This window comes from Equus quagga, chromosome 9 (assembly GCF_021613505.1).
Source record: "Equus quagga isolate Etosha38 chromosome 9, UCLA_HA_Equagga_1.0, whole genome shotgun sequence".
Lineage (NCBI taxonomy): Eukaryota > Metazoa > Chordata > Mammalia > Perissodactyla > Equidae > Equus > Equus quagga.
In genome coordinates, this window is record NC_060275.1 from 48,262,201 (window position 1) to 48,382,169 (window position 119,969).

General features: G+C 41.0%; 1 protein-coding gene across 4 annotated transcripts; it reads right to left on the reverse strand.

Moving 5' to 3' along the window:
- Positions 1-277: 277 nt before the first annotated feature.
- On the reverse strand, positions 278-105,696 carry TTC39C (tetratricopeptide repeat domain 39C). Of its 4 annotated transcripts, XM_046672381.1 has the most exons (17): positions 88,051-88,169; positions 86,204-86,339; positions 85,059-85,113; positions 84,832-84,896; positions 58,001-58,049; positions 55,630-55,758; positions 53,347-53,461; positions 45,130-45,484; positions 43,198-43,366; positions 16,893-16,986; positions 14,257-14,364; positions 10,041-10,150; positions 8,903-9,026; positions 4,729-4,826; positions 3,494-3,598; positions 2,152-2,190; positions 278-1,056 (listed from the first exon to the last, which is right to left on the reverse strand). In XM_046672381.1, the coding sequence occupies exons 5-17, from the start codon at positions 58,031-58,033 to the stop codon at positions 967-969; spliced, it is 1,569 nt and encodes a 522-aa protein (XP_046528337.1). In that variant the 5' UTR covers positions 58,034-58,049; positions 84,832-84,896; positions 85,059-85,113; positions 86,204-86,339; positions 88,051-88,169; the 3' UTR covers positions 278-966. The 4 variants fall into 4 exon arrangements, with proteins under 4 accessions (XP_046528337.1, XP_046528340.1, XP_046528338.1 ...); XM_046672384.1 differs by lacking the exon at positions 84,832-84,896; XM_046672382.1 differs by lacking the exons at positions 84,832-84,896; positions 85,059-85,113.
- Between the last annotated feature and the right edge of the window lie 14,273 nt (positions 105,697-119,969).

The following is a 119,969-nucleotide window of genomic DNA, read 5'->3' on the forward strand; positions in this document are numbered from 1 at the left end:
ACCTATGTTCATTCAAGAACAACCTTTTCAAGTAACTTAAAAGTTGGTAATTAGACAATTTATCACAAAGAAAGGAAACTCCTAAAATGTAGGTATTATTTATCTAGTCTATAGACTAGGCTTTCTAATAAACTATCAAAACAGTTATACTTTCGGTTGTAAAACTATCCTCTATTTGCTTCCACTTGGTTGGCTTTCAAAGGAAAAAAGTATTTCTCACTTTGAAACATTTTGTAGACAATGTGGAGATAGGTATTTTTGATGACACAACGTCAGCTGAAGAGCATTTGCTTTTTAATAAGGAAAACATGGAATTCTGGGTTATTAACATATATTTTTTACAATAAAAGAATATTCGGTCCACAGTCAGGAGATCTGCATTCTATTCATCGCTCCACTGATAAAAGGAATAATTACCTGGGATAAGTCAATTAGCCTTTTTGTGCCTGAGTTTCATTATCCGGACAATGGAGATAAGAATATCTGTGCTATATTATTCACAGGAATAGTCTGAGGATAAAGTAAAACACTAGAAAGCACTTTTATTTTTTCAAAACACAATATAAATGCTATGTCATGATATTGTTAATAATTTTACAGGGACCTCTTAGTGTTTCCCAGTCAGATATGTGCTTAACGTAGGCATTCCTACAAGATCACAGGTTGAATATTCAGTTTGATTTTATTTTAAAAATAATAAATCACAAAACTAAAATGTTTGAACAAGGTCACTTACCCCTCTCCCCAGGTGGTTAGTTAGTATCACTATTAACATCATTATTTTTACTTTTTAGCTATATGTTTAAAAGAGGAGATCTTGAATATGTCAGCCTAACTGGGAAAGTGTGTCCCTGGCACGGGCGGTTTTCAGAAGAAAAGCTGATCTTCCTAAGAGCCGTGTCCTCTGCTTTTACTTTAAAGTGCAGAACCTGGGTGCGGAGGGACAGAGCGGGAACTCCGGGTCTGTCACTGAGGAACCAGCTCCCTCAGAGAGGCCAGAGCAGCATGGATGCGGACATGCAGTCTGTTTTCGAAGTCGTAGCCAGAGAAATCCTCCTGTAAGACCAAAGAAAGATATTTACGGACTCTACCAGCTCAGCCTTCTGAAAGACAGCAGTATACACCACACTACGCGTGGGACTCCCCAATAAAAGCCCTCACACTCCTACTAAAGGCTTCACAGCAACTTGGTTTTCTTATTCTCCAAACCTCAAACTTCGTGTTCATTTTTAAAATGTCAACTGAGTGTCATTACTGCCATCTTTGGAAAATTTTCTTCATGTTATTCCTGAAATGGCAGTCTTAAGTAGTGCTCGATATAAGTTGCTGTTAGAAATTCTTCATTTAGGGGCCGGCCCCGTGGCTGAGTGGTTAAGTGTGCCCACTCCACTTTGGTGGCCCAGGGTTTCACTGGTTCAGATCCTGGGCTCGGACCTAGCACCTCTCATCAGGCCACGCTGAGGTGGCGTCCCACACAGTACAACCAGATGGACCCACAACTAGAATATACAGCTATTTACTGGGGGACTTCAGGGAGAAGAAGAAAATAAAGAAGATTGACAATAGATGTTAGCTCAGGGCCAATCTTCAAAAAAAAAAAGAAATTCTTAATTCAAGAACGTAGTTATGAGGGGCCGGCCTGGTGGTGTAGTGGTTAAGTACACATGCTCCTCTTCAGCGGCCCAGGGTTTGCGGGTTTGGATCCCGGGTGTGGATCTACACACAACGCTCATCAAGCCATGCTATGGCAGTGTCCCACATACAAAATAGAGGAAGACTGGCACAGATTTTAGCTCAGGGCCACTCTTCCTCAAGCAAAAATAAGAAGACTGGCAACAGGTGTTGTTAGCTCAGGGCCAATCTTCCTCACACACAAAAAAATGAACGTAGTTATGAAATCAAAAGTTACTTTCCCACTCAAACAAGAAGAGTACTTATAAAGCAGGATGAGCAATTTCATAGGAGTTTCTTATGATACCGGTAATTTCACTTAAAAATCAAGTGCTCAGTGATTCAATTAGTTATTACTTTTCCTTTCCGGAAATATCAATCAGAACAATCATTTCACAAAAATTCTTGAATTCAGACTCAAGTGTACACTCCAAAGGCTAAGAAGAGCCACTGGAAAGAGGAAGATTCAATTATTCTTACCTTTGCCTGAAGAAGTAGAGTTCTGCCTCTTGCTACAGTCTATGAACGTAAGAAAAACAGATTACCTCTTAATGTCTAAATTTATATATACGCAAGCAGAAAATGTTATACTAGGAGGATATGTTAATTAAAACAACTCACAGTAGGCATACAGGTGAGTTAACTGCTCATTCATGTATAATGACTCAGTTTTTCTTTAATATAATGGTGCTTAGAAATTTACATCAAGCCATTACTTGATAAATAATTTTTTATAATCTCCACTACTGTTCCATAAAGGATAATAACTTAAAAGAATTATAATACTTTAGGTTAAGCTCTTACTAAACAATCTAAAACTGATAACAATTAAAACATTTATCTGAAGTCTTGTATCTCCTTTTGAAGGCATTCCTGATTGAGGACATCAACTTCATTATTCAAGAAATGGACCAGTCTTGTTATATTTTATGTATATACTTTAAGGCTGCATTAAAAGTAAAAATTTCCTTAAAATAAAGAATATAGTGTTTGGAATTTCTACCAAAATCACATTTTCTATTTTGGTAAAATTAGAATTTCACATGAAAAGGCTTACCAATTAAAAGCTTATCTTTGACAAGATAGAATACATATTTAAGGGTTAGACTAAAATCATATTTCTGTTGATTTAGCTCAACTTTTAGAAAATTCACATATTTGAAAGCTGAGTTGAACGTACTAAAAATTAGACTTTTTATAAAGCCAATACTGTGTAATTAAGCTTCTAAAAGAAGGTACCAAGCAAATCCAGTACTAATGAAATCTTTTTTTTTTTAAACTGTCCCATTGTACTTAAATATACATCTTAGTAATTGTCAGCTTAAATTTATATGGTATTCTAAAATTTTTAAAGTAATCATACATGTCATCCTCATTTACTCTCACTACAATCTTTATTAAACTGGCAAGGCAGGTATTTTTATCCTGTTTTACATATTAGGAAGAAGGTAGGTGGCTAAGTAACTTAACCAGTATCGTAAACTAAAGTAAATGGCAGAGCTAGAATCACAGTGCACTTCTGTATTCTTCCAAATAAACCACACTGCAGCATATCACAGCATTCTAAAAAAGGCAATGATTTTCCCTCGAATGAACTTTTGTACAAAAAGTTACTTTTATAATTCTAATTCCAGAGCAGAAATCACCTTCTTGAACATAGTAAGATAGGATTAGTAGCTTCTTGGACTCACCCTAGGTGAAATTAAGGAAAACAAAACAAAAAAACACTATGTTCAATTAATTTATTCTAAATGAAGGATGCTTTGTGCCTGTTCATTGCATATTTTTGTTGATGGACATTATTTAATACATAAGGTCTTACCTCTGGTTTGTCTAATAGAAGACAGCCAAGTTCATAGCAAGCATATGGCTGAACATACAAGTTACTCTGACGAGACAGCTCATCTTTAACAGCTCGCTGAAAGAACTGAAAGCAATACAAATATTACTGGGATTCATTCATTTCCCTACTTAGGCTCATTTGCCTACTTAAGGCTCATCGCATCTTCAGGAGGCAGGAAGAGGGACTCATTTCTGTATTCTATATCAGACTTTCATTTCTTTTTGCATCTTTATTTCCTCCCATCCATCCTCATCTATATCTTAGAAGTCCTTTACATGCTTGTCTGGGGAGCTTCCTCCAGCATATGCTACCCATCAGTCAATCCAATTTGTGCTACTTATTTTTCCAGCTGACACGCTAGCCTCTACTGATTTTACTGCTGAGAACATCTTTATCTGCATCTTAAAGTCTGAAGATTCCATTTTATTATTTAAAACAGAAAGCAAGCACACAAGCCAAGAGCCATCTCTTGACACGTGTCTTGACTGTATCTTGTTGATACTTAAGCATATGATCTAAAACAAGCTATTCAGAGCCATGTAATAACCACTGTAACCCCACACTAAATAATTAATTTAAAATGATAATATCAGTGCATCAACACTGTAGGACTGAACAGCCAAAGTCTCCTATTACTGTACTCTTATTAATGAACTCTTTGAAAGAATATTCAAAACACCAACCAAACAAAAGCTCGGTTAGAAAAATCCCTTCAACTACATTTGAAGATAACGAATGGTTCTTTTTCATCTATGTACATAGAACATCCCAAGCTAAGAACTTTCCACACTTCACCTCCAGTACTGCATCAGCAATCTGCAGTCAGAGCAAAAGTGAACACACACTGACACGCCCGATCACTTTTGTATTTATCTAACTGTGAGGGTTTACTCCGCTCCTTCAAAACTGTCTGCATCCTCATTTCCTCCTCCTCCAATTGAGACTGTCATCTTTGATAAACAGCTAGTGCCAGAAAAGAAGCCATATGTAAAGAAGTACTTTAAGAACTTGAAGTTACATTAAAAATTAGTATGAACCATCATGAGCTTCTAGCATCTGAGAAGGTGACAAGAATCAAATAAAAGTGGATAAAGCTCACATTGCAGTGGGAGGTCTGGTTTTGTTTAACGCTTTTACACTTTTTTTATTCACAAGCAAATATGTAGGTTTTCACAGTTTATATTTCTTAGCCATGACAACATTTAACAGTTTACCTGAACAGCGTCTTCTGAGTTTCCTAGACATTTGTGTATGGCACCAAGAAGCAAATACTTTAATCCAATGACAGATGAATCGTCCACTGCATGGCAAGCTTAAAGAGAAGGGAAAAGAGAAGGAAGGAAATACAGTCCCTTAATTCCTTAAGTATCATCAAGAGTTAAGAATTTCATTGTTTAGTGACTTATTCAGTTCATGATTCTGTCCTCTAAAACTCAGAAGGTTCCCCGTCCTCACCAATCAGTGAGTACCCTTCGTCAAAGAAAGGCAAAGACATCAAACTTCACAATGCCCAGACAACTCAGAATTGCATCATACTGTTACCAAGTGAAAGAAGCTAATCTGCAAGATACGGCATGATTCCAACTATATGACAGTCTGGAAAACACAAAACTACGGAGGCAGTAAAGAAGATCCATGGTTGCCAGAGGCCTGGCGGGGGGAGGGACAAGCAGGTGGAGCACAGAGGATTTTTCAGGGAAGTGAAACTATTCTGTATGATACTATCTGTAAGAGTGGCTACATGTCATTGTACACTTATCAAATCCCACAGAATGTACAAAACAGAGCAGGAACCCTAATGTAAACTATGGACTTTGGGTGATGATGTGGCAGTGTTGGTCCAGCAGTTGTAACAAATGTTACTGATGTAACAAATCCTACTGATGAGGGATGCTGATGGTTACGGAGGCTGTGTGTGCATGTGTGTTTGTTGGGGGGTGTATGTGAAAACCTCTGTACTTTCTGCTCAGTTTTTCTGTGAATCTAAAACTGTTCTAAAAAATAAAGTCTATTAATATCATTTTAACTGCATCATATTAATTTCACAAACCAGGCAGCAGACACCTTTACAATGTTTATTATAAGGTGCTGCACTAGTCACTGAGATGGGATCAGACCTGATCCCTCCACTCATGAAGCTGCCATCTTCTGTGGAGGATGGGCACCCATGTAGGAGGATGCTATGGAAGGTTTTCAGGGAAATGAAAAGATGGAAATTGGAACCATAGTGGAGCTAACAGAAAAGGAAAAGAAGTAATTATTTCTGTGGACCAATAAAGATATTGATATTTGATAAGATTTTATACATAGATACATATTATACATACACATACATACATTTACACACATACAAATATACGTGTGTGTGTGTATATATATTTATGTGCGTGTGTGTGTGTATATCTATCTACATATACAAAATGCTCAAAGTTCCAGAACAAATAATTGAAGGCAACTGGAAGAGCTGGGTAGAGCAGCTAGGAGGTAAATATGAAGACCAGAGTTTGAACCTATAGAAGCAAGAGTTGCCTCAAAAAGCTAGGCTGAAGGGGCTGATCCAGTGGCATAGTGGTTGGGTTCATGCGCTCTGCTTTATCGGCCCAGGGTTTGCGAGTTCAGATCCCAGGCATGGACCTATGCACTGCTTATCAAGCCATGCTGTGGTGGCATCCCACACACAAAACAGAGGAAGATTGGTACAGACGTTAACTCAGGGACAATCTTCTTCAAACAATAAGAGGAAGACTGGTAACAGATGTTAGCTCAGAGCCAATTTTCCTCACCAAAAAAAAAGAAAAAGAAAAAGAAAAAGAGCTAGACTAAGAATAATCCCTCCATATAAAAAGAACTTTAATGATCCTAAGGCAGCAGTGTTGAGGAAGGGGAGATGCAGTTCATTTACTTTCTCATTCATTTAATACTTATTGAGCACTCACTCTGTGCCAGGCAGATGTAGGTGCTTGGAATACAGCAGTAAAAAGCAGAAAAAATCTCTGCCCTTAAGAAAGTAACATTTTGTGGAGGAAATAGACGATACAAAAGGCAAGTGGGTAAAACATGTGTGTTAAAGAAGTGTTAGCGCTAAGGGAAAAAATAAAGCTAGGAAGGTGAATGGGAATTTACATGTGTGTTGGAAAGGTACAGGTTAAGCCTCACTGAAAAGGTAACATTTGAGTAAAGCTCCAAAGGAAATGAGAGAAAGAGCCATGCAGATGTTCGCAGGAAGAGCATTTGCAGAGAGAGAGAAGAGCAAGTGCACAGGTACCGAGGCCAGCACATGCCTGGTGTGTTCAAGAACAACGAGGAGGAGCATGGCTGGAGCCTCGTGAGCGAGGGGGAAGAGCAGAGGGAGGCAACGGCACTGTGGGGAGAGGGGCAGGGCACTGGAGGCCACTGAATGGACGTGGGCTTTTCCTTTGAATGAGATGACACCATAGAGGGTTCTGAAAAGCAAAATGACACGACATGACTTAGGTTTTAATAGGATCACTCTGGCTGCTGTGCTGAGAATGCACAGAAACATCTTTAAAACGTGGAGAAAAAATGCAGTGAGGGGGGGAGATGGGTAGAGGGAGGGCTAAGAATGAAACCACAAGACAAAGACACAGGAATCCAACCAGCTCTGCTGATCGAGCAGGTACAGATGGGGACCCCAAGGAGCTCAGTGCACAAAGCTATGTGGGCCTAACGGAAAGAGTTTAATAAACGCATCACTATCACTCACTGCCAGGTTTTTCTGGAACTTAACTATTTCTCTACAAAAATCTTCACTGTACTCTACACGGTTGAATCAATTTGGATCATTACCACTTAACACTGGGGAATGATATAGTCTCATTAATAGACCTCAAAACTGAGTTAACTTTCAACAAAGACATTAAAGAATTATCTCATGTTTACTCCAGAGCCTGCCTCCCTCTCCATGACTACATCTTTGTTGTTAGTTTATTTTGACACCAGGAAAAGAGTTCAGAGAATATTCAGTCACATTAAGTGATAACTAGGCAGCATATATGTGAATAAGAATACATTTCCCAAGATAATTACTGTCTGTAAAACCATATATCTGGATGAATGCGTTTTCATTTTGACATAGCATCTCCTCTTGTAATCGTACTTCTGGCTGTGCAATTTAAACACCTTGATGCTCCCGGGAAGGTGAAGCCGCGTGTGGAAGAGCTTAAAGCTTTGCCACTCCGTGTGCTGCCCTCAGACCAGCAGCATCGACTCTCGCTCCTGTGGGAGCTGGGCCAGTCACCTCACTGTGCCGAGTTGGTTTCTTCACTATAAAATGGGTAGGACAGTATGTATTGTCTGCCTTTCTACTTCCCTGGCCTGCAGTGGGGAGCAAACTAAATAATTTGCCAGACTATGAAGATGAAGTGTCGTTCAAACGTCTGCCATTAAACCTTTACAAGAAATGTTACAGTATTCCTTTAATAACCAATAAAGCTTTATTTTACCTAAAGATTTAGGTTCTTCTCCTGTGAACTTTTCCTAAACTTATAAGGAAAATTACTTTAGGAAGGTTATATTACCACAGTTTTATGTTTTTTTAAATATATGAATCAAAAATGTAGGCTTCTAATTACACTCCCAGGTATCTACTAAGAGAAATGAGCATGCAACGTCCACACGAAGGACTTATGTTGTAGACTTATGTTCGTGACAGCTTTACTCGTGATAGCTAAAAACCCAGAAACGAACCAAGTGTCCAGTAACAGGAGAATGAAAGAACAATTGTGGAATAGGAATAGCCATACGATGGAGCACCACTCAGCCAGAAAGAGGAGCGAACTGATGACACAGCCTCCACTACGGAGCTCTCACAGGTGCCGGCTAAACACATGGAGCCCAGCACTGAAAGGTACACACTGTCTGAATCCACTTACACCAAGTTCAAGGACAGGCAAAAGTAATCCCTGGAGAGAGAAATCAGAACAGTGGATGCCTTGGCATGGGGACGGACTGAGAAGGGGCACAAGGGAAGTTCTAGGGGCGGTGGAAATGTTCTATTCTTGATTATGGTGGCAGATGCCATGGTGTATGTATTTGTCAAAACTCATTGAACTGTACACTTAGTATCCGTGCATTTTAATGAATGTGAGTCGAACCGAAATGAAACAAAGGGCTTTCACTGGGAAAAAACGTATGCTTCCAGCAGCCCCCACGGCTGTAGCATTAATAACATTTACACTCAGTGCATCACCATATGCTGCTAACAACGCGTGTCTGTACATTCCAGGGCTTCCTACTCCTGTCACCTAAGAGACTGAATTTTCTCAATCTCTGCGTCATTCATCCAGGAACGGCAGATGTGTTCTCTGTGAATCAGATAATATTAATGAGGACTCAAGGAACGAGCCGAGGAGCACAGTGTGGTTTTACCTTGACTCATCCTCTGGAGGTTGGGGAAGGAACAGTTGGGAAGGGCTTTCCACAGGTACAGCACTTCAATGGACGCCAGCACACACAGCCCTGTGCTGGGGGTTTGTTTCCGAAACCGCTCCGCCTGCGAGGAGTCAGAACGATTAGGCTACATTATTTTGAAAACAAATTCAAATTAAAAAAATATACTTTGGAGATATTTGAAAGTGCACGGTTCATATTTAACATGAACAGCACCCTCCTACAAAGGTGAAAATGCAAATTTCTCTCTCTATAAAAAAATTTTGCTTTCCAATTTTTAATATATTGGTAGCCATGCCTTCTATTCATTATTTCACTCATCTACTATCAAGATACAGGGTATATTTTGAAAACTTGGGGATGAAACTAGATTCATTTGAGTCCAAATCAAAGGAATTTATAGCGCTGGGTGACTCCATGGGTTTACATGGAGGATGGAATACTGAATGACTTTTAGCTATGGTTTTATTGACTTTTTTACTTTTTACTTACTGAGTGCTCTCAGTGGCATTCCATACCACAGTCTGGTTCATACTCGAACCATGTCATTAAATGTTCATTCAATAAAAACTTATAAAACTAAAATCATGGAAAATTCAGGATACGACAAATTGTCAATACAACCCATGATAATTCAGCTAAATTATATTCTTAAAAGTATAAAATAAATTAGGGACGTAGGCCAAGGACTGTAGTTACATTCTGCTGGTGAATTTTGTGCACACTTTTGTTCTTTATTAGGTCAAAATGTGACATGTTCACAATATCAAGACCAGCAGTCTGTATCTCTTGCCCAGGTTCTGCCAATCTGTATCCTTCTGAAACTCTTTAGAAAGATGCTTTCCCTCTCCAGATATGCTCATTAGCTCTACACGGTCTGTAATGTCTCTCCTTGTTGAAAAAAAACAACTGCTTTAATTCTTTGCAGCAAAAGAAGCACTTTCCACGCAGGACAGAGTACGACCATGGGGATAAATTCTCCCCACAGTGGTGAACTACATTTGCAAGACAAGTAAGTCACCAGCTTTTAATATGACTTCCTAAAACCTTTCTAAGTTAGTGTTGGTTACAATTGCTCATCATAAATAATCCACCAGGTCAATAGGTTCCAACATACCTTTTTCACTGAGAACTGTTCAATCTGATTGTTTTTCCTCTTGAAGAGTTTCTGAACTTCTTTAAAGACAATCTGTGCCCCATCCACATCACCAGTGGCTCCTTGACAAACTGTAAGAAACCATCATTGTATTTCTTAAGCATTAGGGGGAAGACGCCACTAAGGGCTACCTAGATTGATGGTACTTGGAAAATGTTACCAAAGAAAAAATGGGAGCAAATATATTTAAAAAGACTGCTACACAAAGGACCACACCATCCTGTTGATAGTCATTCCATTTATTCAACAACTGTTTCCTAGGTGCTGGGCTCCCAGAGCTTTGATGAGACAGATGGGAAAGCCATGGCGCTAGTCTTTTTGTTGGGGAGATGGTCTCGTATGCAACAAAATCCCCAGCTGCTGTCACAGTGTACAGTCTAATGGGAACCCACATGCTTAGAATGTGGAACAAAGAGAAATCTAGGAAAGAACAATGAGGAGCCAAGAGGATCATGACAGCTTCACTACAGAAAGAGGACACTTCTGTGCCTGGAAAGAAAGTCATGAATAAGTCTTACACAGGTTCGTTGGACACCTACCACTGACAAGCCACCAGTAAGAATGTGAAGAAACACACAAACTTGCACCCTGAAGAAACATAAATTTCAGCTGGAGAGAGAAGACATACACACGGTCCAATAGCTACAGTGTACAGAGTGACACGAGCCTTTAGAGTTGGAGAACCAAAGTACTTTTGGAAAAGCTCAGAAAGAGAAGGGACCATTTCTCTTTGGAGAGATGAGGAAAGCTTTGAGGAGATAGGAGTCCAGCTGAGCCTGGGAGGATGGTCTGCACACCATCTTCATCCCACCCAAGCTCCAGGCAAAGACTTAATCATCCTCCCTTTGTTTCACCTGCTCTCTGCCTTCTCCGAACTGCATACCAGCTTCAGTCCCACCTCCTTAAAAAAAATTTGCCAACCAGTCTTTGTCATCGTTTTCTTAACTCCTATGGCACAGAATTCATTTCTATTAATTATTTGTTAGATGCTATCTTTGTGAGATGTTTGCCTTTGTTAGATGTTTTTCAATCCTCAGTTGGAACGTCTGTTGGTTTGCTGGTTCCTCCTTCTTCATTCAAGCACCCCAAACTAGGTGGTCCTGTACTCACATTTTTGGGCTTCGTCAAGCAGAGCACAGGGCCATGGCATGTGAGAGGATGGGCTGCTATTGGCAGGGCCAAAGAAGCAGAAGCAGCAAGGCTTAGAGAAAGCTGAGGACATGGAGGTTATGGGAAAGGCAGAAGATTTCTACTGGGAGTGAGAGGGGTTAAGCTGAATATTCAAAGGGAGGGACAACCCCATTCCCAGTTACAGGAGCAGCCCTGGTCCAGATGTGGGGGTCTGAAGCCATCTAAAATGACCTCATCAGTTCCAGCTATAACATTTCAAAATCAGGAGGAAGCTCAGTGGTTGTTTTGTAAACCAACCCCATCATCGTAGATCAGAGGATACAGAGGTCCAGAAAAGTTAAAAGAGTTGCCTAAGGTCACACAGTAAACCAATGAAAAAGAAAATTTCTGCTACCCCTAGCCTGAGGTCTTCTGCAGAAAATTTATAACATTCTTACAGAGTCACACAATTTAAAAAACAGAGTGAGTGTGCAAGCAAGAATGAGAGAGTGTGTGCACAAGCCCTCCCATGTGCCATAAACAGCAATGGAATCAGATCTGACCCACCTTTGAAGCTCTACAGCACTAACGCCTCAGATCCTCAAGAATACACACCACCAATCCCTCTTGCAGTACAGTTACAGACAGCTGCTTTAAAAGATGCAGATGTTTGAAAGCATGAGCATCTCTGATTTATCCTAAATCTGAGACCTAAACAGAACTTAGAATGCTTGGCTCTTCCATTAAGACTAAGTTTATACCATTCCATAAGTGATAGTCTAACCTTTTTCGGTAACTTCTTATATAATTTCAAACTTACTGAAAAGTTGCAAGAATAGTACAGGGATATGATCCAGCCATTCCATTTCTGGGTACACACCCCAAGGAACTGAAAGCAGGGTCTCCAAGAAACCCATGTTCATTGCAGCATTATTCACAGTAGCCAAAAGGTGGAAGCAACCCAAATGTCCACTGACAGATAAATGGATAAACAAAATGTGGTATATACATACAATGGAATATTATTCAGCCTTAAAAATGAAGAAATTTCTGAAACATGCTACCACATGGATGAACCTTGAAGACATTATGCTAAGTGAAATAAGCCAGACACAAAGGACAAATATTGTATGATTTCACTTATCTTAGGGACCTAAAATAGTCAAATTCATAGAGACAGAGAGGAGAATGGTGGTTGCTGGGAGCTGTTGAGGGGGGGAACGGAGAGTTATTGTTTCGTGGGTTCAGAGTTTCAGTTCTGGATGATAAAGTTCTGGAGATGGATGCTGGCGATGGCTGCCTGACAGTGTGAACATACTTAATGCCACTGACCTATACGCTTAAAAATGGCTACCATGGTCAATTTTAAGTTATGTATATTTTACCACAGTTAAAAAAATACTGCAAGGAACTAGGCTGCTGGTGGCAGTGTTTCTGGTCCCTGAAGGCCCATCCTCTCCAGCTCTGCCTGTCCACATGGACCTGTCCTTCAGGGCCAAGTCTGATGGCAGCTCCTGCAAGACGCCTCCTCTGACAGCTTGACGGAAGCGTCTTTCCCTCTCCCGTGAACTCTCTGTGGTGGCACTATTCACACTCGTCTTATCACCTGCATAAAATCCCCTTGGAGAGCAGAGACTAGAGTCTTTCATGCTTTATCATCTCCTACAACTGGCATTTCATAAGATTTCCAATATTGCAGAATAAATGCTCCTCTGTATAGTCACATTGTGCATTTACTTCTTCATGTTCTACGCTCAACAAAGATTAGAAGGGAAATACCTGCCCATAATTGACCATGTGACTCAATTACACCTTAACGATCCTCGAGCTGTCATGCAGGCCTCTTTTTTTTGGTTCATCCACCTCTCAATGTGTTGGGTACACCAAGGTCGCTCCTTAAACAGTTGCTACTTTCATCTGAGATGGCTGTGAATTCTATAAAACAACTCTTAAAGTGTGAGACACGGTGTACTAACCAGGATATTGAAAATAATCCTATTCAAACATTAGCTACAGAACCATATGAAATGGATGCCCTGCGGGGATTGTAGTGAGGTGGGTGGCTATAAGAGGATTTCATACTGATCGCTAAGGGACTGCAGTTTTAGAACATCCAGGATCTACATACTAGCCACTGTTAATTCTATCTTATTTTAAGTAGATCAGTTAAGAGGATGGAACGACAGGAGATGTTTCATTAAATCCAAATACTCTGAGAAATACGGAGATATTTAAAATAATGTTTGGATTAGTCTTAAATTTAAAGTAAAAGAATGACTTAAATAGCTGCATAAGGACAACTCATTGTTAGAGGCAGAAAATGTACAACCACTGCATGGGTCTCTTCAATTCCCACCTCTACAATTACAGTTCACAACTGCACTGAATGTCGCTCAGGCACAGATAACCCTTTTGTCCACCAGGTGGCAGCATATCTTTACCTATCTCCTTATACAAGGGCTTAAAGGCAAGGAACTCTCATATTTCTATCAGAAATTAGAGGTGTTTCTGCTATAACGATACACAGTGTAAAAATACCTTGTGTTATGCAAAATCACAGTGTAACTGTAACAGAGTTAATACGTCAAACAGGTTAGAGCCAACTACTCTGAAATCTGTGCAACTTTGTAACCAAAGCACTGACGATCCAAACAAAAACATTAATACAATTACAGAGACACGTTACCATCTTAAAAATTCTTTAAATTCCTAATAAATAAAAAATATATCATAGAAACTAAAGGAGAGAGGTAAGGGTAGGCTGAGGCTACTCAGAGCAAAATGCACAAAAATAGGGAGAACTTCACAATAAGCATTTCCAAGACAGAGCATGTGACTAAACCAGCTCAGAGTGGGAGAGTGGGGGAGGGGCATGGCATGCAGAACTGAAGAGACTGGGCTCAGCTGGGTCAGTGAACACTGTATTCAGCTGCTATTTACTCAGTAGCACAAGACATTAATATGCTGGGGAACACTGAGGAAGAACACAACTTCTGCATCTTCCCACTGTCATTCTCCCATCCGCCAACACATGTGACCCAACTCAGGACAGAAGAGGTCTACTCACCCGCAGTTAAATAGGCATAATAGCACTGTGACCACCGGGACTCATTTTTTAGCCTCTCAAAGGAATCAAATGCATCCTTGAAATTCAGCTCTATCATGCTGCACCAACCTATGAAAGAAACATTTTTAGGATACAACCCTATAGTAGTGAGCTTCAATATCCCATCTTTAAGCTACAAACCTTTGATACTGCTGACTGTCCTTCTCTGTGAGTGGTGTATGTGCACTACCTGAAAACTTAAAAACTGATCTTTTTTCTCTTAAATATTTTCAGTGTGACATTTTGAGGACAACAGGGCATTTCTATTTTACAACCAATTAAGCAGTATAGAAGAAAGTGGTGTAAAGATTTCTATGAACACACTCCAGTTTGTTTCCTCCAGTTGTGAGATTAACCCAAGTATGCAATAGGCCCCGGTACAGAAAAACAATATCATCAGATTCTATGTATAGTGACCACCTCAAAAAGTCTTAAAGCACTCACCTGCTCCTTAATGATTACTATTAATTCTCAAATCATTGTGTGAAGAAGAGAGCAGTCAGAAAGTAAATACTTTCCCACCCTCCCTCTGCAAGCTGGCAGTGGAGCTGAGAAAGGACCCCGTCTTTCCTGGATCAAAACACTGTAGACTGGCATTCTGATAAGAAGTGGCAACAATGAACACGCAAGGAATTTATTCCCACGGTTACAATAGTACCCTCTGTGTGCCAAGGCCTGGGCCAGGAGCTTGCTATAAATTCTCTCTAATCTGGCTAGAGCCTCGCAAATGTGGCTGATGGTGTCCTTATTTCACCAAGGAGAAAACCTAAGGCATGAAGAGCTTATGTGACTTGCCCAAGGCCACGCAGCTAACAAGGAAGAACTGAGGACTGAAGGCCATTACTCTCTCCCATCCATGATCTTGTCTCCATAAAACACAATTCTGGTATCAGGTGCATCACAAGTAGTTGTGGCATCTTGGACCTGCCATTTGAACTATAGGGATGAGGCAATCTACGCTTCTGGAAAACTCAGTGTCAAATTCTATGGGATAGGATATGAAATTGACATATTTTGGAGTAAAAATGGGGGTTAGTTATTTCCATTGTGTAACAGATATCAAGAGAAGATTTGAATTAAATGCAAAATAGAGGTGGGAGGCAGCACTGAACCTGAATAAGCCGCCTGATTTCTGATTTTGCTACTTTTCTCCCCCAAGTTAACTTTCCTAAGGCCTTAGTGTTGGATTCAATGATTTTGAAGCTTTCTAACAAACCTGGAAATGTACACAAAAAAAGGGCCACTATAACCATTTCACAATATACACACATATCAAATCATTGTGTTGTCCACCTTAAAGTAATACCATGCTATATGCCAACTATATCTCAACAAAACTGGAAGAAAAAACAAAGATACCAGGATCTTAAGAGGAAAAAAAGGCCACTAAATCTAGGCCCTTTAATTCAAGTTCTTGAAATACACACTATTCTACGTTATGGCTACTCAACAGACTATATAAAAATACATTTTCCACTGGATTATACCTCATATCCCCTCCCTAAACCATAAGAGGCATTTAAAACATATTGTTGGGGCAGCCTGGTGGTGTAGTGGTTAAGTTTGTGCACTCCATTTTGGTGGCCCAGGGACCGTGGCTTCAGATCTCAGGCATGGACCCACCCACCACTCATCAAGCCATGCTGTGGTGGTGTCCCACACACAAAATAGAGGAAGACTGACACAGATGTTAGCTTAGAGCCAATGTTTCTCAAGCAAAAAGAGGAAGGTTGGCAACAGATCTTAGCTCAGGGCCAATCTTCCTCACCAAGAAAAACCCTAAAAAACACATAATATTCTTTATTGGGCAGCTCCCAATATTTTAGTAATGTAAACAGTTACATAAAAGGATTATGGAATTACTAATGTAACAGGACAGGAGAATTTTAGTGCAGTCAGCAAGAAACTGACAGTGACAACTTTGGGGAAAACCTTAGGCAAATAAATGCTTCCGCGTTTCGTCATCACTTCATCTCTAGGAGGGAGAAACAGAAGGGAGCAGCGAACACATGGGGAGGGCCTTCCATGTGCACCCTGCCTGATGCTCTTCCTGTGATTCCATGTGAAGCTCACAACCGCCACGAGGGAGGTGCCATAACTCCAATGGGAACTACGAGGGCAGCTGCAACTTGTCCCAGGTCCCTGAGCCAGTCGGCCAACAGCTGGGACTGTAATCCATGGGCCCAGCTCTCTCCTACGCCATGCTTTTCTCCTCAGGTTAACACTGATTGGGGGGGGAGGAGAAAATAGTTCTGAATTCTAATGTGCAGTCCAATGGGGTGTTTACAAATGCTTTTCAGTCAACTCACTTAACATTACCTACTGTCCTAAAATCAAAATGTTAGAAAGAATGAATTATAAAGAAGAAATGAGAATCATTGAGATAAGTATCATCAATTGTGCTTTGATAACAAAGTCCTGTTATTAAAAAGGGAACAAGCATTTTACAGAGATACAAACTCAGCAGCATTAATAATGAAGAAGTGCACAAGAATGCACTAATACTTGCATGACAAGAGCTGGGCATTCAGCTGGACGTCAGCTGAATGCATTCGGACTATTTCATGACAAGAAGCTGGACAGACACCCATATTTACCGATTTCATAGAGACAGACATGCTGGATTTCTCTCTGATCGACTGCAAGTTCCAAAGCAGTGTGGAAGGAAGTCAAGGCACTGTTGATTTGACACTAAGGACAAAATGAAAACAGAGTCACTGGTTGACACCTGTCAATAACATCACAGTCATCGTAATTCCAAAGGACCTTTTTCCTTAATAGCTATCTTAGATTAAGCAGTACAGAAGAGAGTGACTTAAAGATTTCCAGAACACTCGACTTTGCCCACGCAGTTGTGAGATGAACCTAAGCACAGGGCACTTCTTCTGCTCAGGCAGGAGATTCCTCCAGCGAGGGCTCAGCTCACCCCCACCTTCCCCCACGGCACCCTCTTCAGACGTGGACAACAGAACTTGTATTAGACGAGTTTGCTAGTCCAGCTCCATGGGACCAGGTAAGTTTTACAGGGGTAGCGACTATATTCCACCCTTCTGGGTACACCCACCCCGGCCCGGAAGATGGCAGTCAGGACTGAGGGACTGCATGAGCCCTGCTCTGCCTCCCCCACACTCCGCCTCCTCAGGGTCCCTGTGTGCCTCCCTCTCTGCCCCCACCACGCCCTTTCCAAGGCCCCCAAGGCCTCTTCTCCCCACAGGCAGCCAGGAGGGGGCAGGAAGGGTCCTGGAAGAGGGGCTGTGGGCTTCTCTGAGGACCAGCCCCCACCACATTCCTGGGCTCCTTGTGATGCATGGTTCCTGCAGGAGGCCTCCAGGACACAACACACTGCACTGATGAGTCAGAAGGAGATGTGCAGGACAGTCTGTGACTCAGGAACATTGTAGGCCAAGTGACTGCTCACCCAAGGCCACTGCTGGATCACTAACTGCTCATACTCCATACAACACTTCACTCTGTTGTCAGGAAGGTTCGAACACAGCGTTCAACCCCTCATCACCAGCCCCGAATGCTGACTAGGTAGCCACGGAAGATACACTTCACTGAGTCACAGGAAGCTTAACATCCAGTTGGAGGGAACCTCACAGAAATGTAAAACAGGTGCACAACTCTGAGGGCAGACATCCACACAGATTGTAAGCACACAGCCAAATACCAGAGACCTAAAAAATCAATCAGTCTTTTACGAAGAGCACGTGTGTGCAGAGAGAGCTCTGTCGTTACATCCGTCTCTAACTTCTCCCTTGCTGGATCAGCAGTTTTTTTCCTGCATCATGCAGGCACTCGATTTAGCACATTTACACAGAAACGACAGTGTTGAGAACTCTGCTCTTCACGCATCTCCCCAGTTTGCTAAGTGCATGACATTCAACTGTCACACACGGGATATTGCTGCATGGGCATCACTTCCAAGCTGTGCCCAGCTGGGGTTCAGTGCATCCTAGCCATGCCACAGTGCCCTTCAGAGGACAGAAAACTGCTCGGTGAACGTTTGTTGGGGAACTACTATGTGCCCGGCTCTGAAGGCACAAAGACAGGCCAAAACAAGGCTTTGAATGTAAGTAAAGAAAAAAGAAACCAAGTAACATTTGTATGAACATTGTTTCTCTTAACTCTTCCAAAAACTCTGAAGACAGAGAAGACAAAAACGGTATGATTTCACTCATATGAGGAAGATAAACAAACCCGTGGACAAAGAAAACAGATTAGTGGTTACCAGAGGGTAAAGGGGATAAAGGGGCACATATGTATGGTGACAGATAAAAACGAGACTATTGGGGGTGAGCATGATGCACTCTATACAGAAACTGATAGATAATAATCTACCCCTGAAATTACACAATGTTATAAATCAATATGACCTCAATAAAATAATTAAATTAAAAAAACCTCTCTGAGATAGGCATGTATTAGGTCCATTTTCAGATGAAGAAACTGAAGTTCAAAGAGGTTAAGTAGCTTGGTCAAGGCCAACAATCTAGCAATTGACTGGTATCCAAACTCTGCTCCAGCTGAGTCCAGATGTGCTCTCCTCAGGGAGAGTGCATGAGCTGTGATACAGGAGCCTGAGACGAGGGAGCGGATCCCGGATTATCCAGGTGGGCCCTAAACGCAATCACATGTCCTTATAAGAGGGAGAAACAGAGAAAGCAGACACACATGGAAGAGGAGGCAGTGTAACCACGGAGGCACAGACTGGAGTGATGTGGCCACAAGCCCAGGAATGCGGACAGCCGCCAGAGGCTGTAACAGGCGAGGAAAACGTTCTCCCTGGAGCCTCCGGGGAGAGCACTGCCCTGCCCACACCTTGAGTTCACCCCAGGGAAACTGACTGGACTTCTGGCCTCCAGAACTTCGAGAGAATAAATGTCTATTGTTGTAAGCCGCCAAGTTTGTGGTAATTTGTTAAACAGCCTTAGAAAACTGACACAGTGTATTCTTTAAAAATTAAACTGCAAGGAAAGTACCATGCTTTTTCTGTTACAAGCAGAACTAATAGAACTGGAAAGTACTGAGACCATTTATGGAGCTTAATGACATTAACTCCAAAATTAATTCCAGTTCTAGCCCGACACTCATTGAGGAATTACAATGAACAATCACTAAAGAGTGGAAAAACATTTCCCCTTATTTTTCACCAAAATAACTTAAAATAAAAATGATCTGTGGGAGCTTTTATGGTTACAAATTAAAATATCCGCTACACAGCAGAGAAAGAAGAATTATCCTCAATTTGATATTCGATTCACAGTTTAATTTTTGAAGAAATTCACATACCCTGGGGCCTGAAGGGAATACCGAAAATGGTCTGGTGTGAAAAAGCCGTGAATCCAAGCCTCAGACAGTATCACACAGGCTTTTGTCTCGTGAATTATGCACTGACACGCTGTGTCACAGAAACTACCTAAAGCCTCAGTTTCCTCACTAGTAAAATGAGAAAAAAACGGTAGCTAGCTTCACCTGCTTCCAGAGGAAGCCACAAAGAACCAAAGCACAAGTCTTTGCCCAGTTAAATGGAGCATACTTATTGCCAAATTAAAATCAGCATAATTCATGGCTACTGCATTGTTACTACAGAGATCTAGTGTGTTTTTCCAGTCATTCAGGACTTCTTGACAGGTGTATTCTGAGGCATTTTATACTACTTGTGGCAATTGTAAAAGGGATTTGTTCCTCCATTTTACCTTCTAAGTGAGTGTTGCTGGTTTGTAGGAAAACTTGGGATTTTTGCAAGTTGATTTTGTATATGTCATTATTATAGTCTTATGAATTCTCATAATCTTTTTAGTTGTTTTCTCTTGGATTTTCTAGGGAGATATTCAAATCATTTGCAAATAATGACAGCGTTGTCCTTTCCTCTACAAAAGACTTCTCCGATAACTGGCTAGGATATCAGTTAAAATACTGAATATTAGCACACATCCTTGCTTTATTCCCATCTGTAATGAGATTTAATGTTGCACCATTAAATGTAGTTTTCAGTATATGCATGTTTTTAGTAGGTACCATTTTTAACAAAGAGAGAAATTTCCTTTCTATCTCTAATTTGCTAATAGTTTCTTTGGTTTTTTAAAGTGCCTTTCATTCAGTGCCATTTGGGCATCTATTGACAGGATTGGATGGTTTGATCAATTACTTCCTCAACACAGGGAATAACAGGAACATACTTCCTGAGGCTGAACCATGCCTGCCCTTGGGGAAGAAGCCCTGCTAAGGTCATAATACGGCATTTAAAAAATATGCTGTTGGATTTGATTTGCTAATATTGATTTAGAATTTCTTTATTCAGGATGAAGTTGACCTATAATATTTTGTTTAGTGTTCTCCTCTGTGAGTTTTGGTATCAGGATAATGCCGGAACTTGTAGACTTCCAGAAAATATGAAATATTTTCTATGCTCAGGAACTATCTAACTAGTTCACTATAAAGCCATATCTTTCAACTGAATAATTCATTTAAAATGTTTAAATTACCACAATTTATATTTTTCCTTTTAATGGGCACACAGTGTAACAAAGAATATTAAATTTTAGTCAATAGTGCCAGATTTCACTGCCAACTTCATCACCAACACAATTTTGAACCTTAGGAAATAATTTGTTTTGTTTGTACTCTCAGGGGATGTTGAAAGAAGTGAATTCATGTAAATAAAATGCTCTTGGGAAAGGTACATTGTCTTTACAAAGAGCTCTATGTCACCCGTTAATAGTGCTGGGAAATAAATCACAATATTATTTTCCAACATTTAGAACCAAGGCTTGGGCAGTAAGTGGCAATTAAGCTTCTCACAAATTATTTCAGCCACCAGGAGAGATTCCAGATTCTATCTAGCAGGCATAATTAAGAGCTGTTTAAGAGTCTACCACAAATATACAAGGGTGTACTCTTGCCTAATCCAAAAACATACACGGCTGGAGAGACAGGAGACAAAGAAAAATGAAACATGTAATATGAAGGGATGCTGTAACCACAGGCAACATTTTCCACACAATATTAAAAATGTTAGGTTATTCTTAAGCTATTTCCACAGTAGTATATCTTTAAAGCCCTTTAGAAAGTAAGGATCTCCAAGTACACATATGAAGACACAAAAAGCATGAATAATTTTCAGAGTCAGTACTAATGTTACATTCTGTTCTACTCCAAGATTTTCACTAGTAACACCAAGCTGAGAGGACTCACTCAATCCAGGTACCTAGCAAAAGCTTCCACTTCCAAAGTTGCAAAACAAAGTGGAAATGGAAACAAGGCCAAGTTCTGTGGGGGCCCGGCCCAGACTGTGGTGCCAAAGGGACACCACGTCCCAGACTTCCCCGAATCCGTAAAGCAGGCAGTTTCCTTTGTACCGCCTCCAGAATCACATTTAACCTTAAATGACAGCAAGAGTTCACAAACTCCAGGGTCTCAGCTTGGAGCCTGTCCACTGACATTCAGATAATGTTGGTATCACTTAATTCTGCCGGGTTAAACACCAGAGAGGGGATCACCGTCGTGGTGCCTGTGGTCCAGCTACGGGGGAAGGGTGTTCCCATGCAGACGGCTCTAATGTGTGTTTGCTTTTGAGAATTTTCAGTTCTGTCAGATACGTTTGTAAAACACAGGGCATATTCTTTCAAGGTGTTTTAAGTAACTAGTAAGCAAAGAGTTTGTTAGGCACAGGCAGAGTTCCTGAGATGTGTTAAGAACACAGTTAAGCACTTAGCAAGGAGAGCCTGTGTGTGTCTGTGTCTCTGTGTGTTACAGAGAATGAAAGAGCAAGGAGATATCTAATATTCACGAGGCACCTGGGTACTAAGTATACATGAGACTAAATACACAAAAACACTAAATAATCAGAATACTAAATATGCATTAGAACTTAACATTTATGAAGTATTAATTTGACCACCCGTTGGTGATGCCCCTTCTAGCACCATGTCCTCTGCCCAAGAAACACTAATAAAACCCCTAACTGACCATCAGTTTAATTAGCTGTGGCCAGGTGTACTTATCCTCGTGTGTTTCTGACCAAGCATGTGACATCGGCCAGGGCACCTTCCCCCGTGGGCCCCTCTCTCCTCGTACCCACCCGTCAGTGAGGAAGGCTGATGTGCAGAGTGAAGCAGGACACTGCACACTGAGTGCCCCAGGACTCAGGTGGTGTAGCCCTCCCACCCCACTTGCACCGGTCCTAAGAGTGTTAACTGATGTTCTCTCTTTCCCTTTGTTTCCTGCTGTGTGTTTTACACTGATTTAGTAAACCGTGATTCAAGCCCGTTTTAATTTGGTCTGTGAGTCTTTCTGTTCTGGCACCTCTGGGAGAGCTTGCCAGGTACTCGGAGGCTACTGGGGTACTGGTGGCATCTATGTGAAAAGAAAGAGGAAAACCCCAGGTACCTGTGAGGAGACACTACTTTGCACTGCTAACTGTTATGGGCTGAAGTGCGTTCGCCCAAATTCATATGTTGAAGTCCCCTAGTATCCCAGAATGTAACCATATTTGGAGATAAGGTTGTTAAAGAGGTGATTAAGTTAAAGTGAGGTCTTTAGGGCAGGCCCCAATCCAATGTGACTGATGTCCTTGTAAGAAAAGGAGATTAAGAAGCAGACATGTGCACACACAGAGGAAGGACCACATTAGAGGGAGAAGGCGGCCATCTCCAAGCCAAGGAGGGGGGTCTTGGGAGAGATCAAGGCTGCCGGCACCCTGACCCTGGACTTCCTACCTCAGGACTGTAAGAAAATAAACTTCTGTACCCAGTCTGTGCTTCTTTGTGTGGCAGCCCTGGGAACCTAAAGACACCCCCTGTCAGAGGTGCCCTGTTTTGGGGAGACATTCGTCCCTTCTCCACGCTCATGTATGTGGTGGGAACGGACAGTATCCTGCTTCTCTGGAAAACTTTTCTGGTCTCTGGACCTAAGTGAGGCAAATCACAGCACCTCCCCCTCCCCTGGACTCAGAATCCACCCCCACAGTTGCTCTTACAGGTGACGAAGGTGGGCAGGTGTGGTCTCTGGCTTCCTGCGTGTGTGTAAGCACGTATTTCAGTGCATGTGTGCCTGAGCGCATATGGTGCACCTAAGTTATTTCCTCATAGGCTAGCAAATTGTATAAGTAATTTGTATAAACACCAGACAGCCTGCCCCAAAGGTTTTACCAATTTACATGTGTGCCAACAGTTTATAATGGGCCTATTTCCCTATACCTTTTTCTAGCACAGCATGTTTTTAATATCAGCCAATCATTTTTTCCATGTAGTTTTAGTTTGCATCTCCTCGTTTACATTGTGAGGGTCATATGCTATTGGCCATCTGCATATCTTATTTCATGGTTTGTCTAAGTGTTCTGGCTATTTTTGTTTTTGTATGTTTATATTATCCTTTATTATTATTATATTTATCCAGGGGCTATAGAAATATAACTATTATCACAGCACAACTGGGAGGGAAAGAGCAGGAGGCAAGAGTATCCATTCATTCAAAATACACGCACACACACTCTCTGAGGCCCCGCTGTCTAGAAGCCAGGCACTGGCTGAGGCATTTAAGATAAGCAGTGACCCAGACAAAGTCGCTGCCTCGTGCAGCTTATATTCTCATTTTAATGGAGAGAGACAGACAATGAGCAAATAAGGAAAACACCTTATGCCATGTGTCCAATGAGGATGAGTCTCCAGGCAGGAGTGAGGTGGGTGGATTATAATGAAGGGGGATAGGGAGTCCAGTCAGGGAAGGTCTCCCTGAGAAGATGACTGAACAAAGTTGAAGGAAGTGAGGGAATGGTTGAAGCAGATATCACGGTAAAAGCATTTTAGGCAAAGGCGCAGAAGGGGCAAAGGCCCCGAGGCAGAGCATGCCCTGCATGTTTGAGGAAGGAAGGAGGCCAGTGAGGCAGGCATAGAGTTGGGGTGAGCACTGGGAGGTGGATGATGAGGTCGCAGAGGTTATAGGGGCTAGTGTGTGTAGGGTCTTGTAGGCCATTAGAAGAATTTCGGTTAACGGGCCTGCCCAGTGGCACAGGGGTTAAGTTCATACATTCTGCTTTGGCAGCCCAGGGTTCGCTGGTTTGGATCCTGGGTGCAGACCTACACACTGCTTGTCAAGCCATGCTGTGGCAGGTGTCCCACATATAAAGTAGAGGAAGATGGGCACAGATGTTAGCTCAGGGCCAGTCTTCCTCAGCAAAAAGAGGAGGATTGGTGGCAGATGTTAGCTCAAGGCTAATCTTCCTCAAAAAAAAAAAAAACGAATTTGGGTTTCTGCACAGAATGAGAAGGGAAGTCATTTAAGGGTTTTGCACAGAGGCATGACATGATGTGACTTAAATTTTACCACATCCACTCAGGCTGTGTTGAGAACAGACTGTAGGGCAGGAAGAACAAAAACAGGTCAGTTAGGAGACTACTGTAACTATCCAGGAGAAAATGATGGTGGCTGGGACCAGGGTGGGGTGGAAAGGGTGGAAAGAAGTGCTCTGATTCTAGAGTGTTTTGAAAAGCAGAGTTGACAAGATTTACCAAAGCTTTGGATGTAAGGTACAAAAGAAAGAGAAAAATCAAGGATGACTCCAAGGTTTTCGCCATAGGAGGACAGAGTTACCAGCAAGGAAAATGCAGGGGACTGCAGGGAGGGCGTCTTTGGGGACAAGACAGAAGCATGGGCAAACTGCCTGTTGGAGATGTTGAGTAGGAGGACTGGACATGAGTCTGGAATTCAAGAGGGAACTCTGAGCTAAAGAACAAATTTGGGGGTCACTGGAATATATGGGGTGTCATGAGGCTGGATGAACTTGCTAAAGGAATGAAGGAAGGTAATAGAGAGAAAAGTCCAAGACCTGAGGTATTCCAGTAGCTGGAGGTTGGGCAAATGAGTAGGAAACTGCAAAAGAGATGGAGAAGGAGTGGCCAACGAGCCTGGAGGAAAACCAGGAGTGGGTAAGATCCCTGAGGCCAAGGAGAGGGGAGAGGAAATGAGCAACACTGAGCAGAAGTCTACACTGGAGGAAATTAATCTCTTTATAAAATGGTTGACGAGGACCAGATTTAAAGTGAGAAGGTTGAGCAAGTGCAAAAGATATAAGAAGAGGCCTCTGAAATTCCTAATTAATTCACAAAATCCCATAAATAAGAAAGAGACTATCCAATATGAGTCACATGAGACATGAAAGAGACCCAGCAAATAAACAGAAATTGATGCTGACCTTGAAACATATTTCTCAGGAAATACAGCAGAGGATTTCAGTGAGTCCCTAAGAACTGGACTACAATGAGTACTGTGTGTTACTGCTGACTACACATACAAACTGTACATTAATAAATTATACATAGATTTCTATAACACAGGGATGTGCTGTGAATCTCCACTTGCCCTTTCATGGTCTGCACAAATTTCTGACAGATGAATTCCTCCAGACTTTACTGGGAATGACTATTGAGAAGATATAGATCTCCAACTGATAAGGATAGTCAATACTCTGATATCTAGCAAAAGGTAAATAGCAGTTATTTCTGGAATGCAAGATTTTTATCTGCTTCTTGATGTACTTTTGTATTTTACCATGTTCCCAAATGAATATGCATTATTTAGACAGAACAAGGTGGTAAGAAATACACGTTCTGATGCTGAGCCTTTAAAGAATGCTGCCTTAACCAGCTTACTCCAGTCTCATCATCGTCATCACAAAAGCTAACGTGTGGCACTCTTATCAAGTGCCTGGTAAGATGGCAAACCCTCTCGGGACAATCTGTGTGCTTTGCTGAAGGCCATACAGCTGTTCAAGGTCAAGGTGCAGAAACATGAACCTGTTTATTCCAACTCTAGAGCCAACACTCCTCACCTCCGTGCTCTCCTCAGGTCCCACCCACCTCCTCCATCCCCACTTCCCCCAGTCATCCCCACCTACAATGACCACCCATTCATGTGGCACTTTCCTTCTATTGCCTTTTCATGCATTCACATTGCTATCTTTATCATTAGATTATAATTTCTTTGGGGGAAGGGTCTTTTTCTATTTCTCTTCGCATCCCCCAGAAGACCTTTTAGATCATAGGCAACAAATCTCTGATTATGTACAAATAATGAAATATAGTAGTTATGTTTTCAGTACCTCCAGTGTGGATGGACAGCAATCTCCTTGGAAAATGAGTTATGTAACTGAATCTATCACTAACAGTAGAGGAACTGAATAATGTACCAGTCACAAGATTTCCTTGGTCTCTCAACAGTTACGCACATAATTCTGACAAAATTTGTGATGGAAAGTGCTTTATACTAGATTTACAACCCAGACACAATTCTGTCTAAATAGGAAAAGTCCTGACTAAGTACCGTGTGCCTAGCACTTTACCATACCCATGTTACATTACTGAAGGCTGACCTGGGAGATGCTGCCCTCTTTTTACAGACAAGGACACAGGCTCAGACAGCTCTGTCAGCCAGTAAGTTGAAGAGACCATTTTGAGCGGAGTTCAATGCTTTTTCAGCTATACATGCTGCCTTTTAAAATTACAGAAAAGGAATTATATGAAAAGCAGCAGTAAATTTAAAAGAAATGTGCTTATGTTAAAGATGCTATCAAAGAGCTAAAACAGTGAAGAAGATAATGCAAAGAACTAACTTAGAAAAACAAAGACCACAGAAACACAGAATATACTAATCTACAAGCGGTCAGATTACTCAAAAGAAGACAGCAATTCAAGATAAACAGACAAACCAGAAAATAGATGCAGAGGAGCTAATATGCAAGAGAGAAACAAATAGAAGCCATAATTAGGAAAGTGACTTTGAAAAGTTTTCCTGGAAGTGAAGGGCATTCTCTGTAGAGGATGTCAAACGGGCAAGCTGCTACGTGGGTTTTTTTCAAAGAGGAATTAAAGACAAGTTGTGAAAAACAGAAATAATCCCAGATAATTAGTTCCGAAGATTAAAGAACCATAAAAAAATGTTTTTAAAACAGCTTTGTTGAGATATATTTCACATACCAGAAAATGCATCCTTTTAAAGTGTACAATTAAGTGGCTTTCAGTATAGTCACAGAACCACAAAACTTGAAAACTGAAGAAGTCTTTAAAATTATGTAGCCTAGTGTTTCTCAGAGTGCTCTACTGAATGCTTCTAGTCTCACAGGCTACTGTATGAAAAAGAATTTTCCTGGTGAAATAAATGGGTAAACATGGCACATATACTCTATCTCCCTCACTGTGCAAAACTAAATTGTCTGAGAAGCCCCAGGATATTCCTATTTACCTGACATGGAACCTCTTTTCATGGAATGTGTACTAACTAGTCCATCAAATCAGTAATCCACGGCAGATGCTTCAGAAAACACTGATTTGTTCCAACCCTCTAAGTTTCCAAGTAAAAAACAGTGTGCCAAGGGGCTGGCCCCGTGGCCGAGTGGTTAAATTTGCGCGCTCCGCTGCAGGCAGCCCAGTGTTTCGTTGGTTCAAATCCTGGGCGCGGACATGGCACTGCTCATCAAACCACGCTGAGGCAGCGTCCCACATGCCACAACTAGAAGGACCCACAACGAAGAATATACAACTATGTACTGGGGGGCTTTGGGGAGAAAAAGGAAAAAAATAAAATCTTTAAAAAAAAAATAAAAAAAAACCAGTGTGCCAAAAAGGGTGACTAGCTTGACTGAGGTCTCACAGCTCTTTCAAACTGTCTGATATGTGAGCAACCATCTGGAAGCAAGGAGTGTTTCTATGGTTTATGACAGAGCCAAAGCCAGATCTTCAGACTTGAGTCCAGTGCTCTTTCCACAACACTACACACCAAAACCTGAAGCTCTGAAGCAATACGACAACACATTCCCAGAGCAAACGAGCTCTCTGAGAAACCACAGAGAAATGAGGACCACTCCACTAAACAAAGAAACCAGTGCGCCCAAACATTAAGAGTCCAAAATCATAAAGGAAGACAGAAAAGTTCAATGTGATACTATGAGAAAATATAAAATGTCATACAAGAGTCCTGGACAAGGGGTAGGTGGAAGTGAGAAATGCTATTTCCTAAAACTAGACTCTGAGTCATGCTCAATGGGAATTCACCGTCCACTTACCAGCATCAGAAGCATGAGGAACAAAGAAGACTTGGACCACTGACTGCACGGATGTGTGAACCCATGTTTAAATAAGGAGAAAAACAAGTAAAACACTACGATCATCTTTTCAATCTGATATTAAGGAAAAATCTACCAACAAATAGGTAAGCAGAAAAGGAAACAAGCAAGAACAATAAACATAACCCTGAAGGGCAAAGGAAAAGAATACACATGCACCACTGCACAATTAAATATGAACAGAAACTCCTCTATGAGAAAGGAGATTTGGATTGAGAAACAAAATCCAATGATCTGTTGCTTCCCAGGTCACCCCTATTCCAACTGCCTCTCTCCACCAAAGGCTCCAGCCCCACTGAGTTCCATCTCTCCATTATCTGGCCTTTTCTCGCATCTGGGCTTGAATGCATGCTCCTCCCCCATGCTCTTACCTCTACCTGCAAACTCCTACTGACTCTTCAAAAGCCAGCCCAAACACCCCAACTTCTGGGTCCTCTTTCCCAGCTGTAAGGGTTGCATCGTAGGTGAGCTGCACCCTGCTTTACCCTCCTATACATCTGCTTTTATGTTTCTCAAAGCCTGGCCATGCCAGCATCTGTTTACGTGCCTGCCTGCCATGCAGACCTGATCTCTCTGAGAGCATGAGCTCTGTCGCTGTCACCATTAGTGCAGAAGTCTTAAGAGCAGCCACAGTGGTGCCACCATCATTAAAGCCAACGACGACTGGTACTCACTCAGAGCTCTGTGAGCAGCACATACCTCCCAGATTACCACCTCACTGCATCTTAACAGCAAAACTATGCCCTAGGTACCACCACTAGGGTCCCCATCTCACTGAGGAGGGAAGGTTTAAAGAGATGAAGGGTCTCATCCAAGGTCACTTGGCCAGAGTGGAGGAGCCAGGACTCAGCCCAGCCAGTTGGCCTCCAGGGCTGGGCCCTTAGCCACAGGCTACTGCCAGGCCGAAGTCGAGGGCTACACACAGACTCAAACAAGGGGACCAGACAGAGCAGACCACACAGTTTACCAAATGACATAACTGAGATTAATCACAACAACAAAAGACATATGGCAATGAACATTTAATAACATGAAACCTTTAGGCAGCCTAAAGGAAAACTGTTTTCTATACTCACAACACTTTTGACACCAAATGTGTGGGGTTTTCCCACACCAATGAATTCTCTAGCTCTTTCCTGACATCAGCTGGGTGTCCTACAATTTAATTCAATTCTGACACTAACTACTCGGAGTTAGTACAGTCCCCATAGGTTAGGGGCGCAGTTCTACAAGACTGCCCCCACTGTGGAGGTCAATTGCCAGTAGTGGCTCCCCAGGTAGCCACACTTCTATCTGACATGGTGACAAATCAGGATTCTCATGACCCCCTCCTCAGGGTTGATAGTTTGCTACAATGGCTCACAGAGCTCAGGGAAACACTTTCCTTACTATTACCAGTTTATTATAAAAAATACAAATGAACAGCCAGATGAAGAGGTCCATAGGGCGAGGTAGGGAAGGCTTACGAGCACAGCATATTCTGTCCCTTGGAGTTTGGGGTGCATCACCTCTGAGCACATGGATATATTCACCAACCAGGAAGCTCTCTGAACCCCACTGTTTAGGGATTTTACGGAGCTTCCATTACACAGGCATGATCTCCAGCCTCTCCCTCTCCCAGGAGGTTGGGGGAGGCATGGGGGATGCAGTTGAAAGTTCCAACCCTCTAATCATACATAGTCAGCTCTTCTGGCACCCAGCCCCCATCCTGAAGCTACCTAGTGGCCTCCAGCCACTAGTCATTCATTAACATAAACTCAGGTAAGACTGAAAGAGGCTTGTAATGAATCACAAAAGATGCTCCTATCACCTATCTCACTCAGAAAATTCACAGGTTTAGGAACTTTTCGCCAGGAACTGGGATCAAAGACCAAATATATATCTCTATCACAGTATCACAGCCTCCCAAACACCCTCAAGTAAAACAACAAAATGTAAGCTGAATTTCAAGGAATATAATAAAATCCCTAAATAAGAACACTAATATTTCCCTATTCTAATAAAACAAATATGTTATGAGAAAGCATTAAGAAAATGAACTATAAAACAAGCTAAATTAAGGAAAACTGGAAGTAAAATGGAAATAAAATATGAATTGATAAAAAAATAAAATCTCTCTCTACAAAAACCAATATGATAGTCCAAAAGCCCAATCATAAAATTAAGAAAACACAAATTTATAAAAATACCACAAATAATAAAATACCAAAAATAAGAAAAAGCAATAACACATTTTTACATATCTGGAAATAGTATTCAATCATCTGTTTAAAAAGTAGTAAGTCGACTTATTCTGCTTAGCATAATACTTTCAAGGTCCATCCATGTTGTCGCAAATGGCAAGAGCTCATCTTTTTTATGGCTGTGTAGTATTCCATTGTGTATATATACCACATCTTCTTTATCCATTCATTCACTGATGGGCACTTAGGTTACTTCCAAGACTTGGCTATTGTGAATAATGCTGCAATGAACACACGGGTGCAAATAACTTTCAACTTAGTGTTTTTCTGTTTTTTGGATAAATACCCAGAAGCAGAATAGTTGGGTCATATAGTATTTCTATTCTTAATTTTTTGAGGAATCTCTATACTGTTTTCCATAGTGCTGCACCAATTTACATTCCCACCAGCAGTGTGTGAGCATTCCCTTTTCTTCACATCCTCTCCAACACTTATTATTTCTTGTCTTGTTAATTATAGCCATTCATCATTATGCTAAGCAAAATACGTCATATGGAGAAAGTCAAATACCATGTGATTTTACTCATAAGTGAAAGCTAACAGCAGCAATAAACAAACAAACACATAGATACAGAGATTGGATTGGTGGTTACCAGAGTGGAAGAGGGGAGGGAAGAAGACAAAAAGGATGATAAGGCACATGTGTACAGCGACAGACGGTAATTAGTCTTTGGGTGGTAAACATGATGTGGTCCACACAGAAACTGAAATATAATGATGTACATCTGAAATTTATATAATGTTATAAACCAATGTTACCTCAATAAAAAATAAATAAAACTGAAAAAAGTAGTAAGTGGAAATAGAAAAAGCATAATATAGAACTAAAATGGATATAACAGTAAGTAGATGTTTCTACATTAAAACCTTATTGAAGAAATAAGGGAAGTTATTCAAGAACTGGTTTCAAAGGGTACTTAACAACGAGTAATAGAAAAATACTTTCAAATGTTTAATGATGGTTTAATTACTTTAAGTGATTTGCTTCTCCAAAATGCAAAAGAAAAATTCTATTAAACAATTCATTGTTTAAAAAAATACCAGGTTTATTTCTAAAGCCCAATAAGAATAAGCCTCCCTGAATATTTATATCTACATTTATATTCATACTTAAATATATGTTATTTGCTAATATATATATGTATATAATATATATGTGTGTAACTTATTTGCAAAAAAAAAAAGCTAAAAAGAATCATGGAGTGAGAAAGAAGGCCTGAATTCTGGTTCCTCCTTAATCTCAAAATAACTACACAAAATAACTATGCAAAATAACAATACTTGCAAATATTTATTTTATCTGGACCCCTGTTTACTATATACAGGATGGACAGATGTATGTCCCCCAAAACTGTAAAGACTAATGGGAGAAATAAAAGGTGACATGACTAAAAGGAGAGATATCCTCAGAAATCAATAAGAAATATTATAAATAGAATGTCAATTAAAATTTCCTTATATAGAACCTGACAAACTGATAGTTAAATATGCACGAGAAAACAAGTGGATAAAAATACTAAATAATATATATTTTTAAAGACAATAGTGATGTATTTGTTATATTAAGACATAAAAATCACAATTATCAGAACTATGTAATATTCATTAAAAAATATATATAAAAGGTAGAATATAAAGACATTTCAAAAACAGATCCCATCTATCTTAAGGATTTAATTCCATAACAGCAAGAGAAACACTCTTAAATCAAAAGTATTAATAATTCTGAATTATGGTAGGTATCAGAATTGAACCATACCCATATCTCACATATGCAATGAGGTATGAGAATATAAGAAGAGTTTTTAAAACATCAATTTACAGTCTAGAAGAAAACAGAATAGTCTATGTGTCCCAATTTGGGCTAAAGATAAATTTTATTTCTGAAGAAATGAAGTCTATTATATATAACAAAGATGTATATAAGTTTGAATGTTCAAATTTCACAATAAAATGTAATGATAGTTCTCAAAATGAAAGTAACAGAAGAGGGGAAATACATGATAAACATCATTTATGCTTATATTATACATTAGAATTTAGGCAAATATATAAGGAAAATATTTCGTACTCAAAAGTCATCAAACTTGGTTGGATCAACAGTCTATATTCAAAGAAAAAGAGAGTATACATTCATGTAGAAAACACACACTCTCAGTAACACTTTTTTGAAACATGTATTGAGATGTAATTCAAATATCATAAAATTCACCCACTTAAAGTGTAAAATTCATGGTTTTAGTATATTCACAGAGTTGGACAACCATTACTATAATCAAAATTTAGAATATTTTCATCACCCCAAAAAGAAAGCCTGTATCTACTTTTTTTTTTTTTTACAGAAATTGTGCTGTTCTCTTTTTATTAAAAATATTGGCACCTGTTGCCAATCTTTTTTTTTCCTTCTTCTTTTCCCCAAAGCCCCCCAGTACATAGTTGTATATTCTAGTTGTAAATCCTTCTGGTTGTGCTATGTGGGATGCCGCCTCAGCATGGCCTGATGAGTGGTGCCATATCTGAGCCCAGGATCCAAACCGGTGAAACCCTGGGCCACTGAAGCCAAGTGCGCGGACTTACCCACTCAGCCACGGGGCCGGCCCTAAGCCTATACCTATTAACAGTTACTCCACATTCTCTCTCACCCATACCTGCCCTTAAGTAAGCAATAAATCTATTCTCTCTGTCCTTCTGGAGATTTCATATAAAGAGAATCATACAATATATGCTCCTTTGTGATCGTCTTTTTTCACTTAACAGGTTTTCAGGGTTCATCCATTATATATCAGGACTTCATTCCTTTTTATTGATGAATATTATTCCATTGTATGGATACACATTTATCCATTCATCAGTTGAACATGTGAGTTGGTTCCACTTCTTTGCTTTATGAATAATAACATGGACCTATGTTTTCATTTCTCTTGGATATATTTCTAAGAGTAAAATTGCTGGGTCATATGGTAAATCTATGTTTAATATTTTGAGGAACTGCCAAACTGTTTTCCAAAGTGGCTGCACTGTTTTACATTCCCACCAGCAACGAATGAGGGTTCCAATTTCTCCCCATGTTTACCTACAAGTGACATTGGCTGTCTTTTTTTATTATAGCTAGCCTGGTGGATATGACATTAGCATCTCACTTGGTTTTGATTTGCACTTCTCATAATGACTTATGACGCTGGGCATCTTCTCATATGCTTGTTAGTCATTTGTCTAATCTTCTTTGGAGAAATGTCTCTTCAGATCCTTTGCCTAATTTTTAATTGGGTTATTTGGCCTCTAGTAATTGAGTTGTAAGAGTTCTTTACATATTCTGGATCCAAGTCCCTCATCAGATCCGCAACTTGCAAATATTTTCTCCCATTCTGTGGGTTGTCTTTTCACTTCTGTGAAATATGAAACAAAATGGGGTCACATGTCTAAAAGCTTTAAAATGGAGCCGAGAGCCATTAAGGAAATGGGTCTTATGCACGTCCTCATTGGGCAGAACAGGAACTTCTGAACTGAGTCAAGACACAAATATTCTGAGAACACTGCAAGAAACCTGCAACTCACCACAGTGACTAACTTTTGCCTTCCTCTAGCTAGCCTTAACAATCAATTATCTTTAGTCAAGATTAGCTTTCCACTGCCAACCCCAATTAACATTCTTTGTACTGCAAATCTCCCTCTTTTGCCTTAAAATCCCCCGCTTCTTACCAAAGAAGTCTATAGAAGGACACTATTTGGGGTGCAACCAGAATCTGTGTACCCCGAACTGCAATTCTTTGGTCCCAAAATAAACGCCTCTCTTCCTCTCATTTTCATTCTTTATTTTTAGGCTAACACTTTCTTGATGGTATTCTTTGCAGTGCAAAAGTGTTTAATTCTGATTTAGTTTTCAATTGGGCTATTTTTGATTTTGTTGTGCTTTTGATGTCATGTCTAAGAAACCACTGCCTAACCCAGGATTTTTACAGTTTTAGGTCTTACATTTAAGGCTATGATCCATTTTGCTAATTCTTGGGTATGGTACTAGGTAGAAGTCAACTTCATTCTTTTGCATGTGGATATTCAGTTGTCCCAAGGCCACTTGTTGAAAAAACTATTCTTTGCCCATTGGTTTGTCTTGGTGCCCTTGTCAAAATTCAATTGATCCATAAATGCCAAAGTTTATTTCTCGACTCTTATTGATCCATATGTCTATTCTTATGCCAGTAGCACAATGTCTTGATTACTTTGTAGCAAGTTCTGAGATGAGGAAGTATGACTACTCCAACTTTGATCTTCCTTTTCAAGATTGTTTTGGCTATTCTGGATTCCTTGAGTTTAGTATCAGTTTGTCAATTTCTGTAAAAAAGCCAGCTGTGACTTTGATAGGGATTGCCTGAATCTGTAGATCATTTAAGGGAGTATTGCCACCTTCACAATACTGAGTCTTCTGATATCTTTCAGAAGTATTTATCTTAACAGTAATATTTTAAGTACTATCTTTAAACTACTTTAATTTGCACCATTATGGCAAAAAGAAAGAAAGAAAGAAAGAAAACTATGCAGCTGAATACTGCTGCTGCTACCATGCACAAAATAATGACTGATTATACTCTGGCCCACTATTTCTTGAGTATAATCTCTCATTTAGCAAGAGCTACAGAGCTGTTCATACTCTGATTCTAACAATGATACTGATGAGGATTTTTAGGCTGCTTAATTTTAAAATGGTTGATGATGAGGATTTTTAGGCTGGTTAATTTTAAAACTACAGATGAGAAGCAGGCTCCGAGGAGTGGAATTTGCCTGCCACTTTGTTGGGAAACATTTACATTTCTAAGGGAAACCTCTATCTGTAAAGATGCCTTCCTCTCTGTGCCAGGAAGAAGGGGGATGGCCTTATCTCTAGAAACTCTTAATGCCAGAGGCAAGAATTTAAGTTGGTTACTGTCTGGCAACCTCATGTAACTGAACCCGCACCCCCACCCCCCCCCAATCCTCCTTTGTCTTTAGCTGAGGATAAAATTCACGCGGTGACTTCTGCCATTTACTCAATCCGGTTTGATTCTTACCTAAAAGTTGTGGGACCACCAAACGGTCGGACCCTACGGGCACTGATACCATTTTAACTTTTTTACATATTCTTTGTCTTGTAAAGAGATAACTCACATACCTATGCCTTAAATTTAACTCTAACCCTCAACTTGGAGTAGCAGAAGCAGCAGCAGCAACATGCCGGCAGCAGCTCTGCCTGCCCATGGGTCCTGTCCCCATGCCAGCAGCGGCAGCAGCAGCTTCCCATGCCAGCAGCATCTCTGCCTGCCCATGGGTCCTGTCCCCATGCCAGCGGCGGCAGCAGCAGCTCCCCATGCCAACAGCATCTCTGACTGCCCATGGGTCCTGTCCCCACGCAGCAGCTCTGAGTGCCCATTGGTCCTATCCCCATGCTATTCTATACTATTCTCTAAATAAAAGAGCACTACTGCCAGATCTTAAGAGTCTAAGAAATCTTTCTTTCGACTCCTCGGCTCACCGACCCCGCATCAATACCACTGGAGCCATAACCCAAGGAAACAACTCAAGAAAAAATATGCTAAGATATTTATTTCAGTACTCACCAGCACAGAGAAATATTGGGAAATAATAGGGAAATGACAACAGTCAAATATCCCAACAACAATTTCCTAACAACAGGGAAATATCAAATGATTAACACAATGGGAATCTAAATAGTCTGCATACCAGTTATTTATAAAAACTATGTTAAAATATGTAAGCATTTGATTTGTAAACAATACTCACACGTGTATAAAAGATCACAAAAGAAGTGGAAGTAAATCAGCTTACAATTTAAATATCACTGGGTGATTTTTATGAAGTTGCTTAACATCTTAAAGTAAACTATTATGGATGTGTTTAAAACGAGAGGCCCTCCTTGTCACCTGTAGCACATACAAGGACGTGTTGTGACAACCCACTTACTTACGTGGGATCCAGCATTAATGCTGCTGAGCAGCAGAATCGGTTTAGCAACAACGCTATCAAGGACACCTAACAATAGATGATGCGTTTAACCCCTACCCTTAGTGCTGGGGCTAATGTGGGCAAAGGACAGCTCATCCTCTTACGCACATCGGTGAGCTCAGGGATATAAATCAGTATTAACCTTCTACTTGCTTTTCAACCCAACAGCCTGTAAACATAGAGTTAAAAGAACAGCAAATGTATGTACCCATTAGCAACTGGCGTTACCAACATCTTCTTATTTCAGTGGACAGTCATTAAACCACACAATATGGATTTATCTCGCTGGAAAGCCAAGACAAATACATCCTCCATCTCTCCTCCACCAGATTAAATCAATCTCTCATTTTGTGTACTTCTAAGAATAAATGGCAACCCTATTTTTTGGTGCCTGAAGTAATAACGAGAACCACGTAGGATGGGGAAAAAGAAGACTACAATTAACAGAACTTCAGGAAATTATTTCTCTTCCTGCATTGCCTTTTTCCTGATCCTATAAATAACAACATTACATCATGCTGGCAAGGCATGCTGTTCCAATACAAGAGGCAGGCTTGCTCTTCAACAGATGCAAAGAAACGATGCCACCAAACAGCTCTGATATGTCACCGTGCCCCCGAGCACAGGCTCTGTGTGTGGCACTTCTGTGCTGACCCCTACCCTCCACAACCCCTGCAGGCCCTCTCAATCTGATAAATTAATCACCAAAGAGATCAACCTCCACTTTTCTGTCCCTGCCACAATCATGAACTGATGGGCTAAAAAGCAACACAGAGCTCCCAATTATTCTGGGAAGCACCAATGAAACATGCAATTTCATCTCAATAAAAGTACAGAGAGAAAGCGCTACAGCTAATTTTTAAAAGGTACCTCAGACAATCGAAGACACCTAAAATAATGGGTAGAAAGAAGGTCCAGAGACAGAACACACGCACACTGGGGTAGGTGTGTGAAAGCCTTTCACACAGAACTTTGCAGGCGATAGAAAGTAAGGATAAGAAGCCTTATCCTCTTAGAAGGAGATGGAATGTCAGGGTGACAGGAATACAGTGAAGTATAGATCAATCATCCACACAGTCCCTGCAGACACTGATTATGGGGGAAATACTATATCCTATCATATACCTTTCTCAGAAAGAAGGGGAGGGGGGGGGGGACGCACAGGCAGAGGAGCAGACTGCACAGTGAGAAGGCTGTGTTTTCCAGAAAGAACAAACAAGGCAGCTTCAAATAAGAGAAAGATGATTGAAGGTATACACACAATATAAAAGGAAAAGTTCATTATAATTTCTTCAGTGTGACCTCTAGGCCTGTACAAACGTCCATGTTGTCCTTATGAAGGAGTCTTGTAACTGTTATAAGTGTCTGAGAGGCATTATAGTCAAGTCCCCACCAGGCTGAGCTGATGCAGGACAAGGGCTCAAGCCCTCTCATCTCTGTACTCCCAGCAATGAGCACAGACTTCATTTAAATCCAATTGCTTTTTATTTCATTTAAACTTATTTATTTTTTTAGAGTCACATTTCTTTAGCCAGAACATCAGAATCTAAACATCGGATTTGGTACTCTCCTTAGGAGGCCATTCTCTCATTCCAATTGTCAAGACATTTTTGCATCTTCTTCTTCAGAACTGGCTTCAGAAACAGGTTTAGTTGCCACAAGAAAAACAGACAGTTCGTGATAACCAACTTCCTTTCTTAACAAAGGAACTATATCACTCATACTGATCAATGAATTTGCAGAATGACCTATTCATTCAACAAACATACATTGAGGGTCAGTATTGTCCTAGGCCCAGACCTCTGCTCCTAAAAACCAAACCCAAGGTTTTAAAATGCCAGCATGCAGAATATTCAAAAAGTAGGGGTCCAAGCTCAGAAGACAGTTTCAAAATAAGAGGTCTCAAAATGCTTACATACAGCAGCTTTATTAGAATATGTTTATCACCTTGCATACATTCAAATATTTGAGCATTTAGAGACAAATAGACTAATTTCAAAAACTAGTTTCGTTACTAAGTAGTCACACCATATAAAAGTGTGTAGATGAAAGTATGTATACACATAAAACCAAATACACACATCTGTATATTACTAAATAGACTGTTAATACTGAAGGGGAGAGAAGTTGTGCAAATCTGTGTTGTTTAGAAGAAAAAGAGGACCAGAGAGAAATAAAAGTACTTTATTAAAATGTAGACCTGTCCCTAATACTTTTAAAATAATCAAGACAAATAATCCTTAATCACTTGTCTTTTTCACTACCATAGGTTTAACTAGGTGCAAACTAATGAAAAATACAAAAGCTCAAAACAATAACTATTGGTTCACATTTTAAAATTGAGATTGCTATAGACCCAATGCGTCCACTTCCTAATAGCTGTTTGCATTATGGAAATTCAGAGAAAAGTAAATACAGGTACTGTATGGCATCCACAGCCCCTCTAGCTACACACACACCCATTTTGCCAATTACAGCCCTAGCGTTGCTGAACGGCTCTCAACACCAAAACAAGTACTTTCTCTTAAGAAGAAAAAAGAGAAAATTTGATACCCCTACTTCTCAGGCTTAAGCATTCAGTAGGAATAATAACCACCATCCCACCACTACTTAGGGAGTATTGAATCCATGCTAAGTACAGTATGAGCCCATTTATTCCTCACAGCAACAGGAGTAGTCACATGGGAGAAGTCAAGAGACAGAAGAGGTAGTAAGGACCACAGGGTGTGGAGAAGGCTGGAGTCGGGGTATGTAGACATCCAGTGCGGAGAAGCGAAAGTAGCAAAGAAAGAAAATTCTTTGTGCAGCCAGCCAAGATTCATGTGCTTCAGCAGCCCCCAAAAGCAGAGGGTGCTGACCATCCTGGGGTACAGACGGACCCCAAGCCCATCAAGGGCAGAACTTCACTGCGAGGTCAAGTTAGGTCACAACAACAGAAAGGGATGAAGTCACTACAACAAGGTTATACAAGTGGAAGGACAGGGGTGGGTGTGTTAAAGACCACCCTCCCATATGGATTTCAAATTGTCCCAAACAATGAAGTGCAAAGTATGTAAAAACTTCTTAATGAAACTAAAAGAGGAAGTGGGCAACTGCATATGATTTCAAAATAATGATCACAGGAAAAAGAAAACGAACCAGTACACATTGAAGCTAGTCACCCTGGATGACAGCAAGCTCACAAAAACGCAGCTGTTCAAATAATTTTACAGATTCTGCATCACTGAAGAAACTAAGTCAGTGTCATATGATGCACCTGCCTAAATTAGAGCCCCCGGACCATGTTCTGTCAGTGTTTGTTGATAAAAAGATGTCAAAGGGCCCTCTCTCTAACCTAAATGCCCACTGAAAGAAAAAAGATTCTTTGCAAGTGAATCTGTTGAAAACAGCCGTGGGTGTTTTCATCAACTGAGTTGGACCTTAGAGACCTTACAAAAAGCCTTTGACAAGAGCACATCATAGCCTTCCTGGACAGAGTTTCTCATGTGCAAATGAAGGATGTCACCAACTGACACCTTCCTACACGGTTACTTGGAAAGGTTAATGAAATGCTGGTGTCTGGGCACCGTGAGGATAATACCAACATTTCAAGTCAGCCCTAAAACCCTTTCATCCTCTGGCCTTTGGGAAGGGCCAAACAGAAACACTTGCCACATTTTGCTTGGCCCCCAAGCTACAGCTCACTGAACAAGAGCAGTAATAGATCTTTTCAGGTTTTTTTCTTAAAACCAGTATCAGTTAGGTAAGGAAATTGCTTCACGGTGAAGTTCTAACATCTACCACCCACACTCAGATCAGAACGATCTGCCCTAAAAGAGAGTGAATGCCTGCTGAGAGATACAATGTTGACTATATACCTCCCCAAACCATATTTATAAGAATCCTTTGATGGCGCTGTGGCTTCCTCATTTCTAGAACCATCCCAACAACAATGAATGACCACTTAAACTTTTAGCATTCACTCAGTCCCCAATAGGAATGAATTGTGGTATAAACTAAAACTATGCCAAGTTAAGTTTTTAGGGAAAAAAAGTTATTAGTGTAGCTAAAAGTTAAGCAATTTTGTTTTAAAATGAAAAATTAACTAAAATGGCAGGCATAACCAAACATAAATCCTGACTTGTACATTTCTATTTAACAGCTTCAAAACCCAGTCTGGAGCATTCATTGATCAGTGGAGTAAGGGAAGAGAATTCTAATAAATGCCTAATACTATGGCGCATTATTGCTGTGTTACACAATTGTCAACTTCAGGCTCTCACCCCCAGTCAGCAAATCTCTGTTGAACACTGACCCTACTATGATCCTGTTCAAAGTTATTCAAAATGCATCCTGGCCGCCCTTCAAGAAATTTACATCTAGAAAGCACTTACCCTGTACCTAACTTTCATCTCAGAAATGATCATTGAAGTGCGAAGGCTTAGTCAACCTGAAATTTCCTTTTACAGTCTTAGTTCCTCCTGCACAAACCCAAGGGAGTAGAGAAACTTTAATAACCTGAACACCTTCCCTACATGTAGGACCATAACCCTGAGTCTGAAAGAAAAGAATCACAAACAAACAGACCAGACTGCACAAGAGATTGATCAGAACAATGTTTTTAAGACCACATGAGAAAAACAGAAATATAACTGTAGTCACATGAGCCTCAATGCAAAGAAAAATAGCTTCAAGATAACGAGAAGAAAAATAACTCGGACATGGGGTTAAGTCATTCAGATCCTGGTGAGCTTCCTGTGCTGTTTTCATGATAAACTATTAAGATAATCTCCAAAGTACCACTTCCAAATATAAAGATGAGGAATCTCCAGATTTAAGGAGGCACTTGTGAAGGAAAGACATTATTGGAAAGTAATGTACACTTCATCGCCAACAAAAAAATTAATGAACAATTCCTCCTTGCGCTCATAAAAGCATTTCTAGGCAAAAATCTTCCAAATGCATTCATTGGTTTGCTGGGTTGACTTCAAGCATCGACTGTGCTGCAGAGTACCTGGTTAACTGGAGGATGAGGTTGTTAACACCTCACACTGATTCATGAATAGCTGTTGGTGAGAATATGGGTGGGCCCCTAGCATCACAGCCACCTTCTTTCATATGTATGATTCATATGCATGATTTATTTCTTATAAATATTTTCATTTTTCTTTAAATCCTCATGCCCTCAAACAAGCAGACAAAAAAAGAGGCATGAAGGAGAAGAAGAGCCCCTCCAAAGGCCAGGGCGTGTTCTGGTTCTGGAACAAGACAGCCTGGCCTCACTCACGGGGAGAGCTTGGAGGTCACTTGAAGCCCTCTTGATGCTGGCCCTGATATGGGTCCCCTACAGTAAACCCAGCATATGTGGGGTTAAAACCAAAAGCACTCATCCCCTTTCCCTGCTTCTCTAAGTTACATTCATCCGTAAACATCAGTTTTTTAAACCCTTGTATCCCTGAACTTCACAAGGCAAACAGAAGTTACAAGTTATTAAAAGCCCAGGTGGCCTCATGCTGGGCTCATACTGAAGTTTTGGCTAATTACGGTTCCTTGAAGTTTGTTACAGGGAAACTGATATCCAGAGAATATCAAGAAGCTGAAGCTTCCCAGACCTCAGCTCCTCGGTTTCCTGGCCCCAAAATGCAACACCTATCACGGAGGCAGACAACGAAGGACATCCACCTGTAGATTCCCTTATCTCTCCATCCTCCTCCTGCAAGCAGCCTCACAAGGCCAAATGCAGGCTGGTGGGAAAGCACCAACCAGCAAGGCCACAGGCTTCCCTCCCTATAAGCAGCCGACTCCTCACAACCTTTAAAACCCCCTGCCTCCCATCTTTTGAGGAGACAAATTTGAGGGCTGACTCTTGTTTCCCAGATGACATGACGTGAAATAAAAACCCTTTCCTTGACATAAGCCTGGTGTTCCAGTTTTTATTTGGACCCTCTTGTGTGGCGGGTAAAGAACCTGTGTTTCTGTCTGGTAACACTCTCAGATCCCTGTTTTTCTTTCCTATAAAACACAGAGGACAATTTTCTATGTGTGTCATAGGCTTGTTTGGAAGATTAAGTGGGATAGCACACATAAGCTCCTGGCACAGTGCCCAGGCAAATGAAGCACATGAAAAACCAATAAGAGCTACCACAATTTCAAAGCTGATGCTGTCCTTGACATTTAAGACAATAACTTGTGTATAAATCGTTAGTTAAGATGAAAATTTAGAAAAAGATTATTAGTAACTCCAGAGAAGAAAAAAAATTGTATTTTGTGTTCTTCAACTAAGAGACTTACTAATGCTCCTCTGCCTTCAGCTTAGAGAACACCACTCTTGTCTCATTACCAACGAGGAACCCCATACCAGCTTCACCCACGTCTCCTGAACAGAAGGTAACTAACATCCTGGGTTCCTGGGAGAGCCTTCCGTGGCATCACTGCCACGGAAGGCACAAGAACAAAATGTTCCTCGGCCCCAAGACATTCGGCCTCATTTGGATACTAGTCCCCAAGCCAGAATTAGATTTGATCAACAGAAGACTTTATTTTCAAAAGATGGGGAAGGCACGGTACCTCTAATCGTTGTATGCGTCCCTTGAAAAACATAAAGAGGGAAGAATTTGGATAAGCAGCTTCTTTTCTGAGAAGAATTTCCTTTGCTTCATCCAGGCCTGCTTTGTTATCACTGCCATCCAAGGCAAAGAACGGGCGGACTACAGTATGATACCACAGCAGAGCTAGTCTAAGGGGAGAGGGAGAGAAACGGTGAGCAAAAGACTTTTCTTATAGTGTTTCTACTTTTTAAAAAAATCAGCATGAGCTCGCCCAATACACACTCCTTCCAAAGAGCTTACTATGCAGTCTTTAAAGAAGTAAAATCAGAGTATTTTTCCCCATTTTAATTTTACCAATATTTAGGAAACTGCAACTTGAACACAACATATAAATCAGCACATTCCCTTCCATCAGGTGAGAGAAGAATAAGGTGACAGAAACAGTGAGCTCTTCTGAGGCTTCTGGATGGATCACTGAATGTATGACTGACATAAATCTCTGAATTCTACACCTAACTCATCAAGGCACAAATTAGAAACAGTAACTGGTTACCATGAATCTATGGTCCCCTCATAACAAAAGCATTACTTTTTGCAAAAGGAAAACGTTGTTTTCTCTTGTGTTCACAAAAGTTAGGCGTAAGCCTCAGAATCTGAATTTAAGTATAGGAACCACAAGCAAAATTACACTAAATTGGGTTAAAGTAACTGAGAGGACTAGATCGATGGCCCCTTCTCTGGCCTTTGAGGATGCTCAATTTAAAAAACGAACAAATAAGCAAATTACTTAAAATTCTCTCACTTCAAACTCATCCCTTTGAAGAAAAAAATGCCATGATATAGTAGGTATATGAAATAGATTCACTGGGATCTGCTTTAACGAACGGACAAAAATGTTTAACCAACAAATATTTTTGTGTAAATGTGTGCTTCCAGGATAGTCATAAATTTGGTTCTCTTCTAAAGATAGGACCAATTTACATTATTAATTCAATTCATTCCTTTCTCAGAAAATAATATGAAGACATAGACAGATAAATTATCACAAATCTGTTAAGGCAAATTAATAAAGGACTACTGTGTCATTTAATGAGTTTGGGGAGGCACAAATATTTTTGAAATGAAAAATTAATGATCTTTATAATAGCTACCAACTGATTAAGAGAAAACATCCAAAGTCCTCAACTCTCAATACAATAAGATGAGTAGAAATTGAGCTAAGGATCTCTGTGATATCAAGTTTTTTTGGAAAAATTTTGACAAGTGGTGTAACGTCAAAGGACATCTAGTGTGTCTGGTAAAATTACTCAAGTTGCAAATGGTAGATATTTACCAGACTGAAAAAAAATCACATCATTTTTAACAAATGGAGAAATGGGTAAATCTTTGCTCTGGATAGTTACATCAGCTTCACCACACTCCATTGTTGAAATAATTGTCATTTAAGTTTAGGCTGCACAACATAATATGACTCAATCTGGCTGAACAGCACAAAATATCCAAGCCACATATACGAGACCAATGGACCAACCAGAATTATCAAGGAAGATTACCCCATATAAGGATATACGAATAAAAATTCTCAATGACAGAAAAGCCTTATCAAATTTGTACCCCTTAACTCCAAAAATCAGAATCGTGAATCTCTCAGTGAATGTGGTCAAGGTCACAAAAACTGCCTATGAAATCATTTGAGGTTAAAAACCATGATCATTTTACCTGTTTAAAATATAGGACTCATGAGACTTAAGAACAGTGCCCTGTTCTCTAAAATCAGCTTATGAACACCCCCCAAAACACAGTCCTTGGCATTGCATTAAAAGACATCAGGCATGGCATCATGTCAACCAACCAAGCATTTTACCTGAAGTTTCCTTTAAAGGTTTTGATTGTTGTTTACTTACTTTCAACACTATATTATCTACCAAAGCATTGCAATACAGCTACTCACGTAGCTAAAGGGGCCTTCATGTCCTTACTTTCGCTTGCATACATCAGTGAAGAAAGCCCCTGTAGGCGGTCTCCAGGAAAACCCAGCAGGTTGATGATTTTGAGCAGGTTTGGGGGCACCATGGATATGCAAAGGTGAAAAAGGCCATATCCAAAGCTCACAGCACCTTTCAGTCTGTTTAGAGACTCCTCAGACACCCCTTCAGCCACAATGTGATTATCATTTGCAGCGTCAGAAGTCAAGGGCTCTTCAGTTAGCTTCTTCTGATACAGCTCCTGGAGGGCATTGATGTCCAGATAGCATTTATTGTAAATCTTCCAGGCTTTCCTAAGGATCCACCCACCTTTTATATATGCTATAAAGAGAAGGGAAGAAAACCATGAAAAAATAACCATTTTAAAATAATTTTCCTGTATTAATAATGAGGTTATTGAAGAAGGACCTGAAAAATCAAGCAAGATTTTTAAAAACAATAAACGTTATGATCTATCCTTGCACCTTGTTTCTTCAGAGGGCATACATTCCTTATTTGTTGTCTGTTTCCCTTTACCACACTGTATGACTACTCGGCAAGACCATGTATTTCTTTGTTTATTGTTGCGTGGAGCCCATTTCGCAGGAGCTAGGACATAGTATACAATATCTGCTGAATGAAAGGATGAATGAATGGATACAAGCATACAAGCATCACTTGAGCTGGACTTTTTTTCCATGAGTTCTGTGAAACATGAACCTCACCATGTCTCTGAGCTACCATGGCACTTTCCTGATAAACCTCTTTTATAACTCTTACATTTGTCTGCCCTGTGTTTCATTCCTCTTCAAGAGCAAGTCCTAAGTCTAAATCACTGCTGAATTTATACCCAAGCACTAAGCATGGAGATTTGCCAAAAAACAAAACAAGCAAACAGAAAGGATTAATTAATATTTATTGGGTGAACAAATGGCCAGTTTATTAACAAAAAAGTTCTTAGTGTTAAATGCAGAAATGCAAAGAATCCCTAATTCTTCTGTATCTAATGCCTATTGGTGGCTTAACCGCACCTTATCAGGATGGCTTTATTTGGTCTATGACAATGGTCAAACTGTCACGCTGCCCCAGCCTAGAGAGATCCAGCAAAGGAAGGTGGTGAAGAAGCAGCTATGCCACAACAGAGGGTGAACATCTGTTATTTTTAAAGCTGAATCCATTACTTCCCATTAAGCCAATTTTTCTTAACAGAGCCTTCTTGAGAGTATGTGCCACAAAGAAGACTTCAGAGATAAGACACAATTGGATTTACCCTGCTCTGTGCCCCAACAGCCCCTCCCACACAAGCCCGATGCCCTATCTCAACCTCTCCTCCCATGAACATTTTTCCCTTCTGACGTGGAAGGAAACAGGGAGTCAATTTATCTGTGCTTATCTGAGAGCACCATCACCACATATTTGAGGAAAAGGTCTTCCGCAGGGAATTTCTGTAAAACAGTTCTCTTGTAACTGCAGAAGAGAGCTTATCCACTCTGCACTGTTACCAATATGGCAGCAATACTCTGACCCACCGCACAGGTGCAAGACAACAGGAACTGTCCCAGACTCTTGGGCCCTTTACAACAGCAGGAAAAGTTTTTTAAAAGTGATTTTTAAATTACAGAAAATATTTAACATACAATCTGATTTATAAAAGTCTAATCCCTAAATTGAAAGGGATCTAAGAATATACGGTATATACTGTACAGGAAAGAGTTCAGGTAGCAGGCCACTGTTCTCCTCTGAAAGGCCTGCTTACAAGGTTGGCTCCTGGCTGGCATCTGGGAACGTGGATTTGGGAGGGTTCCCACCATTTCCAGAACTGATAAGAGTGGCTCACGGTGCCCACAATGTTTGAACAAACAATATGGTTTATGTTGAACACCTGCTCTCCTTCTGGGAGTCTGGAATTTGGGTATGTGCAAGGCAGCGGGTGCCTACATGGTCAGCTCCCAATAAAAACTCTGGAAGCTGAGTCTCTAACAAGTTTCTCAGGTTGGTAACGTTTTACATGTGTTGTCACAACTTCTTGCCAGAGGAATTAAGCACGTCCTATGTGACTCCCCTAGGAGAAGACCCTGGAAAGCTTGTGCCTGATTTTTCCTGGACATTCCCCCCTGCACCTTTTCCCTTCACTGGTTTTGCTCTGCATCCTTTCACTGCCACAAATCAGAGCCATGAGCGTGATTATACGCTGAGTCCTTGCAAATCACTGAACCTGAGGGTCTTGAGGACCCTCAATCCATGGAATCAAGCTATTATTTTATTTAAATGTATCAATTTTCTGACAAATGATGACCCTATCTCCTATGGGACCACAATTCAAAACACAACCATCTCACAAGTTCTGAGTGATTAACGTCCTATAGCCCAAGTTCACTGAAAAGAAGGCTATAAGACAGGATGAACAAGCAAAACAAATTAGTTTATAGAGGCTTTTCCTTAAAAGGGAACTTTTTTTAATAACTTTATAAAAGTAATACATGTTTGAAACAATATCTTCTCATTCAGTTCAATTTAACAAATATATTTACTCAGCAAATATGATATCTCAGGTATTGTTCTAGGAGAATCAAAGAGAAATAAGACATAGATCCTGCCTTTAAGAGACTCAGTGACTTTTTCTCTCCTATGGAAGCACTATGGGAAAAGAAAGGTTTAAGAAAACCCTGGGGGCTGGCCCTGTGGCCAAGTGGGTAAGTTCACGTGCTCCACTTCAGTGGCCTGGAGTTTCGCTGGTTCAAATCCTGGGTGCGGACATGGCACTGCTCATCAAGCCATGCTGAGGCGACATCCTACATAGCACAACTAGAAGGACCCACAACTAAAAATACACAACTATGTACCAGGGGGCCTTTGGGAGAAAAAGGAAAAATAAAGTCTTTAAAAAAAAAAATAAGAAGAAAACCCTGAAACTTCTGTGTATGCTAACAAAGTGGTTGGGTTCATCCAATACGCCCATAAACAAGAAAGATGACTCTCAGTTATGATCCAAAAAGCCAAAGATTGAACAGAAAAACAGAAAATGAAAAAAAAAAGGAAACTAAAATATATAGTCTTGAGAACACAAACACAATTGGGATCTAAGTGAAAATAATCACTAGCTACAGATTCAAAAAATGAAAAAGAACTTGCAAAACCCTAAAAATGTTAATGAGATACTGATTAAATTCCTATTATGTGCCTAGGACTGGGCTTGGCACCTGAGGGATACAAAAGAACTATAAGACAGTCTGAGCCTTCCAAATGCCCACAATAAAACTAGAAAATAAAACAACTGAAAAAAATAAGTGTGCAGCATAAGACTATATATCTATATGTTTAGTTATACGATCCACTGGGTCATATTTAGAAGAATGAAAACAAATAAAGGTGAGATTATGGACGAATTATTCTTTTTATTTCCTTTTTGTCATTAAATTGTTTTCTATATAATAAAACCCATAAATAAATTGGAAAGTGCAAAATAAGTACTGCAGGATTTCAGCAGAAAACTTTACTCCCTCTCACCTCCACCCCTAAATGGAAATTTGGCAGGAAAAAATTTAACTCCATTTTATCCTGTATTTTCCAGGCTACTATAGCTTTACAGCACTTAGGGACAGGCAGCGTTCCAGGAGAGAGGAACAGGAGCATGAGCAGGAAGATACACGTGAGCAAGCTGCTCAGAGGCAGAAGGGACACACAGGAAAGGGCATCAGCGTGCTGCGCTCAGCTATGGAGGTCCCTAACGTCCAGCTGAGGAAGGGACACCTGCACAGGAGGAGAGGGAAATCTCTAAGATTGGGGTTGAAGGGACCAGTGTTCGGGAAACAATTGTAGGTGTCCATCTCTCAGGTGAGGAGGTAGAGAAGAGGATGGGAGCAATGAAAACAAACGTAAAAATCCATCAATGCCAACCACATGGAATTCAGTTAATAAAACAAAATAAAAACTCCATTTTTATGGAATGAAAATGAAATTAATTCAACATGTCTTTAATTTCTTGCCAAAGATAGGAGCTTAGGTACCAATGTTTAGAAGCACATATTAAAGTCTATTACAAGCTGTACGGCCCTTAATTTGAGCCAGGTAAATAGAGCCCAAAGTCTTCACTGAGTCAAAGATTGTACACTGAAATACGTGCAAAGTTAATACACACGAAGAGAAAGATTTTGTTTTCCCCACTTTCTAAGTTCAACTTGGCACTGAAACAGGTTCCCCGGGACTACCCTACTCCCGTCCCGAACACTGTGATTGAAACATCTGAGCACAGCCAGACCGCAAGCAGAGGAGTGAAGGCTGAGTGAGGACCAGGCACAGAGTGCACTGTGCTCCAAGCAGACAGACTGCGGCTCCCACAGGAGGGACGCTTAGTCAGCTGGACACAGAGCAATGCGGCCAATGAGCACATGTCTTTCCAATAAGCAGAGAAAACAGTTGAACACAGAGCCCTCTGAAAGGTCAAATATAAATCATTCAGCCATCGTTATCTGAGCCTGTGGAGGATGACACAGACAGGAGAAAACCACAGACCATCTGCCCTCCCCTATTAGCGCCAGCCTTAATCAGCTGGGAGATGGAAAGGGGATAGGAAACCCCGTGCCCATAATGGGGGTGGGAGCCCTTCCTGAGAAAGGGCAAGAGTCGTCTGGAAAATGAAATATCAGGTTACACTAAATTGATCTTGGAACATATTTTGTAGATTTTTCAGCAGGGATTGTATCTGGTAAGAGCTTCTACCACAGCATTCTGTCTGTGTACTTGTCCTAGACAAGGCTGGTGAACCCTATAATGGAAGGTAAGCACAATGGAAGGAGTACTTGAAGGAAGTTGCCCTGAGCTGCCCTGGATAGGCAAGAGAAAAATATTGGAGGAGGGGGGTGGCATTCCAAACTGAGAGGGTAGTACACACAAGGGCATGAGGCAGCAAAGGGCATGCAGGGAACTGCAAGGAGCTCTGCTTAGCTAGATGCTGTGGTGGGAAGAAGGCAGGGAGGCTGGGAAGGGGGCAGGTTCTCACACGTCACCAGAGAAAGGAATCTGGACTTTACCTTGCCGGTGATACAGAACTGCTAAGTGTTTAAAGCACAGATGTAAGAAGTTTTAGAAAGATCGTTCTAATGACATCGTAGAGAACGTGGCCTGGAGAAGCATGTGAGTCAACAGCACTGTCATCCTCTTCCAGGCTTGTTCCACAGGATGCAAGGAGCAAGCGGTAATGGGGGTTGAGGGGAAAGGCCTTGAGAAACCCAGGTTTCTGGGCCATTTGGAGGGTGGAGGCTCAAGTAACCAAACTAAGGTAATGGGAAAATGGTGCGAATCCTAGGAATTCAGGTATGAAATAAGGAACCCGTGGCTCAGGTTCTGGTTCTGTCATCACTAACAAGCTGTATAAATTGTTCAACCTCAACCAAATCAATCAGCTTCAAACTGCCTCACATGTAAAACAAGGAGATAATCTCATTTGAGGAAAATTTATTGAGCATAAATTATGCCAAGAATAGCAAAACATGGGGCCTATCTTCAAGCTCAAAAGGAAACATAATAAAACAAGGTGGCAAGTACCATAAAATAGGTTTTAAAAATAACTTCATTTTGGTACAAAAGTAATTAATATATGCTCACTGCAAGAAAACAGCTCTTGAACAATAGAGCAAATTAAAAAGATACTTATCAAATAGTGTAGAAAAATAAAAAGAGATGATGGGACAATTCATTAGAAAGAGGTTCAAATGAGATAAAGCACAAGAGCTCTTTTAAAAGTATGAAGCATTAAAAAATTCACACAGACTCACCCCTCACTGGAACTCAAGTGAGCGTGTGCGCCCTCACCCACTTCTGTGCCACCCACTCAAGGGGTGGGGGAGGGGCCCCTATAACAAACATCTCCAAGGAGGAGGTTTTTTCCCCAGAAAATTATCCATCAAAAACATTTCCTAAGAAATGGATCCCAACAAAGATGTAAATGCATTTTTCACAGCCTAATAACCCTGTGGGTTTCTGAAAGGCAAATGATGCACATTTTTGGTTATGTTTGTTTGTAGCAAACACTGAGCTATTCATAAAGCAAATGACCACTACATACCTTATTAGAACCTGAGGTTTTCATGTCTGTCAGAATTTCATTCCAATATCAATATAACATTCAATAAACTATAAGGCTTTAGGAAGAACCAAGCATTGTTAAAAATCTATGACAAACAAGATGAAATGACTGATTAGTATCAACCTATTAGGAGAATGGGTAAAGGCCAGGAAGGCAACTTGTGAAATAAATACACATATTTTATGGACAAAATACAAAAATAGATTTGGCTCCACTAATAACCAAAACAAAAAAAAGAAAAAATGCAAAACAAAGAACAGCTGAATGTGCAAGAGGACTTGGTTTAATAAATAAGGCACATTCATAGGATAAACCAAAATGCTATTATTTAAATTATATTTTGAAACTGAGTTATAGGGGAAATATGTAAAATATGATCTAAGAGGGAAAAGTAGGATTGAAACAATATAAATTCAATTTGTTAAAAAAAAAGAAAAAAAGAAATAGAGAAACATAAAATAGAAGATAAGCAATAAAGAGTGATTTTCTCCAAGTCGTGACTTGGAGACATCTCTTCAAGAGATGACTTTTTTTACTTTTCTATATTTTTTCCAAACTTTCTATAACAATATTTAGTAATTTCAAAAGTAAATAGTACTAACCGATGATTCTAAATTTCATGAGGGCAGGGACCATGGCCTGTGTTTGCTCACATGACACAGTGCTTAGCACATTGTACGTCCTCAATAATTTTTTGTTAAATGGACTGATGTATGAACAAATGAAGGACAGATATAAATATACTCACTTTTAAAATTTTGATATACTTTCAGACTTATAGAAGAGTTGTAAGATTAATACAAAGAATTCCCAGATACCCTTCGCCCTGATTCCCCAAACATTTTACTACATTTGGTTTATCCTTCTCTCTCAACAGATATTTTCTTAGTAGCTAAAATCACCTCCTTTAAAAAGGCCTTGAGTCTAGGAAAAAGTAGTAAAAGATCACAGAAAACGCCAGAGATCCTGTCTTGCCCCAAGAGCTCCAGATAGTTCCGGTGCTCTGTCAGACATACATCAGTGTCATACATCATCAAATGGGGGGTTTTGTATTAGTGCATTATAGAAGATTCACACGAACTATGAAATGAAACTATGAAAACTTGACCAAATAAGTAATTGGGAGAGTCCTGAGATGAGGATTACAGAGAAAATAAAAACTGAACCAAAGCAAAAAGCCAAAATACAATCATAGAACATACTCTAAGAAGTCCAAATTTTGGAGGTCAAAATAATAAATGCCACTTTTTACTTGAGCCAAATAGAAAGTATCCTCAAGGGTGAGATGGAGAAAGAGAAAAAAGAGAATTGAAGAGCAGAGAAGAGAGAAAAGAGGGAAAAACTAGTTTCTGGGAGTCTGGAAAGAAAAGTGTATATTACAACTTAGCAGCAATGTACCCTTTTTCATTTAAGGTTTCGAAGAAAATGCTTTTCTGAATGTAAATTTTAATTGATTTCCTTTTTTTCCAAGTAAATCCTATCTACCAAAGTGGCAGGTTTCTGCTGTCAGTGTCAGAGAGACACATAACTACATAAGCGAAAGAATTAGTGTCACTGTTAGAACAGTCTCACAGCAAGCTATTAGAGACTCAATTTGAGTCCATACTACTCAAGACATTAAAGCTAAAAAATCCTGGGAAACATCTGTCTTGGACAAAGTAATTAAGAAATTAGTTTACATCCCTTGATAAAGGTTGTTAAAATGTAGATCATTCAAGTATTTTAGGAAATCTTTAGTACATGTTCAAGACTTCAGTAACAAGTTCCAAAAAAACTTAAATTTAAACCAGTTATATTTCACTTTAAATGTTATTATCAGAACTTGATTCCCACAAAGAAAAAAATATCTATCTATCTATACAAAAGGTACTGGTAATTTCTCTAAGTATGACAGAATTATCTTGAGACAAGAGGATGAAACAGACTTTAGGACTAAAACTACTCTGCTAAAACACATTCAGCACTCGCAGTTTCAATTTTCTCAAGTAATAAATCAGCATCATGCCCCAAAGAGGCGCCACATGTCTTCAAAGACTGAAATACAAGGCATTCTAAAAAAAGTATTACGGATGGTGTCCACTGAATAGTGAAAGCTATTAAAAATAACGCTCCAGCATACCTGATAATTCTTGTTTTACGAACGAGAGCACAGCCAAGTAAACTTGACAGTCGGCTATGATTATCTGCCTCTGGAGCCGGTCAACCATAGAGGGGGCGGATTTTCGGACATCAACCTGTTCAGTGGAAACAAAGTACACACCAATAAATCACACACAAGAACAATACCCCTTCCAAACAACTGTTACTTTATTGTGCAAAGTGATTTCACACAGGAATGGTGAATCATGGCAGTCACTGAAAGCCATGAAACATGAAAGTCAATACAGAACATCAGAGTTTTACCCTTTTTTAAATGATGTAAATTCCTACTTATTCAAAATAAAAATCACTAATGGTATAAAACATTCCCCCAAGTAGACGACCTGAAAAGCCGCTTTGCAGACATCTACCTCCAGGTAGGACTCATTTCTTTGGTGCACACAACTGAGACATATGGGTCAAAAGCTGGTTACGTTTTAGTTAAGGAGAAAATACTCTGGAATTAAAAATTAGCTCTGAACAAATGAAAAATAGAACTTGAAATTTAAGTCATAACCTCTAAGGTGACTACTTCCATAAAAGAAGCAAAAAGTCCTGCTTTTTATAAAACGTTGGGCTTTATCATAAAGAATTTTCTAAATGAAGAAAAATCACTCAAATAGAATACTGCATTCTTAATACAAAGTAAATTTGAACAAAATAAGCTAAATAGCTTTCATATGCTTTTACAACGATATAAGAAATGACAGGATTTCTGCAAATATGACAATAATACACATAGTATACAAGACACAGTGACCTGCTTCCCTTTTTTCTAGATGAGCATAACTCGTCACGGTCACCACTGTTCCACATCTCACTGCAGCACTCATTACTCTCTTTGCTCAGGCAAATGTCAATTTACCCATGCTTCTATTTCTTTGTAATAATGTCTACTGTGCAGGCTTGTTGGAAGGGCTAATGAAATACCACATGTGAAAAAGTTTTTTAAATTGCAAAGATGTATTAATTATATTACATAAATGATAATTAATTAATTATTAACATACGTGCTAGGCATGGCACTAGATACTGAGGATAGACATGTAAACAAGCTCACAGTCTAAGGAGGGAATACTGACCTTACAACCACATAATACTGTTAGGTGCTCTGGAGGGTAAAGTGCAGAGAACTATGGAAACAAGCAGGAGACATACTCAACAGGGTGTGGGAGTTCAGGCAAGAGTGTCTGGAGGCAATGACATCTGGCGAGAACCAAAGAATGAGTAGGAACCAGGTCAAGAGGAGGAGAATGTTCTAGGTACTGGAAAAGCAAACACCAAGTCAGCCATAGTAAGGAGTTTGGACTCTACTGAGAGGGTAATGATGGAGGTGGGGACACGGAGAATGAAACTAGCAACATATTATTTGCATTTTAGTGACCGTCTCATGGAGAATGGATTAGAGAACAGTGAGACCGGAGGCAGAAGTGCCAGTGAGGGTTGTCTCAAGCAAGTGGAGACGGTGGCTGACCTAGGGAAACTGCAGAGAGGATGGAGAGAAGCAGATGAATTCCGGGGGTATTTAAGAAAGAGAGTCAACAGGACTTGGTAATTGACTGGATTTAGGGTTTGGAGAGAAAGGAATTGTGGAAAACTCTGGCCCTTCTGGAGCACCAGGAGACGATACTCCTGGTGCACCAGTGGCTTCCTCATGGTGAACACCAAAATTAAACACAGAGGTAAGATGCCCTGGCCTCAAACGAAGGAGTAGAAGAAAAGACAATGAGGCTTTTGAACACTATAAGCAACAGACAGGTTTGTCAGCTAAATATGTGATATATGCGAGACCCATGGGCACTCCACTCCAGAAATATAAGGGTAGGAAGATGCCACTCCGAATCCTAGAACTTCTGCACTGAAAGGTGAAAGCAAAATCAAGAAAAGTGAATTACAACGTAATTGTGACTTTATTTGTAACCAAAAGCTGGTGAGGCCTGGGGAAAAGTACGTAAACGCCGGAATTCCCGAATTATGCCAAAATGCAACATATCTGAATTAGACGCGTACGTGAAAGCCTCATTACAAACGCCCTTGCCACAGGGCCCATTATGGAAGAAGGTAATTTTAAGATACCAAAAGAACATGCAGTGAATGGCTCTAATGACTGCAGGGAGCTTCTATTGTTTTAAGAAATACATTTTACATAATCAAAAGCCTTAAGAAACATTTAGTGCTTTCAGTTATATCCTAAAAACCAAGTAAATGAGCAATGTTCTCCGTAAGTGGCACACAGTTGACAACCTGGAGACACAGTACTTACATTCTTCTTAATTTTGTTCTTGATTGTTTCAATTACTCCAGCCTCTTCACTTTCACATAGCTTTTCTGTAGTTTTTAAGTCATCACACGCCAACTGCATTTTTTCTTCCTCAAATGTCATCATGGCATTCTTCCAAGAAAGAAATAAGGAAAGAACAAATGAATCAGTAACAGTTTGAAAATTCAGGCCAATTTATTGCAACAAAACTCCAAACTAGGGGGAAAAAACCATTTAAATTATAAGAGTCATACTGAGGAATCCTAGAAGGCCGAGGTGGTGCTAGCTGAAGGCGATAAGGAAGGGAGAGCTAGATACAGTGAGTTCCTTAGGTCCTTCCAAGAACCCGGTGTCCTATCTCTGCTGGTTGCAAGTTAAAGAACCAGAATGTTACGGCAAACCCTATTCACTTAAAAAAACTATAATCTCAATATAAAATAAGAATCTACTTGTATTACACTGGCATGAAAGACTACATGGTAACAAATGTTCTTACAGTTCCTGTTCTACAGTAGTTTTTTGTTATTAAATACAGTAACAAAAATCCTGTATAATTTCTGCTTGGTCCACTTAATTCAGTTTTTATAACAGAGTCTCTACCCACACACGGATCCCTGGCTGCCTCAAGTGCTGCACAAAAACGGCTAACGAAACAACAGCTAGGAGGTGCTCTGAAAATCATCGGTCTTTTCAGGGACAGCAATTCCCATGAGTTCACTTATAAGGAACTCATTTCATACTGTCCACGGTGAAAAATTCCACTGACAGCTTGTTTCCAAGCACCTGATGCTGGTAGATTTTCTTCAGGGCACATTTGACTGGGAGAGGCAAGCTTTCCTCTGCTGAAAACCTGCTACTTCCACCCAGTAGAACTGAGGTTACTGAGATGAACAGGCTACAGGGCAGAGAGGACACCAGGTTCTTGGAAGGACCTAATGAACTCACTGTATCTAGCTCTCCATTCCTTATCACATTCAGCCAGCACCACCTTGGCATTCTAGGTCTCCTCGGATTTCTGTTCTAGACAAACCAGACCACATCCACCCGTGCCCAAATCTCCCCTCCACACTCGTCTTCCCAACCAAATCCCAATCCTGCCAGGGCCTCCTCCCCGCCCCCCACCCCCCCCCCCCCCGCCCCCCCGCCCCCCCCCCCACCCCCTGCCAAGCCTGTGCAGCTACGTGGGAACTCATGCTGCCATTCCTACCCAGCACCACTTTGCTTAAGATCAAGAACTGTTTTCTTGCAAACAGTAGGCCTTAAAATTTTGTTATATTGCCTGGCAATATGAGGAAATAAATAGCTTGAATAAAAATCCATGTCACCAGAAGCCAGCTTGCTGCCTACGGTTGGGTGCTGCAAGGATGCACATGACATGCCAACATGCCCATTTGCTGACATCTTTCTAAATCTGGAATCTAAATGTTTTCTCCATTTTACTTCTCTCAGATTCTACTCGTGAATTTTTTTTGCTGTTATACAATTCTATGATGGTTTTTTAAAAAACTGTGTGTTTGAAGGTAGTTTATGTGATAAGCGTTTCTGAAAAATAAAAGCATCCAATTTTCTACATTGCCCAATTTACTTTAAAAACTAACTGCAACCTATTCTCTCAATTCCTAAATATTAATATTTGAAAATATAATAGTAACTGAAAAATTTTAGCTTTGCTAATTTAACTTGTCTTCCAGTCCACACTTATTTAATAATTTTAGAGCAAACCTTTATTATCCAAAGTCTGACTTTTTTTTTTTTTTTAACTCTAATGCAGTTTTAATTTTTGGAAAGGTCGTTCAATTACATTTTTATTTTAAAAAGGATTTTGGTTAGGAAAAACTTAATACTCTAGAAGTAAGGTATGAGCATTTTATTTATTTATTTTTTTAAAGTCAAGGCTGACCACAAGGATTTTGTGTGTGTGTGTGTGTGTGTGTGTGTGTGTGTGAGGAAGATTGGCCCTGAGCTAACACTGCTGCTAATCTTCCTCTTTGTTTTCCTCCCCAAATCTCCCCAAGTACATAGTTGTATATTCTAGTTGTAGGCCCTTCTGGTTGTGCTATACAGGACGCTGCCTCAGCGTGCCCTGATGAGCAGTGCCCTGTCCAATCATCAGGACATGCCCAGGATCTGAACCCGAGAAACCCTGGGCCACTGAAGCGGAGCGCACAAACTTAACCATTTGGAAAAGGCTGGCCCCAGCATTTTATTTCAAAATAGGGAAGAGAAGATATCACACAGGTTTGATTAACAGGCAAAAACTTACTTCTAGTTTTAAGCTCTAAAAGTTCTGTATCTATACAGCCAGTAGCCACTAAATCCTATACTTTATACATTTGTTTCCTTCACACCAATACCTCCCCCCACATCAACTTACCAAAAAACTGACAAAGCTGGCTCCAAAACTCATTAACGGGCTATGATTTCTGTTAAGGAAACAAAATAAAATTATTTTTATTGTAAGCTGTTATTTTAAAAACAATTGATCCATCAGGATCACCACATAGTCCTAATAATTGGATAAAAGTTAAGGTCTTCAAGCCCATTAAATTACCCTAAAAAAAATTTAAAGAGGCAAGGAGGTTCACAGATCTGTCTGCCAGGATAGATTCTGCCCCTGGTCCTTCAAAGCAAGGCGAACAAGAAAGTCCAATTACAACAGAGACTGCCTCAGTAACCAATCCGACATCCGCACACACGGCCAAAGGAAGATGACTAATACCCATTTTTAAAACGCAAAACGTGTTTAAAACTTTACATACATAAAATATGTATCATTTTTAGAGTAGAGTAAAGGATTTTACCACTGAGCCAGATCTCAAAAACTCACTTATCCTATCCAAAGAACTTTAAGAACGCCTCCCAAAAGTCAGTCATTTCCCCACCGTAATACATAGTCATTATCCAATTTTACATGTAAGCCAACCAGGAAACCAAACCAAACTAACACAAATTCAATTTAAAGAATACAAACTCTCTGCTTCAAATTCACAACCAGTACAAAATCCAAATCTCTGTAAATTGCACTAAGAGAGAAAGCAAGTTGTAATTGCTTTCTTGAAAAATAATTTTACTGATTTTTTATTATGTAAATAATATATCGTCATTACAAACACAGCAAGAACAATGTAGTCAGTCCCCTACTGGAAATTTAGTTTGTGTGCAAAGTGAGTGTGCATGTGTTGAGGAGGTGAGGAGTGGGTACAGCAGGGAGAACATACATATTTATATGTATATATGCATATGTACACACACAAACGTACTCAATGCCTGGATGAACATCTTTGTACATATATCTTTGCAGGCAAGTCCAAATATGTTCTTGGGATAAACTGCTAGAGGTAACATTGCTGAGTCAAATGGTATACACATGCCTTTTCCTCTCGTGGGGTGTGTGTGTATGTGTTTGGGGGGGGCAGGGGGAGAATGGAGGATTAGAAACTCAATTTCTTTGGAATGTTAATCTTCTGCTACCATTTTTTCCCCCATCTACTTGGTACCTACTCAAATTCTACAGTGAATAATAGTTTGTTTACCCCCATTTAACAGGACACTTAAATCTACAAGAAAAAATTAGGAAGGTGAACTCACTGTGAAGATCCCCCACTAGCTCTCACACCCATAGATCTGGCTCAAACAGCACAGCTAACAGCACACTGTGCAGTCTCCAGCATCCTTCCACTCTGCCCCGGGGGGACGTTAGTTCTGCCACTCCACAGCTCTACCTAGAATACCAGTATAGGCTCCCACCCTATTATAATTTGGTTTGCATGTCAGTGTCCCCTCTAAAATGTTATTTTCAGCCTCTTATCCCTCATCATCATGCCTTACACACAAATATGCATCAGTAAAGGATGAACGACACAGAACTCTGCCTTTCAGGACAGACACATTTCCATCGGGTGCTGATTAGTGTTCCCCTTTCCTGGCTTACACATTAGCCACTTTGCCATTTGAGAAATAAAAGAAGCTGAAACTAGGGCCAGTGCTGCTACATTTGCTCCTTGTTCCTGTTCTTGACTAAAATTAGGTTTCTGAGAGCCATGGCTATTAATTATTCATGGTACCCTAGCCTAGCCCTTAGTACTTCACATACCATCTTATCACTGAAGTGAAAAGCCAGCCCAATGGAAACATTCTTCCCTCGTTGAGGACTGTCTCTGTAAACCCCACAGCACTGCAGACATGAGACGCTCCATAATGACCTCGTCCACAAGCGACATGCTCTCAAGTGCTGCACACTACCCGGTGTTCCAAGAGCTTAACCGAACAACGTTCACTTGTTTAGTCCATTTGATTTTTTAACTTGACATACTTCAAGTGATCCTACATTAATTTACCTCATCTTCATCAATTTTGGCCCACACGTGTTTCTACATAAAACTTATTCATTTTGGAGACAGGGAAATGTTCCCAAAGAGTACAAGGATCATTGCTTCAAAACTGATGCTAAGGGAGGAGAAGGAAGAGGCTCCTAGCTCACTTCAACATGCTCATCATAGGAACAAATAAACAAAGACCCAAACACGAGGGGAGTGAGGGTGTTATGCAAAGGTTGAGTGTAAAGGTAAGCATCAGAACCAAAATACAAACCTTTCTAAATACCAGAGACCCAAGAAAGGAGGAGGGGGCAAGTGAAATAGACCACGTAGTGAAAATGCCACGTAATCAAAAGAAGGGAGCATATACACATATTCAGTGATATTGAAAAAAATAATGGCAGGATAACCCATAAAGTTTTGTAAAACATGGATACCTACAAAGTGAGGGAGGGAACAGGGATAGAGAAACAAGGATAGAAATGAAGCTTCTTTGTATGTACTTTGTCGTGTTGATTTGACTTTGGAACCATGTAAATGTTGTACATCACAATAACACCAAATTAAATTTTAATAACACAACCCCTAAAAATAAAAACTAAAATGAATTGCATGTACTTAAACGCAAATCCAGTTGGTACCATAACCACACAGAGCAGAAGTGTTCCAAGCGACTTTAAAACACAGTCATGTGACGGCACATCTCCATTATGAAACATCCTTAAAACAGACCCCAAAAGATGGCAAAAACATTTAACTTCTTTTCAGTAATCATATTTCTACCAGTCCAGTTGTAATTGTTATTCTAAGGCTGCTGGATAGGTAGTCTGTGACAAAGCAATGTGTAGGTATGTCGGTGTTTGTTGAGACACAGGATTTTGTGCATAGAAAAAAAAAAACAAAGTTAATTAAAAATCTTAGATTCCAGAATACAAACAGGAAAAGCAATGCAAACTCACTGGATTTTTTATCTTAAGAAAAAAAAAAATACATCTTTTCTAGCTCTGTCTACTGGAAAAGACTAGAAACAACGACCACTGAGTGGCATTACGCATGCCTGGCACCCTCTCTAAATACACTGTGTAAAAGAGACCACCACTCCTTGAAGAAATGGTTGATTCCAGGTCAGAGTCAAGAAATGTTCAAGAGCCTGGAATCTCTTGTTACCGCAGAAAGCAAAGAAGTCATAAAAAATATACTAGGGCCTTGAAGAGGTTCCCACTTGCCAAACATGGAACAATTTGATCATCAATAAGGATAAAAAACGGCAATGGATTGAAATACCAAATAAGTTTAAACCGTAAGTTCATAATGATACTTTTAATTAAAAAAAGAAAAAACAACTTCACTGGTTGCCTATGGAGAATCTTAGAGAACCAACTCATTATTTTGAAAACTGATTAAAAAAAGGGAAAGAATAAGCATTTATCCTGCTGTTTCTCTCTGGACTCAGATTAATTAGTTGGGAGAAGGGTTCTCTTTACAAAAATATCCTAGGCTAAAAAATAAAATGCAGGGGGTGGGCCCAGTGGTGTAGTGGTCAAGTCTGCAGGCTCTGCTTTGGCAGCCTGGGGTTCACAAGTTCAGATCCTGGACACGGACCTACACACCATTCATCAAGCCATGCTGTGGCAGTGTCCCACATACAAAAAAATAGAGGAAGACTTGCATAGATATTAGCTCAATGACAATCTTCCTCAAGCAAAAAGAGGAAGATTGGCAAGAGATGTTAGTTCAGGGCCAATCTTCCTCACCAAAAAAAAGAAAAAAGAAAAAGAAAATGATAGAATCAGAGCCTCTCATTTTTCAGATCTAATGAATTAATGTATATGGGCAGTGATCATAAAGACAAGGGAACATATTAAACACCATGTTGATACAATCAGCAAAATCCAAGCTGTGGGAAATTCTACAAGACAAAATAGATCCTAGATTCTTCAACAACAATACAACAGTATATGGGGAATAAAGAGATTGAAAGGGAATCTCTAAAATAAAAGGAATATAAAACAACAGACAAATAAAGACACATATAAGAGATATATAAAACAGCAAATATATATACATACACATATACACACACATATACATAAATACCTATGTACACACAGTAGCAACAATTAGAAAATGAAACTTAAAGATTATCATTCACAATAGCACCAAAATATTAATTATCTAAAGATAAATCTAACAAAAATGTGCAATGTCCCTACACTGAAAACTCAAAACATTACTAAGAAAAATTAAAGTCTTAAATCAGGGTTTCTCAACAGTGGCATTCTTAACATCTTGGGCTGGATAATTCTTTGTCATGGGGGCTGCCCTATGTGTTATAGGACATCGAGCAGCATCCCTGTCCTCCACCTGTAAGATGCCAATAGTACACAGCCACCCACCAGAGATGTGAAACCCCAAATGTCTCCAGACATTGTCAAAGGTCCTCTGGGGCTAAAATAGACCCTGGTTGTGAACCACCAACCTAAATAAAGAGAATCACAATTCCTATGGATTGGAAGGCTCAACATGGCTAAGATGCTAATTTCTCTTAAACTGAACTACAGCTTCAATGCAATCAATCTCAAGCAAAATCCACGGGGTGTGTGAGTGTGAGTATGAGTGAGTGTGTGAGTTTGTGTGTGTGTTTGTGTGTTTTGAAAGGTTGATTATAAAATTTATATGTAATAACAAAATAATTAGAATGTTCAAATCAAATTTAAAGAACAACAACAAATCTGGAGATCTACATTACCCAACAACAAAACTTAATTAAAATTAAGAATTTCTGTTTACTCTTAGGAGATTGAAAAACGCAAATCAGAAACCAGGAGGAGATATTTGCAATACACATATCCAACAACAAGCCCATCTTCAGAATATATAAAGAACACCTGTGAATCGGTAAAAGTGACTGACAACTCAGCAGAAAATGAGCAAAAGTCTTAATAGGCACTTCACAAAAGAGGATATCCAGAAGTCAATAAGAATATTAAAAAGTGCTGAAAAGCATTCGTTGTCAGGGAAATACAAATTAAAACCACAATGAGATACCACTACACTCTCATCTGATTGGCCATACTTACATGCACTGACAATACCAGAGTTAGTGAGGATATGAAGCAACTGGAACTCTCATATATTGTCCAGGAGCATCCTAAAATTAAACATATGCCCACTCTATGATCCAGTAACTTCACTGCTGGGTATACATATACACAACGAAATCGAATTATTATGTCCCCAAAAGACATGTATGGTATGTTAACAGTAGTGTTATTCATAGTAGCCTCAAACTGGAAACAATTCAAATGTCCATCAACATTAGAATGGATCAAATAATTGCAGTATATTCATTCAAAGGAATAGTTCACAGCTATGAAAAAGAACAAATTGAATATGTGTCTTCAAATGTAATTTTATCCCCCAAACACAGTGGCAATGGATAGAATTTTTTTGGTTTCTCTGAAAATGTTGTCCACATACATAATGTTGAATTCTTAGAAGAATTCTCCAAAATGACTTTTCCCCTCTTCAAATGTAAAAATCCAGGGCCACCTGAACCTAATCAGCCCAAAGTAGTCCTCCTCATCTGTCACTGCAGCCTGAGACCTCGGACCTGAGGGGTGAAGAGATAGGCATATAAATTCACCCCTGTATGCTCTTAAGGGAGCTCTGCCATGCTGCTCATGTGACCCACGCTGTTTTAAGAATCACAGTACCAGAGAACCACGTAAGTTAACTTCATACAATCACCAAGCAAGCATTACCAAATGCCTCTCTAGAAGCCTGTCCCCTTGCCTTCAGAAACAACTTTTGCTAACAGGACAAATGATGTCCTCTGCCTTCGCTGGTATCTCCAAAAATGGGCTTTAAGGGGACAAAACTGCTTCAGTATTTCATTTTTCTTTCTGAAAGTAAAGTACAATAATGCCAACAGAAGAAAAAAGCTAAATGCATGAAGTCATTCATTGGAACATTATCCAGAATAGGGAAAACCCGAGTTTAAAAAAAACTGTCTCCATAGAGGAAAACCTTCATGACATTGGATCTGGCAACAATTTCTTTGACACCAAAAGCATAAGCAACAAAAGTTAAAATACACAAATTGGACTATATCGAAATAAAAACCTTCTGTGCCTCAAAGGACACAATCGACAGAGTGAAAAGGCAACCTATGGAATAGGAGAAAAATATCTGCAAATCATTTACAGTCAGGCCTCGCTTAATGACAGGGGTATGTGAGAAATGTGTTGTTAGGCGATTTTGTCATTGTGCGAACATCACAGAGTATACTTACACAAATATATATAGTATAGCCTACTACACACCTAGGCTGTATGGTACTAATCTCATGGGACCATCATCGTATACGTGGTCCATTGTTGACCAAAACGTCCTTATGTGGTGCATGACTGTATTTGATAAGGGGTTAATATCCAGACTATAGAAAGAACTCCTATTACTCAACAACAAAAAAACAAACAATCCAATTAAAAAGTGGACAAAGGACATGAATAGACATTTCTCCAAAGAAGATATACAAATGGCCAACATGTACATGAAAATATGCCAACATCACTTATCATTAGGGAAATGCAAATAAAAACCACAATGAGATACCACCTCATACCCATGAGGATGGCTACTATCAAAATAACAAAAAATAACAAGTGTTGGCAAGGATGTGGAGAAAATGGAACACTTGCGCACTGTTGGTGGGAAAGTAAAATGGTGCAGCCACTATGGAAAACAGTATGGCAGTTCCTCAAAAATCTAGAAATAGAATTACCATATGATCCAGCAATTCCAATTATGGGTATATATCCCAAAGAACTGAAATGAGGAACTCAAACAGATATCTGTATACCTGCATTCTCGCAGCATTATTCACAATAACCAAAAGAGGAAGCAACCCCAGTGTCCATTAACGGATGAATGGATAAACAAAACGTGGTATATACATCCAATGGAATATTATTCAGTCTTAAAAAGGAAGGAAATTCTGACACATGTTGCAACATGGATGAATCTTGAGGACACTTTGCGAAGTGAAATAAGCCAGTCATAAAAAGAAAAACACTATATGATTCCACTTATATGAGGTACGTAGAGTAGTCAAATTTAGAGATAGAGTAGAATGGTGGTTGCCAGGAGCTGGGTGGAGGAGGGAAAAAGGAGCTGTTGTTTAACAGGCGTAGAGTCTCAGTTTTGCAAGATGAAAAGAGTTCTGGAGATGAGATGCACAACAATGTGAAGGTACTTAACACTACTGAACCGTACTCTTAAAAATGGGCAAAATGGTAAATTTTATGTTCTGTATATTTTACCACAATTAAAAATGTTTTGAAAATGGGAAAAAACAGTCTACAATAGAATAAATGCCTCATAAGATAACCAGATGGAATATTATGACCTAGAAAAATGCCTGATAAAATTTAATGTAAAAACAAAAGTTCTCTGTACACTATGTTCCAATATGTATGGACAATAAAAAATGAGTATGTGTTGTGAGGGGCAATAAGATTAAACGAGATTCCCTCAAGGACAAACTGTATGCATGTGGGGGGATAAACAGACACGACTAAAACTACATTAATCACCATCTCTGTTTCAGTAGTGTCACCAAAGATATCCTCCCTACATTTAGACACCCTTCAGAGAGAAAAATGCATCACTTAAGTCAATTTACTCTTTCCAAATACTCCCTGTGATTCAGTTGCTGCCCTGATACAATTTCTCAACAGAATATATCGTCTAGTCAACCAAATAGAATAATAGGGAGATTCAGTACCAAAACAGCCAAAGCCTGCTTACATGGGAGTGACTTCCTCACTCATGGCAAGCTGAGGGTTGGCTGTGCCCACTGTGACCCAGGGTACTGTCAGCACAGGCTAATCCTGAAACGGCCCCAAAAGAAGCAAAGAGAGAGACACTCACATGAGGCTCCTCCCCAAAACAGTCCCTGATTGTTTTCCAAAACCAAATGCAAACGACTTGGGGATTGCTTCTTATATTATCTATGTAAGTAGTGTAAACAAGATGTTAAATGCACCCTCTTCAAAATAAAAAGAAGAAAGAAGGCCAGTAGGACATCAACTAAAACCACACATTTTCTTGCTATTTGAACTAATTACCTTATTTAAATTTTTTTTCATTTTTAATAGTGAAATCTTCCCTCTATCTCGCTGACTCCTCCCCACCCTACCAAGAAAAATAATAAATAAAAGGCTTTATTTATAATAAGGAGCTTAATGAAAGGTGAGTTGAAAACTAAAATATGTTGCAGTCAGTACTAAAGAGAGAGAGCGCTGAGATGTCTAAACTTCTCAAGACCCCGTCCGCCTGGATGCAGACCTCACTGAACTTGTACTTGCGGTTCCTGGGCAATTGGCTTAATTTTTATCACCCTGTATTTCAAGTTCTCAAACTTTGAGAACACTGTGTTAACAATCAATAGATAAGATTAATTTGATTCTTCTGCAATGAACTCTGTTTTCCAAATTTATTGAACTTACTTTTTAACATCACCCAAAAATGGGAAACTATTATGGTGAGCTACTTGGAGACCTCAAGTTTAATTTGAAGATGTGGCAGCAATAATAAAGGAATGTCTGGCCTGTCAGTGCCAAGAGCATAAAAGTTTTTACCACTCAACGACCAGAGAGACTGAAAGATTTCTCTCTACTCAGACGGTGAGAGCAAGGAAGAACAGGGACATTTTCAGCACCTCATTCTTGCAGCATTCATTCAACATTTATTAAAGAGAGCATCTAGCACATGCAGAAAAGGAAAAGGCACCTCAGAAGTGATGAAGGAAAAACTCTAAACCAAAAGTTTAGGAAGAAAAGTACCCTGTTCCCTCAGATGGTGGCTGAGGAAAATAAAACATGAAAAGGTTTGTTTAGAAGGTTTTCTTTACATGATTTATAATGGTTATTAACAATATTTTTTCAAAAGGAAAAATCTATTCTGAAAGCACCTTAGTTAAAAAGTACTACAAACGCTTCCTTTATGTGTTACATAGAACATCCCTAGAGGTTTCATATATAACTGGAGAGCATCAGTGGAACGTCCCCTTTTGAAGCTTGTTATGGTTTTTCTCGAAAGTTAAATCACTTCCATAGAAATATCAGTGGATCTATCCCATTCACTAAGTACCAACCTCCCCACAGGTCTGAGAGGTACCCAGGTCCATGCACCTCCCTGCTCCACATCTTCTAATTCTCTATGATCAAATTCCGGTTCTAAAGTGGTTTCCCATAGCGCACAGTTGACTCTGAGCCTCCTTGGTGAAGGATTAAAATGTCAACCCCATCCAAGTCAAATGATTAAGAAATCAGGCCCAACAAAAGAAATACAAGTTACTATCAAAGTCAAAGAAATAACACTGGTTTTCCAGGTTGCTCCTTTTTTCCATCAAAGTTATCTAAAAGGAAACTGTACATTTTTTTTTCAAAAAACATTAAAAAAAAACGGATGTTTAATTGTAAAATCACATATCCCAGTCATAACCAGATAATGTTCTGCAGACTAAAAGTAGATCAAAAGCGACCTCTCCTATACATGAGGCTATAAGAAAAGTTCTAATCTAGTTTTGTTTCATTCATCCATTCAAAATATATTTGCTGGGGCTGGCCCTGTGGCTGAGTGGTTAAGTTCGCACGCTCTGCTGCAGGCAGCCCAGTGTTTCGTTGGTTCAAATCCTGGGCACGGACATGGCACTGCTCATCAAACCACGCTGAGGCAGCGTCCCACATGCTACAACTAGAAGGACCCACAACGAAGAATATACAACTATGTACCGGGGGGCTTTGGGGAGAAAAAGGAAAAAAATTAAAAAATCTTAAAAAAAATATATATATATATATATATTTGCTGAACACTAAGTATACAGCAGGCACTGTGCTATGCAGAGGAGATACAAAGATGAACAAGAACACGCCTGCTCTTGACGGAGCCTACACAGTCCAGTTTGGCTGCTAGAAAGAAACAGTCCAATAATGATAAACAGTGACAGAAAGTGGGTAGATTGTTAATTTTACTCACAAAGTCATCCTTTGTTACCATACTTTTTGTGGATGAATGAGGCTTCCTCTAACATCCTACTTGATGGAAAAAAGGCTACTTTCCATCTTTGATTTTCTCTTCTCTAGTGTTCTTTTTTAAGAGGATACATTAATAAGCCTCCAATCACTCTCCATCACACCTCTATATTTTAATTCTCTACAGAGCAATTAGTACTATTTGATATCTATCCCATTATTTATTTATTTGTTTGAAGACTGGAAGCTCCATGAGAGTGGGAACCCCATCTCTGCCATGTGCTGCTGTCCTGACCACATAGGATAGAACCTGTCATGTGAACGGCCCCCAATACACATCTGTTTAAGAAACCAACCATCTCCACACTTCACAACACTTCATCTGATGGACCTTCCTTCCCAGATTCAAAAAGAATTACCAGATAGAAGATCACCATCAACCCAAGCCCATAAAAACTGCTTTCACTAAGAAAAATAGGGGCTGGCCCCATGGCCAAGTGGTTAGGTTTGCACATTCCACTTCGGCAATCCGAGGTTCACGGGGTCAGATCCTGGGTGTGGACCTACGCACCACCTGTCAGGCCACGCTGTGGCTGCATCCCACAGAGAAGAACTATAAGGACTTACAACTAGGATGTACAACTGTGCACTGGGGCTTTGGGGAGAAAAAAATTAAAAAAAGAGGAAGACTGGCAACAGATGTGAGCTCAGGGCCAATCTTCCTCACCAAAAAAAAAAAAAGCATTAAAAGAAAAGAAAAGAAATCTTTGGGGGGAAAAAAAAAGAGAAAAATGAATGTGCTTGTCTCCTTTATCAGAAGATAGCAGGGGAGATTTCACTGAAAGGCTCTATTCTTACTTTTCAGATACAATTCAAAATGTGACCCTTGGGGAACTTCTTATCCGAAGGACAGCAGATCATCGTCATCAATGTTTATCATTCAGTTTATGACTGTTTGATGAAGAGTGCTTGAAATAGGTCCAGTCTTCTGTTCAGACTTGTTTTTATCAGGTAACCCCCTTCTTGGGGATCTGGGAGTCTTCAGTGCACCACCAGCTGGCCCCAGGGGCACCCCAGGCCTGGAGGGACGCCAGTCCCCAGGGAGTGGCAGCTCGTGTGTGTGCAGTGACAGTCACACTCACAGCCCCTAGACTGTCTTACTGTTTACCTTTGTTACATTAACCGCTTGTGATGTGGCCTTGCATCTTATCAGAAAAGACCTTGTAATTCACTGTCTGGTGCCACGAAGCCACAGAAGACTCTCACTGGAAGCAGTGAAGCCATCAGCTTGTGACGCAGCATGGGAGGACTTCTGGAGGGCAGGCTGAGACTCTGGGTCTCCCCCCACATACAGAGAGAATATACAGGAGCCTCGATGGTCTGTTCCCACACGTGAAGCGGGAACTATCTACAGATAGATCATCAATGAGCTGCTGAACCCAGCACTCTCAGTACTCAATGAGTACTTGCTGAATGAATGAACAAATAAATGAATGAGTGAATCAGTGAACGAGTAAAAACTAACTAGGTCCTTGATCCTTACCTCCTATGGACAATTGTTCTGATCGATGCATTTCTAGGATGTACGGACATTAGGAATGCATCCCCTGCATATGGCAAGACACCCCTCAAAGCCACCATGGTAATTTAAAATACAGACTGGTTCTACCACTGTCTGGCAAAAACAGAATTCCAGTTTTTCAGCTTGTCCCTGGTAACTTGCAAAGGAAGAGCTAACAAATGCAGGGGTATGCCTCAGAACGTGGGGTGGAGGAGATTTGGGGAAAAACCATGAAAGAGAAATGGTGACCAGGACAGAGGACATGGAGTACGTGGCCTGGAGTGGGAGGCTGGAGAGCCAGCGGCCCAGAGAGCTGGGTGCTACCCCTCACAGGGTCCCAAATGGTAGCCCAGCGCCCAGCCAGCCAGGCCTGTGAGGAGGGAGATGAGAGACTAAGACAGTGAAATGGAAGAGAGTTTGGCCCTGAGGCACCACTTTTAACTTCCAAATGATTCCTTGAGTGAGAATTAACTGGTCTAATTAATATGATTATTTAGCAATAGACTATTTAGTAAGTTGATATTTAGGAAACAAAATATATGCATAAAAATTAAGTTTGTCTTGAGACAAGAACTGGGAAAATATTGTGTTTCCATTTTATTTCCTTTTCCATTATTATTTTATCCTGTAAAATTTCCAAATCAAGGTAAAGACAATGAGAAGGGAATATCATGCTCTCTTGCTTTGGACTTTGGCACACAGGGTCCTGGGGTCACTGACCTTCCACTTCTTTTCTCACTGGCTCCTGCTCATCCTCCAGGCCTTGGTCCAAAAGGTGCTGGTTCCAGACCCCCCTTTCTGGTCCCTCCCCTAGTTGGGCTGGAGCCCTCCCCTGGGCTCACACTGCTCCTTAGCCTTCACCCCTCAGAACACTTCCCAAATACTATTACTGCTTTTCCCACTGGGATGGTGCCTATCCCAGGGCCTGCCATTTAGAATGACCTCAATGAGTACTTGCTGAATGAACGAATGAGTGAATCAATCAATGAATGAAGGAATGACTGAATAAGTGGCCTGACAAAGAAATGAGCAAAAGAATAACTAAAAGAAGGCAGAGAAAGTGATATCTGTATGTTGAGTTCATTAAAGGTAGTTCTGTGATAGGTGAAACTGTTTCATTTCATATTGTAAAGCTGTTTTACTGAGTAAAGAAATTCATTAAATAGTGCGTGGCATATAGTAGGTAAAATATAATTATTTACTGAATGAGATTAATAAATAATTAATTGGTTTAAATGAAGAAAATATAAAGAAGATACTCCCAGAAACAGGATTAAAACTTGCATAGACCCTGTAGTACACAAAATACTTAAAAGGATTTCCCATGTTTATTGTTAGCTCTCCTTAAAACATCATTCCTCAAGTATATTTCTTGACTTGTTCACCTGTAGGACTCTGAAAAATATTTACGGTGGCATTAAAAAGACAGCTTCTTGGAGCTGGCCCCATGGCCTAGAAGTTAAGTCTGGGGTGCTCCACTTTGGCAGCCCAGGTTCAATTCCACTCATAGGTGGCTATGCTGTGGTGGCAACTCACATACAAAATAGAGAAAGAATAGCACGGATGTTAGCTCAGGGTGAATCTTCCTCACCAAAAAAATAACCCCCAGCATCTAAAACTAGGACTCCTTTTATTACATAATTATTAAATTTTCTCTGGAGTTGGCAAACATCTTAAGAAGTACATAATCATGCATTGATGTGTTCATTTTATAATTGTATTTTTTAAATGTAACAATTTAGGGGCTGACCCCATGGCCGAATGGTTGGGTTTGCATGCTCTGCTTCAGCAGCCCAGGGTTTCGCTGGTTTAGATCCTGAGCACAGACATGGCACCGCTCATCAGGCCATACTGAGGCAGTATCCCACATGCCACAACTAGAAGTGCTCACAACGGGGGTGTACAGCTATGTACTGGGGGGCTTTGGGGAGAGGAAGAAGAAGAAAAGAAAAAAAAAAGACAGGCAACAGATTTTAGCTCAGGTGCCAATCTTTATAAAAAAAATTTTAACAATGTGAAATTTAAATAGTTAGAAGTGGTTTTCACAAAGAATATGTTCTACAATAGAAAATAACAAATCTATTTTTTACCTAAACACTTATAGTCAACCCCAGCCTAAAAAGAACTCCCTGGGAGTGACGTCAGCGACATGGCAGAGTGAGCTCACCTGGGACTCTCTCCCCTCCAAATTACAACCAAAAGGAGCAACCGCATTCCAACCAAAAAAAATCCTAACAACAGAAATCGTCAGAGACCCACAGTAGCCAAATGATGGAGGGCAGAGAGGCTGGAGCCACCCTGGGAGGAGCTGGAACAGGGTTAGAGAGAATTTTAACCCCTCCCCTAGAGACTGGGATCACTGCGGTGGGTGACGAAAGGAACAGAGGAGAGGGCCATGTGTCCGCAGGATGGTTCAGGACTCCCAAAGACCCACACAGTGGAAATCCTTTAAACTGGGGAAAGCTTTCACTTGGGGGGACCTCATCAAGCCAGGACCCCAGGAAACCAAAGAGCGAGAGCTGATAGGAATTCAGGTCTGTGCGAGAGAAAGTGCCCCTCCTCTCCCAACCCACGCTGTGCACCACCATCGCAGCTGAAGGCGGAGGGCTCAGAACACACGGCTCTCGACTCCTATCTACTGGCGCCATGCCATAACTGCAAACAAATAATAGAATTATGCACAAAAACCGCTCCTCTACCATCCAGCAATTTATAAAATCTCCAGACCAAAAGGAAAACAATAAAAACACAGAATTATGTCCTGAGGACTTGAAAATAGGTAAACTAAGTGACAATGAATTCAGAGTAGCTATCATCAAAAAACTCACTGAGGTAAAGGGAAATATAGAGAAACAGGTCAACGAGTTCTGGAGTTACTTCACAAAAGAGATTGAAACTATAAAGAAGAATCAATTAGAAATACTAGAGATTAAAAATACAATGGATCAGATAAAACAGAATATGGATTCCCTGAATGCCCGTGTAGACATCATAGAGGAGAAAATTAGCATAATCAAAGATAGACAGGCTGAATGGCTCCAGACAGAGGAAGAAAAAGAACTAAACATTAAAAAAACTGAAGGAAATCTCCGAGAAATAGCTGACTCAATGAGAAGATGCAACTGAAGAATAATTGAAAGTCCTGAGGGCGTGGAAAAGGAAAATGGAGCAGAAAGTGTGCTCAACGAAATAACAGAAGACAACTTCCCAAATCTAGGGATTGAGAGAGAAATGTGTGTGGAGGAAGTTTTCAGATCTCCTAGATTTGTCATTGTAAAAAGACCTACTGCAAGGCATATAGTAGTAAAAATGGCAAAAGTGAATGACAAAGAAAGAATACTCAGGGCAGCAAGGCAGAAGAAAATAACCTACAAAGGAACCCCTATCAGACGTTCAGCGGATTTCTCTACAGAAACCTTGCAAGTTAGGAGAGATTGGAATGACATATTCAAAACTTTAAAGGATAAAAATCTTCAGCCAAGAATACTCTATCCAGCAAAAATATCCTTCAGATATGAGGGAGAAATTAAATCTTTTCCAGACAAACAAAAGCTAAGGGACTTCGTAGCCACAAGACCTCCACTACAAGAAATCCTCAACAAGGCTCTAATACCTGAAAAAAGAAAAAAAGGGAGAAAGGGGTCACAAAACACAGAGTAGGGAGACAAATAGATAGAATCAGAATAGGATAGCAAATATTCAACTATAACATTAGGATAAAGGGAAGGAAATCACCAAAGCAAAGACAATCTTTTCACTCTAACCACAAACTCACAACACAAGTTGGAATAAGAGATGAAAATAATAATTTAGGAGGGGAGGAGGAAAGGGACTGAATCAGTTTAGGGTAAGGAAGTAAGAGACCACCAGAAAATGGACTATGTTATGCATGAGATTCTGAATACAAACTTCAGGGTAGCCACTAAACTAAAAAATAGAACAGAGACATACATAAGGAAAAGTCTAAGAAACCCAGAATAAGAAATTGCAGAAGTCAATAAGTAGGTTAAAACACACAGGATGAGAAACAAAGGAAATGCAGGAAAACCAGAAAACGATAGACAGAATGACAGCATTAAGCCCTCATGCATCAATAATCACCCTCAATGTAAACGGATTGAACTCTCCAATAAAAAGGCACAGAGTGGCAAAATGGAAAGAACAAGATCCAACAATTTGTTGGCTCCAGAAAAAACAACTCAGCCCCAAGGACAAACACAGGCTCAGAGTGAAGGGGTAGAAGACAATACTCCAAGCTAATAGCAAACAAAAGAAAGCAAGTGTCACAATACTTATATCAGACAAAACAGATTTCAAGATAAGGCAGGTAAAGAAAGACATAGAGGGCCAATACATAATGATCAAAGGGACACTTCATGAAGAAGAAATAATGCTTATAAATATCTATGCACCTAACACAGGAGCACCAAAGTTCATAAAGCAACTATTAACAAACCTAAAAGAACATATCAAAAATAACACAATAATAGTAGGGGACCTCAACACCCCACTCACATCAATGGACAGATCATCCAGACAGAAAATCAACAAGGAAACAGTGGAGCTAAACGAAAAGCTAAAACAGTTGGACTTAACAGAGATATATAGAACACTTCACCCAAAACAGCAGAATACACATTCTTCTCAAGCACGCATGGAACATTCTCAAGGATAGACCATATGTTGGGAAACAAGGCAAGCTTACACAAATTTTAAAAAATTGAAATAATAACAAGCATCTTCTCTGATCATAATGCTATAAAGCTAGAAATTAATTAGAAGAAAAAAGCTGAGAAAGGCACAAGGATGTGGAGACTAAACACTATGCTATTGAACAAGCAATGGATCGTTGAAGAAATCAAAAAATACCTGGAGACAAACGAAAATGATAACATGCAATACCAACTCATATGGGATACAGCAAAAGCTGTATTAAGAGGAAAATTCATTGCAATACAGACACAACTTAACAAACAAGAAAAATCCCAAATAAGCAATCTTAAATTACACCTAACTGAATTAGAGAAAGAACAAACAAAGACCAAAGTCAGCAGAAGGAGATAAATAATAAAAATCAGAGCAGAAATAAGTGCTATTGAAACAAAAAAGGCAGTAGAAAGGATCAATGAAACAAACAGCTGGTTCTTTGAGAAAATAAATAAAATTGACAAACCCCTAGCCAGACTTACAAAGAAAAAAAGGACAGAAAGCTCAAATAAACAAAATCAGAAATGAAAGAGGAGAAATAACAACAGACTCTGTAGAAATACTACGGATTATAAGAGAAGACCACAAAAAACTATATGCCAACAGAATGGATAACCTAGAGGAAATGGATAAATTCTTGGACTCCTACAATCTCCCAAAGCTTAGTCAAGACGAAGCAGACAATTTGAACAGACCAATCACAAGGAAAGAGATTGAAACAACAATCAAAAGCACTCCAAAGAATAAAACCCCAGGACCAGATGGCTTCCCTGAGGATTCTACCAAACTTTCAGAGAGGATTTAATACCTATCCTTTTCAAGCTATTCCAAAAAATTAGGGAGGATGGAACACTTCCTAACACATTCTATGAGGCCAACATCACGCTGATACCAAAGCCTGACAAGGACAACATGAAACTACAGGCCAATATCGCTGATGAACATACATGCAAAAATTCTCAACAAAATTTTGGCAACCTGAATTCAGCAATTCATCAAAAGGATCATACATCATGATAAAGTGGGATTCATACCAGGGACACAAGGATGGTTCAACATCTGCAAATCAATCAACGTGATACACCACATCAACAAACTGAGGAATAAAAACCACATGATCATTTCAATAGATGCAGAGAAAGCATTTGACAAGTTCCAACAGCCATTTATGATAAAAACTCTGAACAAAATGTGAATAGAAGGGAACTACCTCAACATAATAAAGGCCATAAATGACAAACCCACAGCCGATATCATACTCAATGGGCAAGAACTGAGTGCTACCCCCCTGAAAACAGGAACAAGACAGGGATACCCTCTATCACCACTCTTATTTAACATAGTACTGGAGGTTTTAGTCACAGCAATTAGGCAAGAAAAAGGAATCCAAATAGGGAGGGAAGAAGTGAAACTCTCACTGTTTGCAGATGACATGATCTTATATATAGAAAACCCCAAAGAACCCATTGGAAAACTTCTAGAAGTTATCAATAACTACAGCAAAGTTGCAGGGTATAAAATCAATTTACATAAATCAGTAGCATTTCTATACTCTAATAACAAACTAACAGTAAAAGAACTCAAGAATACAACACCATTCACAATCGCAACAAAAAGAGTAAAATACCTCAGGGTGAATTTACCTAAGGAAATGAAAGACCTACACAACGAAAATTACAAGGCTTTTCTGAAAGAAATGGATGACGACAAAAAGAGATGGAAAGACATTCCATGTACATGGATTGGAAGAATAAACATAGTTAAAATATCCATTCTACTTAAAGCAATCTACAGATTCAATGCTATACCAATCAGAATCCCAATGACATTCTTTACAGAAATAGAACAAAGAATCCTAAAATTCATATGGGGCAACAAAAGACCCCGAATTGCTAAAGCAATCCTGAGAAAAAACAACAAAGCTAGAGGCATCACAATCCCTGACTTCAAAACTTACTACAAAGCTACAGTAATCAAAACAGCATGGTACTGGTACAAAAACAGGTGCACATTTCAGTGGAACAGAATTGAAAGCCCAGAAATAAAACCATATGTCTATGAACAGCTAATCTTCGACAAAGGCACTAAGGGCATATAATGGAGAAAAGAACGTCTTTTCAACAAATGGTGCTGGAAAAACTGGAAAGCCACATGTAAAAGAACGAAAATTGACCATTCTTTTTCACCATTCATCAAAATAAACTCTAAATGGATCAAAGACCTAAAGGTGAGACCTGAAACCATAAGGCTTCTAGAAGAAAATGTAGGCAGTACATTCTTTGACATCAGTATTAAAAGGATCTTTTCAGACACCATGTCTTCTCAGACAAGGGAAACAATAGAAAGAATAAACAAATGGGACTTCATCAGACTAAAGCGCTTCTTCAAGGCAAAGGAAAACAGGAGTGAAACAAAAAAACAACCCACTACCTGGGAAAAAAATATCTTCAAGTCATACATCTGGCAAAGGCTTAATATCCATAATATATAAAGAACTCACACAACTCAACAACAAAAAATCAAACAACCTGATCAAAAAATGGGCAGGAGACATGAACAGACATTTCTCCAAAGAAGATATACAGATGGCCAATAGGCACATGAAAAGATGTTCATCATCGCTGATCATCAGGGAAATGCAAATCAAAACTACACTAAGATATCACCTTACACCCATTAGAATGACAAAAATAACTAAAACAAATAGTAACAAATGTTGCAGAGGTTGTGGAGAAAAAGGAATCCTCATACACTGCTGGTGGGAATGCAAACTGGTGCAGCCACTATGGACAACAGTACGGAGATTTCTCAAAAAATTAAAAATAGAACTCCCATATGATCCAGCTATCCCACTACTGGGTATCTATCCAAAGAGCCTGAAGTTAGCAATTCCAAAAGTCCCATGCACCCCAATGTTCACTGCAGCATTATTTACAATAGCCAAGATGTGGAAGCAACCTAAGTGCCCATCAACAGATGACTGGATAAAGAAGATGTGGTGTATATATACAACGGAATACTACTCAGCTGTAAAAAAGAACAAAATCATCTCATTTGCAACAACATGGATGGACCTTGAGGGAATTATGTCAAGTGAAATAAGCCAGATAGAGAAGGACAATCTCTGTATGACTCCACTCATATGAGGAATTCAAAAATGTAGACAAAGAGAACAGATTAGTGGCTACCAGGGGAAAGGTGGGGTGGGGGGTGGGCACAAAGTGTGAAGGGGTGCACCTCCAACACGACTGACAAACAATAATGTACAACTGAAATTTCACAAGATTGTAACCTATCATTACCTCAATGAAAACTAAATTAAAAAAAAAAACTCCCTGCATTTGAAAAGCCTACTTTTAAGAAAAAAATAAACTCAAAACAGCAATCGCTGATACTTACCATGAAAGTGAGATCTTAAAAGATAAATATGATTATGAGTTTTTAGTTTACATGATTGTAGTGCACAAGAAGACGGCAATATCTATTGAAATAAAGTTATGCTAAAACTGACTGCTATTCCAAAAGAACAGAGGTAGAAAAGTTACCTGTTTTAACTAAAACTTTACATTAAATTCAAATATTTATCACATCATTCCTTTTAAAATAAGTAATTCCAATCAGAATGGGAAAGGCCTTTAACTGCCTACTCATACAAGCATGACCGCCTTCAGGCTGTGTGCAGCCTTGCATAAATGCAAAAGGGCAGCAAGCAAAAATGCCTCATTTATTTAAGGAAGTCAGAAATAGGGTACTTAATTGAATTTAACAAAATCAATTCACTCTCACAGGCCCTTAATTGCTTATGCAACTATCTATTAATGTCTTACTCATAGCTTATCAAGTATTTCAAAACTGCAAAACTTTCTAACATATTGTGGAAAGTACACGTATGTGTTTTCCAAATTCACTGGTTTATTAGTCTCACACAAATTATTAAACTGTAACACTTTTTATTTTAGAAGAGGTATTATCAGACCACAAAATCATACATATAACTAAAGGATAAAACCCATCTACAACAGATTCTGTTCAATAACAGAATCAAAATTTTTTTTGCCAGCTTAAAGATGCTGTGCTGATATTTGGGAAAGGTACACTACAGATAAAAATAAACAGGCACTACATCAAATAAACATGGCTAAATGAATAAGACAGTATTCTATTTTCATATGTTCTCATTATCGTCCTCTTCTGGTATTGTCGCCAATAAAGAGCTATTAAATTTTATAGTGATCTGTTATGATTCCAAATATTAAGAGTAGGGGATATTACCTTCTTCAATAGTTTAATTAGAATATCAAATAAAGTTCCATATAAGTAAGGGTTTGTTTGGTTGGTTTTACCGTGGCTGTGGTTGTTGTGATAACATGCACAGGCTTTCCTCTCTACACCATCTGCCCTCCTGCTACAAAAAGAAATAGAGCAGGGAGGGAGGGTGGAAGAGAGAGAAGGAGAAAGGAAACAAAAAGAAATACCATACCTTAGTCTAAGAATGATATGGTCGTCATGATTTTGGAGAAGAAAAAAGTGGTATTAAATACATATTAAAGTTGAATAAGCTGTATACCATAAAAAACTCACAATTTAAGAATTCTGAGCTTACGAAAACACAAATCGATGCAAATGATGTACATCTTCTTAACAAATTGTGGACTTTTTTTTTTGAGCAGGGTAGCACGAATATCATGCTAAAATTCCACATAATATAAAAGCTGATATTTACAGACAGCTAAATATTTCAGTAACAAATATCCATTACATTTTGTGACATAAAAGTCAAAAATTATTCAAAACGAAAGAAAAAAACATTCAAATGGATTTTTTCTGAAGAAGCATGGTTCACATATTACTTTGCCCATATGCATTCAAATACACAATGTAACATTTACAGTGACCGATGAGAAAATTGATGCGGAACTTTTGGAAAGTTCTATTATCTATTTTCCTATCTTTCAAGAGACTTAAAAATATTTCTAAGAACCAACCTTAAGAAAAATGAAATGCACAAAAATATTTCTACACAAAGATGTTCAACACAGTATTATATGTAATATCAAGAAATAAGACTACTGGAATGTTGAAGGATAGAAACTTTCAGCCAAATTATGATATATTCACCTAGAAAAATATTATTTTAGTCCCCCCACCAAAAAACATAATAACTAAGGAAATGCTTACTCCAGAGTGTTTGAAAAAGCACAGGCTATCAAAACTGGTCCTGAGTTAAAATCTTAACTTGATCAGGGACTAGCTATATGACCATGAACAACATACACAAACTCTCAGCCTGTGTTTTCCTCATTTGAAAATCTGATGTAATTACACTGCCTTACGTAAGTATAACAAACAAAAGAGAAAAGTATCTAAAATGCCTAGTTTGAAGCTTGGCACATAGTAATCATGAACAAACTAGTTACTCTGTCATGATCAGCAAAAAAGCAGAAGATAAAGCAATACGTGCAGTATGACAAACTGCATCAAAACAGTCACAAAAAGAAATATCCTAAAATGTTATCTATGAGTAGCAGGAGTAAAGAGTGATTTTTCTTTTTTCTACTTTTCTTTCTTTTCTAAATGATCAATAAATAAGCATTTATCTCCCTTGCAAGCTGAAGTTTTTAACTTAATCAACATAAGGCATAGTTTTAAAATGTACACATCAAAGTAATTTAAAATACTTAATTTTCATCCACTTATTCAAAATTATCAAAAATATCTTTTGAGCACTAGATGTGCCAAGCACTGTTCCAGGCACTGAAATAAGACTGCTTCACAGGAAGTGATGTTTCAGAGTGGAAAGACTGACAGTGAACAGTACATATTTATCACTAAATCACCAATTTTATAACTGCTCCTATCAGCACTTTTAAAAGGGTATTCTTGGCATTTATTACAGACTTCCAGAAAACAAAACTTGATATATAATAAAATTTTTTTGTTATAAATTTTCTTTAAAAAAGTCACAAGAGGGGCCAGCCCAGGGACACAGCAGTTAAGTTCCCACGTTCTGTTTTGGCGGCCTGGGGTTCGCCTGTTCAGATCCCAGTTGCAGACCTACACACTGCTTGTCAAGCCATGCTGTGGCAGGCATCCCACATATAAAGTAGAGGAGGATGGGAACAGATGTTAGCTCAGGGCCAGTCTTCCTCAGCAAAAAGAGGAGGATTGGCAGTGAATGTTAGCTCAGGGCTAATCTTCATTAAAAACAAAAAAAGTCACAAGAAAGGGCCAGCCCTGTGGTGTAGTGGTTAAGTTTGGCGTGCTCAGCTTTGGCGGCTTGGGTTCAGTTCCTGGGTGTGGACATAGACCAGTTGGCAGTGGCCATGCTGTGGCAGTGACCCACATACAAAATAGAGGAAGACTGCCACAGATGTTAGCTCAGGGTGAAACTTCCTCAGCAAAAAACAAAAACAAAAAAAAACTTTAAAAAACTCACAAGGAGACCGTGTGTTGGAGCAGTGCTTCTCATACTCTGCTATGCATTCAAATCCCCGCTGCTAAAAGGCAGACTCTCATCCAGGTGGTATGGGTGAGGCCTTCTACATTCTAAGGAGCCCCTAAACGATACTGCTGGACCCCAAACCATACCTTGAGTAGCAAAGTCTTAGAGGCGTTGTTAGGATTTTTGTTTCCAAAAAGTGGTAAATTAATAAGGCTGGCAGAGTTTTGCTAACTAAAATATATATTCTAATGTACCCTTTTGGAAAAGAATATTTGAAGACATCACTAATATTTTCCTACTTGAAAGAAAGAATTCTTGTATTTATTAAGCCCTGTTTTGTTGAACCAAATTTAAGATCCTATTTTCAAAAGTATTTCTCAGTCTTTCCATTACGATCGCTAGCACCTCGTCCTCCCATAGTCCTCTGGGAGTTGAGGGTCCTGTCTTTCCCTTGTTCTTCCCCTTTCCTGTTCCCTTCAGGCAAGCCTCCATCTCGGGCCTCACCTTTCAGGACTGGCGTCTCCCAAACTCTAGTCCACACCAAACTGCCACAAAAGCAGTGTTGCCCAGGGACACCTTTCAACATGCCTTCTGTCATTGACCAGCTGTCCCTTTTGACCGTCCATCAGAACAAACTACTGCCACTGCTCGACATTCCCCCAACAGTCTGGCCCTCACTGGCTTTATTTCTCCTTTCTTCTTCCAAGCAGGCTCTCTGCTCCAGCTCCGCAAATCTGACAGCCCTTGACCACTCCACAGTGCTGATCTTGTCCTCTCAGTCTTTGCACATTATCCCCTCTCCTCTTCACAACCCAATTAGAATCCTGAAAAAAATCCAGCTTTTTCCATGATGCCTCTCTGTGACCTGTACCCATGCTGTGTCCACAGACAGAAACCAGAATTCCTGGGTTTACACCATAGCTCCAACAAAACTGATTATTAAACACACACACACTATACTCTTCCTTCTGTCAACCTCCATTACAGAAGTTTCATTCCCATAGGTGAAAATCCAATAGCTAGAGGTAGAGAGATTTGGGGCAAGAAGTTAACTTACTGTCCTGACTTGTGAGATACTAAACGTTAGAGAAAGCACTAACAAGCTTGGTGAGAACTCTCTGAAACATTTTGCAAATGCAAAACCAGTCCTTCGATCCTAAACCTGCTGTGATCACCTTAATGCCACACACCTCAGATGGTTCTCCCACCCTGAGAACGTCCTCAGGTATGCACCTGCATCTCTCCATGTGCCCTTGCTCAGGGGATTGGCCTGAGAGTTATGGCGCAGAAGCAGAATTGAGTAAGCTCTGAGTATGAGATGGCACAAGTGCATGACAACGTTGAGTATGGGACAGCATGAAGGGCCCCTCATGTTTGTGGCTTTGTGTTGAGCAGCCACAGTCCCAAGCAGCCGACTGGCAGGTCTGGGACACCTCTAGGGTGCCAGGCCTGCCACCGAGCACTTGGCCCCAGTGTCTCCAGCCCACAGCACGCTCAGAAGGCTCGAGCTTTTCTTACCTTCTTTTCTTCTTCAGTGTGTTGACTAAGTGCTCTATAACCTGCTTCTATAAGATTGAGCTCTAAGACTGGGAGGAAGAAGCAGGAAGAAAAGAATGGTATCACTGAGTAGTCTTTGATTTCACTCTTTTTTTCAACATATATTGCTTCCATTTGATTTTCAAGCTATTTCTACAAATTATATTTTCTACTACTCTTAGCTTGCTTCATAAATGTGTTATCTTTCATATGTATATATTACATAACCCCAGCTAGACTCAATTTTTTCAGGACAGAGACCGTGCCTGATTTCCTCCACAGAATTTCATTTATTTTATCACCAATGTGTACGCTGCAGGCACAGCAGACAGGAATTTTTATGAGAAGTGTAGTACATACCGCTCTCAACAATATTGAAATCAGGCCAATTAATAATCCTACACTGACATCTAAGTGTTCAAGTGGAAGGAAGAGTCACACGTCTCTCACTTTAAACTGAAAGCTACACATGATTCACCTTAGTAAGGAAGATATGTTGAAAGCCAAGGGGCCAAAAGCTAGGCCTCTTGTACCAAACAGCCAAGTTGTGAATGCAAAGGAAAAGTTCTTGAAGGAAATTAAAAGTGCTACTCCAGTGAACACACGAATGATAAGAAAGCGAAACAGCCTTATTGCTGACACAGAGAAGTTTTGGTGGTCTAGACAGAAGATCAAATCAGTCAGAACATTCCCGTAAACCAAAGCCTAACCCAGAGCAAGGCCCTAACTCTCTTCAATTTGGCAGAGGCTGAGAGGTGAAAAAGCTACAGAAAAGTCTGAAGCCAGCAGAGGTTGGTTCATGAGGTTTAAGGAAAGCAGCTGTCTCCTTAACATAAGTGCAAAGTGAAGCAGCAGGCGCTCATGTAGAAGCTGCAGCAAGTTATCCAGAAGATCTTGCTAAGATAATTGACAGGGGTGGCTACACTCAACAACAGATACTCAGTGTAGACAAAACAGCCTTATATTGGAAGAAGATTCCATCTAGGACTTTCGTAGCTAGAGAGAAGTATAAACTTCAAAGGACAGCCTGACTCTCTTTTTTTTTTTTTTTTTTAAAAAGTGGCACCTGGGCTAACAACCGTTGCCAATTTCTTTTTTTTTAAGGATTGGCACCTGCACTAACAACTGTTGCCAATCTTTTTTTTTTTCCCTGCTTTATCTCCCCAACCCCCGCCTGTACACAGTTGTATATCTTAGTTGCAGGTCCTTCTAGTTGTGGGATGTGGGACGCCGCCTCAACGTGGCCTGACGAGCAGTGCCATGTCCGTGCCCAGGATCCGAACCCTGGGCCGCTGCAGCAGAGTGCGCGAACTTAACCACTCGGCCACAGAGCCAGCCCCAGCCTGACTCTCTTGTTACGGGCTAATGCAGCTGGTGACTTTAAGTTGAAGCCAATGCTCATTTACCACTCTGAAAATCCTCGGGCCCTTAAGAATTATGCTAAATCTACTCTGCCTGTGCTCTAAAAGTGGAACAACAAAGCCTGGATGACAGCATAGCTGTGTATAACATGATTAACCGAATATTTTAAGCCCACTGTTGAGACCTACTGTTCAGAAAAAAGATACCTTTCAAAATATTACAGCACACTGACAACACACCTGGTCACCCAAGAGCTCTGATGGAGGCGTACAATGAGATTAATGCTTTCATGTCTGCTAAAACAACATCCATTCTTCAGCCCATGGATCAAGGTGTAATTCTGAGTTTCAACTCTTATTATTTAAGAAGTACATTTCATAAGGCAATAGCTACCATAGATAGAATTCCTCTGATGGATCTGGGCAAAGTAAATTGAAAACCTTCTGGAAAGGATTCACCATTCTAGATGCCCATTAAGAATATGGCATGATTCATGAAAGAGTTAAAATATAAATATTAACAAGAGTTTGGAAGAAGTTGATTCCAACCCTCATGGATGACTTTGAGGAGTTCAAGACTTCAGGGGAGGAAGTAACTGTAAATTTGGTGGAAAAAGCAATAGAACTAGAATTAGAAGTGGAGCCTGAAGATGGGACTGAATTGCTTCAATCTTATGATAACACTTTAACAGATGAGGAGTTGCTTGTTATGGATGAGCAAAGAAAGTGGTTTCTTGAGATACAATCTATTCCTGGTGAAGATGCTGTGAAGATTCTTGAAATGACAACAAAGGATTTAGAACATTATATAAACTTAGTTGATAAAGTGGCAGCAGGTTTGAGAGGACTGACTCCAATTTTGAAAGAAGTTCTACTGGGCAAAATACTATCAAACAGTATTGCATGCTACAGAGACATCGTTCATGAAAGGAACAGTCAACTGATGTGGTAAACTTCATTGTTGTCTTATTTTAAGAAATTGCTACAGCCACCCCAACCTTCAGCAACCACCACCCTGATCAGCCAGCTGCCATCAACATCAAGGCACGATCCTCCACCAGCACAAGGACTATAACTCACTGAAGGCTCAGGTGACAGTTAGCATTTTTTAGCACTCAAGTATTTTTTAATTAAGGTATGTACATTGTTTTTTAGATATAATGCTATTGCATACTTAGACTACAGGATAGTGTAAACATAACTTTTATATGCACTGGGAAGCCAAAAGCTTCACGTGACTCACTTTATTGTGATATTTGCTCTATTGCAGTGGTCTGGAACTGGACCCGTGGCACCTCTGAGATATGCCTGTATATTAACATGGGTAAAACTCAGAAATAAAAAACTGGGTGAAAAAATGCAAACTGCAAAGGATACTCATTATGTACATTTAAAAACACAAACCTATATGTTGTTTATGGAGAGAAACATGCAATAAAGGTGTAAATATGGATGGAAAAAGACACATACCAATTTGAGGACAGTGGCTGCCCCTGGGGAGGGCAAGAGGAAAACTGGAATTACACTGGAAAACAAAGGGGATCTTAACTGTATTTATAATGTTTTATTTCTCTAAAAAAATTCTGATGCAAATATGGCAAATGTTAACATCTGTTAATTCTGAGTATGAAAGGCATCCATATTTTTAATAACATGCTGTACTTTTTGTACGTTTAAAATATTTAATAAATTAAAAAGAAAAAGTGATATCATACTCCCATTAATATTATTAAAAGCTTCAATTTCTCTCCAGCATTAAAATAACTAAAGCAAACCAGGGAAATAGATGAGAGGAAAGAGGTCACAAAGATGTTTCACAATTACTAGCTATTCCTAAGCTAACGACAAAGGTCAGTACTGCTGCTGGACCACACATCAGAGAACTTGCTGCATCTTACATTGGCTTGGTGTCTTTTGAGCCGGCAAATAGCACTCCTGGCCTCTCCTAAACTGTTAACACACCCCTGGGTATGTTCTCCACTGCCCAGCCAGCCAGCCACCAGAGTGCCATCAAACACAGGCTCTCTGCAAGGTAGAGCCAAGGTTCTCAAAAGCCAACAGTGTTCTCTTCCTGTGCTAGCTAATCAATGCTAATCTTGTCACCAAGGGAAAATAACCCTTGGCTCTAATGGACTATATGTGCAGGCTGTTTTAGACTCTACAATTAGCTGTGCTTTTAGCATTGCTAGAAAGTAGGTGGGCTCACTTGGAAGCAATGATCATTTTAACTGATGGCATTAGGAATCTAAGAAGTCATAAATTATGAAATGGCATATATAAATCTGAATTTCAAAAGGAAATACTTCTACTCTTCTCTCTCTAGTGATCCAACAGTCCCTCTGATGCCCCACTTTTTTTCTTGAACCCATTTCACTTCACTACTACATCTAAAGAGAAATTCCACTAACACCAGTTTCATTTGACACTATGATGGTGTAATGCTTCCTATAACATTTCCTCTTTGTAACCGCTCTAAACATAATGAGACATTTAGAATGTAACCCAGAAAAAATATGGTACTACCATGTCAAACTGATGTCTACAATTATCTTTGTTTTATATATACATGCACAAAAAATACACACACAGTAGACACCCAACCAATATCCACTCACCTTAATCTCCAGATTCAGCAATATTAGAGGAGGGGAAAAAGATGCCCTTTGCCTACTGAACACTCAAACTGTGGGTTCTTCTGTGCTTCCTCAGAGTCCCTGGGATTATTCATGTTTGTGCCTGTTGACTTTATTACTGCAATTATATAATTGTTTATCATGTAAATAGATGAAATAAGGTTACAAAAAGTGGCACATCTATATAGAATAAATAAATGCTTCAACAAGATTGATAAAGGCATATGACTTTAAAAATTCCTTTAGGATTAGTGAGAGAGATAAGTGCACAAGACCTGTAAAACCATGGAGCTTCCACTCAGATTGCTTTGCAAATGACTTCAATCTCTGTTCCACTTTCAAGACCCCCATGCTGAAAACCACAGGAATGCATTATAGGCGAGGCGTAAGCAAGAGAGCCAATTGGAAAACCCATCGGCAAACTCACAAAGGGAGGGCCTTGGCCTTACAGCAAAAGTCAGAACAAAATATTTACTAAATGTTCTTTCATTTCTATAATTCCAAATTAAATAACCACTAGTGGTCTGATCACATTAGGTAAGAGGCCTCCAGTACACTCAACTAGCGGCTGCAAGTCTTTCCCCAGTATCCAGTACCACATACATTTCTTTCCCAAGAGACTTAAAACACTCAGTCTAACATTTCCCAATTGATGGCAAACTGGTAAAGAAATTGTTACATTACTCAATCCTTCAAATGTGTTCCTCTTTCTGTATTCTCCCTCTCTCTCTCAGTGGCAGCACCATCTAGCTAGTGACCCAGAACATCCTCAATTCCTCTCCCAACAACCAAAAAAAAAAAATTGAAACCCAACAGTCGTGTTGATTCTACCTCCAAAAACCTTTCACGTGTATCGACCCTGCTCAGGCAGCACCACGTCGGCTAGGACAATTGCTACCTAACTTGTTTCCCGACCTCCAGATTTATTGTGTACATTACACACAGAATTAGATTTCTGAAACAAAAATCTTATGTCACTCTTCTGCTCAAAAACTGCCAATGGCTCCCTGTTGCCCAAGGGCAAGGCTAAAAAACTCCGTGGCTCTGCATAGAACACGAACCCACCTACCTACCAGCATCAACCTCCACCATTGCTTTTAATGCACCTCTCTATGTGCATCCAGGGAACAGCCTGCCCCTGAATACAACACACGTCAAGTCAGAGGCTGCTCCCCTGCCTGCCTGAGTGCCCCTGGCCACTTCCCTACTCATCCTTAAGGTACCTCCTCTGACACTACCCCAATTCCCAGGGCCCTGGGTTCAACATCGGCTCTGTAAAGTGAGTGGGCTTGAAAATCTATTTCTGCCAAGCCTCAGTTTCCTCATCTGTAAAACAGAAGAAAATCACAGTTCCTGCCTCCCAGGGTCATGAGGAGGATTGAATGAGAACACGCAGCACGGTGTCTGATGCACTGTAAGTCCTCAATAAAGTTTGGCATCCCTGTTGCTATGGACTGAATTGTGTCTCCCCCACGTGCATATGATGACGTCCTAAGCACCAATGAGACTATACTTGGAGACAGGGCTTTTAGGAGGTAATTTAGGTTAAGTGATGTCATGAGGGTGGGGGTTGGAATCCGATAGGACTGGTGGCCTTATAAGAAGAGGAAGAGAGAGAACTCACATGTACTCAGAAAAAAGGCCATGCAAGGACACAGCGAGAAGGCAGCCATCTGCAAGCCAGGAAGAAAGCTCTCACCAGACCCTGACCATGCTGCCATCCTGATTGCGGACTTGCAGCCTCCAGGACTGTGAAAAAATAAATATCTGTTGTTTAAGCCACCTGATCTGTGAGACTTTGTTACAGCAGCCCGAGCAGACTAACGCACCTGTTCTTCTTTCTGTTCTCACGATGTTACTCCATTTAAATTAGATGTTGTGCGGCTCTCCCTCACCCGACTGGTACTTCTTTGAGGGCAGGAAAAGGGTCTTGTTTGCCTTTGTCTCCTCTTAGCACCTACTGGGGTGATTCGAACACAGTAGGCAATCAATAAATATTTAACTTATTAACAAAAATAATGAGAATTTGATTTTAAGCAAACATTACCCTTCTATAGAACCTGGTGTGAACGATAAGAGCCGAACGTCATCACTAGACATGCATTTGACTGTTCAGAGGACATGGGCATGTGGAGCAGCAGGAATCACCTTTTGGTTGTATTTTTACTGACCCCAAGTGAGGCCCCACCTGCAGGGGAGTCTCACTATGCAGCCTGAAGAATGAGAAGAAGTGAAGTGTCTTTTCTCTTGACCTGATGCATGGTCCCCACTTCCACAGGTGCATATCAACACAAAATGCCACAGTCCCTTTATGATCTCCTTGATCACAACAGCTGAGTTCACAGCAGCAACCTTGCCACCAACTACACTTCACTACCAGCACACATTTGTCCTGAATTTTCTATTTCAAGTGGGATCATATATAGTGTCTTAGTGCTAAAGGGATAATACAAGATGTTATAATAACCAACGAACACTACACAGAATGTCTAACATATGTAAGCCTTAAAACAAGTGAAAGACATCAATTCATAGTCTTATCTAATCCTCCTAGCGAGACAGTTTATCTGAGACCCTGCAACACTACTTTCCAATACCCCAGATAAACCTCCTATCATAAAGGATCCATACATTTAAAGAATGGGAGATGTATGGCACACACAGTGGGATCCAGGTAAAACTCATGTTTGAAAGCAAGGATCATTCATGCATCATTTACTGACTGAGCAACCACTACATGCCAGACATCAGGTTACGTGCTGGGGATACAACAGTGAGCAAATCAGACAATGTTCTTAATCTCAAGGAGCACGGTCTAGTGGGGGGAAGTCTTATACTAGGCTATATGGTGCTAATCTTTTTTTTTTTTAAGGAAGATTAACCCTGAGCTAACATCTGCTGCCAATCTTCCTGTTTTTGCTGAGGAAGACTGGCCCTGAGCTAACATCCGTGCCCATCTTCCTCTACTTTATACATGGGACGCCTGCCAGAGCATGGCTTGCCAAGCAGTGCCATGTCTGCACCCAGGATCCGAACTGGCGAACCCCAGGCTACCAAAGTGGAATGTGTGCACTTAACCATTGCACCACCGGGCCAGCCCTTATGATACTAATCTTATGGGACCACCATTGTATATGCGGCCTGTCATTGACCAAACGTTGTTATGCGCCGCATGACTGTACAGACAATGGGATATTATTCAGCCTTAAAAAGGAAGGAAATTCTGATACATGCTACAACACGGATGAACCTTGAAGACAATAAGCTAAGTGAAATAAGGCAGTCACAAAAGGACAAATACTGTGTAATTCCACTTATATGAGGTACCTAGAGTAGTTAAATTTAAAGAGACAGGAAGTACAACGATGGTTGCCAGGGGCTGGGAGGAGGGAAGAATGAGGAGTTAGTGTCTAATGGGTACAGAGTTTCAGCCTGGAAGATTAAAAAAGTTCTGGAGATGGATGGTGGTGACAGTTGCACAACAACACAATTGTACTTAATGCCACTGAACTGTACACTTAAAAATGGTTAAAATGGTGTATTTTTTATGAACATTTTACAATTAAAAAATAATTTAAAAACTTCCTGCCAGTTATAAATATGTATATTTATGAAATGAAAAAATAGTAAAACTAGTATTTATTTAGTAGGCTATAATTTAAAACATTAGAAACATTGACATTAAAGTGCTTTACTTTTTGTACAAACCTTATCGAGAATATTTGAAGAGCACTTGCTTTCTTCTCGTCATATAACTTATGATGCAGAGTGAGCATTTTTGCTACGTCTTGGTGAACTGTCATACTTTTTACTAGATTTGGATCAGCTTCCAACATTTTAGCCTTTGTGCCTTCAATGTTGTGACATATCTCTGCGAGTTTCTTTAATGTGAAGTTCTTTGCCTGTGTCACCGATTCTGGGACATCTTCATCTTTTTCCTTACAACCACTTAGCTCCTTTGTGTTGGTAAAAATGCCTTCACTAGGCACCCATGGCTGTACACGTAGAGTCACTTGAAAGGTGACAGGGATAACACTCCCAGGGTAGCTCCTCCTCCTATAACTCAATTTATGTTCAACGCAGATTTCACTCCCAGATTTCACTTTTTTCTTTGCTACACTTTCATCTTTGTTCGCCAAGTCCCTCTTAATTACCCACTTCTGTAAAATGTCATGTGGATTTAACATTAAGAGATAAGGAGGCAACACAACAACCTACTTTGCTGTCTGTGTGGGAACTGAATAAGAGATGCACAGTGACCAGTCAGAGGCCAACTCTGAAAGAAGTGACGTGATTGGTCACTGATCATGACGTGCATCTGTTACAAACGTGGTGACTTGTGGGCTCAAGAGCTAGCAGCTTGTATATACAGTTACTCACACTTCGTACACAGGGCTAAGTGAAATTTGAACCATGTTATTGGGGAACTGGTGTTATTTAACTAACCTCTGGTAACTGAAATCCACGCATGTTAGAAGCAAGCAAAGCAAGTGCTATCTGTATATAATCACAAACGGAGGTGGGAAGCCCAGAGGAAAAGAACACGATTCTTCGAGAATCTTCAAGAATTTGAAAGAAGACTAAGGTGACCAGAGGTCAAAGAGTAAGGGAAGAGCACAGCAAAGAAAGAAAAGGCTACAGAGTGATGTAACTGGCCAAAGCGTTGATATTTTAAATGAAGGTTAGCACAGATTCTGAAACTCATTAAAATCAAAATCACTGTCAAGTTAAAGCTATTTTACTTTTCCATTTTTATATAAGCCACCATATGAAAACAAGAGCTATGAGTCTATTTTCTAGCATGAGCTCACTTGGCTTTGTACAGCCCCAGCCTAGAAGGAACACAATGAGGGGCCGGCCCTGTGGCTGAGTGGTTAAGTTCGCGCACTCCACTATGGCAGCCCAGGGTTTTGCCGGTTCGGATACTGGGCACCGACATGGCACCACTCATCAGGCCATGTTGAGGCGGCGTCCCACATACCACAAGTGGAAGGACCCACAACTAAAATATACAACTATATACTTGGGGGAGTTGGGGAGAAAAAGCAGAAATCAAAAAAAAAGAAGATTGGTAACAGTTGTTAGCTCAGGTGCCAATCTTTAAAAAAAAAATGAAAGAAATAACTGTAAAATATACAGAAAAAGATAAAACAGCAGATGGTTAAGAGGCAAACCAAGCAGGGCTAAGCCACACCACAGAGCTCCTGATAGAGATTCTGGTCCTAATCCTGAGAGCAGAGGGAGGTTGTTTTAGTTTCCTGTGGCTGCTGTAATGAATTGCTGCAACTTGGTGGCTTAAAACAATGGAAATTTATTCTCTCCCGGTTCTGGGGGCCAGAAGTCTGTAATTAGTTTCACTGGGCTGAAATCAAGATGTGGGCAGGGCTGTGCTCCCTCCAGAGACTCTGGGAGAATCCATGCCCTCACTACTCCAGTTTCTGGTGCTGCCTGCATTCCGGGGCCTGTGGCCACCATCACTCCAATCTTCAAGGCCAACGTCTTCAAATCTTTCTCTCTGCTCCATTTTCATACTATCTTCTCTATGTGTATGAAATCTCCCTCTGTTTCATATATAAGGATATATGTGATCATATCTATCCCATCTGGGTGGATTGGATATCCACCTGGATAATCTTCCCATCTCAAAATCTTTAACTTAACCACATATGCAAGACACTTTTTTTGCCACAGAAGGTAGCACTCAGAGATTTCAGGGATCAGCTGTGGATATCTTTTGAAGGACCATTTTTCAGCCTACCAAAGAGGCCATGAAAGGATTCTTAGCAGAGAGGCAATATAATTAGACTCACATGTTGAAAAGTTCACAGGGGTGGGGGTGGAGGAGGGACAGAGGAGATGAGGAAGCCAGCTGGGGTACTGCAGTTTTCCAAGTGAGAGGTGGCCTGGACTAGGTGATGGTGGTGGAGATGAAGAGAAGTGAATGGGTTCAAGAGATATGCAGGAAGGAAAACTGGCAGACGTAGATGGTGAGTAAGAGGGAACTGCCAAGGGAGCTTTCTAGACTTCTGACGAGCCTAACCTTGTTTCAAGTGGTGCCATCCACTGAGCTTGGGAGCACTGGAAGATGATCAGATGTGCCAGAGAAGATCCAGCTAAACAAGTGGCCTGCAATATTTCTGGGTAATACCAGTGAAAGAACAGGGTTCTTTTGGAGGAAGCAGGGAAAGAGCCTACACTCTGGGGCTGGGGCCAGATCTTCCACTCATGCTCTTTTAACTTGGGCTCTGTAAGACCTCCTTCTGTCAAGAGCCCTCACTTTTGTCATGTGCAAAGTGATAATAACAATATTTATCCTCAGGGCTATTAAGAGAATCGGGGTTAAGGATGAAACGCACACGACAGTGCACGTTAACAGTAAGCACTGATTACCCACTTGATGACCATTCACTGCCATTCTTTGCCCATGCAGTAAGGCGAGTGAAGACCAAATAACTGTTGTGTGATTACAAGACCGTAACACTTCTAACTTTACTCTGCTTCCTCTCTAGTTCTGCTAATTCATATTCATTTATTGCTAAGGCCTGATGCTCATTTAGAGTTACTGATATATTCTGAAAATAACTTCAGGCTAAATAAAGTCAATTTGCTTTTACAGTTTTTCTAATTCTGTCATTAATGTGTATCAAATATATTCTTAACTCATCAGCATTAGTACCTTCTCTATCTTAAGTCATACAACTAAATAATCAGCTCAATCATCTCCATTCTATACCAATACCAGAAGGAGCCAGCATTGATAAGCAACTTACAAAGAGATCATCCAAACACATTTTCATCAACCACCTAAAAAGCCTTTCCAACCAATCCTTCGACAAGGGTTATTTTAAAAGTAATAAAATTGATCAACATATTTTCGTTATTTTCTCATCTTTAAGTCATAATAGGGTTCCTTTATTACGTATGGCAATAATCCACAAACTGCATGAATACTTTGAGGATTAAACACACACTGTTTATACAGGTTATTTATATAAGCAATTCAAACACTAGCTCATTTTAGATAATCATTTAAAGATTCTAGGAGATGTCTATCACTCAGTTAAAAGGCATTTCAAACTGAAACTAGAGACTTAGTCCTGATAATAAAATTTTAGTCAGATAGTGCTTAGTAAACCACTCTGAACTTCACGTGGAAGTGTGTGTCTCTCACCAAGGGACCCACATTTTCCTTTAGTTTCCAGTAGAGCATAGGTCAAGAAAATTTCACTTGTGTTTACTTCACTATTCATAAGCTTCCTTAACTGTAAATTTAGACTTAAACAGAATAGCTCTCTGATGCAGTTTGTTGTTACTTTTAGATAAAACTCAACATTCTTCTATGAAGAGAAAAGCTCACAATTTCAAGTTAGCCTCAACTACAGGCCAAGCCCAGATCCAAGACACCATACATGGACTACAGAAAAACACCCAAATGATTCTCTCATTTCTTGCCATTTTTATACTAGCAATTTCTCCAGAACAAGAATCTCCAAGAAATCCACCACAGCAGGTCCCGATACTTGGCTAAACTTCTATAGACCGCCATTTCCCCTCTCCCATCGCCCTTCCTCCTTGTTTTTCTTTGCTATTTCAAGAGGAAGATTTTCTAGCTCAGTTCATAATTCTGATAATTCAAAATAATGAGTATCTTTCAATCATCAATACAGAAATGAGCAAACAACATCTGGATTCACGTGGTTGACAGCTAAAGCAAAAGGCATTCCAGATGTAATTAAACTCTTTTCTCAGCAATTAAATTGATGCAAACCTTCCTACAATGTGGAGGAAAGACTGAAGTCCAATTACTCCAACAACTGCAGACCTACAAAAGCAGCCCCATTCTGGTCTCAGATAGTTCAAGAGTCACAACATCAGACAGGGATGCAGCTGATGAATTCAACATGCTTCTTTATTTTAGACCTAAATAAAGAGGGTGAGCATGATATACAAGACACGAAGATATCCAGTTCTTTCTTGCTCCAGAGATCCGTTGACAATACATAACTAGAGAGTTTGCAACTCACTGTTCAAAATGAGGGGAAAAACAGCACTTGAAGCCTTGACAGTGACTCATTATCTTGGAAGCTTCCTCAAGAGGCCATACAGCATGGATTTTAATTTAATCCAAAACCTGAATCCCCGTCATTTAGCAAATTCGATTTGGATTCAGATATAAAATGTCGTTTTCCCTCATTTTCTGCCCTGTAGCACCAAATTTTTACTTCTGATAGAGATAAAATGATACAACCATTTAAAAATCTGTTTATCTGGTGTTGCTTACTTTATGGATGAATAATTTACATGAAGTAAAACCTGAAGGAGAGTTGCTGCAGAGAGGAGGCCAGAAAGCACAATTCCAACACAAAAGGCATTTATCTAGATGGCAAGAAGGCCAAAGCGGGAAGAGCAGCAAATGATGCTCGCTAAACATAGGAACTCAGACGCATCACGCTCAAACTCACGTTTTCCTAGAAAAGCCCCACCCAGCAAGGAATACGACGGTGCGATCAAGCACGTAAGAACAGGTCAAGCTAACATGTATTATGGGATGCAGCTGACGTCATGGTTGAGGGTGAGACCAGAGAAAGCTCTGCATATCTGTCCTGTTGAGGCATCCTATCAGAGATTAAATTGTGTGTGTGTGTGTGTATGTGTGTGGAGGGGTGTTTCCTACTAGCTACTTCTAAATACAACAGAACAGAAAATCATCATGAAGCATCCTTCCCTATTTTTTCCCATTTTAGAAGAACTGTTTTTGTGGTCTCCTTGGCTATTAACTTGGGGGCATCCATGTCCTGATTCCTGGGGATTCAGCCTCTTTTTTGTGTGTGTGAGTAACCTACTTAGCAAAAATCTTGCTCACTTCTTGGGCAGGCTGTGGACCACTTTATACCTTGAGATTCAAAGTCAGAAAGACCTGAGTGGGGACAGGGCAGGGAGACTAGGCGTCTGAAATAAAGTCACTTGAGGCTAGAAAGACACAGGTCCTGCAAGCTGGCTCCCCATTGAGAATGAAGTTGGGAAAGGGCCCCAGTGCTTCTCTATCCACATGGCAAGGGACAGAAGAACTGGAGCTGACATCCCTTCCTGGAGCTGTCTGGCCCTAGAAGCACCTGTGTATGTGTGACCTGGAGAAGCTGGTGTTTAGGAGCAGTAACCTGTGGGGCATAACATTGGATGAACCCTACCCCTGGGCTCTCCTGGCACCCGTGGACACAGACGCAATGGAGGCACCGCCTTCTCCACCATGCTCCTTCTTCTGCTGCTGTGTCAGCCTGGGTAGCCTGTCCCCCTCCTATCAGCACAGACACCCCACCCCTGTGCTGTTCCCGGCAGCCCCGGGATTCCAGCTTCAGAGAGCAAACCTTGCCTTGAGCCTCATGTCCCCAAACTCAGTGCCTCTCAATGGAATGGGCCAAGGATGCAAGACATCCTGCAATGTGCGAGATAGGCGAGCATATTGTCCCCTGTCCTGCACAACTTCTGAACATCTGGAAAATCATGTGGATGAAAAACTGTTTATCACTATTTAGTTCTAAAACCTACCTCCATGGACATAGAAACAAAATCATTCTGGCACTGTCTAAATATACCCTTTATCTAGATTTGTTCACAATTTTGGAAAACCATGTCACCAATAGCAACACTGCGTGTGGCATCTGAGTTGCCAACACCACAGCTATACCAGCCTGCATCTGTAGCTATCACATGCCAACAATTGACAGGGATACTGAAAACTCCTTTAAATATGTTTAAAGCCAAATAAATTACTGAAGACTCATGAAATATTGGATACAAATGATTTTCATTAATAAATTTGTCATTCTTCCTGTCCTATATTAAGAGTCTGTAGCATAGTGAAATTTATATGATAAAAATTGCATACAGAAATTATTTATTTTGGGTTTGATTCTTATTTTTCTATCTTACCCTGATACTGTCCTCAGGGGTCACATACCACCTCCCTCCTCAACTTCCTTATAAACCTTTTTCTCAATTCATCCTCTAATCCCAGACATGTATTCAAGGCTTTGGTCTCCAAAGTGCTTGGCTTGGGGAAGGATTTAAAGATGGGAGATCTGTTTTCTGAGACACTCTGTCAGCACACATCCCACGTCCTAACACAGGCAATTAACTATTCTGACACCACCCCGACACAGGCGGCCTGGCTCACTGCCAAAATGTCGTGCTTCCTCATTTTCTCCACTTCCACAGTCAGCGTTTTGGCCTGGCGTATTGTTCCTACTCCAATTAAGGTTATTTCCCCACTTTCTCTTAACACATATAGATAAGTTTGATATGTTACCTCTTTTAGTTTAAAGTGCATCTGCTCTCTGATTTCTCTACTATGGGATGGCTTCTGATCTTCTCTTAAATCCAAATTTATTCATTATACACAGGTGCCAGTATCTAACTACTTCATCTTCTGATGAAGGCGTGTTGGGCATTTACATTTTGAAATACATGGAATTTTTCATTATGAATTTCTTTTTACTTCTCCTTTATAAAACTATTTGGGCATTCTATTGACTTTTAGACATTGTACATGTCAGCAAGTCATTTCATCTATCAGTTTTGTTTTAGGAGCAGAGAAGAGGAATTCTAAAATATTTATCATAAAAAGAGGGCATTAGATCTGACAGACAAGAGCCCCTGCTCTAGAAAGCTTCCCTTCTAGCCGCCAAGTTGTTCCAGAGACCAGTTCTTCCTGAAATTCAGGACAGGGATCCTGGAGTTGGGGAGCTGGATTTCTGCCTTCTCACACCAGAGAGGCAAATACTACAGATCACGTCATGCCAGCACTGCCCGGGGGGTGGCCCAGAGCCCCACAGGCAGCTATTGAGAGAAGTGAAAGGGCGGCCAGTTAGAGCAGGACTCCCCTTGACTGGACACAACACAGAGCGGAGGACAGCTCACTCAAAGAGCTATGATGCCTGGGCCATGCGCAGCTGAGACCGAGGCCACTACAGAAGCAGGAGACTTGAGATTGCTCAGCTTTCCTTTGATGGCACCCATCAAGACCAGCGTGTGCTCAGTGGCAGCTCTGCTCCGCACTGCCCCACACTAAGCACTGGGCCACCTGGCTGCACCAAAGGGAAGAGGCTGACAGGCCAGGAGGTTCTGTTAGCTGCTCATGAGGAGCAGAGTGTCAATTCAGGGGGCACTCCAGAGCGCCTCCACTGGGTCAAGAGATGCACCTACTGTGTCACTATGGAAGGAGTGATATGGAATCCTGACTTTCAGAGCTCCTAAATGACACTGCCCCTGGGCTGCACTTGCCGACTAGCTAATAAAAGGGAGCTGATATGCCTATAAAATCTCATGGATCCCACATCACTCCAGAACCTCAGGAAGGCCAAAACACCTGACGAGCAAGTCCACCCATCTCTACTATCTCAGCCCCATCACACAGACAGGAAGCCATGTAAACAACTTCCCTACAACATTAGTGCTGGATAAAGGGGTGGAAGGATGCTGCAGGAGCACTGAGGAGTCACACCACCCTTTCATGGAGATCTGAGCTGTGTCTTGAATGACAAGCCAGAACTAGTTAGATGATGCAATATACTCCAACACGACTGGGCCGAAGAGGCAGGAGGCAGGCAGGGAAGCAGACAAGCCAGATCACAGGACATCCTATGCCAAGAGAGGACCTCGGACTTCATCCTGTAGAAGACTGGGAGCCACAAAGGGTCTAAAGTTCCAGGTGACACATTCCCTAAAGATGGATCTCTCTGGGGATTTATCGAGTAGCCTCTGGGTGTCAGAGTGTGGTTTGCATATTGCTGGTGACTCACCCCAAGATGGCTGTAGTAGCACATAGGTAAATTTCTCTTATTGTCTAAGTTGCAGAAGAGCCGTAGTACAGTGTAGTGGTTAAACACACAGATTCTGGAGCCAGACAGCCACTTAACGTGAAACCTTGGGCAGGTCATTCAATGTCACTGTGCCTCCCCTCCTCCCCCCATAAGACAGAAGTAACAAGAGCACTCCCTTACAGAGCTGTGGGGAGGATTAAACAAGGATTAACATTCAAGAGTGCTGGTGTGTGACCTGGCACACAGTTTTACCATTTTTACCATTATGTGCTTATTTTGATGTGTATTAGGAAAAGCAAGTCACCTAAACAAGTGATTTCACAGACAGCACAGCTTTGGACAAGACAAGGTGTTAAAGTGACCCTTCCTGAGGCACATTTAAAGATGATAAGTAAGCAACACCTCCTTGAAGGCAAGAGCTGCTTCTCCCTTTTGTGTCCTGCACATGGCAGACACTCTCTAGGGCCTTTCTCTGTAATAACGGTCAGTTTTCCTGTAAGACAGGAGTAATATATATATTTCTTGTGTTCTGAAATTCTTGAGCAAGAAGGAAGAGATGGAGAAAGCAACCTCAGCTAGGGAAAGGGCTGAGATGGCAAACCATCAACCACCTTCACACCTGGAGAAAAGCCCTCCCTCAATCCTCAAATGAGAGATCAGGGAGTCACGACCCTCTCTCCTTACACAGCAAAGTGATGAACGGTTTTACGTAAAAACATGTTTTTGTAACTCTGTATGGTGACAGACGCTAACCAGACTTATTGCGGCGATCATTTCACAATACATACAAAGATCCAATCATTATGTTGTACACCTGAAACTAATATAATGTTCTGTCAATTATACCTCAATAAAAAAGAAACACAGGTGCAAAGTCACTTGTTCAGAAATTGGAATGCATTTCTCCCCATAATAAAAAGACTTTAAAGTGATGCCTAGATCCCCACGTTAGCCCACAACGGCCTCTTCAATCCCAAACTGGACCTACGTGACTGGCTGAACAGCATACCCCGAATTTAGGGAACAGAGTAAGTGGTGGAAAAGGTATAAAAGAGATGAATTCTTCGCCGGCATCCCAACCCTCTCACGGAGTAGAGCGGGCACTAGGCAAAGTTTTGAAACAAGAGAGAAATTCATCTGTGCTACACAGCCATCTACTTTCTGTACTTCTACACTCTCTCCTCCTCAAGTTCTATTTAGCCTTAGCCTCTTCAAAGTCCCACTGCTGTTGCTGCGTAAGGAGGAGAGTTACCCTGGCAAAGGAGAAGGGGGTGTGAAAAATGGTATTTTAGGAGCTAAAACAGCCTGTGCAGGAGGCCATGACCCCTGAAATGTGATGATGTGTTTCGGGATCTACAAGTGGTTTTGTGTAACTAGAACAGAAAGTGCTCTATGCCTCAATATTCTCTCTCTTCCTTTTTTGCCTTATCTTCATTGAAACTTCATTCCACCTGGTAGAGCTCCTCTCAACGAGGGTAGGTAATGAAGGTAACTCACTGAACTACTTGTTAATACAGCACGCATAACTCAGAGCACACAGACTCTTAAGGTTCGAGTCTTTAACTATGTGTGTTTGTACACAGACACACCCCCCCCCCACAGTATGCGTATTCACTTTTTTCCTGATAATTTCCTATACAAACTCTCCCTTTATTTTACAGACAGTTGCATTTTTGAAAGAATCCCAATTAAGACAAATATATCTATAATGAATATTTAATTGGGAGCTTTTCAGACAGTGCAATAGTTGGGGGAAAAAAAATGAGCCTTTTTACAAACACACCACCGAGGAGGATGGAAAAAGGCAACAGATGAGTTTCCTATCTCTCCTGCCCGTTTCCTCACACCATTTCTGCTTTTCATCCCTTCTCCTTTTCTTGCATTTCTGCCTCCACGGACTCTCTATAGACTCCAGCAGCAAGGCACAGACACGCTGCTGTCTGGGAGCAGCCAAATCATGCAGAAAACACAGGTGGCCTGAAACTCCTGTCCTCTGAAGCATCCGACACAGTCTGGGGCACGGAAGAGGCTCAGACATCTACTGGCCTAGGCCTCTTACACACGCCTTTTGAGTTTTTCCAGGGGGAACTATGGTTTGTACCAGAGGTCAATAAACTTCTTCTGTAAGGGGCCAGAGAGTAAATAATTTAGGCTTTGCCAGCCTACGGTGTCTGTCACAGCTATTCATTTCTGCTATTGTATTGTACAAGCAGCCACAGAAAATACATAATCAAATGAGAGTGGCTGTGTCCCAATTAAACTTTATTTACAAAAGCAGTGAGCAGGCCAGATTTGGCCCACCGGCGATAGATTGCAATCCCTGGATTATACTGAGCCATCTCTATGGTAAGACTGGCTCTATAATCAACATGCTCATAAATAAAGCCACATGTCATATGGCTTTGTCATATGTGCTGTAAACTGTTAAACAATTTAAAATCCACACATTCATTTTAAAAATACACAAATTACTTACCCTGAATCTTTCTTGCTTTTTGTTTTTAATACATTTTTGCCACTTTTATAATTTTAAATAACATGGAAAAGAAAAATATCACAATTCATAACACCAACTATTACTAGTTCTTTATTATATTCATGCATATTTATCCTCAATGAACATTCATTATCATCACTGTATGCTTCTTATTTTAGTTGACAATGACTAAATATGACTTTTTAATAAGATTTACAGCCAGAAATTGGTGGTGGTGTTGGCAGGGGTAAGAATTATAGAAGTCTTAAGGTTAGAAAGAAGGCCAGGAGTTAAAGCAGGAGATGGAGATGGTGCCCTCCAGGGGAGGAGGGAGAGCAAATGTCAGGCCTGTGGAAACTGGAACTGCAAAGCTCGTTTTGGCCAAGAGCTCCAGATGTCTCCCGTCTTCCTCACAGTTCAGTGTGCTTCACCTCTCCGGCTAGTTCTCTGATTAAAAAGCAAAGTAATATTGCAAGCCCCAAAGAGAAAAAGATGGTGACATTAGGACCCTGAGGTCCTAAGGAGGCAAAAGTTAATTATGGATGTGAGGGCCACACTGTGGGGGACAATGGTCATCGTAAACAGAGAGCTGACTAGACACCTAGCAGCAAAGTCACCCTGAAAAGCAGCACTGACTCATAGGAAACTTGGACCAACCAGTGGATCTGAGAAGAAAATAACAAGTGTAGAATAAGCCATCAAACTTGACAACCTAATAATACTGATCAGCTTGCAGTTCTCAACCCTCTTCTTGAGATGCCATTTCACATCTCCATGTGGCGTTTTCACTGTTTCCTCTCCCAGATTTCCATTTCCACCTCACCGCCTCTCACATCCTCCTTCTCCCTCTTCCCCTCACCCTCCCAACTCCTCCTCCTTCAACTCACTGACTTCTACCCCATCATGATGCTCAGGCATCATTTCCTCCACAAAATCCTCCTCCAAGCTGGGCTATAAGTTGCTTCTCTCCACTCCTACTGACTACAGAGGGCCACACATACATCTCCCAGACTCCCTCCCACTGTCAATCTTACCTACACCACAACATCTAAAAATTTAGTGCCTGTCTTGTGCACATAACCACAGCCTACCACATCCTGTGCCTGAATACCCAAAGGTCTGAGTGTGTGTCATGCATGCAAACATCAGTTAAGAGTGAGAATGAATGAGAGTGTATGAGTGTATGAGTGTGTGTATGAGTGTGTGTGTGTGTGTGTGTGTGTGTGTGTGTGTAGGAGGAAGAGTGAACACTGCTGGATTAGAGCACCGAACCCTAAGACCAAGATCAGGAATTTGATTTCAGGTGGTGAGTATCACGAACTTACAAAGTTATGTCCTTGGGTTCTGAGCAGAGAGGCCACAAAGCAGCACCAATCTGTTCCAACCTCTGGGAACACATCTCCAAGTACCTGACAGTGGCTCAATGCCAACAAGGGGGCAGCTTGTTACATCATTACTATAGTTACAATGGAAATCACAGCTACATTTTGAAATTCCAACTATGGCATGTCTTATAGCTCAAAAGAAAGCCGCTACTGTGCATATATTTCTAATCCCTATATGTATGATATGTGAATTATACAATCCAGACTTTCCACTAATTCAGAATGGCCTTCATAATAATCCGTTTCTATGAGGTAATCATTTCTCAGTAAGTAGCTATTGATGAAACTTCTGCCATCCCAGTAACATGGCATGAGAAAATGATTTTCTGGCTTTAATAAAAAATGTTATTGTTATGCTAGATACAAAATATGTTTCTATTGCTAAACTGTAACAATAAGATTCTGGAAGGTCTACTAATGGGGGAAGGGTGGTCCTCTGTGACAAAACAATCCTAAGAAAAGAGATAACCAAATTGCTGTCGCTCTCTCTTCCGTAGATAAACTGAGCCAGAGGTATTCTCTAATACTTACAACAAAGTTACTGCTGAGTTTTCCAGTAGGCCATTCAACTTTGGAACAGGAAGCATCCAAAAGCATAAGAGGATCTAAATCTTTCAAATGTAGTATGTGAGGCTAACTTTAAATATAAAAGCTACCTGCATACAGGACGTTTTGTCTTCTAAGCAAACTACGTCAAGCAGAAAGCACAAGAGTGGTGAACACATCAGGTACAAAAGCTAGCTAGTGTTTACTGAGCGCTTACATTGTAACAGCTACCATGGATTATTTCTTTTAATTCTAGCAACTACACTATGATTGTGCTACTCCCATTTTATAGGCAAGGAAGCAAATTTCAAGAAACCAAAGTCAGTATGTACTAAAAGTAGCATAACTAGGACTGGAACGCTGGTTGCAGACTCTGGTCCACAAGCACACCTCTGACAATCGCGCTTTCCAAAACACGGACCAGAAGCACATTTCGGGAGACGAGAAGAAGGCAATGACTTTCCACATCACAAACACATCAGATGGAGCAAGGGAAAGCTGACAGGATAATGTTACTACTGTCCACCTCTTAAAAAAGTTTTTTAAGTTGCTGGAAAATGAGGTTGCAGGGCAAATTACAAAAAAATAATAATAAATTTAATGAGACAGGCAGGTATAACGAAAAGAGTCCTTAATTTACACCCCCAGTGCTTATGTCCTGCTCCATGCTAAACCCTGAGACTCAAGTCTCTCATTATGAAGTGTCACGATGAAACACACCTCACTCTTTTGTTGTCACAGAATAGTGAGAATATAAGGGAATGCGCCTACCTAGCACTGTGCTTGGCAAAGAACACATACCACAATATTTTGTTTCCTTCTTTATCTTCAGTTCTAATTTCAAAACACAAGCAGATAGCTCCTATCTACACGATGTAAATCCTCTCTGGACACACCCCCCAACTCCCAACACACTCACCCACAGAGAAACACCTTTCAAGATGCATCTCTCTGCTGTTGCTGTGAGAAAATGAGTTTTCCTATGACCCATAACCTGCCCTTTAATAACAATGCATAAAATTGCCTAGATAAGGCAAAAATACTGTTATTTCATGCTTTCAAATACAGGAACCACAAGGTAGTATTTAAGTACACTAAAGCAGTTCAGAAGAAAAAAACATTAAAATAAGTAACAAAATATTTCAAAGCAAGAAGTATTGACACGCAAGCACCATATCTTGATCAACAACTAAAGAGAGTAAACCTGACTCTAAGACTTTCTACAGGCCTCTCTCATACAACACAAACTGGTAGTCTAAAAAAAGTCAGAGCACAGTATACGAAATATTCAGATGCTGGGGTTTTTTTTTTTTTTGCCTCATGAAATACATTCTCAGAAGGCTACAAAAACTACCCGAGAGAGTTTGCAGGACAAGTAAATCTTTTAAATCTATCCTCCATTAAAAGCCTTGATGAAACTCTGGCTTGAAATCAGACTTGTATGCTTTAAAAATAAAATGTTCTGAGTAAAGCTAAGAAGTTTTCATTTTTCGATTAAAAAAAACTGATTTAAAAGTAAAATTTCTTCAGTGAAAAGTTTATAGTTGTGAGATATTTGCTGTGCCATTAAGATGTGGAAGCTCCAACCAGCAGAAACCACCATTCTTTGAGGTCTGAAAACTTTGGGCATCCTATCTCCCTCTCTCTCATTTTCTTAAGACTGTGGCTCTCCATCATAGCAGCACATCAGACTTCTTCTTCCTAACCAAACCAGGGGGCCCAAGAAAGTGTGAAGCACATGGCCCTTAAGCATCTATAGAGAAGCTAGTAATTAACATCCCGGAGTCTTGTCCACACTCAAAGGGCAAATCACAAACTTCTTCCTAAACGAGAAAGCAGATGCTTCTGGTCCCCAATGAAACTGAAGGCTCCTCCCACACCCACAAGAAAGTTCCCAGTTTCAGTTCTTTCACTTCATTTTTAAAAAGACGAATGAAACATAATTAACTGAACACACGTGTTCTTCCTTCCACTCTTGCATATACTTAAAAAATCCCTCCATTTCCTTCTTCCTTTCAGTTAGAGAAATCCATAGTAAATACGTTTGCTTGAAAAGTACTAGAAACTAATTTTCAGGACTGAGTTTTAGAAGACAGGCAGACAGGGGGTAAGTGAGCAGAGTTAGGTTGAGTTTTTCAAATTCCTGCACGGCAAGGCGATTATGCATATCTGTTTTCAAACAATAAAAGCGTCCGGAATGCACAATGATGCAAAGTAATACGAGGAACAAGAAACAGGCACGAGCCAGCTGGTGTGCTCCGTGTCACAAAGGCTGCTCTGGCAGCACGCGAGCCGGAGTGACACCACTACAAGTCCAAGGCTCGCTGCTGCCTCAGATCGCATCCGGCCCCAGGTCCCCAAGCCCGGCTCCGGACCTGGCGGCGGGAGGGCGACCCCTGAGCGGGGAGCGGAAAATCCCCGGGCGCCTCTCAAAGGGGGAGGCCGCGGAGAAAGTGAGGGAGAGGGAGAGACGTGGGCGCTCCAGGAGGACGCGTGGCGGGTCCCACGGAGGGAAAGGACAACCGCGCGGGGGTGGGGGTGGAAAGCGGCGATGTGGCAAAGGCGCAGAAGCGCCGGCTGCAGCTCAGGCCGAGGGAGGCGACATGGGGACCGGGGACGGGGCCAGGGATTAGTGACCGACGGGAGGGGGAGGGCCAGCTGCATAGTGAAGCGCAGGTGCTGGACCCGAGGCGCGCGTGGCCGGGGCGGGGGAGCAGGGGGCGTGGGTCACCTGTATTGTTTGAAAAGCTGGTCCGACTCCCTGAAGCCGTTGTTGAGCAGCATGTTGATGCCGGCCAGGGCCAGCTCCGCGTCCTGCAGGGGCGCCGCCGCCGCCGCCGCCGCGTCTCCGTCATCCCGCCGCCGCGGCCGCTGCTGCTCCGAGCCGGCCATGGGCGCGCGAGGCTCTGCGCAGGGCCGAGGCGAGGTCGGGAGCAGCTGCTGCGGCCCGGCGCGCGCCCGGAGCCCGCCGCTACCTGTCCGGAGCGCCGCGGGGCGGGCGGCGGGGCGGGGCGGGGAGGGAGGAGCCGCGACCGGCTGCGGCGCGGGGGATGTGCGCGCCCAGGCCGCCGCCCGCCGCCGCCGCCGCGGGGGATTACTCAGCAGCCGCCCGCCGCTCCTCCCGCTCCCTCCGAGACACGCGGCTCGCGCGGGCACCGAAGCGAATCCGTTTCCGGGTGTCTCTAACCCCGCGGAGCCGGGGCCCGAGCGGCCGCCACCCCCGCTTCCTGCAGCCCCAGCGCCCGGTCCCTGTGGGTGCCCTCACCGCGCCCCTCGGCCAGCCGTCCAGGGCCAGCGCGGATACGCGCGAGGCCACGAGCCCCGGACCTTGACCCTCTCCTCCAAAAGGGCCGGACCCGGAGCCTCGGGGAAGCCAGAGAGGGCAAGCGGGTTGAAAAGGGCACGGGGAACTCCTCCTGGGAAGCAGCAAGAGCGCGCGGCTAGAGAGCAGGTGGCCGCAGCCAGCGCGCGGCGCTTTCGCCACGAGAGCCTGAAACCCCACGCGGCCAGCACCCGCGACCCCCAACTTCATCCCGATCCTGGGGCCGCCCACTAGCCGGTGGCAGCCAATCCCCTGGGAGGTGGGCGGCGGGTCCGGGTCCCCCGGTACCTGCCGGACCGCAGCCCAGAGCCTAGCGCCGAGGAGCTGGACCGGAGAGCTCCTGGATCCGGCATCCACCCCCTCTGGCCCGCCACCAACATTTGCGCGATAGGGCAAGAGGTCAGATGGAGGCCCATATGGTATACACCTGAATATTTAAGAGTTATAAATTAAGCTGTTGAAGTGAGTTCTAGTCTTAGGCTGGCAATTATACTTTGATATCAATGAAATAGAAAAATAAGTGAAAGCTATGGTTTTCATATGACCAAATATCAGCAAAATGTCAGAGATGACTAAATTTAGTCATTATTGGGGTATGTCTGACCTGCTGATATCTGGGTGGGTAATATTATATAGACAAACAATTCATGAATCATTTTTATTTTTCCGTAAATTTACTTTTCTTGCATTGTGTTTTAACAAAATCACTAAATATGTTGTTACATTCAAGATTATGTTTTTAATATCAAACCACCTTTCTTAAATCATTGTAGCTTTTAGAGTGTAGTTTATTAATTTCAATTTGGAGAAACGTTGCTCTGCAAAGCATTTACCGCTGACATTGTCTTTAAAGGTAGAGATATTCAGGTTTCGAGATAACCCATGAATTTTAAATGTCACGTCCACCATAGTAATAGGATCAAGATGATAAGTTATCACAGAAAAATTACAAAATAATACAATTTCATCATATAAGTTGCTATCACTTGTTTTGTGATTTGTGCCATCCCTTACACAAATATCTAAATCCATACAGTATCCCCAACATCCATATATACAAATTTAAGTAATGTGAATTGCTGTCACTCCTTAGCTGTCATGGGTAACTATTAAAATACCATTTAATTCTTGAGTACATCTGAAGTCACAAATTGGAACCCCAAAAGAAGAAAATGGATGGTTCTCACCCCTGAGAAACAATACTCTGTAATGCAGGAATCACTGCATTCATGTGTTCTGAGAAGGATCTGACAAGTTGACCAATTTTCCTATCCAAACACTCTTGGATTTAAAGCACTGTTAGTCTCAAGCGTCAGCAGTGCTACAGACCTTCATGGCATTCAGAAGCTGTAACTTGTTTTTAGGAGATTGAGCAAGAAATGAGTAGTATTTCTTTGGGGTCTGCACAGTGTTAATCGTGAGAATGGATATGGAAGGTTATAAGTTCCACTGAGCCAGCATTAAGTGCCAGATCCCGAGTGACAGAGGTGCCCATGTGTTCTTTAGTGAATTTATGTGTGTGTATGTTTTGATGAGCAGAGCCCTCTAACGCAGGTCTTAGATTCTGTACTGGCCATGTGGCTCACGTGGGCTCTTGCCAGAGAGGGGCCCCTGTCCACATGTTACCAGTGACGAGAGCTGACAACATGCCCAGGGCTTACAAGCTGGGTGAACTTTGGGTCTGTGGAACCATCCACCCCCAAATCCCTGAAACAGTCTAGTCAACGAGGGAGCAAAACCAGAGAGCAATATCAAAGTTAGCGGAGAGCCGGTACTCCCACAACTGAAGAAGGCAAACAGGCACAGTTCTCTGTGTCCCTCTTACTGGGGAGAGGGAAAAATGTCAAGGAATTGATGGCACCCTGGGCATTGTTAACAAGTTGTTCCTGGGGCCCCGCAGCTGAGGATGGGGGCAGCAGGGAGCAAAATCAAACCAATCTTTGTGGGGCTAGTTCTGTCTCAAGAACTTAGCACAATTGGTTACGCAGACTTAGTGAAATTTAACTGTTGAATGATTGGGTCAAGGTCCAGTGCAACTGCCCACCACCCCATAATAGGCAGGGAAGGGGTGATATGGATAGAGGATAAGTCTGCCATGTAATATACACCAGCTAGGTGCCAAATTGGATTTAACCAGATACCAAAATAATTAGATTAGCAGCAGCATCATGAAGGGACATTTTCAAATATTTGCTCTGTGATAAGGGATACAAAGAGGATTCAAAATGGGCCCCACAATCGTGAAGAGAGACAACATATGGACCAGTAGTGATACTTGTGGCAGCTGTAGTTGGCACTGACACCTACCCAAGGTTCACCTAGCAGGTGGGGAATTAAGGCTGATTGTGTTTTCTTCACTAGATAATAATGTAGATAATGACATATTTAAGAGGTCATGGTGTATTGTACCTACAAAAGAAAGGAAAATCTAGATTGCTAACACGTTAGAGCACCATATACTTGAAGTTGTGAGATTCTCAGCACCCTCCTGCAGAACTCATGCAGTCTTCAGGGTGCTTGGCTTCAGCCTAATAGGATTTACCCAAGTGTTTCCTTTGGAAGGAGGGGGAAAAAAAAGAAAAGAAATCTCTCAAGTGGAAGAAAGAACTATTTCCTTTCTACACACCACCTCTTGTGGGTGTTGTCAGTATTTTGTGGTTCTTCATGAGATTTCATTATGAAGATGAAATTCCAAGTCCAAATGCTCAGTGAAACGGTTTAGATATGTGTATTACCTTTTATACAGTAGGTATTTTTGTAGATTAAGATGTCCAGTTGCAAGTAACAGAAAAACCTGACCCACATTGGCTCAGAAAAGCAAATTTATTGATTGGTGAAGAGGGTTTCCCATAATGAGGCTGTACTGAGGCTGCAACACTGTGACTGGGTCCCAGTTTCTCCACCTCTCCGTATGCCACTTTGGTGCTTGGTAGCTCTATTCTCAGACAAGCCTTCCTCTCTTGGTCCCCAAACAGCTGGAAGCTCGTGGGGTGAACTTCTTGCCCCTTCACATTCTGTAGGAAGGCATTGCTTCTCCAATGCTTAATCAAAAATCCCCTACTTGAATCTCATTGGCTTTGATTGGCCTGACTTTGGCCAGTGCTCATTCTTGAACGGATCAATGTGGTTAGGAGGGGTGGCTCATTGTGACTGGATTAAGCCAATCAGAGCCTGCTCCAGGATCGGGAGGTGGAGCCAATTCCACCCAAACTCCACGGCTGGGAAATCCCAAGTCTATTAGGAAAAGGGAGGTAGGGTACGGATGTCAGAGAGACAACTAACAAACATCCCCTACCCTTGTCTTCCCAAACATGTTTTGAGTTTTGGGAATTACATTTTAAACGCATTTAAAGAATATCCTGCCTTAAGAAAATCTTGTTGTGTGTGCTTAGGCTCTATTAAAATTTTTTAGTAATACTAATAACCACGCCATAATGTGCCTTTTTGTAAATCTACTCTACCAGTTGAAATAAATACAGGTTCCGAGAATGTCTGGAATTCTGAAAAGGAAGAGGGCAGGGAAATTAGTGTCACTCCATTTTCATGTTACACTAGCTTTGCTATCAAACTCAGCCCTTTTACTCTTCTGAAGGTGATGGAAGATTTCAGTTACTGCTTTTAATTAGAAGGCAAATCAGGTTAAGGGTTAATAGGTAAAACTGTACAGCTGGTTCCTTCATTTGTGTTCACAAGTGGGACACTAGCTGGCCTCCAAGGAGGGGAGCACATAGTAGACCTGCAGGGGGTCCACCTGGCTGTCTCTCCAGCAGGATGGATGTCTCCAATGGGACACTCATGCTGCCCTGGAGACCACAGTGGTGACCACGGAGCAGGACAATGCCCTTTTCAGATTGGATACCTCCTCCTGTGCTTTTCCCCAAACCGAACACCCAGTGGGCACACTGTAGGTTTGATCATTGTTCTGCTGCTGTATAGATTCAGGGAAAGACTGGGGATGAAGGCATTGTGTCCCTCTTCCCATTGTTTTCCTCCCCTGGGGAGCTCAAGCAGTGAGGCCTCCTGCTCAAGTCCTTGATGGGGTGTGTCTGTGAGGGGGAGTACAGCTCTCTCTTGGGCTTCAGAGGGTCTCTCACTCTCTGTCTCTCTCCCTCCCATCCCTTTTGCCTTTCTTCCTGCATCCCTGGCCTTTAACCTGTCTCCTTGCTTTTCATTGATACCTGCTGTTCCTCAGATCTACCACCTGTCGCTCCTCCTTACAGAAGTAATGGTGTCTCCCTCTCCCCTGGTCCCTTTTCACGATTTGCACGTTTTGCAGCCTCTGGCGAATGTCCATGACTTCTCTGTCCACTGACTCTGGCTCTGTAGAGGGAGAGGTTGTCTCTGGTTTCAAGGTCTGGGTCTGCTGAGCCCCTAGGGAGGGCAGCAGAGGAGCTCTGGTGCTGAGGATGAGGGAGGGGAGAGGTGTCAAGGGTACGGGAGCTTCCATGCAGTGGGTTTTCTCCTGGAGTGTCTAAAACCAAACGTATCTTACCACTATGATTAATTTCTATCTGGAATCCCCATTTTTATCTAAATAAGAAAATTATTTTCCTTCTTTTCATGTAACTTTACCTTATTTCTTACTAACAATCCTGGGCTTATTATGCTAAGATATTATTAAACCTTTCCTACTTTAACTGACAACGAATGGTGTGTCCCAGTTCGTCTAACCACTAGGCTCCTCCCCTGACTGTAGGAGGAAGGAGATGTGCCTCTCTGTTCACCTAACCACATGCGTGAATCTATTTTGGGTGGAAGCAGCAGCAGCGTTGGCATTGGCTTCTCAGAGTGGATGTGTTTCCAAATCTTTACAGGTAGTCAGACGGTCTAGAGCATGCAGTAGGTACTCAAACCTATTCGTAAGCTGCATGGTGAGGGTGAGCGCCAAAGGAGTGATTTGGTAGTGCCGGGGGAGGGAGATGGGGCCAGGAGTCTAATCATAGATTCTGATTCTGGTTCTGCAATGCACTAACTAACTTTGTGACCTGGGCAATTTTACTTAACCTTTTTGAGCCTGAGCTTCCTCATTTTTAATATGAAGATAATCAGTACCTACAAGGCAAGTAAGTGAAATAGTGGGCATGTGAAAGTGCTTCGTAAGCTCTAGGAGCAAGATATTATCTGAATCCATGCAATTAGTTTTCTAGTATTTATAATAGCCAGTGTGTCTTTCTATTCATATATTTACTTGTCAATAATATTATCTTGAAATATCCAGCCACAAGAAAATCTGTGTAAATAAACAGATGTATCACATGGAAATGATTAATTTAAACCATTTCTAACATAAGCAATACATGTTTGATATTATTAATATAGCCTGAGGAAGAAGTGCAGATTTTCTTCAGAATGTATAAAAAATATCTAGGTTTTAGAATTTTTCATTTGGATTTGAATTGTTTCTGCTTTAATAATCCATTAACATGTTTTGACACTGCCTGAAGGGTTGGACAAGGAAATCAATAGTATTTGGTATGAAGATTTTTAAAGTGCTTCTTCTATGTCCTGTGTGTGTAACACGTTTTGCACTCAGGTTTTCGATGATCTTTGCAAGGAGAGATACATTGCTCATATAGAATAGTGCCTTAGTCATAAATCACGTGTGTTTTGCTCTGAGGTTAAGTTAGAAATTGAGGTGTCCCAACCCAGCCCTCAGCACCAGTGAATTCCCTGTAGTAACTTAAGGAATTAGTTGAAGAAAAAGTTTTCTCTCACTGCAGGTAATGCACACAGCTATCACCTATGCAAATGCGTGGACGTCCTGGAGCTGAGTGTGCCCACTCTCTGGTTTTTCATGGGGCACTCACGGAGTGTTCCCACTGTGTCAGAACAGGGGGTAAGAGCTGGTGATATTTAGACAGAGCCCTCTCATTACTGCGGATGAAAATTGTAGCCAGATATACCTTCATAGTACAATATAGGAAGTATCATAGTAGAGGTTGGTATGAAGTTTGTCAGAATCCATGTAATTCCTAGATTTATTCCTTAAATGATTGTAACAAATGTATACCTTATGAACTGATACTCACCTATTTTCTATTAATTTGTCTATTCTTTACACCTTCAGAGTTAGCATATGGGCCACACAAGAACCCCTGTCTCACTAATTTATAGTGAGTCCTTGATTTTGGAGCCCCCATTAGTCATCAAAGGGAGCTAATCACTATTTCTGATCACTTTGACATCTGTCTTCTAAAGAATATCCATCACAACTGAAGCTATTTAAAATAAAGTGAATACAATTTTGAAGACAATTCCAGAAGAGGAATTCAAAAGATGAAAAAAATATCATAAAACAGAAAGCATTTGTAGTCTCCCAAGATATGTAAAGGAGGAAATATCTGCTACAGTTTATAAAATCGTGTATTTGTTTTAAAAGATTCTATTGAACAGGTTTGCTTCCCTAAGGAAGGTACGGATACGCACACAGACATGTTAAAAATTCATCTTGAAAATGTTCTAAAATTAGATAGTGGTGATGGTTGCACAATGCTGTAAATATATTAAAAACTATTGGATTGTGCAATGTAAATGATGACTCTTTTAATATGTAAATCATACCTCTTTAAAACTTAATTTTTTAAAAAAATCATTCTAAACCACAGGGTTTAGAGTGTACATAACAGTGGGAGAAGGGAGTTCATCACTAGATTCTTTGATTTCATATATCTGGGGAAGAAAAAAAATAGTTTATTATGAAAAACATCTCATCTTAAAGAGTGCCCATCAATCAGGAATGGCTGTTGGCTGCCATCGCTACATGCCCGGTGCTGTGTTAAGACTTTACACAGGTTATTCCTTTTAATTCTCAAAGTAACCCTGTGAGGTGGGCTTTATCCCAAGTTTACAGATGTGAACATAAACAAAAAGAAGTTGGATAATTTTCCCAAGGGCTTGGAGCCAGTAGGGGTTAAAGTGGGTTTAAACATGGATCTTATTGCACACATTGAGTAAGTCCTGGTTGTTAGAGTAAAACCTAGGACTTTCTGGAGGCCTAACTGAGGAGGTACACACACACACACACTCACACACATGCACACCCTTATGAGTTTCATGTGATCTTCTTTTCCTAAAAGTACAAATATCACTTATGTTTAGAAGGTATTTTGAAGACAGGCAAAGATATGATCTCATATATGATCTGATTCACTTAAACTAGGGTGGAGCCCAAGCATCTGCATTTTACCGAGAACCCCAGGTGAGTCTGATGTCAGCAAACCCAAAAAAGTCCTAAAACAGTTGTCTAGACAGCAACTGCTGGAAATCAGAGTGGCTATTATTCATCTTTGTGTCCATTGGCCTGATTTCGTACTCTTAGTGTATGTTTCAGAAACATTGCATGAATAAATGAGTGAAAGCATAACTTAATATATGATTGTGATGGTAAATCATTTTTATATCCTCGGATATGAAAAGTTGTATTATAAACTTAGAGTAAAGGTGTGTATTTAGACCTTTAAAACAAAAGCATGTCATGTAATATCTTAGGAAATTGCATGCATTCCATTGGCTAGTGATTTATTTATAGCTGGAGTTAAAAGAAACTCTATACAGAGGGTAGCCAGCCAGAAGAAGACAGGCCCTCATTAAGGAGGGTAAAGGATGTGGACACTAAGAAATCACTTAAATCCTAACTCTTGACTTTTATTTTTAAATGTGGTTGTAAAGAAGACTCAGAACATTCAGCTGTGTCATGGCTAAAAATGTACACTTTTTCACTTCTTCTCACTCTCTTCACCCTGCCATCTCCTCTGAGACAAAAACAGTGAAAACAAGGGGATATTGTAAGATGACAGGGGAAAATGAGAATGCAATTTATATCCACGCATAGGGAACTGGATGCCCAGATACCACAGGGACTAGTTTCTTCATCCAAAACCAGGCCAAAGAACAACAGGTTTCTGGGCTCAGGAGCATCTTATTTCCTTACCCTCTGAAAGGAAACAGCTTCCAGTGGGCGGGCCCCTCACCTCTGCCTACAAGCAAGGTTAGTTTCCACACCCTCATCCCACCATACTTGCCTGGGGACCTAAAATGGCCTTGTATAAATAAAAAATGCTTTCATTCCTCTAGGCTTAAGATAGTGATTCTATTGTTTTCCTTCGTTCAATTAAGTAATTCAAACAATTTTTAACATTATTTGCCTGTAAGGACTCTTTTTCATACACATGCCATGCGAATGGTTATAGGTACACTAATGGTTCACACCAAGAATGATACATTATATAAATTGCAAGTTATCCTAGATGTTGTCCAAGATGACTCAATTACCAAATACATCAGAAAGATGAGCATATTTTGCCTATAACATGGGCCCATTCAGTTCAGCAGTACCTTTTTTAAGGACCTACTATGTGCCAGCTACTGTACTCTAGGTGCTGTTGGAAAACAAAGCTGAAGAAGATACAAGCCCTGAGACTCTTCTAGTCTAGTGGATGAGACAGACACACCCACAGACACTCTGGTATAAAATGGTTGTAAGATAGAAGTATATGCTGTGCACTAAGGGAGCACAGAGGAGGGGCATTAGTCCATCTGGGGGTTCGTAGAAGGCTTCCTGTGACAGATTGGATAATTGAGCCGAGTCTGGAAGAGAGAGGTAGGAGACGTATCGCAGGCAGAGGGACCAGCATGAGCAATGGCATGGACATATGAAGCAGCAGAAATCTTCAAACAGTGCACTTGATCCAGAGTGTAGAGTATGAGGCAGTAAATGGCAAGGGATGAGGCTGGGGAGCGGGGTAGGAGTCAGGGCACGAGGACTCTCTGGGCCTTGCTAAGGAGCGTCCAGGCAATGAGGAGTCAGGAGGGAATTGAGACATGGGCATGACATGGTCAGATTGGTGGGTAGGTGGAAGGCTCACCTGATCTAATATGAAGGGCTAGTTTAATGCGAAGAAGACTAGAAACTTTCCAGAGACAATTGCAGAAAACCAGAGCACTTGCTGCTCCCTAGTGTGTGAAATTGTCAGTTCTCTTTCTGTTGCAAGTGACCAAACCCTCGTCAAAGGGGCTTAAATGGAAAAGGTGCAACCTGAGGGTGGATCTCAGACATCTGCAGGGCTGGATACATGTGTCCACTCAGTGACACCAGGACAGCTGGGCCTTTTTCTCTCCTGTGGTGGGAGAGCAGGTAACAGGAACACTCTTCATTCTGTAGGACAGTCCTGTACATTGCAAGAGTCTAGCAGTCCTGCCTCCAGGGCCAAAAGCATCTCCCAAGCGTTGTAACAACCCAGAAATCTTCATACATTAAAAAGAAAGAAAGAAAAAGTCCTGAGAGTGGTACTAATCCCAATCTTGAGCTGTCGCTGTACGGTGAGAGCAATTCAAGGCCCTTGTTTGCCAGATTTGAGTTTTCTCCACCACCGCCAGCCCTTATAACTCTAAACGGCTGCTGGTCAAGTGAATCTCCCTTCACTCCATGAGCTAGTAACCAACATTAGAGATCTTCTCATGTTGTAGTCTCTAAATCTAGATCCCACTCCCCACTTTTAGATTTTTTTCTGTGAGCATTGGTCTCCATGCTTGCCCATTTGTAGAGGAAGACCGATCCTCTCTCCAGTTTCTTTTTTGTTTTTTTTTGTGAGGAAGATCAGCCCTGAGCTAACATCTGCTGCCAATCCTCCTCTTTTTCCTGAGGAAGACTGGCCCTGAGCTAACATCTGTGCCCATCTTCCTCTATATGTGGGACACCTGCCACAGCATGGCTTGATGAGCGGTGTCATGTCCACACCTGGGATCCGAACCAGCGAACCCTGGGCCACCAAAGCCAAACATGCCAACTTAACTGCTGCACCGCTGGGCTGGCCCCTCCAGTTTCTATATACGCATTGTCAAGGATGATTCTGATTGGTACTGCCTGAATCACATGGCAATCCCTGACGCAATCACTGGAGGATAGATTACTCTGATTGGCCAGCCTAGGTCACATGGGGAGGCAGGAAGGAGGGTAGAGCACCCAGACGAACAGCCCCACTAGACCCACACAGAATGGGGAAGAAGTTGTTTCCAAAGAGAGGAATGTAGGCCTACAACTTACGTCTATCTCAGAGGATGAATAAGAAACAACAAAATATAATTACTGCATGCCTCACTCGCCAATGTTCCATTCTGTGGTAAAGAAAAATTTAAACCCCAAAACTTCCTCCTACCTCTTCCAAAAATTTGGTGGATTTGGAAAATGATCTATTTGAGTAGAACCCAAGAGTAAATTAGCACAACTTTACTAAATGTTTCTTTAGGACATTGATGATGTAAGTGACTTGAAAATCTCCAGGGTGTATTGGTGATGCTGGCGCAGAGCTGTGAAGAACTGAGAGACTATTAGAAAACTGTGGTAGAACAAAGGCTCGGCGGAAATCAAAGCAGAAAAATCAAAAGAGAGTCAAGACACTGGGATAATTGTCCTGATGGAAAAGCATCCTTAAGGCAAGAATAGAAGAGAAGAGAGAGACAGGGAGAAAGGGTGAAACTCCATAATACATGAGTTAGAAGGGCTGGTTTATCCCAATAAAGCCAAGAGGCTGAACATCCAGAACCAAGGAAGAGGCTAATCAATTGATTCCTGAAGGTATTTCTCAAGGTCCTTGACCAAGGACACAACTCCAGTGGCCTGAGGTCAGCCGGGTGGACCTAGGGCCCACGTAGGCAAGAACCTGCTTCTCTAGAGATACAGTGTCTAATAGAAAAACAGATAAAAGTAGACTAGAGAGGACCAAGAAAAAAGACACTATCTCTAATTCAGGCTGGTAGAGGAACTTGACTAGGAGGCCAGGGACATCAAGGGTCATCTAGAAGACACTGAACCTGGTTTTGTGTGTTAAACTTCAGTTAAGATCATTGAGTAAAGGCATAAATGTGTAAACATTTTACCTCCAAATTTTCTCACTTCTTAGACGACTTCTGGAGTTACAGAATCTCAAAACTGCATGGAACACAGAGGTCATTGCATCAGAAACCTCAGTTCTTGATCCAACTCTGGGTAGCTCTGCTGACCTTGATCAAGTTGCTTAACCTCTTTCAGCTTCAGTGTCATCATCTAAAAGCACAAATAATGATAAAGTCTCTGTTTACCTCAAAGGTAAACACAGACTGTTGTGATAACCAGGTAGCAGGACCAGGTACATAATTTATGGGGCCCAGTGCAAAATGAAAATGTGGGAATCCTTGTTTAAAAAGTATTAAGAATTTCAAAATGGTAACCACAGAGCATTAAACCAAGTGCTGGGTGCTTCTGAGAGCAGAGCCCTGCCTGACTGTACAGGTCTCGTGTCACGGAGTCAGCCCTGCCAGGTGGGATGATGTATGTACATCAAAGTGTTCTTAGCAATCTACGAAGAGTTTAACCAACGAGGATTTTCTTTTTTCTTTCTTCTTAGCTCTCCACCATTGTATTAGTTTGCTAGGGTTGCCGTTAAACAGTACCATATACTGGGTAGCTTACAAAACAGAAATTTGCTGGCTCTCAGTTCTGGAAGCCAGAAGTCCAAAATCACAGTGTCGGCAGGGCTGTTTCCTTCTGAGAGCCGCGAGGGAAGGATGTGTTCCAGGCCTCTCTCCTTGGCATGTAGATGACCATCTTCTTATGTCTCTTCACATTGTCTTCCCTCTATGCATGTCTCTGTGTTCAAATTTCCCCTTCTTATGAGGACACTAGTCATATTGGATTAGGGCCCATCCTAATGACCTCATTTCAACTTGATTATCTCTGCAAAAACCTTATCTCCAAAGAAGGTCACATTTTGAGGTACTAGGGGGATAGGACTTCAACATATGAATTTGGGAATGGGGTCACACAATTCAAGCCATAACAAATAACCCCCCTCTACTATTTTGGAGGCATGTCCTGTAGTGTATAGTCTCATGTGGAGGCAGTGACGTTGGGCTGTGGTAGAGAGAGCGTTCTGCCACCATGGCAGGGCTATGTGGGCCACTGTTTCTGCTGTCTAGTGCTATAGTTCTTATTGCTTGTTCTATAAAGAGACCCATTCTTCAGTCTCTGAAAGCTCTTAAATGTACGCCCAATACATTCCTTTCTGGCTTAAGAAAGCTAGAGTGTGTTCCTGTGGCTTGCAAGAACTCTGACTAATTCTCAAATATTACCTTAGAATTGGAAAGGGTATTGTATTGGACCCAAGTTCTGTGCCTCCCCAGATTTGCTTGGCCCCATCTGCCTGCTGGGCCCTGGGTACTTGCTCAGGAGGAGCCCCAGCTTCCCACTGTGGCCTTATCTCTGCTGCCGTCCGCAGATGCAGCCTCCCCAGTGTGAGGGCTGAGGGCCAACTCTGGTGCAGCTGCTATATGCCCACTGCACGGGAGTCACAACAGCTTTGCAGACCAGGCCCAGATCTCTGAGGAGACCCGAAGAGGTGCTGGCTTTCCCCACCACTTGCAGGCTCACATGAAGCGTCTTGCCATCTTGCACAGAAGATGGCTGCCCCACGGCTGCTTGGAGGGGCCAGATGAAACCCCAAATTGAGGGAGAGCTGAATCCCTGAGGAACCAGCTTTGACCAATGAGAGTCAAGAGATGGAGGGAACCATCTAAAGGATAAACTCCTCTGCCTTCCTCACTTGCACCCCGCCCCGAAACCAACAATTCCAAAATGTGATGGTTCCATTTGGCCTACCCAGAGAGTCCTGCTGGCTGAGCTTCAGGCATGGTTTTGGTGGCACATGGCCAGCGTGGTCACGCATCAGCCTACATTTGCTCTCTCTTTCTCCTTGACTCACTTCTCTTTCCCCCTCACTCTTTTGCTCTGGGATGGAGACCCACACCTTAAGTTTTGCCTTAGGCTGTGTTCTCTATCAATTTCGATCCTGGAAGGCCAGGGCCCTTGGAGGAAGCCTTCAGCTTACAGCCTGGGAAGGGAAAGGAGGAAACCATTTCATCACACCCATGTGTCCACAGCTCTCAACTTACTTGAGGCTCAAAGACGTGAAATGGCAGGCAACCAGGAGTTAGGAACAATGAGACTGGGTATCTTATGAAAACATTAGTTATGTCAAAGCTGCTCAGAGAACTGAAGCAATCGTCCAAGATGATTCAGGACGTTAGCTGGAAAACAAAAGGGCTTTCACCTGAACAGGCTGTGTAAAGCTGGCTGTGTAAATGGAGGCCAGGGCCCAAGTGTGTATTTAAACGGTGTGGCTTATTTTCCCATAATTACAGGTTCCTGAGTAGCAGGATAGAAATAATTTTTAACACTATACAATAGTTTACCACTTCAGTGCTCCCAAGAGCTTCACTCTCTCTATTTAGAATCTGCTTGGTGTTTGCAGTTCACACTGCAGTACGACACAAGGGAAATAATCAGAAATACTACTTCAATGTAGCATTTATTCCTGTTGCACAAGTGGTGACTGGTTAGGTTATCCAGGGTCATGAAAATATATTTATATATTCTTATACCTGCTTTTTCTTTTTTGAGGAAGATGAGTCCTGAGCTAACTACTGCCAATCCTCCTCTTTTTGCTGAGGAAGACTGGCCCTGAGCTAACGTCCATGCCCATCTTCCTCTACTTTATATGTGGGGCGCCTACCACAGCATGGCTTACCAAACGGTGCCGTGTCCACACCCAGGATCCGAACCTGCGAACCCCGGGCCTCCGAGAAGCGGAACATGCGAACTGAACTGCTGTGCCACCGGGCTGGCCCCTGCTTTTTTTAATGAGATTCAAATAGATCTTCTAAAAAAAGCCCCCCCCCAAAAAACCCCAAAACATATGGAGTTTGTGTCAACCAAGGACAAAAACAAGGGGGAATTCCAGAAGGAAAACAGTTCTGTCACCTACTAGCGTTATGCCTGGGGCAAATGACCAGACTTCTCTGAACTCCAGTTTCCTCTTCTACAAAATGGAGAATATAATAACCTCTCTGTAAGTCGTTAGAAGAATGAAGGGAGCTAGTATGTGAGAGAAACCTAGCACATAATTAGTGCCCCATAAATGTTAGTTATCATTATTATCTTTATTGATTGCTACACGATTGCTTCTCAACACAGAGGTGTGATTATATGTGAGAATTACTTCTGGAAGACCCAGTTTGGAAGTAGCCAAACACACTATCTTAGCTCTGTCTGTTCCCCACACCTCTGAAGGAGAGCACGAGTTTCTATGCCCCAAATTGGCTCAAGGAAATTCCTCTTGAAAGTAATTTCTTATAGAAGGGCATCCACCTGTGCCCTGAAGATAAAAAA

Coding starts and splice junctions, on each gene's coding strand:
- TTC39C (XM_046672380.1), bottom strand. CDS start 105,339: ATGGCCGGCTCGGAGCAGCAGCGGCCGCGGCGGCGGGATGACGGAGAC. Junction 45,485..53,346: donor CGTAAAACAAGAATTATCAG/GTATGCTGGAGC, acceptor TTCTCTTTATAG/CATATATAAAAGGTGGGTGG. Junction 2,191..3,493: donor TTCTATTAGACAAACCAGAG/GTAAGACCTTAT, acceptor TTACGTTCATAG/ACTGTAGCAAGAGGCAGAAC.